The following is a 144179-nucleotide window of genomic DNA, read 5'->3' on the forward strand; positions in this document are numbered from 1 at the left end:
CCACGAACATGGACATCATCTCTGACTTCTCTTTCTCTCACTCATTTTCATCACCAAGTCTGACTGCCTCTATATCTTATCTTAAAGTTTCCTCACATCCATTCACATCTCTCCATCTTTACTTTCTCACTGACTACCTCTTCCCTATTGCTTAACCACAGAACAATGCGTTAAGTGGAGCAGTAACTCAATTTATTGAATGAATGAGTGTTCACTATTGGCAGAAACAAACATTTTAAGATAAACAATGAATACGTTCTTGCTATATCGATTAGTCTCTTTTCAGATGCTAAAGAGGCGCCTACAAGGGATTGATTGGGTGGAAGGTGAGGCCAGAATCAGCAAGATGGAATAAAAGAGCACTGTAAAGGATATAAGTTTTTAAGTATCTGGGTCCTACTTTAGCCTATGCTTCTCTCCTCATATTAGGAAACAGAACATGCAAAAGAAATTTAAAAAAAAAAAAGGAAACAGAACATGCTGTCTCTGAGGTCATAATAACCAAAGCAAGTAAAACTTTGAAAGCCAATTTGCAATTCCCAAGTGTATTGGCTATCTGGAATTTTCAGTGGACTTGGTGGATCAGAGTAATGCAAAAAATCGGGACCTTCTCAGCCTCAGGATTTTATAGCACCTATAAAACATGTTTTACAGTTTTGCCCCAATTTTATGCTGTTAAGCTAAACATCTGATATCATATGGCACTTTAAACACAATGATTTATGGTAAGTTAGCAACTGAATCTGTAATAAAAAGTCCAAAGTATAGGTTTTAAAAGTAATCTACTGTATTTATTATTGACATAAGCAGTTACCTGTAGTCCTTTTGAACATCATCTTAGATTTAACTCATGTATTAAAGATATTATTTTTCCTACCCAGCAAGGTCATCACCAAGGTGAAAACTATATATGGTTGGAAATGAAAAAGATCAAATGTGTAATGATAAATATTTAAAAAATAAGTGACATACAGGATTTCATCTTTCTATATTTCTGATTAATAATCATATTCTGTTTATCTTTCATACCCACCTCCTTCCCCCAGATCCGAACTCTGGCAACCACTAATTTTTTCTTCATCTCTGTGATTTTGTTATTTCAAGAATACTGCATACATGGAATAATATAGTCTATAACCTTTTGATACTGACTTTTAAAAAAATTCAACATAATTTCTGTGAGTTCTGTTTAATCTTATGTGGATTGTCTCATGTTTATTTCACTAGCATGGTTATAACTAGGGTGGCATAATTCAATTAACTTAAGAACTACTTCAATATATACCAAACTAAGAGCATCTAAATAGAAAGTAATTTCACAACAGGGAACATTATTTATAATTGAGTCCATATTAATGAGTGAGAGATGCTTATTTTTAGGTAGTGTTAGAGCAAGTCTGGACAAAAATGCATCTAGTTCATCTAAAGGATGATTGGCAGCATAATCAAAAAGCATCCAATTTCCCTAATGCTAATTTAAGAGCTGTTTTAATTACACATTTGGAAAAATTTGGAAAATATTCCACTATCATTTTACCTTTGTAGAACATATGTTATTTAGTTTGTAAGCATTTGTTGAGTTAGTTCTTCCTGTGTGACACAGTAAACTAAAAAGTCATGAAAAAACAAAACCTGCATGGGCTTTATAATAGTACATATTTGTATTGCCATATTTGAATATTGTTGTTAAGATACAGTATGTGAGCTTATTTTTGTTTTCACACAAAGTCTGATAAAGCCTCTTTCTTTTCAAATAACCCAACAAAGGGAGGTCTACAGTTTGGGATACGTTTATGTCAAGAATTGTTTGCCAGGCCATGTCATGAGGTCCCCAATACCACCCTAGTTTCAATTATTCTCTAGGAGGATCCACAGGACTCAGTGTGTTAGAATGATGGCTTTATTACAGAGAAAGGATACATAGCACAATCAACAAAGGAAAAAGGTGCATTGGGTAAAGTCTGGAGGAAAACAGGCACAAGCTTCTAAAAGCCCTCTCCCAGTATAGTCACACAGGACACTCTGAATTCCCCCAACATTGAGTTGTGACACTACATGTATAATGTTGCCAACCAGGGAACTCCATTAGAGGGTTATTACCTGGAATTTTTCTTGAGGGCTTATTACATAGACCTCTTTATCTAGCATATATCCACATTCCAGACTCCTAGAAGGAAAGCAGATACTCAACATAAACTACATTATTTGCACAGTTTGGACAGTGAGCCACGTTTATCGGCTAATGGGTGAGAACTCTCCTGAAATCTAAGTTCCCAGATACCAGGCAAGGGCCAACCTTGCAAATCTATGTTCTCAAGGGTAGCAGCTATGTTAATTCTTTTCTGTGCATAGGCCCATTTAATGTACTACTTATCATTCTGATCTCCCTCTCTCTGACTACTGTGTTTTAGAACACAGGTAGGTAAAAGACAAAGGTTATCTGTTGATTCTCAGCTAAATAATATAGCAGAGACAATGAACATGGAGATGGCTAGGCAGACATGCCCCTTTATCCTAGCATGGAAAAAAAAAAAAAAAACAAGAAAGCAAGCCAACAAGAACCAACACCTGAGAAATGGATTAACATTCACTAAGTCTATATTGTGAATTGAGATACTGATAATGATACATGAAGTATCCAATTATACAGACATTTTATTTCATTTTAAAATATTTTTCTTTAAAAATTTTTATATGTATGTGTTCATTACTATAAGATACTAGTACTCTGCACATATGTACATTTTGAAACTAAATAAATATGCATATATTTGGGATGTGTGTGCAAACTGATTTACTAATAGGGATTTACCATCCCTGCCTTTGGGTCATAAGATTTTAGTACTGGAAGGAATCATATAGATTTAGTTAAATTTCCTCTTTTATATTGCAGCACTGTTCACAGTAGCCAAGATATGGAAACAACCTAAATATCTGCTGACAGATGAATGTATAGGAAAATGCAGTAAATAGTATACAATGGAATATTATTCAGCCTTAAAAAAGAAAAGAAGAAGAAGAAGAAGAAGAAGAAGAAGAAGAAGAAGAAGAAGAAGAAGAAGAAGATCCTGCCATTTGTAACTATGTGGATGAGCCTGGAGGACACTATGCTAAGTGAAATAAGCTAGATACAGGAAGACATATACCACATGGTATCACTATTATGTAGAATTAAGAAAAAGTGGAGGGGCACCTGGTTGGCTCAGTGATTGAGCATCTACCTTTGGTTCAGGTCATGATCCTGGGGTCCTAGGATCGAGTCCCACATTGGGCTCCCTGTGAGGAGCTTCTCCCTCTGTCTATGTTTCTGCCTTTCTCTGTGTCTCTCATGAATAAATAAAATCTTAAAAAAAGAAAAAGTTGAACTCATAGTACCAAAGTAGAAAAGTGATTATCAGAGGCTGGTGTGGGGGTGGGAAATATTGACTAAAGGGTACAAACTATCAATTATAAGATGAATATGTTCTGAAGACCTAAGATACAATATGGTGACTATAATTAATAATAATGTATTATATACTTGAAATTTGCCAAAAGAATAGATCTCAAGTATTCTCATCATACACACACAAAATAAAAACTATGTGAAGTGACAGATATATTAATTAGCTTGATCTTGTAATAATTTAACAATATATACATAGTGCAAAATATCATTATATTCCTTAGATATATATAATTTTTAATTGTAAGCCTCACCATAATTAAGCCTGGGAAAAAATAAGGAAAATGGGATGCCTGGGCAGCTCAGTGGCTAAGCACTTGCCATTAGCTCAGGGTGTGATCCTGGAGTCCCGGGATCAAATCCCACATCAGGCTCCCTGCATGGAGTCTGTGTCTCTTCCTGCCTATGTCTCTGCCTCTGTGTGTGTCTCATGAATAAATAAATAAAATCTTTTTTAAAAAGAAAAAAAAATAAGGAAATTAAAGCCCAAAGAGATGAAGTTGACTGGTCCAAGGTGATGAAGAAGTTAGTGGTAGGGACAGGCTAGAACCTGGATCAACCTTGAGCCATGTGGGAGCATTTGGCAAGATCCAGAAAGTGTAGAGGCCACAGTTATTTTTTGGGGAAGGAAAGAATGAGCTACATTTCCCCTTGTCTCTATTTCCCTTCTATCATCTTGCCTTGACATCTTTTTGATATTTCCCTTTCCACAGGGGACTGACTTGACACAGTTTGCCTTATCTAGAGAGAGAGAGAGAGAGAGAGAGAGAGAGAGAAGGGAGATTTATGCCCTTTTCTTTATCTGGTGAGTGATTGCACACCTTGGAGTGTACATGAGATGGTTAGACACTGGTCAGGAGTACAATAGCTCAGAACTGTGCCATTAGTGCATTATTAGACATTATTTTATTCCTTTCTAACTTAATAGGCTAGAATTAGAAAAAAACTAAATAGTCTGGAACATCAGTAGTAATAATCTCTTATGTTTTCACAAGGCTTTCCAGTTATAAAGTATTTCCTCCAATGGTATAAACTCGTTATTGCTTAAGCCACTGAATTTTGGGGTAGTTTATATAACCAGGAAAAAATGGATAAAATTATTAATTTTATCCAGGAGAATTCAAGACTCAAGGATTTTAAATGATGAATGTGGAAGAACAGAGCCCCAAGGCCTTCAGATTTCCCCTCATTACACCACAATACTATGATTCTTCAGTTTTAGTCATATCTTTATATAGAACCTTACAAAAAGGGTGAAGGACTGATTCCAGGTTAATGATTTCATATCCCCCTATCTGTAATTTTGGTTTTAATTTAATAGTATTCTTACACCATAGGTCTCCTTTGTATAATTTAATGAGCTGACTCTAAAATGTATGTGAACATTTGGGCTCTCTCCATAGTTTGGCTATTATTGATAATGCTGCTATATTAACTGATGAATGGATTAAGAAGAAGTGGCATATGCACACACACATGCACACACACACACACACACACACACACTAGAATATTATTCAGCTATCAAAATTAATGAATCTTGCCATTTGTAATGACATGGATGGGGCCAGGGTGTATTAAGCTAAGTGAAGTAAGTCAGAAAGAAAACAGATGAACATATGGGAAAGGGGAAAAGAAAAACAAAAGGGAGAGAAAAAAACAAGCCATAAGTGACTGTTAATAATAGAGAACAAACTGAGGTTTGATGGGGACATGGGTGGAGGGCATGGGCTAGACAGGTGATGGGTATTAAAGAAGGCACTTACTGTGATGAGCACTGGTTGTTGTATTTAAATGACGAATCACTGAATTCTACTCCAGAAACCAATATTGTACTGTATGTTAACTAACAATATTTAAATTTAAAAAGTAACAAAAAGTTCCTTTAGAGTCTAAAAAAAAAAGAAAATAAAATAATAAAATGTATGTGGAGTATCAAACATCAACAAGAGAAAGGACAAAAACCATATGACCATTTCAATAGATATAGAAAAAGCAGCTGACAAAGTACAACAACGTTCATGATAAAAACCCTCAACAAAGTAGCTTTAGAGGGAATATACCTCAACATAATAAAAGCCTTATATGAAAAACACACAGGCAATATCATACTCAATGGGGAAACACTGAGAGCTTTTCCCCTAAGGTCAGTAACAAGGCAAGGCTACCCACTCTCACCGCTTTTATTCAACATAGTACTGGAAGTTCTAGCTATATCAATCAGACAACAAAAAGAAATAAAAGGCATCTAAATTGGTAAGGAAGAAGGAAAACTTTCACTATTTGCAGATGACATGAGACTATATAGAGAAAACCCTAAGACTCCACCAACAAACTGTTAGAACTGATAAATGAATTCAGTAAAGTTGCAGGGCACAAAATCAATGTACAGAAATCTGTTGCATTCAGGGACCCCTGACTGGCTCAGTTGGAGGAGCCTGTGACTCTTGATTTCAGGGTCATGAGTTCAAGACCCACTTTGGGTGTAGAGATTGCTTAAGAATAAAAAAAATATATATATTAAAAAAAGAAATATGTTGCATTCCTATACACTAATAATAATGAAGCAGCAGAAAGTGAAATTAAGAAAAAAAAATCCCATTTACAATTACATTCAAAACGATAAAATACCTAGGAGTAAACCTAACCAAAAAGGTGAAAGACTTGTACTCTGAAAACTATAAAACACTGATGAAAGAAATTCAAGACAATGTAAAGAAATGGAAAAACATCTCATGCTCCTGGGTTGGAAGAACAAATATTGTTAAAATGTCTATACTGCCCAAAGCAATCTCTGCCTTTAATGTAATGCTTATCAAAATACCAACAGCATTTTTCACAGAACTAGAACAAATAATCCTAAGTTTATATGGAACCACAAAAGACTCCGAATGGCCAAAGAAATCTTGAAAAAGGAAAACAAAACTCGAAGTATCATAATTCGAGACTTCAAGTCATATCACAAAGCTGTAGTAATCAGTTCTCTAAATAAAATAGTTATTACACTGTGTAAATTTAACATTGACAATTATCTTCCATAGAACTCATATGCAAATTACATGCTGAAACATATTGATGTGTACTTAAATTCTAAAACAAAACAAAACTCCCCCAAAACACAAGACTCAACTACCTGCTATCCAAAGAAACAAAAATCCCAGGTGTGATTATTTTTCCAATATAGGTTCCTCAATTTCTTAGGCTTTGAGTGCTTTGAGTACACTCTATAGGTTTTCAGACTATTGTGATACGTGTAGTTTTCCTCAATCAAAGAAAAAACTTTATTGATAAGTTACCATTCTTTTTTCAATAATAACTTTACCTTGATAGAAAAAAAGAAGGAAATGTGAACCAAAAAGATTGACATGATCTTTTATTTTTATTTTTTTTGACATGATCTTTTTTAACAGAAAGAAATGTATTTCATTATGTTCTGTAACAAATTATCAAGATCATAATCCACCAAAGACATATATACATGATTTTTCAAAAAATAATTTTTCTAAAAATTTTGGTGACTGAAATTTCCAAATTAAGCATTACTGTTCTTTTTTTAAAAAAGATTTTATTTATTTATTCATAAGAGACACAGAGAGGCAGAGATATGGGTAGAGGGAGAAGCAGGCTTCTTGTGGGGAGCCTGATATGAGACTCGATCCCAGGACCCCAGGATCACAACCTGAGTCAAAGGGAGATACTCAACCACTGAGCCACCTAGGGACAAACTGAGGGTTGAGCATTACTGTTCTGTTCAAAAAGATTATTTAAAATTGTGCCTCATGTACTGCATACTTATAACAAAATATTAAAATATTTAACTTTTTAGCATACATTAAATATTCTCTGAGTCGTTATTGAATAAATTTGGAATATTAAAATTTTATTCATGTAATTCTTCTTATTTAAAGTTTACTTGAAAAGATTAGAGGTTGCAAAGCTTGTAAAGTTATTTTTTTAAATTGATACATTGACATAATGACTGGTCACAAAGGATTGAATTTTGTAAATATGTGATTTTAAATATGAACTGCTTTCTTTAATACTAATAATTTTGTTTTTGGGAATGGTGGCATTTGCTGAAAGATTAAATGATTACAAACGTTCTAAGCTTAAAAAAAACCTGTAGTAATTAAAATAGTATGGTACTGGCACGAAAACATACACATAGATCAATAGAGCAGAATAGAAAACTCAGAAATAAACCCACAAGTATACAGTCAATTAATCTTTGACAAAGGAGGAAGAATAATGGGAAAAAGACAGTCTCTTCAACAAATGGTGTTGGGAAACTGGCCAGCTACATGCAAAAGAATGAAACAGGACCACTTTCTTATGCCATACACACGCAAAAAAAAAAAACAAAAAAACCTCAAAATGGATTGAAGACTTAAATGTGAGACCTGAAACTATAAGAATTCTAGGAGAGAGCACAGTTGATAATTTCTCTGACATTGGCTGTAGCAACAGTTTTCTAAGACATCTCCCATGAGCCAAGGGAAATAAAAGCAAAAATAAACTATTGAGACTACATCAAAATAAAAAGCTCCTACACAGTGAAGGAAACAATCAACAACACTAAAAGACAATCTACTGAATGAGAAAAGATATTTGCAAATGACATACACAATAAAGGATAGCGTCCAAAATATATACAATACCAAGAACCAAATAATCCAATTTAAAATGGGCAGAAGACATGAACAGACATTTCTCCAAAGAAGACATCCAGATGGCCAACAAACACATGAAAAGATGTTCAACATCATTTATCATCAGGGAAATGAAAATCAAAACTACAATGAGGTATCACTTCATACCTGTCAGAATGGCTAAAATAAAAAAAAACACACACACAAGAAACAAGTGTTGGTGAGGATGTAAAGAATAGAAATCTTGGTGGGAATGTAAACTGGTAAAAAAATTTAAAAAAAAGGAATGTAAACTGGTGCAGCCAGTTTGTATTTACCAAAAATAAAAAATAAAAAAAAAAAATACAAAAACACTATTTCAAAGGAACACATGCACCCCTGTGTTTATTGCAGCATTATTTACAATAGCCAAACTATGGAAGCAGACCATGAGTCCATTCCATCGATTGATGATGATAGTATAAAAAAGAGGCTACACACACCAACTTTATAGAAATAGGAATAAATATAAGAGGATACCTTAAAAAACTGTATGCCAACAAATCTGAGAGATAAAATGGAAAGACACAAACTACTGAAATGGATTCAACAAAACAGAAAATCTGAATAGACTTATAATAAATAAAAAAAAAAACAACTTACTAAAAACTTCCCACAAAGGAAAGCCTAGGCCCAGATGGCTTCATTGGTGAATTACACATTAAAATGTTAAACATTAAATATTAAACAAATATTAAACATCTAGAGTTAATACCTATCCCTCCCAAACTTTCAAAAATAAAAAAGGATGGAATATTTTCCAATTCATTCTATGAGGCCAGGATAACCCTGATATCAAAACCAGAAAAGGAAAGAAAATATAGGCCAATATCTCTTAGGAATTCAGAGGCAAAAATCCTCAAGAAAATACTAGTAACCTGAATCCAAAAACATATACAAATGATTATATATCATATACATGTGAAATTTATTCCAAGAATTCAAGGTTTAATTTAACTTATGAAATTTAACTGATGTAATATATATTAATAGGATGAAGGGTAGGGATCCCTGGGTGGTGCAGCAGTTTGGCGCCTGCCTTTGGCCCAGGGCGCGATCCTGGAGACCCGGGATCGAGTCCCACGTCGGGCTCCCGGTGCATGGAGCCTGCTTCTCCCTCAGCCTGTGTCTCTGCCTCTCTCTCTCTCTCTCTGTGACTATCATGAATAAATAAATAAAAAAATATAAAAAAAATAGGATGAAGGGTAAAAATCACATGATCATCTCAATAGACATAGAAAAATTTGACAAAATTAATATCCTTTCATGATAAAAGCACTCAGCAACCAGGAAAAGAAGGAAATTTCTTAATAGATAAAGGACATATACCAAAAAAATCCTACAGCTAACACTATACTGAATGGTAAAACAAGGCAAGGATGTCTGCTCTTCCCACTTCTATTCAACATTTCACTAGAGGTTCTAGCCAGGGCAATTAGGCATGAAAAATTAAAAAGTATTCAGATTAGGAAGGAAGAAGTAAAATTATCTCTATTTGCAGATCACATGACCTTGTGTATAACAAATCCTAAGGAATCCAGTAAAACACACTAGAAATAGCACATGAATTCAGCAGGGCTGCAGGATAAAAGATCACTTCTATATATGAAACTCAATTATACTTGTATATATTAGAAACAATCTGAAAATTAAGATAAGAAAATAATTCCATTCACATTATCAAAAAGTATAGAATAGTAAGAAATACACTTAACCAGAACACAAATTTGTATACTTAAAAGTGTAAAACATTGTTGAAAAAATTAAGTGCAATTTAAATAAGTAGAAAGATCCCATAATCATGGGTCAGAAGACAATATTATGTTGTAATACTGGCTGATTATGTTGGACCTTTCTGAGTTGCTTCTTTTGTTTCCATTTGGCATATGCTATGAAAATAAAATACGATTCATTGCCACCACCACCCAAAGACAATGTTGTTAAGATGGCAATATTCTCCATATTGATCTACAGATTCAATGAAACCACTACTAAAAATCCCAGCTGTTATTTTTTCTTTTTTTTTCTTTTTTTTCTTTAGAGAAACTGACATGTTGAAATTAAAATTCATACAGAAATTCAAGGGACCCAGAATAGCCAAAACAATCATGAAAAAGAACCAAATTGGAGAACTCATTTGATTTCAAAATTTACTATAAAAGACAGTATAGCATTGAGATAAGGATAGAAATGCATATCAATGGATTAGAACTTAGGAGTCCAAAAATAAACTCTTACATTTACAATCAATTGATTTTTGACAAGGGTGCCAAGACAATTCAATGGGAGGAAAATAGTCTTCTACAAATGGTGCTAGATAAACTACATATACACATGCAAAAAAATTATACTCTTTCTTTGTATCACACACAAAAGTTAACTCAAAATAGATCAAATACACAAATGTAAGGAATAAAATTATAACTCATAGAAGAAAATAGTAAATCTTTGTGACCTTGTATTAGGTAATGGTTTATTAGATATGACAAAACTTTAAGGGAAAACTTTAAGGGAAAAAAGAAAAACATTTATAAATTGAATTTCATCAAATTTAACTTTTGTTCCACAAACAATATGAGTAAAACCTACAGAATAGAACTGTTATACGTAATAGTTAATAAGACAATCCAATTAAAAATGGGAAAAGGAGGGGACATAGGTGGCTCAATCAGTTAGGAGTCTGGCTCTTGATTTTGGATCAAGTCATGATCTCAGGGTTGTGAGACTGAGCTCTGAGTTGGGGTCTGTGCTGGTCATGGAGCCTGCTTACGGTTCTTTGTCTCTCCCTCTCTCACTGCCCCTCCCCATCTCTCTCTAAAAAGAGGAAAAGGATCAGAAAACACATTTCTCCAAATATTTATGAAATCTAATTAGCACATGAAAAGAATGAAAAGATGCTCAATTTCATTTGCCATTAGGAAATGTAAAGCAAAGAAATATGGCTAAAATAAAAAAAGGCAATAACAGGTATTGGCAAGGATGTGAAGAAATTAGGACCCTTATCCATAACTAGTGATAAGTAAAAACATATGTACACAAAACTCATATAAAAATGCTCATAGCAGTGTCATTCATAATAGCCAAAAAGTGGAAACAATCCAAATGTCCTTCACCTGATGAATGGATTAAGAAAATATAGTATGTTCACACAATGTACTATTATTTGGCAATTAAAAGGAATGAAGTACAGACACATGCTATAACGTGGATGAAACTTAAAACATTTTACAAAATAAAAGGAACTAATCATAGTATATATATATATATTCTATTATTCCATTTGCATGAAATGTTCTGCTTAGGCAAATTCAGAGATACAGAAAGTAGTTTATTGGTTATAGAGGCTTAGGTGGGTAATGCAGGGTCAGTAAGGGGATATGGAGAGTGAAAATAAGGTATATTTTTTGGTGTTAAAATGCTCTAAAATTAGATTGTACTGATGGTTGCACAACTCTGTGATATAATAACATCCATTGACTTGTATACTTTTTAAAAATATTTTATTTATTTATGAGAGAGAGAGAGAGAGAGAGAGAGAGAGAGAGAGAGGCAGAGACACAGGCAGAGGGAGAAGCAGGCTCCATGCTGGGAGCCTGATATGGGACTCGATCCCAGGACTCCAGGATTGCGCTCTGGGCCAAAGGCAGGCGCTACACCGCTGAGCCACCTAGGGATCCCCGACTTGTTTACTTTTTTTTAAAACTAAAAAAAAAAAAATTATTGGAGTTCAATTTGCCAACATACAGCATAACACCCTGTGCTCATCCCGCCAAGTGCCCCCCTCAGTGCCCATCACCCAGTCACCCCCAAACCTCCACCCACCTCCCTTTCCACTACCCCTTGTTCGTTTCCCATAGTTAGGTGTCTCTCATATTTTTGCACCCTCACTGATACTTTCACTCATTTTCTCTCCTTTCCCCCTTATGCCCTTTCACTAATTTTTATATTCCCCAAATAAATGAGACCATAAAATGTTTGTCCTTCTCTGATTGATTTATTTCACTCAGCATAACACTCTCCAGTTCCATCCACGTCAAAGCAAATGGTGGGTATTTGTCGTTTTTAATGGCTGAGTAATATTCCATTGTATACATAAACCACAGCTTTATCCATTCATCTTTCAATGGACACCGAGGCTCCTTCCACAGTTTGGCTATTGTGGACATTGCTGCTAGAAACATCAGGTGCAGGTGTCCCGGCGCTTCGCTGCATCTGTATCTTTTGGGTAAATCCCCAGCAGTGCAATTGCTGGGTCAGGGCAGATCTATTTTTAACTCTTTGAGGAACCTCCACACAGTTTCCAGAGTGGCTGCACCAGTTCACATTCCCACCAACAGTGAAGAGGGTTCCCCTTTCTCCACATCCTCTCCAACGTTTGTGGTTTCCTGCCTTGTTAATTTTGAAAAGACACCTCACTAAAGAAGTTTTATAACATGCATATTCAAATAAACACATGAAAAGTTGTTCAATCAACATGGATACTCATCAGGGAAATATAAGGTAAAACTACCATGAGCTATTGTTACCCATCCATTAGAAGGGCTAAAACTAAAATAAGAACATCTGACAATATACAGTGTCTATGAGGATGTAGAACAACTGTATTTCTCATACATTTCTATTGGGAATGCAAAAGCACAGCTAGTTTGCATACTAGTCCTGCAGTTCTTAAAAAGTTAAACATACATGTACCACACAATTCAGTATCCTATGCTCTTTGGTGTTTACTCAAGAAAAATAAAAACATGTTCTACAAAGTTTTTTCCATGGATGTCTTTAGCAACTTTATTCATAATAGCCCAAACTGGAAGAAACTCAAGTGTTCATGAACAGGTGAATGGATAAACAGACCATCCTATATTCATTCAATGGAATACTGCTCAGCAACAAAAAGGAATAAACTATTGATGCTCCCAACAATATTAATGAATCTCAAGCGACTTATGTCAAGTGAAAGAAGACAGACAAAATAGACTACATATTCTAGGATTCCATTCACATGAAAATCTAGAAAAGGCAAACTGCAATGAAGGAAAAACCAGATCAATAAATGTCTAGTATTTGGGCTAGAGGTAGAGGAAAAGATTAAATGTAATGGGCCATGAAGGAACTTTTTGGGGTGACATCTATTTTCTCCAGATTGTTGTGTGATTATATAGTGGTATAAATTTATCATGAATCATTGATTTACACAATGACAAGGGATAAATTTTACTGAATGTAAATTATACCTCAATATAGAATAAAGTTTTTAGAAAAAAATCAAAGAAATGTGGGGTTTCTGGTAGTAGAGAATTGCTATAGGTTGAATGTTTGCTTTTCCCCTAAAATTCATATGTTGAAATCTAATTCCCACTGTGATGATGGTAGGAGGCAGAGCCTTGGGGAGGTGCTCAGGTCAGGAAGGTAGACTCCCCGTTAATGGGAGTAGTACTTTTACAAAAGATAACCAGGAGGGCTCCCTTGCCCCTTCTTCCATGAAAGGACACAGTGAAAAGAACCAGGAACTGGACTCCCACCAAATACTGGATCTGATGGTACCTTGATCTTAGACTTCCCAGCTTCTAGGAATTTAAGAAATAATTTTATGTTACTTGTAAAGCTGTTCAGTCCATGGCATTTTGTTATAACAGCCCAAGTGAATGAAAAAAAAGAAATTAAGAAGGGATTATTGGTAGTAACAAAGTGAAATCCATTGATGTTAGCCAATCCTTATGTGAGGCATAAAAAGACTGAAGTCAATATCCCTAACTCCCAGAACAAAGACTTAACCACTATATCACATTCTCAGTTCTTTTTGGTGTGTGCAATATTATTGTATATGAATCCAAAGCATTTTTAAAAAGAGCGAAACATTAATAAGTTTCAAAATAAAATATATTGAGCTTCTGACATGATTACTAGCCAGTAATCTCAGAGGAGGATCATACTCTAGGATTAGTCTGGGTTAAGTGAACCCTGACACAAAGATCTGAGGGCAAGAAATCTATTTGGGATATTTTCTATGTGGATAAAAGCATTAACACACCAGGACTAAGATTGCTATCCTGAGGCCCGCTTGCAAGGTTGGAACTTGGCCGGCTTCAGGAAGCTTGAATTTTGAGAGAGTTCCCAAAATCCTTATAAGAATGGCTCACTGGGGACACCTAGGTGGCTCAGTGGTTGAGCGTCTGCCTTTGCCTCAGGACATGATCTCGGGATCCAGGATGGAGTCCCACATCAGGCTCCTTGCATGGAGCCTGCTTCTCCCTCTACCTGTGTCTCTGCTTCTCTCTGTGTGTGTCTCTCATGAATAAATAAATAAACTCCTAAAAAAAAAAAAAGAATGGCCCACTGTGCCTAAACTGCATGCAAACAATGTGGTTTGTGCTAAACACCTATTTTTCCTTTTGGATTTGGGCACCTGCCAAGCAGAGGGTGCCTGCCTATAGGACCAACTCTTATTAAAGACTTTGGGCATTGAGTCTCTAATGAGATTCCCTAGTAAACAGCTTTTCAAACATGTCACAGCTTGTTGCTGTGGGAATAAACAACGTCCTATGTGATTTACTGGAGGAGAAATTTTGAAAGCTCATTTCTAGTTTCCTTTGGGTTTTATCCTGTGCACCTTTTCTTTTTGCTTTTTGTCCTTCAGCTGTAATAAATCATATCCATGAATATGACTATATACTCAGTTGTGTGAATCCTCTTAGTAAATCACTGAACCTAGGGGCAGGGAGTCTTGAAGATCCCCAACAGAGGTGATCCCAGAAGACATGAAGAAAGGAAGGAATGATGGCCCTTAAAAGGATATATTATTAAATAAGTTGCCAGAGCAGGCAATCAGGACAAAATTTTTCCTGGGGAATATGCACTTCAGAGTTATCCACTCAAGTGGCAAGAGGGAGGTGATATTTAATTAACAGTTGGTATTAATTGTCTGGAACCTTTAGCCCACCCTGTGTAGAGGCCCAGCGGACCCTGGGAGCCATAGCCAGCCCTGAAGCAAAGAGGTGAAGCTGGAAGTTATACGTGCTTGTATGGAAATTATACATGCCTGTGGAGGATATGGTGGGACATAGAACTACTGTCCAGTCATTTTCCATGCTACCCTATCCATTGCCTTCCCTAGGGTGAAATACTTGTACCTTATTCCCCCTAGAGAGCCCTTGCCTTCCAGGAGAGTCCTTTTTAAGCTGCAGTCGGCCCAGGGCAGCGAGAGCTCCAGGGAGAATCTGCCTTATCCATAAAAGACAGAAATAAGGTCTTTACTCTCCCCCTGCTTTCAAGTCCCGGTCACAGGAAGCCCTGCCAGGGTTTACTGTTTTCTTTTGTTTTACCTCTTTACTAGCCCAGACTAATTAGTAGGATCAAGAGTAGGCTTCCTCTCCCATAGAACGGGCACCCAGTGTGAGCCTCTAGCTCTCTCTCCTCAGGACAGAGGCTCCTTCATCAGGCTGCATTACTGAGGGATACTCTAGCTGGGTATAGTGTAGGCTCATCTACCCTGCCAGCTCTTGGTAGACTGTCTATATTCCCCAGAACTTCTGGCTTACTTACAGTTTCCTCATTCTTTCTTTTCCTACTTCCACAGCTAGAAACTCACCATTCATTTAAATATTCTTTTAAATCCCAGTTTAATTAACAGTTATATTAGGTTCAGGTGTACAATATAATTTTTCAACAATTCTATGTATTTCTCAGTGTTCATCAAAGTAAGTGTACTCTCAATCTGTTTCAAGTGTACTCCTTTGTCTTTTCCATCAGTTCCTCCACCTACCTCTCCTCTGGCAACCACCAGCTTCTTCTCTGTATTTAAAAGTCTGTTTCTTTATCTTTTGTTTAAACTTTGTTCATTTGTTTTGTTTCTTTAATTTCCACATATAAATGAAGTTATGTGGTATTTCTCTGACTTATTTCATTTAGCATTGTACTCTCCAGTCCATCCATGTTGCAAACGGCAAGATTTCATTCTTTTTTATTTGATTGTATAACACATCTTCTTTCTTCATTTATTTTGTAGATGGACACTTGGCTTGTTTATATTATTTGGCTACTGTAAATAATGCTGCAATAAACATGGGGGTGCATGTCTTTTTGAATTAGTGTTTTCATTTTCTTCTAAAATTTTATTTAAATTCTAGTGTTTTCATTTCTTTGTAAATATCCAGTAGTGGAATTACTGGGTCGTGTAATAATTCTATTTTTAATTTTTTGAGAAAACTCCATACTGTTTTCCACAGTGGTTGCACCAGTTTGCATTCCCATCAATAGAGCATGAGGGCTCCTTTTCTTTACCACATCTTCACCAACATTTGTTATTTCTTGTGTTTTTGATTCCAGGCATTCTGACAGGAGTAAAATGTTATTTCATTGTGTTTTAATTTGCATTTCTCTGATGATGACTAGAAAGTCATCACTTACAACATGGGGATAATAAAAGTATCTATCTCACAGGGTTGTGAGAATTATGTCAGATAAAACCAGAGAAGTGCTTAAAACTGCTTGGAATACAGTAAGAAGTTGATATTATTATGTATGTATAAATAGTTGGTAGATATATATTTATTAGGAAAAAATGGAAAGCCCAGATTGCTTCAACCTGCTCATTGAAATGCATCAGGAGACTAGAAAGGCAGTAGATTCTTCAGGAACACTTAGCTGATTTTCAATTTCAGCTTCTGAAAAATTTCAAAAGTTCTAGGCACAATACTATTCCTCTCAAACAGTTGTGAATGATTTACCAGCTCAACTCCTAAATTCAAGTTTGCTAGGTAGACTTAGTGAAATTCTTGTTCAAGAAATGGAAGGTAATAAAATGAAAATTCTTATAAACTCCGCGTCAGCTTCTATTACCCATACAGGTTAATCTTACCTTTAAAAAAATAGCTCAATACTTGCAGAGCAGACTTGAAAAACCCTCCTTCTATAACTGCTTGTGAGGAGAACAGAGAAGCCATCGCCAGAAACCTGGAATGCTCAAATCAGAAACATACAGACACCACAGGGCCTCACACACACAATGAGATGAGCCAGTCCTGTGGCCACAGACGATTAGCAACAGACATTTAGCAAGCACAGTAGAAGTAAGAGGATAATCCTGGGAATTCGTTTGTGACACTGCATTTCAGGTGACCTTGCGACCAGAGTACAAAAGAACTCAGGACAGTCCAGCAACTGGAACAAAGGCTGTAAGACCAAAAAGGGACTGAGCCAGCAGGTGACAATGTGTAGCAGAACTTCCACAGTGCAAAGAAAGAAATTCAGAATGGAGATGATTCCTTAGCTACACTTGACTGAAGGTTATCGTAAGGAGCGATTTAACTGTTGGTATCAGAACTCAGTGTGTATCATGTTTATTGATCGTTTAATGAATATTGTGCTTATTCTAGAATGGGAGTTTGGCTATTCTCAACTAACCTTTTGTAGGATTTATTAAAACTTTTAGGACCTTTTTTGATATATCCTATTTTGATGTACCCTACTCCTATGTTCTCATTTTTCTGCTGGGACTCTACTGATAAAATATTCAAAAATACAATCTATATGCCATTTAATTAACTTTGATAACAAACATGCCTGATACTGAAGATAAATAACACAGCTCTAATCTGTGACCTCAACCTTCTTTTTGATTTGAAAATTACCTACTTTTTGAAGTAAGGAATATTCAAGATCTACAGTTTAATACTCTTAAGTTTGCTAAGATCTCTGTCTCCTTTAGTCCACAAGGTAATCAATGCAAGGATTCTCTGGTCCTTAAGATCATCCTTGCCAATTTTTCTTAATCCAAAAATGCTTTAGAAATTCATGTCAGGATCAATTTTATGAAGGTAAGCTAAGACATTTTCATTTTATGTTTGGAGACTGTAATAAGTGAACAAGACATTGTCCTTGGCTGGAGAGGGGTCTGTTGAGTACAGGTAAGGACACCCTCTAGTTTTTCTGTATCTGTGTAGGTCATTTCAACAGGGACAGAAATGCAGTTTAGTTCTCATTGCCCATAACTTTTGTCTTGAACTTAGCTAACTTTTGTTATCAGATCAAAACTACCACATGCTGTTTAAATCAGAATATGCTAAATTGTTATTCTTTAGCCCTTCAGAAAGCTCTTTCCTGCTAAGCATATTAGTCTTGGGTTTTTTATTTATTATTTTTATTTTTTAAAGATTTTACTTATTTATTCATGAGAGACAGAGAGAGAGAGAGAGAGAGAGAGAGAGAGATAGGTAGAAAGAGAAGCAGGCTTCATGAAGGGAGCCCGATGCAGAACTCGAGCCTGGAACTCCAGGATCATGCCCTGGGCCAAAGGCAGGCGCTCAACCGCTGAGCCACCCAGGCGTTCCAGGTTTTTTAAAAAAGACTTATCCTTTGGAAAGTCTTGCCTAGTTTACCTAGTGAACATAGGCAGTGGATTTTTAAAGAGTTATTGTACTAAGATATATGAACTGAGAGGGCTGTACTAGAATCTACCCTTTAAAAGTAGCACTAGAGTGACCTCCACTGGCCAAACAGCTTTATTGGCTTACGTGAGAGAGAGCTTACCTCTGAAATAACAAAGAAAGAGCATCTGGAGACAGATGTTCTAAATAGCTGAATATGCCAATCCAAATGCCAATGAATATGCCAATGAATCCAAATGCCAAATGCTTTAAAAATTTATATCCACTATTGTAAACATTTCTTTGTTATTTTTTTATAAATCTATGCTGCATATGCCAGTCTAACTAGGCAAAAACTCAAAAGCTTGACAATATAGTCTCTTGGTGAGGCTGTGGGAAACAGGTATTTTCACAGCAAATAGTATTACAACCCCTCTAAAAGGAAATTTGGAATACCTAACAAAACCATATAGGCACTTATCCTTTGACTCAGCAATTGCATGTCAGCCTGAACAGAAACTTCCAGCAATATAAAAATACATATGCAAAGATTATTCAATGCAACATGATTTGTAATTGCAGAATATTGAATGCTTAATAAATGCCCAAATATAGGAAAGTGGTTGAATAAACTATAGTACATATATAACACACAGTGTTACACAGGTATAAAAAAGAATAAGTAAGATCTATAAGAAGGGATATGGAGGATTTTTCAGGATGTTGTTAGAGAGAAACAACTTTTAATAACTGACATCTGTATTAACATTGTTTTTTGACCTAACCAGGAGATAGTTTGAACTTTAGTACTAGAAATTTGTGCTGATTCGGGGATCATAGAGATGGGTGAGGAAGGCATTTTAAGTCTTTGTCTTTCCTGGGCCAGCCCTGTGGAAATATTCACTAATGGATTCTATGTGTGGCAGGTCACTTCTCTCAATAGAGAGAGAGGTAGATACATACAAACATTCATAGGGATCCAAAACAGATAATAAATTGTGTTTACGTTTAGATGTCTGAATTGAACACATATTGACTCTGCCATGTTGCAGTATTTACAGACAAATTATGCTTGAATATAGATGCAACAGGTGGACCAGAGTCCAGTGAGTTTGTTGACTCCAAGATTTTACAATGATCTGTTTGACGTAGGTGTGTGTTGATTTAAATTTCAAGCTTAGAGTGGAGAAGACCTTGTTACTTCCCAAGTGATAAAACCTGCCCCGCATCTGCAGTGGTGTGCTCATATTTCCCTTTCTGTTGTCATTCTTCCCACGGGCTGGTTGTTTTAATTTTTTTCTCATCCTTTACTTTTTCTTCTCACTTTAAATTTCAGAGGTTATCTTTGTTGTACAGCTTTGTTATATTCATGACTTTATAGATTTGTTTGTTCTGTTAAGCTGTGGGTTCCTTGATACTTGCACCTGCGCTGTAGGAACTGGGCACTGAAAAGGTTGCCCACACTTATCCCTGGAGTGAGCATGTGCCTTTCAGCCTAAGATGTCTCTCCTGTGCTGTCTACTGACAAAGCTTCACTATGTGCCAGGGGCAAAGGAAAAACATTTAAATTATCACAGACCAGGTGAAAAGAATGAGCTGCGGCAGTAACCACAAATCTATGTTAAGGTGTGTCTATATACACTTCCTGTGGCTGTTCCTCCGATAGCTTTATTTTTTCTTTTTTTCATTCTCTTTCTCTTCTTCAGTATGTTATTCATAAGTACGTGCACAAGTCTATGAAACATACTTCCATAACCATGATAGATGAATAGATAAATGTACAGGTAGAGGTAGGCATATGGATGACTACATAGCTGGACACAAAAAGAGAAAAATAGAAATAAACAGATATATATATATATATATATATACATAGATTAAAAACTATCATAGTAAGACACATATCTTTTTTTTTTTTTTTTTTTTTTTTTTTTTAATTTTTATTTATTTATGATATTCAGAGAGAGAGAGAGAGAGAGAGAGAGGCAGAGACACAGGCAGAGGGAGAAGCAGGCTCCATGCACCGGGAGCCCGACGTGGGATTCGATCCTGGAGCCCGACGTGGGATTCGATCCTGGGTCTCCAGGATCGCGCCCTGGGCCAAAGGCAGGCGCCAAACCGCTGCGCCACCCAGGGATCCCCAAGACACATATCTTTATTAAAAACTGAAGTCTGAAGGGCATAAATATAGTCACTGGCAATAGAAATTTAGGGAAATTTGAGATGGCATTTCATCTTGGGCATGGTACCTATCTTTGTTTCCAATTTACCAGCCTTTCTCCTCATCCTGACATCCCAATTTCATATCTTTGGAAGCAGGCCCCTTCTCTTTAATTAGTTTTCAAAACAGATAATAAGGATGTGCCAATCTGGGGGTCTGCATATGAATAGAAACACATGTATTTACTCTTATACTTTACACTCATACACATTTTGGTTCTAAGTGTCTCACTGAGACCCAAGGGTCAGCAGCTCTGACCACTGAGGTGTAAGAGCTCTCTTTCCCAGTACCTACTTTTCCCAGTAAGAAATCTCTTGTGTTTCTTTAGGAGTATGCTCATATTTACTTTCTCAAGCTTTTTTTTCCAAGGGGCTGTTTTTGGTGGTGTTAATTTTTTCCTTTCTTTTCATCCTCATCTTGTAATTCTTTATTCTGTATCTCTTTATTATTGTTTTGTCATATTGCCTCATATATTTCCAATAGGTCTGTACTTTTTGTATTTTTAATATTTTTTTTCATTCAGTGGAATAGTCATATATATTAACATAATATCTTTTGCAATCTCTTTCCTTCTTTTAACCAGTTCTTTCAAGTAGGTCATACAGCAATTTATGGTCTAATTTTTGTCTATTCACTAATCTGTATTGAAACCCCAGTGAATTATTTATTCTGCTTCTTCAGGACTCAAATTTGCCATAAACAAATGAGGAAAACAACAGAATTATTCTATTGGAGGTGAATAAAATAAATCTAAATGGTTCTTAGGCATTTTTCTATATAATAAAAAGCATCATTTACTGAGCATGGAAACATTCTTTTAGATCTTTATAAAAAAAGTTTGGCCATAGAGGATCAGATCCATAAAGACTGCTTTTTGGCTTTAATTATTTTAGATGCAAAACTTCATATTTAGAAAACATTAAGACTAGTATTTATTTCTCACTATCATTCATATTTTTTCCATATGAAGACATTAAATTAACATTCTTAAAAATCTCACAATCACCTTGGCAACCCAATAAGTATGCAGGTCACAAATATGATTTTTGCTGATGGAAAAATTAAGGTGCAGAAATGTGCAATGAGTCCAAGTCATATACTAAGTATCTTTTCTTATTGAAAAATCACTTCTATTTCAATCAACTTTTAAATCATGTCTAATAAAAACATCATTTCAACTTTATGGCACGCTACCTAATTCTTTGTAAAAGAGTGAATTTTATATTCTGGGCAAAGGAAGCAGATACTCAAGTGGATTTCGAAATATTGCAAACATATTTTTGAGAGAAATGTTAAGGAACAAAAAATAGCATTACCTGAGTCCCAGAGTTGAGAGTTGAGGGAAGAGCTTTCTCCACACTGGAGACAGTCAAAGGCAAGGTATCAGGCAAAATATATGGAAGAAACAGATTCTCGGATCATGATGGTAATGTTAAAAAAATTCCCCAAAAAACAAAACAATGAAAAACCTAAAGGAGACAGTTAAAGAATGATTACTATATGAATTAGCCAAGGCTCCCCAGAACTCCTAGTTGGGTACCTTTCTATTTTCTGGGCTACCATTTTTGCCAATTCTGAAATATAGGGGTAATCTCATCCTATACTATTTAGTCCCATGATTTAAATCAATCTAGTTATTTTTACCAGACTTCCAAAGCTTTCCTTTGCACATCTTCCATATAGAATTGGATGACGCTGGTATGGCACTTGATGTGCTTTTGTATCCCTTTCTAAGTCTTTGTATATGGTAGTATTTTTGTGTTTTGCCTTAACTACTTTAATCCCTTCCCCTGGCCCCTGGCCCCTGAATCTTCTACATTCTTAGAGATCAAGCTCACTTATTACTGTGTCTGGGATCCCAAGCAGAACCAGATACTCCTCACTCTTGCCCCACATTAGAAAACTCAAACTGCTAGTGTGGAGGTGTGGGGAGGTGGGGTGGATGTGGGCCACAGAGGGAAAGAAGGCACTGAAGAGGACTAATGAGGTTTTCAGCCTGGCTTCCACATAGGATGGAAATACAAGGAACGTTCTAAGCCACCCAGCCCTCTGGAGGAGTGGTAGACAGCAAAGGCATGTGAAAGCTGAATCTAGACTAACTTAAGGTTTTCAAGAGAACCTTAGTCTCTTTTCTATGGGCTAACTTTGCTTCAGAGGCTGCAGACATTGTCACACCAATGAAAGTGGCTGGTCAATCTAACTATGTTGCGTCCCAGGTAATAGTCTATACCTATGCCCTCATTCTTATTTTTCCATGACATGGTAATTATAAAGTCAATCTGCTTGACTATCAATAGGTCATACCGTAATAGGACTCACAGAAAAGTTGAAAGACTAGTACAAAGGTTTTCCATATATCTGGAACCCAGATCCCCTAAATGTTATTAACATTTCACCACATCGTTTTCTCTCTCTGTATACATATACACACGTATGTAAGTGTGTAAGCCATATACACAATTTAAAATTTTCTAGCAGCCACATTAAAAGCAGGTAAAATTAATTGTAATATCTTGTTTGACCCAATATATGTATGGTAGCATTTTAACATGCGATCAGGATAAAAATTAACATCATATTTTCTTTTCTGTCATACAAAATTTTTGAAATCTGGTGTGTATTTTATACGTACAGTACATCTCAATTAGTAGCCACACTTCAAGCGCTCAATAGCCACACACAGGGATGGCTACCTAATGGACAGCAGAAATACTGATGATCTTTCAAGCTATGGGACTGGATGAGTAAAAGACAGCCCAGGACTGGGTCTTGGAGCACTTGAACATTAAGGATGCAAATCAAAAAAAAAAAAAAAAAAAGAGGAGCTGATAAATGAAACAGCAAGTGACAGGCTAGTCGACTAGGAGGAAAACAAGGCAAACATAGTGTCAAGTGGCCATAAAGGAGGAGACTGTCAACTGCATCAACTGAGGAGGAGAAGTAAAACGAGGACAGAGAAGTGATCCCTGTAATTGGGAAAATGCAATTGTTAGACATCTTGGCAAGACTGCTTCAATGGACTGGGTGCTGCTCTTTTAGAACTGAAGAGAGAACGGGAGGTGCAAAGTGGAGACCTCATGTGCGGACATTTCAAAGGCCACAAGCTCCAAACTAATCAATCTCCTCTGATGCTCTCCCCCACTCTCCTCCTATACTCTGACCTCTGTTTGAGGCCTATGCTAGATACCTGGGAAACACTGACTCCGTTTCTTTCAGACCTTGTATGCCATTCACAAAGACATCCCTGTTTCACCTCCTAAATACTTACTGTTCTCCTTTGCTCCGTCCATATTTCCTCTTGCAGGCCCTTGCCACCTCTAATCTTCCTGATACCTAGTACTCCTCGCTGAAATTAGATCTCTAGGACTGTCACTCTCAAAATCCTTTTTGTAAAGCCTTGAGACATGCAGAAAGGTGGGTCGAGAAGGGGGCCGGGATCGGGTGGTGCCGCCAGATTGAATTTCTAAAAACACAAATCGTGTATTCTTGCCATTCTGCTACAAAAAAACCTTGCATGGCTCTTTGTGGAACAGCTCTAGTGTTGCTACTCTTGGATTCCTCTCTCAATCCCAAATACACACACACACACACATCCAGTTCTGGTTCATGCTAGCATTTTTATTATCCCTTCTACCCACCCCTCCGCCCTCTTCCAGTAACCCATCCCCTGAAACAGGCAGCACGACCGGCTCATTTTCACTAATTCTTTTTTTTTATTTAATGATTATATATCATTATATATTATATGTTACACATATGTTATATATATATGTCATATATATATATATATATTCTTTCATCCCCCACTTCAAAAATTCCCTTGTCTATGTGATCAATGACTGTCAAGTGGCCAAATCCAATGATCAGTTGTTGTGTCTTATTTTTGGTTCTCCTTCCTCCCTGCAAGCTCCTTTTGCATCCCCTTTTGGTAGTTTCTCCTCACCTTGCTGACCTTGCAATATTGCAGTTTCTGTTTCTATTCAATCCTTAAGTGATATTTCCATAAATGCAAAAACAATCAGTATGCTTGCATTTTCTACGTTTTTATTTCCAACCTCGATCTTATTTTTGAACTTTTGAGTCACACTTCCAAGTAGCTATGTAATACTGACATTTGCAAATTTAATAGGTAATTTTCATTCTCTCTCTCTGTGTGTGTCTCTCATAAATAAATAAAATCTTTAAAAAATAATGCCACTGTTCTCTGTACCCCTTTCTTAACACCAACTTCCTTGCCAGTATCAGACACTCTATAAATTTTGCTCTAGTAATTCTTTCCTAGCTTTTTTTATAAAAAAAGATTTTATTGATTTATTCATGGAGGCACACACACACAGAGAGGCAGAGACACAGGCAGAGGGAGAAGCAGGCTCCATGCACCGGGAGCCCGACGTGGGACTCGATCCAGGGTCTCCAGGGTCTCCAGGGTCTCCAGGGTCACGCCCTGGGCTGAAGGCGGCGCTAAACCGCTGGGCCACCGGGGCTGCCCAGTAAATGAAATCTTGGAAAACTATTGCCACATTCACAAACTATGCTCACCACATTCATCCATTCATCATAGTTTTTTTTTTTTTTTCCTTAAGTACCATCTTTTGTCATTGTTTCCAACCAAACTGCAAACTCCTGGAGGTCCGAGAGCTCGTCTCCCGACATCTGTACCCGGCAGGTCAGCGGACACACCGCCAGGTGTTCAATCCAAAGTGTGAGTGTGACCAGCTGTCAGAGGCCGCGAGAAGGGGGGCGCGTCTTTCCGCGTCTCCGGGCCTCGCCGGACGGGAGGCCCGCACTTTCCCGGGGCGGAGCTGCGCGGCGCCGCCACCACAGCAGGGCGGGAGCCCACAGGGGAGCCACCGCGGCAGTCCCCGGGGGCGGGGGGCGGCGGGCGGCGAAGCCCCGCCCCCTCCCCTCCCGCGGGCAGGCCGCGCCGGCCACGTGACCGCGGCCGCTCACGTGAGCGCGGCCCTGCGTGACCCGCCGCGGCGTCACGTGAGCGGGCGCGGCCACGTGAGCGCGTTCCCGCGGGGGCTCTGGGTGTGCGGCCTCGCCCCGCTGTGCGGCTGCGGCGTCCCGGGCTTCCCCGGGCGCGATGGAGGAGGACGAGGAGGAAGCGCGGGCCCTGCTGGAAGGCCGCCCGGATGGGGCTGGCAGAGGGGCCCCCGGCGTCCCCGGGGCGCTGCCGGCAATCTGCGACCCCAGTCGCCTGGCGCACCGGCTTCTGGTGCTGTTGCTGATGTGCTTCCTCGGCTTTGGTGAGCTTTCTGGCCTGCCGGGGTGGGGCCGAGAGGCGAGAAGCTTCCGATTTTCCCTGGGAGCCCCGAGATCCGCGCTGAGCTCGGAGCTGCGACGCGGGCGTCTCGGGGTGGCGGTCGGCGTCGGCTAAGCTGGGCGAGTTCTGTCTCTCTCTTGCCCTCCAAGAGGGCTGGTAGCTCGCCCCCTGGGGCCATGGATGTGAAGGAACCCCCGCTTTGTCAAAGCCCGTGGCCATACATTGTTAAGAAGGAATTCAGAGGGGCGGTCCGGTGGCTCAGCGGCTTAGCGCCGCCTTCGGCCCAGGGCGTGACCCTGGAGACCCGGGATCGAGCCCCACGTCGGGCTCCCTGCGTGGAGCCTGCTTCTCCCTCTGCCTGGGTCTCTTTCTCTGTGTGTCTCATGAATAAATGAATAAAATCTTTTTTTTTTTTTAAAGAAGGAATTCAGGAAGATTGAACTCTCCACCCCTAAGACACCCCCCCCCCCAAGCTTTTAAAGGACTAATACGTGAGCGGTCTCTTTCTTGTTTCTCATCGTCTTTGGGTAAACCCGTGAATGTGCCCTGCCGGTGGCTGCAGTAACTAACTGGTGTGGTGTGTCCCCTTGCTGCTCCGCTCTGCCGCTGGTGAAGGGACCCTCCTGGGTTTGCCTGGGGGTGGTCTTGGCGGTGTTCGGTTTCAGTTACGAAATCTGACGACTCTGAAAAGTTCTTGAGATGATTTCTAAAACGTCTGCTTGTATTCATTCCCGCAACTGATGTGTCCAGCATTCTCATGTCAGTTTGGTATGGTTTTAAGAGGTGGTTATGGGTTTCTCAGGGGCGTTTGCTAGAACCTGCTAGAATGTGTAATCACCATTATTGTGGATAAGTTTATGCTGCTGTTGGAAATATGTAAAAAGGCTTCCATGAAGGATGCTTTGGGTTTACCTCCTTTGCAACTCTTGGTTCACCCCTTACCCCACACTTTGTGGAAAGGTGATGCCTGTCCAATAGCTTTAAAACATGACATTGGTATCCTTTACAGCAATTAAAACAGGAATCATAACTTTCTGTGTTTAGAAACCAAAAAACCTAACATACAAAGCACTTAAAATTACCTCTATTCAAGCAGACAGATTATTTTGGGTAAATTATGGTTAACTGCCTGATTTTATTATTTTTTTAAATTGCTGAGAAATTTTTTTTTTAAGGCTTTATTTATTCGTGAGAGACACACAGACAGGCAGGGAATCTTGGGAATTCTGTTTATAGATCTAGATTATTGTTTCAAATACCGACTCAGAGTAGTTAAACTCCATTCCTGTACTCTCATGGTAGGTGGTGACCTCAGGTAACATTATTAGGAAACTGCTGAGGGTGTTTGTGAAATCTTTAGTGTGTGTGTGTGTGTGTGTGTGTGTGTGTGTTTTGGTAGCTTTAAATAAGGAAAACATAGCTGTTTCATGAAGATGCTAAAAAAGACAATTGTCGATTGACTTCTCTTAAGGTTCCCAATATTTGCTGTTTATGCACATAAGTTGAAAACGATTTGGCATGTTTTCTCTGCATCATTTGGCTACAACGTAGAAAATATTAGTGGAAAGGAAGTGGTCCACACTGTCCGTCCTTGAGCCCCTCATTTAAACATTGAAAATCACCAATTGAATAATATTTGCAACTTGAAACTTCTACATAGTATTATTACTTATAAAATGTTTGCTCTTCCTTATTCTAGGCAGCTATTTTTGCTATGATAATCCTGCTGCCCTTCAGACTCAGGTTAAGCGGGTAAGTTGATTTTTACTTTATTTCTTGTGTTGGCTCTGGAGTAGGTTTAACTGTTGAGGCATCATCAAGCCTCAGATTGCCTGGCTGAAACGTCCGTTGAATCCATTTTAACATCTGTAGTGAAATTCATGTGTAGTAAGGAGTATTCTTGAGTTGGAATGAGTGGCCACAAAGAATTCATTTATAACACTTGTGACTAGATACTGTTTTACACTTTAAATAAATGAGTGCTATTTCCATAGAATTGCCAAAAAATATTAAGCAGATTTTTGTTTGTAATGCACTTTCCAATTGCATAATCATCTGAATGACAAATGATTAGTAGAATAGCTTTTTGCTTTCTTAAATATATCTTTGTTATTCATTCATTTTTTTTTTTTTAATGTGGATGCTGACCGCAGAGGATTCTCCATGTCAGTATCTTTAGTCTGGTTTTGTAAAAAATATATTTGATATTTATAGTTTCTTGTGAATTTAGATAGTTTTTTCTTTGTAAGATTTTATCTTTGTACAGAAAGAAAAAGATTAGCCCTTAACATTCTAAAGTGAAAGGAAAAGAAGGTAGGATTTGGGGGGTGCATAGGGACGGGCTAAGATTATCTTTTCCATGTGGAAGGAATACAGTGCGCATGGTATAATGGGAATAAGAATGGAGAAGATACAGGCAGATGGAGATGGTCCCAGTATTGGGGGATCTATTGATCCTGGATTCCATAAATGCTCTGAAAAGGCATACGGACCCAGGGGTCCCAAGGATCACCATTTTTCTGTGATAGGGGCTATAGCTGTCATGAGATTCTCAAAGCAGTTAGTGACTATAAATGATTAAGAAACTTCTGTCCTACACACAAAGAATGTTTGATTTGTTGGTATACTTAACTTTGGAAAAAAAAGAGTTTTATTTTCTTCCGTTATAGGATATGAAGGTGAATACCACGAAATTCATGCTGCTGTATGCCTGGTATTCTTGGCCCAATGTAGTTTTATGTTTTTTCGGTGGCTTTTTGATAGATCGAGTATTTGGAATACGGTAAGCTTGAGAAACATCTCACTGTGGGTAAAATGTTATTAGGAAAACACAGAAGTAGATTAAGGCATTCTATAAAGATAAAGAGAAAAATAAAATTCTGTATTGACTGTGATAACCTACATTATTATTATTATTATTATTATTATTATTATTATTAAAAATTTTGAAGGGTTAAGTAATAAAGGAGGAATTAAAGTTATTTTGCTTGGTCTGAAGGGATGGAATTAGCTTGAAACTTCAGGGAGACCGATCCTACTTAGTATGATGTAGACTTTGGTGAGTGTGATGAAGGGCCATGAGTTGCCTTGGGACCACAGCCAGATGGCCATTTCACAAGGATCTTGAGAGGGATTTCAGTTTCAGAAGTAGGATTTACTCGTAGAGTCTTTGAGGCTTCTTCTAATACTGGCATTTTATTACTCTGGGACATTAATGAGAGATTTGAAGTATAGAATGTGTGAGTGAGCAGATTTGCAATTGTATTAACTTGGTTGATACTTGTCCTTTTAAAAATAATTATGCTAAGTGAAATAAGTCAGAGGAAGACAGATGCCATATGATTTCACTCATATATGGAATCTAAACAAAAAACAGAGCCATACCTATATAGAGAACAAATTGATGGTTGCCACAAGGGAGGGCATGGAAGGTTGGCCAAAATGGATGAAGGGGAGTGGGAGATACAAATTTCTAGTTATGGAATGAGTAAGTCACAGGAATGGAAAGGCACAGCGTAAGGAGTATAGGCAATGATATTGTAATAGTGTTGTATGATGATAGACGGTAGCTATATTTGTGGTGAACATAGAGTAATGTATAAACTTGTCAAATCATTATGTTGTATACCTGAGAGTATTATAACACTGTATTAACTATACTCAAAAAACAAAAACAAAAATCAATAAATAAAATAAAAATAGTTTTTAGTTGTCGGGAATTATAACCACTTAAAATTACTTAATCTTTGAATAAATTCTAAACTCTTAATAGTAATTTTGTAAAGAATGTCCATTTTTTTTAAAGATTTTATTTATTTTAGAGAGAAAGAGAACATGCTGCTGTGCGTGCAGGAGAGTGGCAGACGGAGAGAGAGAGAGAGAATCTCAAGCAGACTCCCCACTGAGCATGGAGCCTGATGCGGGCTCCATCTCACCACACTGACATCATGACCTAAGCTGAGCCAGAAGTTGGATGCTTAACTGACTGAGCCACCAGGGCACCCCTAGAATGTTGATTTTCAAGTGGGAACCCTGGGAACTTCTTGAAGATTACTTAACAAATTTTGTTTGTTGAAGAGTTGATAACGGTTTAAAAATGTATGCCATTCTCTGGAATCCTCTTAGAAGTCAAGACTTCTGTAGATTAATATTTAGCCTAGGAAAGCTGCTGACTTTAGAGGCAGACTAGCACTTCATTTTTTTTTCCTGGAAGAAATATGTAGGGGTCAAAGAAAACTGGAGTGAATTATTACTGAAGGACTTGGTGACATAGTCTTAATTCATTCTCTTTCTCTCTCTCACAGATGGGGCACCATTATTTTTAGCTGCTTTGTTTGCATTGGACAGGTAAGAAAGTCCAAAACATCCATTGATTATGTAACAGTGACTTTTGAATTCTTGTCTAATTCTACCAGCAAAAATGTGTTTATTGACTACCTGACTTAATTAATCAGGGCCCACAGATGCCCATGTAGCATAATGCAGAGTCCATTTTAAGCCTTGAGATAGATGAACATTAATATTTAAATTTCACAGATTTACTAAGAGGGAACATTAAAACCATTATAGAAGTTGTGATTTTTTATTATTTATTTCTCTTGAAATGATTCTACATTTCTGTTCTACATTTTAGGTGATTTTTGCTCTGGGTGGAATATTTAATGCTTTTTGGCTGATGGAATTTGGAAGATTTGTGTTTGGGTAAGTTAGGCATAATTTTATTCATCCTAATATGTTAATGACTATTTTAGTGTTTATTATTAATTTATTAAAGGTTCATAAAATTATGTCTCTTCTGGAGAATTACCTCAAATCCTTGAAATCTATCTATATATACACAAGACTGTTTATTGTCTTACTTTTCCTTTAAAGTAAGCAATAATTTTGAGTGGTCATGGTTAACTATTTGGGGTTTGGATATTAAATAGTTTTCCAGAAATGATATTTTTCCTGGATGTTTTGTTTTTTCGTTATATTGAAGACTGATTTAAACTTCATTTAGAAAAGTATAGACCAACCATTTGTATGTTGGCGATTTATGAACATTTTTCCATTTCTTAATGGATGATATGCAGGTATTTTTGAATCCTGTTAAAGAGGCTTGAATGATCAAACTACCAGCAGACTGATTATTCTTCATGAATTTCAGTGCCTGTTCAATACATCCATTCTGAGTCCAGCCTTGGGCTCCCTGCTGAGAGATGCAGATGATAGAACTTATTTAAGCTTTTCTTATAAGTGCTGGGGACATGTAGACGTATGTGATACGCCTTGGAAAGTTTCTGAGTGAGAGAGAAGGAAACAAAATATATATAAAAATATGAAAGAGACGGACGCCTGGGTGGTTCAGCAGTTGAGCATCTGCCTTCGGCTCAGGGCATGATCTCGGGGTCCTGGGATTGAGTCCTATATCGGACTCCCTGTGAGAAGCCTGCTTCTCCCTCTGCCTATGTCTCTGTCTCTCTCTCTCTCTCTCTCTCTCTGTGTCTTATGAATAAACAAATAAAATCTTTAAAAAAAATGTGAAAAGGGTCAAGAGATGGAGGTATTGTCAGAAATGGCCTCATGGATGAAGTATGCCTTGACATTAGCATCAGGTTTGGATTTGTAGAAAGAAGGGGAATATTTTTGGATTTTTGGATTAAGACAGAGTGAGGAGGACTCAGTGTTAGGATATGGAGGAGAATCTCCTAACTGAAGGTCTAGAGAGGGAGTGGTCAGTATGTAGGACTTACAGAAAGAAAGTCAAAGCCCAGGAAATAGAAAAATGTGAAATATGGAAGGTATTGGCCTGGAAAATGTGAATTTTTGTGTTTCCACAAAGTAAGAACTACTCTTTCCAGAGGGACCTTTTATGTAACATAGGTAACATAGGTGATGATGTAACCCAGACTCCTTTTATTACAGGTCATGTTTATTATTGCGACATGCCACAATCCCCAAAACTTAGCAGTGTCATACAGCCATTACAATATGCTTGTGGACTTTGTGGGTCAGGAATTTGAACAGGGTACAGCATGGATGGCTTGTCTATGCACCGGATGTCTGGAGTCTCAGCCCAAAAGATTCATGGAAGGTTGGGTACCGGAATCGTCTGAAAGCTTGTTGACTTAAACATCTCATTCTGGGGTTGGGATAACTTGAAGACTAGCACTGCTGGATGGAGTGCCTACATGTGGTCTTTCTGGGTGGCTTGGCTTTCTCATAGCGTGGTATACTGAGGGTTGTTGGACTTTTTACAGGATGGCTCAGGGCTTCAGGTGGGAATGGTTGAGTAAAAAGGCAGATGTCAGCTTTGATTACATAGCACCACTTCCACCGTATTATATTGGTTGAGGCAGTCTCAGGCCCACTAGATTCAGAGGTGGGGACACACCTTTTGATAGGAAGAGTGTCAAATTTTAAACTTGCATTGCTAATAGTGGTATTTCTGTAAAAGTGGTAATTTTTCTTCCTTTTCTCATTTTTAGGATTGGTGGGGAGTCCTTAGCAGTTGCTCAGAATACATACGCTGTGAGTTGGTTTAAAGGCAAAGAATTAAACTTGGTGTTTGGACTCCAACTTAGTATGGCTAGAATTGTAAGTATGACAAACCTAATGAAGTCAAACAGGAAGTAAGAGATTTAATCTTATAATTATCACTTAAAAATAATGGGATGAAGTGTATTTTTGTTTGCTACATTAGGTATTGATTTTTTTATGTATTTCTGTAGACCATAGTATAACATTTACCTTACTTTAAGGCATTTTTACCTTATTTCACTTAGGAAACAGTCTATAAAGGCTAATTGAGCATTTATTAGTTTAAAGAATCTGAGCATTGGTAGGGATCTTACAGGTTTTGTTATCAAATTTCTTTGCCCATTTTTTGCAATCGTGCTATGAAAGTCTTCCAGACTCTACTTGCACATTTCTAGTGATTGGAAGCTCACTGTGTGATAGAGCGGCTCCTTTAGTTAGCTTTGTGAAGTTCAACCTCACATAGAGACGAAATTTGCCTCCACAAGTAACTTTTTCTGATTGCCCAAACTTTTTCCCTCTTGTTAATATTTATTTCCTTTGCTGTGAGCCAGCACTTTGCTTATAAAGACAGCTTTTAAGTTCCTCACTCATTTCCTGTGGTTGTCTAAGCCACATGACATGGGTTTCAGCTCCCTGGCCATGGTGCTCCCACCTGCCTGGGCTTACTGCAGGTATTCAGTACTTTTCTCAGCATCTGGAACCTGGAACTATTTGTGGTGTTTCAGGTTTGGTCTGATAGAGGGTACTCAGGGAAGCAACATTGTACTTTTATTAATGCAACCTATAAGGTGTTTGGCCATCCCAAACCCTGTTAGGTATTTTTTTCTCATAAACTCCTATGAATAGAGGGTTTTTTTTGTTTTTTTTGTTTTTTTTTTTGTTTTGTTTTGTTTTGTTTTGTTTTGTTTTTAAATCCTTGCCACTGAAAATCAAGGTTCCAAAGACTAGTAAATGGCATGAAAATGCTTGTAACATATTCTTAGGGAAAAAGAAATCCAGTAAAAAAGTCTTTAATGTAGTAGTTCATTATATGAAATGTGTAACACATGTCACCTGTATGATACTTTTGTGACTTTATACATGTAGATTCTTCCTAATTTTTCAACCATTATAGACAGCACTGTTGTGTGACACTCTATAAAACTTGTCTGCATCTGTTTTCTGAGGCTAGGTTGCTAGGAATGGAACTGAGTTAAGAGAATTAGTTAAGATTTCTTAGGACATATTCCCATATTATTCTCTCAATGATGTTTACATTCCCATCTGTGGGATATGAAAGGATTCTTTTTATTATATAGCTTTGATAGTACAGACTGTTATTGCTTTGAAAAATTACTTTATCAATTTGATTGGAAACACTTAAATATTACTTTATTTGTAATTATTAGCTAGTGTGATTTTGCATATTATCTAAATTTTATACACAAGGATATTCTGAGTACTTTGTTATGTATCTTGTGCAAGTCAAGATATGTCTGTGGTGGTTTGTGGGTCTCATTGTCTAATAACTTATTGAAGAAGGAAGTGAGATGCACTCTTGGTGACATCATTGTGTCTACTCGTGGTCTTCAAGTTCTTCTCTGTATGGTCACAAATTAGCTCTAATCCGTTCAGCTGCATTCTAAGGAGCCCTGAATTTTTTAGAAAGGAATCTTAGGTAGGGATTAAAGGGGAAAGGAGAGAAACTGAGTGGGAAATAACAGAGGGAGACAGAACATGAGAGACTCCTAACTCTGGGAAATGAACAAGGGGTAGTGGAAGGGGAGGTGGGCGGGGTGATGGGGTGACTGGGTGACGGGCACTGAGTGGGGGCACTTGACAGCACTGGGTATTATACTTACTATATGTTGGCAAATTGAACTCAAATAAAAAATATATTTTTTTTAAAAAAAGAAAGGAATCTTAGGGGCTTCTGGAATGCAGGGTGGAGGTAATTGGGGTGATGGGGGGACCTGAGGAGGAGGTAGAGTGAGCCAGACTGCAAGCATGCATCTTCTCTTCAGCTAGGGCGGCTCAGCTTTGACCTGATTTCTTGCTTAGGGTCCTTGTGAGAGGTATGAGACCAAAGGATTCCATTTCAGAGCTGCTGGGGTAGATGGAGTTTCAGGGTTTTTGTGCTTTCCTTGTCCCTGGGCATATTCAAAATGGTCGTAGAGATTCTGGCTTTACCTTTCCATAGTTTTTCTATAGCCTGAGCTGTGAGCATTTTATCTTCAGGCAGCGGACTTCTCACTTATTATTTGTGTCTTACTGGGGGTTGGAAGTCCAGCACTCTTTTGATTTTCATTTGTAATTTGTTACTTTTAAATGCATTATTTCAACAAATATTTATTGAGTACTTGCTAAGTCATGTCATTTAGGCATTTTAAAATTAAAGGATTTTTAGGACAACATTCCTGTCATTGAGCAGCTTTCATTTTCAATGATATTGGGGAAAGTTTCTAGTACGTCTCTATTTATACCTTATTACTCATTTGAGTAATGCCATAAGCTATTATTTTTGTAAGAAATAGCTGCATGGAATTTGCTACAGTGTTTGCTGTGAGAATATTGTGGATGACACATTGATTTCTCAGTCCTTAAGTGTCTGACCTGTCAATAACAGCATTTAGCATAGTTGGCATTCCCCCTACCCTGATGTCTTCTCATGGGTTCCAGGTCACTACAGTCTCACAGTTTCCCTCTTGCCTTTCTATTTACTCCTTTGGCCTGTTTTGCTAATTCCATCTTAGTCTTCTCAACTTGTAAATGTGGGTGTGCCCTGGAGCATGGTTATTGGACATCTTGTCTTTTCTTTTGACACTCACCTCCTTGGTGATCTTATCTAGTTTTGAAGTTTTAAATAAGGTATCTTTGCTCCTGCATTTATATCACTTGTCCAGGCCTTTTCCTTGCATTCCACACCCCTATAATGCAACTTCCTACTTGACATTTCCACTTGGATGTCTAGTAGGCACATCAGACCTGACATGGCCAAAAGCCAGCTCTTGATTTTCTACTACTACACTCCCCTCAACCCTCCCCCCGCCAAACCCAGCTTATGCTGTAGTTCTTTCATCCTTGGTTATGGGCAACTCTTTTCCAGTTGCTCAGGCAAAACCTCAGGTGTCATCCTAAATTACTCCTCCCCGGTCAACATGTATTTTCCATTAGCCAGTCTTATTAGCTTTACCATCAAAATGTATCCATATTCTGACCTCTTCGCACCATGCCTACTGCTAGCCACCCTAGTCCAAGACCCATCATCTCTCTTCTGGATTATTGCAGTAGCTTCCTAATGCATATATCCTTGCTTCTGCCTTCATCCCCACTTGTAGTCTCTTTTGAATACAGCAGTCAGAGCAAATCTGTTAAAATGTATGGAATCCTGCTGCTTCTCTACTCAAAACCCAAGTGGCTTCCCATCTCATACAGAATAAAAGCCAGAATCCTTAGTATTATCTGTGGTTTGCCCCCCCCCCCCCAATTTCCTCTCCAGGGATCTCCTCTCATTTTTCTGTCTTCTTCATTTACACTGTTCCAGTCTCTGCCGTCCCTGCTGTTCCTGGAGCATAGTGCTGTTGCACTTTCCGGGGCTGGCTGTTCATTCTGCCTGAATGCTTTGTCCTTCCCCCCAGATCACCTCATGGCTAGCTGCCTTCAAGTTTTTACTCAAAGGCACAGTCTCAGTGAGGCCTTTATACCTTATACCTCTTTATGTTCTCCATCTCTGCTTTATTTTTTCCCTTATTTAAAAAAGTACTTACCACAATGTAATATATATACTACATATTTTGCCACTTTGCCCCACTGAAATATCAGCTTTATGAAACCTGGTAATTTTTCTGTTTGTTCTTTGTTATATTCCCAGTACCTTAGAACAGTGACTGGTTCAATCAGGGCTCAATAATTGCTGAATGACTATGTGAATGAGGATATTATTTTCTATAATTTTTATTGTCTTTTTATGGATAGGATGAGTTTTTTTTTTAAGAATGTCAGTATCAGCAAACGCTATGCTTTTTCTGAGTGAAAGTTTATTTATTCTTAGCTACCCTGTGAATTTTGTCACTCGTTTCATTTTTGCTTTTGCTACTAGAAAATTCTAAGTGTACTGTGCTGTTTTCAATACTAGCATTTTCTATAAATTAGCTTTTTTGTGTGTGCAGTAATCTTATCTGTGGCTTTTTCTTAGTGTGCTAGTTTTGTTTTAAAAACTTAGTAGTGTTTTTAAAAATTTATTTAATCTGGATCTTGTTATACTTGTTTCTCCTAGCTACCTCATATCCTTTATTGAACGAGATGGAGTATATAAAAATGAAAATTATATATATGCCTTTTTCTTCATTTTCAGGGAAGTACAGTAAACATGAATCTCATGGGATGGCTGTATTCTAAAGTTGAAGCTTCGTTGGGTTCTGCTGGTCACAAAACCCTTGGGGTCACACTTATGATTGGTTAGTGGATCCTGATGTCCCTTGTTTTGTCTCTTCTGAAAGCATGTCATAGGAAGTATTATGGGAGAGGAAGAACACTGGAATCAGGGTTAGACCACTTTGGTTATAGTTTTGCCTGAACAGTTCACTAGTTCTTGGCCTAATTAGAAATAGTAAATCATTCACCCTGTTTGTGTTACTATTTCCACTTTCTTAAAATGGAGGATCTTCTTGTCCCTCTTTATCTGCTTCAGCACTGTCATGATCAAATAAGAGTGTATTTGAAAATTCTGAAAACAGAGACTTTATACATGTAAGGTGTTACTAGTCTGTAGCAAAGAGAAAATTACTTCCTTTTAAGCAAATTCATTTAGTATACCTGTGGAGCTAAGATTTTACAGAAGTTGTCATGGGAAATCACTGTGTTGGGAGTCAGGAGTATGGGTTCTAGTCCTGGCTCTAACTAGTTCTGTCATCTTGGACAAGATGATTAGCCCCTGGGTCTCAGCTTTCTTTTCTGTAAAATTTCAGGTGTTTGACCAAAACTGTATAGGTCCCTCTGGCCCTAAGTTCTCTTAGCTAAGGCTTGGTTGTCCTGGTTGCTGAGTGGATCACTGAGACACATTTGAGGCCTTCTGGAGTTATCACTTGTGCTTTTCTCTGAGTAGTGGATTTTTGTAACTGAGCCCCATAGTGGGTAAGAGGGCCACTTGGAGAGCCCTACAAAGACCAAAGACCTGTGGGATGGTGGGGAGAATATCCTGTGCCGTCTTTTATTCCATATATATAACTTGATAGAAAGAGGTCAGTGGAGAGGAAGTCTTGAACAGATAACAAATCTAGAGTCTCCTCCTTTCCTCTCTCACCTCTCAAATCCCTTGCCTTATCGAAAACTTCTTTTTCTTACTCTCAGATGCTCTTCAGTATTCCTTCCAGTCCTCTCCACAACGGAGAACTTAATAATTTTAAAGAATTTTAGAGCCAGGAAAGATTTGTGTTGTCAAGTCAAAGCCTCTCGTTTTACAAATGGAGAAGTTGAACTCCTAAGAGATTAAGTTCTGTGTTCAACATCATTCAGCTTGTGGCAGAAGTAGAACCCACATCTACTGACTTTTATTTTAGCAATTTTCAGATGGACCACATTATGAAATTAAAGATTCATTTATTTTACTGAACTTCTTTTAAAAATCTTGAAAGTATAAACTTTATTTACTCTTTATCCTGATTCAGTTTAATGATAGGAGTGTAGCATTAGTGAGTAATGCTGATTACGAAGAGGAAGGAGAGCCTGGGCAAGCTGTGCTGTGGGTGGGTGGGTGGAGCCCTTTGGGCTGCCAAAGGGCAGGAGCAAGGGTTACAGACTTTGGGAAGAAATCGAGAGGAAGATGAGATGATCGCAGAATCAGACTTTGTTGTTTTTATTTATTTTTTAAAAGATTTTATTCATGAGAGAGAGAGAGAGGCAGAGACACAGGCAGAGGGAGAAGCAGGCTGTATGTAGGGAACCTGACCTGGGGACTCGATTCTGGGACTCCAGGATCACGCCCTGAGCCTAAGGGCAGGCACTAAATTGCTGAGCCACCCAGGCATCCCCAGACTTTGTTTTTATAATTTTTCCCCCTGGCATCCATCAATAATCAGTGCTTAGACTTAGTTAACATATTAGTACTGATTTGCTAGCTAGTCATCCACTTTCTTAAGGAAATTCTAGATTACAAGACTAGACTAGTATGTTATGGTCTTTTCCCTCTAGTCTCCAACCTTCTGCTGGGAAATAAATGTAGCAAAAGTGACTGTAGTTTGTTGAGTACTTAACCACATGCTGTTCCTTTCCTTCTGTCCTGATTTAGTAATTATAAGATTTTCTTATATGTGTCAAGATGGCATTCCCTTTCAATTGCTAAGTTTTCTGCTATGACTGTAAGGTGCTGCCTCTTGGGAACCTTCATTCACTTTTAAAAATCTCTCTCTTTTTTTCTTTTTCTTTTTTTATTATAGGAGGTATAACATGTATTCTTTCACTAATCTGTGCCTTGATTCTTGCTTACTTGGATCAGAGAGCAGAAAAGATCCTTCATAAAGCACAAGGAAAAACAGGTAGGTCTAAATGCAAGAAAAGTAGGGCTTTGGGGATTTGCGGAACTTTGAACATAATTTACAATGAGATGAGTTCCTCAAGTAGTGTTATAAGACCAGTGAGGCTTAATACATGTCTTTTATCTTTTTATTTTCCAATCTGTTTCAACTTGTCTAAATTTTGGGGAACAATTTTTTTTTTCACTTAAGCACTTTTGACAGAATTTACATTCTTTATTTTTTATTTTTTTATTTTTATTTTTAGAATTTACATTCTTGATTGCACTTTGTGTATTTGGAAAATGATGAGTGTTCCTGGTAGACAGCAGGAAAGTAGACAGTAATCTTAGGTTTTGCTTTTTCTAATGTCTTTTTAGATTTTCCCAGAAGTTATGTTCCAGTACTTTACTGAGAAAAGTGTTTTGTAAACTGAATGGCAAAGGTTAATCAATACTCTTGACCTAGGTATGCAAAATTATGCTGATAGCTTCTTCCCTTTCTTTTTAAGGTGAAGTTATTAAGTTAACTGATGTAAAGGACTTCTCTTTTCCCCTGTGGCTAATATTTATCATCTGTGTCTGCTATTATGTGGCAGTGTTCCCTTTTATTGGACTTGGGAAGTGAGTATTCTCTGGCATTCCATTGTTGTTGCTAAATTATAATGAGAATTTAATCACACAATTGCAATTTTTTTAGCTATAAATCTTGCTTTTCTGGTTATAGTTTATATTTACATAGAAATTGTTTTACATCCTGGGATATAACTGATTTTCTTACCTTATAAGGGTTAGTATTTGTCTTAATACTTTCATTATATTTTTGATGAAATATAACAGTTTTGAATCTTAATAAAGATTTATTTTAATGCTTTGCGTTGGATTAGTATTCTTTTTTTTTAATTTCCTCTTTATTCCTTTGTTTGGAAGCCTATTCTTAAGAATGGAAATAGTGCTTTGGCTCATTGTGCCATGCCTGGGCGCATTTGCTAGGACTACATTATGCCAGGGTTAAAAATCAATTTCTTTCTTTTTTTTTTATCACTTAACTCTGCCTTTCCGCTGGCAGCTGCTCGAACAGAGCAGTATGTTGAGCATGTTTATAGGGGTGTGTCTTTGTAATCAGAACCTTTAAATTCAGAGTGTTTTAAATTATTTGAGACAAGATCTCTAGGCATTATTTGGCAAATAACCTATCCAGTCCCGCTTTAAGGAAAAGAAGCACTCTTAATTTCATGTAGTAATTCATTTGGTATTCTGAAAACTTATGTGTACTGTTTGTTTATTTAAAATGAAAAAAGTCAACATCAGGGTATTTTATTTAGTGAAATACTTACATAAACCCTAAAGCTTTAACATCAGTTGCTTAAAGATGAATGTTAGATCAGGTAAGAAAATAATATCAAGAAGGAAAAGTTGGTTAAACTTATAATTATTTTAATTTAGTTTTATTTTGCCTTTAATTATTAAAAACAGCAGTTCTCTCTAAAGTACTTATTTCTCTCTGTCTCTCTCTCTCTATTTTAGAGTTTTCTTTACAGAGAAATTTGGATTTTCCTCCCAGGCAGCAAGTGCTATAAACAGGTATTTCATTAATTCTGTGAGTGCTTATTTTGTGCATAGTGTGGGTCTTTAATTATAACCAAATGTTCTAAGAGACAAAGAATACGTGTAACTTAACATCCATAATATGAAATCAACATTATATTGGTACTTGATCCTGAGAGACCATCTTTGCATTAATGGAAAACTGAAGAAATCTTGGGCTGCTCTTTAATCTTTAAATTTCTGTTTACTGGGGGCGCCTGGGTGGCTCAGTGGTTGAGTGTCTGTCTTTGGCTCAGGTCATGATCCTGGGGTCCTGGGATTGAGTCCCACATCAGGCTCCCCACAGGGAGCCCGCTTCTCCCTCTGCCTGTCTCTGCCTCTCTGTGTGTCTCTCACAAATAAATAAAAATCTTAAAAAAAATAAAAAGATACTATATTGTAAATTTCTGTTTACTGATGACCATTTTATTTTTTATTTTTTTCTGATGACCGTTTTAGAAGAATGCTAAATTAAATGAGCTAGGGTTTGCTTTACCTGATGGTTTTAGAGACTTCTTGGATTTTTTTTTAAAGCTGTTATGATTTTATTAAATGTCTTTTATATTCTTTGGGCAGTATTGTATATGTTATATCAGCTCCCATGTCCCCGATATTTGGGCTCCTGGTGGATAAAACAGGAAAGAACATCATCTGGGTTCTGTGTGCAGTGGTGACCACTCTTGCTGCCCACATCATGCTCGCCTTCACACTGTGGAACCCTTGGATTGCTATGGTAATGTCACTGTTCATGCTGGCAGGGCGCAGGCCTTCAGGGAAGACTCTGTAAAGTGCATGTCAGGAGCCACCATATACTCATTCTGATAGTAGAGCTTGTGAAAGGGGAAAAACAATGCCTTGATTTCAGTTTCTTCAAAATAACTATTTTAAAAGTAAATTTGATTACTAATGAATAAGATATTTTTAATTTTGTTTGGCTTTTTAACATAGTAATCTCAGTGCTGAAATAGAATTTGAGATAAATTAGTCTTAGGAAAGCTAAAATGCTTATTAGTTCCATTTATTTTTTTGTACTTCTTTAAAAGAAATTGTTCCATCATAAGTGGCAAAAAAAAAAAATCTTTCTGCCCATGATTCTTGATTTTGCATTCTTTTGACCTTGATCCTTAGAAGGTTAAAAAATTCATCAGGGTTTTGTTACTCTTTTTTAGAATGTCATTTTAAAGACCACAGGCTGAGATGTGCTGCTTTTCTTGACTATTAACAAAAGAATATCTTGAACATATATGTTTGCACTTAGTGAGATTTCTTTAGGACAGATTCCTGGAAGTATAAATGCTATAGCAAAGGTTTTGCACATGTAACATCTTGATAGACGTTGTGAAACTTCTCCTCTAAGAAGTTCTTACCCATTAATAGTTTTACCAATAATACACAAATGTGCATTTTTTAGTATCCTAGTCATGTTGGGCATTGGCCTTATTTTGACCTTTGCCAATATAATAGGTGTAGATGATCTTATTTAAACTTAAATCATAAGGCTTCCTTTATAATTAAAAAGTAACACTAGGTGGTGGTTTTCTACCCTGCTCTCCAGTTAGGCATTGATGACCTGAGGTAAGATAATAGACTTTTGGCATGGTGTGCCTTGATTGCTTAATTTGTAAATAATAAATATTGGAAGATTAACTTTCCAGAAATGTTGGTAGTAACTTTTTGCAAATTAGCTTTATTTTCTTGCTCAGTCCTTGATTGTACCCTGGGCCCAGTCAGTTATAAGCACACATAATATAAAATGGTTAAGACGGGATCCCTGAGTGGCTCAGGGGCGCGTCGAGTCCCACGTTGGGCTCCCGGCATGGAGCCTGCCTCTCTCTCTCTGTCATAAATACATACATACAAACATACATACATACATACATACTGTGTGTGTATTTTGTCACTAGAGGGATACTATTAGGGTCAGGACTTTTTGTATCAAATGTGAGTTTTAGTTATAATCATAATAAAATATGCATGAATATTCATGTATTTGCTAATGATCGCAGATTGGCTAATTTGCATTAAAGGAAAACCACCTTTTTTGGTTAATGTTAAGATTTTTACCCTTTTCTGTATTCTACAGGTTCTCCTGGGACTCTCCTATTCATTGCTTGCCTGTGCGTTGTGGCCCATGGTGGCGTTTGTAGTTCCTGAACATCAGCTAGGAACTGCATATGGCTTGTAAGTGTTTGCACTATAATGTCCCTCTTTGCTGTATCAATTTGATTATCATATAAAACTCCAGATCTCCTGAATCTAGTTCTCTTCAGGCTCCTGGGACAGCTCTGAATCTAGAAACTACTAGGAAAGTCAGTTAATCTATTTGTGATATTGTGGCAATGGATGCTCCAAGCCTCCAGCAAGAGAGCTGATGTTAAGCTAACCCATTAGAAGTGATTTGTGACATTGCCACTGACTGCCTGTTTATCTGAGCGTTTCTTAGTGAGAAGTTGAGTTCTAGTCTCAGAACAGGGCAGAAGGCAAAAGTGGGAACTGCACTCATGGTTGGTATTCACGTAGCTTTTTCTTTCATTCAGCAGGAAAGTATTAAGCTCATACTGCACTTAGTAAGACAAGCTCCCTTACCTTTGAGCATAACAGCTAGTAGCAGAAACACTCTTGGGTTGAAAAAACCTAATCAGGTCGTCCCTGGTTAAAAACATCTCTTAACACTAATAGTATGTCATTTACGGATACTAATATTTAAAGTGAATTGTTATTCTGTGTGTGAAGACTTTTGAAACTGAAATGTGTTTTTGTATTTCTTGTTTTGTAGCATGCAGTCCATTCAGAATCTTGGGTTGGCAATCATTTCCATCATTGCTGGCATGATACTGGATACTCGGGGATATTTGTTCTTAGAAGTTTTCTTCATTGCCTGTGTTTCTTGTAAGTGTGTTATGTGGCAACATTTAGTTTCTTTTAATATGTAACAGAATGTTTTTATTTATACTTTTAGGTTTTGTTGTTCTCTTTTTCTCTCTTTTAGACCAAATCCCTAGGATATATATCTCTCAAATTTGCCTGTTTCTTAGTCTGTGCATTAGTTTCCCAGCTGGTAGCTTTCTGGTTCTCTGAGGATTCACGGTTTTTTTTTTTGTTTTTTTTTTTTTTTTTGAGATTCCTATTTTTAAAAGTAGTAGTGGAATCTGCTTCATATTCTATTTTAAATATTTACAGTTTTTAGGAAACATTATCCTCTTTGAAGTGAAACCATTTTAAAAGGTGGCGAGTACATCCCTGGTGTGAATATGTGGACATTGGTATGAGTTAGGTGTGAGTGCTCATAGTTTATTCATTAGACAACTTTAAATTGCCTTTATTTTTAGTCCTGTTACTTAATGTTTACCTGTAATGATTTATTGGTTGAAAATAGGAAGTATTAGGAAACAGTATTACTATTGAAAACAATAAAAATAAATTAGCATTTTTCCTGTGGTAGCCGTCACTATATGCATAGTTGTATTCATCTGAAAAAAATTCTTATATATCAAGTTGTCCTTTATGCTTTTACATGTGTTTAAAATGGTAAACCCTAACCCCAGTGATGATTTTATCATTTACATTTATAGAGATTAAAGGCATTTAATCTCTGTAAAACCACATTCTCCTGAAAGGTGGTATTAGTAGATAATTATTATGAAAAGCCTGAATGTATTTTATTATTTCATAATTTTAGAAGTAAATACATCAGATTTTAAGAATATGTTGTTTTTAAAAAGTAGGTCATGTCGAATTCACAATACTAGGTCATCAAAGTGTTTCTGTCTATTTTTGATGCTGCAACATGTGGTTTAATTTCAATCCACGATTCTATGTATATTTGGTTCTTAAACACTACCATTTAAAAATATTTTGATTGCCATATTAAGTTAAATTTAGTGTGCCTCACTTCTTAAGGTAAAAAGGCTGTAACTTAGAGATTGTCACTGGCTCCAGGCTTTTGGGAGTCAAATGGTCACATTCTATGTTTGGTTAATTTGTTAAAAATGAACATGATGTTTTCAGACTTAGAATCCTCAAAGGATTGTTTCTATTTGGTTCTCTGTAAAAAGATAGGGGGCTGGCAGGAGTTTTGGAAGTACCAGGAAGGACTACCATTTGAAGAATAAAGAGAGTAAATAGCAACTGGGATGATCTCTGTGGATCACCCCTTTTCCTGTATCAGCTTGTCTCTGATCCTGCTGCCCTTGGGCTCCTGTAGCCCATTGAATAAACAGTGTGTAAAACATTTTTAGTGCTTTTTGGAAGATAATATAATAGTGTTTTTATTTTTAAATGCCAATCAATAAAGATTTATATAAGGTTTACTTTGCAATTATGATTACATAGGAATCATTGGGAAGAAGTACATGTTTTTGAAGGATCCTGTGTTTTTTTTTTTTTTTTTTTTTTTTCACTTCCAGTGTCACTTTTATCTGTGGTCTTACTCTATGTGGTGAATCGTGCCCGAGGTAAGTAGAATTCGACATTTTCTTCTTAAACCATTGTGGATCATCTTGTGGGGTCCCTGGATTGTCTGTATACCTCTTTAGAAGCCAGTGCTTTAGTTCATGTAATGATGACACTCTCTTCATAGTGATGGAAACACATTTCATTATGTAATCTGTAATTATATATTTTGGAACTTCAGATTTATTAAGATTGTTGTCCTGTCCCTCTGGCCAGTTCAATCTAAGTGTTTTTTTTTTTTTTTTAATTTAAGTTTTGTAATATAAAATTTTAGATTTTTTTTTAAATTTTTATTTATTTATGATAGTTCACAGAGAGAGAGAGAGAGAGAGAGAGAGAGAGGCAGAGACATAGGCAGAGGGAGAAGCAGGCTCCATGCACCGGGAGCCCGATGTGGGATTCGATCCTGGGTCTCCAGGATCGCGCCCTGGGCCAAAGGCAGGCGCCAAACCGCTGCGCCACCCAGGGATCCCAAAATTTTAGATTCTTTTTATGTTAGCATAAAGAAGTATGGCGTTTCAAAATAACCTGAAGCCATTACTGTTATTGTCTCATATTTAAAATAATAAGGAAACAAATTCATAGTTATAGTTTGCATTTTAAGATTGAAAGAAAATAGTTTGCATTTTAAGGTTGATACAGAATGAGGTGTTACAGATTTTTTTCTTTTGCTGGCATATTATAAATGCATTTGTACTTTTTTTCTTTGTTCTGTATATGAGTTTGATGTTACCTTTATGCCCAATGCCCAAGCTATTTCTAACTAGTTTGCTCCTAAAGTTTGTTATACACTTGGTAAAATGTATATACCTGCTGTTTAAATGATTTTAGGTCACTTCCTTTAATTTCTCTTAATTTTCACTATTACTGAAAATAAATACAATTTCCCAGTTAACAAGATGTAAAGCAGTACATGAGTCCAAACTTAAAAAAACAATGCTCGAATTAAGGAGTGATTATTTGTATGTAGATCATATAAAGATTCTTTTTTTTTTTTTCATATAAAGATTCTTAAAAAACATTTTTTCACCTTGGGAAGGTCCCAGGAGGTAAACATTTCTTTTTCATTTTTCATAGCCTTTTCTGTTACTTTAAGGTATACCCATACAAGTAAGTGTGTGTGTGCGTGTGTGAGAATTTTACTTTTAATAGTCATGTAGAAAGATTCTATGCCTATCTGTGTTTTAGGGGGGAACCTAAATCATTCTGCAAGACAAAGGGAAGAAATAAAACTTTCTCATGCTGAGTAAGTATTAAAAAAAGTTGTCTTTTTTTTTTTTTTTTTTTTTTTTTTTTTGCAAATCTCAAACATTAGCTTTTTCTTTCAAAGTGTTAGGGTTAGACTTTTAAGAAATTAGTCTTTGAGATTCAAGAGCTAGAGATTATCTCTGGAACTACTATAACAAAATTCTTATTCAGAAAATTTAAATAGGATGGATATCAAGGGTTAAAGTGAAAGGGGAAAAAATAACTGGGTTTTAAATTGCTTTTTGAGAGAAAGACCAGAACTCTAGTATTTATAACTTATTAGAGGGAAGGGTCTTTGTCCTAAACTCCTGTGCTGGGCTTACCCTTCCATTCTCTGATGTTTTCTTTTTCTTAACTAGTTGAGAAAATTTTTCATTTTGTTCTGGTACTAACATTCTATGTTCTCTGACTCATTTGGAGCAGATTAAGTATATAGTGTGGCATTAAGTTGAACTAATTTTTTTCATGAAGGTATGGTAAAATGTAATAGGAACTATATTTCCTATTATTATGATTTCTGATTTTTAGATACTGAATTTTTATGATTTAAGAAATTTATTTGTAAACATACACCATGTTAACTATAAGTTTTGTGAATTTTGTATGGGTTAAAATCTTGTAGAACAAAAAATGGTAGGTGATTCTTGGCCATTTCAAATTCCCTTTAAGGTAGTAATTCTAGAATGCATCTTGAAAAGATAATCAGAAGTGTTACAAGTTTTAAATATCTTTATGACAGTTTTATTTGTTACATTAATATATTGGAAACAACATGAATGTCCCAAAGTCGGAAAATGATTAAATAGATTATGACACATCCATATAATACTGTTGTTAAAATCATGTTTTAGAAGGATTTTAAAAGTCAGAGATAATTCCCTCCCTGCACCATGTCAGAAATACTTACCATGCCACATGTTGAGGAGACAAAAGATTAAAATGCAAATGTAATATCCTCATTTTGTTCAAGAAAAAGTACGCAGGCACATGTATTTCTTACTTACTTGTATATAATAGAAGAAATACTGAAAGGAAAAACTCCAAATACCAGCAATTCCATTTCAATATAGTAAGGTTATGGGCATACTTTTTCTATTGTTTTTCTGTATTTCCCAAATTTTCTGTGTTGATCTTGTTACTTTTCTAATGAAAAAGATTTAAGAGATTATTTAGCAAAGTGTGCAACTTCTAATATTTGGCATGTCTGTTTTGTAATGCTTATGGTTTTTATTTTGTAAACCAAATGAGGCCTCCTGTTTTTTCCCTCTTTTTGATAATTTATTACATTGTGTTTTGCAGATGAGAAGCTTTAAATGACTGTATCATGAGAATGGTCTGCACACATCATTGGTTCGAAAACCTCACTTTTTTTTTTTTAAATCTAGAGTTTATGTAGGGAGAATAATGGTTTGGAAACTTAGTATATTTATATATCAAAAACACCTACTTCAAAGTATATTTGTGAGGGCTGTTTCAGACTCTGTCTTATGTACTGTGTATTGCTGAAGAATTCTGTGGAATCGGCTATCAGTGAAGTGTAGAAAGTTTCTCTGGAATATGCAAGTGAACTTCATTAAGGATAGTAAATAATGGAAAACTTGGATCTTGTATTAAGATAATTTTCAGAAGATGTTTCTTAAGGATATGGCTTTTTTTTTTTTTAAATCTTAAAGCAAAACAAAAAGCTTTTGAGGGGGTAAAAGGGATATTTTATACAGAATAAACAATGGCATTTTAGTAGACATTCCCTGTTTTTATAGGGAATAGTTAAGAGATTTTTTTATGCAATCTCCTCATTTTCACAAATAGCAGATTGGATTCTGCTATCTTTAGTTATGAGAGGCTGCCAAGCAGTGACCCTTTTGAGCTTCTTTATCTCTCCATTACTAAGGACCCTGATCACTTAGGGATTAATTTTATAGTACAAACTTTCTGTAAAATGTTTTCTTATAGTAATTAATTTCTAAAAAGCAGTATCCCTTAAATTATGATAGTTGCATACCTACATGGATAAAAACACTGCAAAAGAAATACTCGATGTCTTCTAAAACCTTTGATTAAAAAAATATTAAAACATTGATTTTAACTCTTATTTATTTGGAAGATTATTTCTATAAGAAAATCTAAGTTGGAATAAAGAAAATTTGCCTGATTACAGTCTTTGAAAGTCAGTGAAGTACGCTTTTCTCCAGAGTAGGACCTAAGTAACATTTATGTTTTTCAGATTAAATAAAATGTGATTATAAATTTTTTTGACAGACTTAAAACCTTTTAAACTTGAGTTAGTCTTAGCCTATTATAAATTAAAGTTGAAGAATTTTTCATGTGTTTTACTCTCCAGGAGTATGCAGATATTTTAGAAAACTATTAAACTGTCATATTTAGCTAATTGTAGTGTTTAAAATACAGGACATAACATTGTATGCTAGAAAGTTCTGGAACAGATTGAAAGTACATTCCTTATTCAGGTTACTAAGTTTACTTACATCCCTTTTTCTGATTTACAGTTTATTGTGTCCTTACTCAGTTGTTAGTTCTTTAGGCTTTGACTGCCATGTGACAGAATGTTCTAGCCCAGATTATTGAGTGTTGGCTTTATCACTTGGTGAGAGTGGAGGAAGCCAGCTGCTACTGCTGCTGGAGGGCTTGCATGGTCCATGCCTTACTTTTTTCACCACCTCCGTGCCTAAGCCATAGTGAGCTGCTTAATTATATTTTTTCAAATGGGTCATGTTCCTTTCCCTTTTGGCTGCTCCCTTTGCCTAGGATATTTTATCCAGGATCCTCGGTAACCTGGTTTCACCTGATTTACAACAGAAAACCTTAGCCCCAGCTCAGAAGCATTCTTCCTGTGGGAACTCTTCCAGACCTTCAGGCTATATCAAGTTCTTCTAAAATTTCTGTGGTCTCTGAAAAGCCCTGTTTTTTCTTTCTTGGCTTACCTCAACTTAAAATGAAGAATTTGTGATAGTGTGAGTGTCTGTCTCCCTTCAGATTGTAAGCTCTAAAAGGGCAGGGACTGTGTCTGTTACGTTAATTATGATTGTGTTGATAGTGCCTATCACAGAATAGGCACAAAATAAATATTTTTTGAATGGTGCATAAATTAAAAGGAGAGTAAAATGGAGTAATCTTTTTGGAGGGTAAATTGGTAATATGAATAAAAAGACCTAAAAAGGGGACTTCATGATGGTGGACTACATGCCTTTTGACTTAGCAGTTTTATTTCTAATAATTTATCCCAAGAAAGCTATCAGACAAATATACACATAAGTGTATTTTAAGAAAGTATTTTCGTAGCAAGGTTGGTTGTTTTATGATAGCCTTAAAAAGGAAAACACTCATGTTTATTAGAATAGATTTATTAAGTACACCATATCATGTGCTTAAAGTGAAATATTAAGACAGTCATTAAATGGTTTCATTAGAGAGCATTGACATGGAATGATGGCATTATTATGTAAAGATTCAGAGTGCTGCTTTTTTTTAATGATTTATTAATAGAGCTTGCTTGTGCATAGTGGGAGGGGCAGAGGGAGAGAAACCCAAGCAGACTCTGCTGTGTGTGTGGAGCCCAGTGTGGGGCTGGATCCCACAAGTCTGAGATTCACGACCTGAGCCAAAATCAAAAGTCAGATGCTCAATTGGTTGAGCATGCTCAACCAATTGAGCCACACAGGCACCCACAGAGTGCTGCTATTTTAATAACAAACCAACATGTCTGAAGGATATGTATGTAAGTGTCTCTGAGTGAGGACTTTCTTTTGGCTTATTTCTACTTTTTTTTTTTTTTAAGATTTTATTTATTCATGAGAGACACACAGAGAGATAGAGAGGCAGAGACACAGGCAGAGAGAGAAGCAGGCTCCATGCAGGGAGCCTGAGTGGGTGGGACTCGATCCCGGGACTCCAGGACCACGCCCTGGGCGGAAGTCAGGCACTAAACCACTGAGCCATCCAGGAATCCTCAAGGCTTATTTCTAATTCTAATTATTCAGCAATAACACTGTAATAAAAGCTTTTAAAAACTCACAGAGAACAAAATTCCCAAGTTTGAGTGCTACTTTTGAGGAAAGTGATAGTTTCAGAAAGGAGGAAGGTGACAGGTAATGTTTCCCAAAGAATTTTGGGGATGGAGTTAGGTGGGAGTTAATAGGTCCCTGAGTTAGAATTTGCATTGACAGGAAAAAAATTGCATGTGAAAGGAAACTTGAGAGAAAAAACAGATAGAAAATGGGGTAAAAGCTAAGGAAATAATAAACTTTCTGGCCCCACTGGTGGCAAAGAACAGGTTCAAGTTGTCTGCAAGCTCTGTGATTTCTGAGATATCTCAATCTGATTCTCCTTGGCTTTTTCCATTTGCATGTTCTTGGAGTACACCAGGGGGAAATTGAATTTAGGCCCTGAACAGAGATTTGCGACCTAGAAGTTAATGGGGAAATCTTTCGATATTTTGTAAGAAATACTGAAAAGCCTTTAACATCATGCAGGTAGGCCAGACAACCAAGCTGTTTACAAACTTAATACCAGTTCCATGAGGTGTTCATATATAAGGTCATGTACTCAAGTATACATGTCTTCTCCGTGGTGGATCTTTATCAGTCCCACATCTTGGCAGTGACCCTGCCTAACTCACTCAACTTCCTAAAATGATTTTTCCCCCATATGTTTGACTGCAAATCAATTGTGTAATAAAAATCAGTGGCATTCTATTTGGGATTAGTGTGTATTTTGTAGGAGTTTGTCTTTTTTGTCTCTTTGAAGAAGGTCACCTTTCATGCTTGTCTCCTAAGTTTCACTACATTGTAGTTTTCTGTGCTTCCATTTCCTGATTAGCAAAATGGAATATCACTAGAGTTTCTTCTAGGGCTCATGTACCTAATTTATGAAACATACAGATATGGTTGATTGCCACATGTTAGATATATATTCATTGATGGATGACCTAAAATATTATCTAGAGAAATGTCTGTCCATTCCTTACATTTAGTTGATGGGTTGGAGAAAATGGCTCTCCTAGGATTGTGCCAAAGATTCCTTTGGGCACTCTGGCAAATAAATGGAGCATGCTCAGAAATTTCTAGGATACGGTGGGTTGTTCAGAAACAGCTGAAAGGAAAGTGGGCTGATGACATTTTCAAGCTTCTTTTGAAGTTTATCCAACTCTTCCGCCTCCCCCCCAATATTGAGGCTTGTTCAGTTTTCTCAGGAAAATCTGATTATTTCAGGGTTCTGTGTCTTAGCATGTTCAGGTAGTTTTTAACCTTTCAAAGCAGATCCTGGCACTCCTAGGGAAGAATAAAAGTGTTAGGACACAAGGTGAGCCCTTCTTTTTCCCCCCTTCCCAACCCAGATTTCACAGGGTACAGTGCATAAGAGATGGGATAGTTGATGGAATGAGGTGGGAGGAGGATGAGAGAGGGGAGGCTGGGATAGAAATGGCTGGAAGGAGAACAGGCCCAAATTTAGCAACAAGAAGCCTGGGCTGGGACATAGAGGGAATGGGCAGATGGGCCTGCAGGCAGGTTTTAGAGTCACTGATTATGAAATGGAGTGAAAGTGTCAGAGGAGAAATAAGTGTCCTCTTTGGGTTCTGGTGGAGTCCGTGTAGGTAGAGTCCAGGCTTGGTGGATGGAGAATGGGGAAATGGGCCTAAGACGGCAGACATATTTAGTGGATGCTTTGAAATACTTCCCGTGGCTTTAACTTTATTTTACAATTCTATGAGTTTTAATAGAGATTTGTGTTCTGACTACCACAGTTAAGATATAGAACAAATAGTTTCTCCGTGATCACTTCGTAGGAAAAATATTGTAATATTTGAAGGTAATGTACATGTGGGCCCTTCATTTAAGAGTTAAGTTTGGTATATTTTTTAACACTGGAACTTCTGAAAGGCTTTTCTAGTCTGATGATTAAGTGCATAAAGTTTTCATGATTATGGAACTTAATATGCTGTATTTCATGGACTATAATATTTCACCTTTCACATCTTTGAAATTGGGATATATGTTTGGCATCATCATGTAATTCAAAGAAAAGCAGTTGTATGGAAAACCAGGCATAATGCTATAATAATATGATGGTGATGCTTGATGATGTAAGATAAGCACAGTCTTCTATGTTATCATTTGCTTCTGGCATCACTGACCCTAAGGTTCTTTACTAGAGGTGGTGGTGAGTCAGAGATGTGGGAAATGTAAACCCATTTTCCTCAAGGGTTGCATGGATGCATGAGGAAAACAGACAAAGGAATCAGTGATTCTGTGATTGTGATATAGTTTGATGAACACTGTTACAGAGCAATGGCTAATGGGGTTCAGAGGACCTTGAATACTTCAAAGACTCCCAGAGGAGATGGTCTTTGAGCTGTATCATAAAGAATGAGTAGGATGAGGGAGTGGGGCAAGAGTGGAGAGGGCAAGAGTCTTAAAGCTGAGTGAGCCTACTGGTTAATGAAAATGGAGTGAAGGTGATGTAGGAGGGCAGGGGGTTAGCTTGAAAGTTTTGATACAAGGCAGATTGGGGAAGCCTTTTCAGCATGATCTTTTTTTTTTTTTTTTTTTAAGATTGTTTTAGAGAGTGCATGCGAGTGAGGGGTTGGGCAGAGGGAGATAGAGGCAGAACAGAGGAGTAGACTTTCCACCCGGCACAGAGCTTGATGTGGGGCTTGATCCCAGGACCCTGAAATCAGGACCTGCACCGAAACCAATAGTCTGAGGCTTAATGGATTCGAGCCACTGAGGTACCCCCATGAACAGCATGATCTTAATCCTTAAGGCAAATGGGAGTTTTTGGAAGATTTTTCTGTTGGGGATTAAGATGGGGTTTACATTTTAAAAAGGTGGCCTTAGAAGCAGAAGGAAGGAAATGAAATGGAGTTTGAGAAAACAAATCTGGAGTCCGTAAGATGTTTAATATGTTGGAGCAGTGAAGCCCATGAGAGATGATGGAAATTTGAACTAAAGCAGTGACTGGGAAGATGGAAAAGACAAGTTCTAGTGATGCTTGGGAGGTCTAACTGACAATGTGATCGTGATGTATAAGGAGGAAGAGGCTGAAATTGAAGATGACTCCCAGATTTCCAGCTTGAATGGATGGTGGTGCCATTTAACGGGAAAGAGCAGCCAGCTTATAATGATTTGGAGTATGAATCCAAGATAGAAATTACTCTAAAAAAAAGTGTAGCCTACTCTTGCAAGAAACTAGGCTACAAAGGAAGAGAGAACATAAGGAGTCTTCAGCAGCTGTTTTTTTTTATTGTGAGGTTACTGCTTTATAAAGGTCTTGTTTTTCTACTTGTGGAGTGGAACATTCTCAGACTGTGATTCTTTAATTTTCTTGAAGTGGCTCTCTCTGCTTTTTTGTTCATGGTTTAACCACTATAAAAATTTCCAGCTACAGCTTGCTGCAAGAACTTAAGTTCTGCTTCTCATCATGGAGTTCTTCTTAAGGCCATTACCTTTGAAGTTGTTTGATATGTTCAAAACAAACCTCTCAACAGAACAAAAAGTTAAGAAATTGAAATATAAAGAGATTTGGCTGGTTTACAAGAAAGTAAAAGATAATGAGAATATATAACTTTTTAATGTTAGGTTAAGTTGTGCTTAATTGCAGACAACTTTGTGAAACATTTCCCCTCTTTATTGTCTTTAAAATATGGGCTAAAAAGTGAGCACGCTTGCAGGTATTGTGTATTCTGGAATTGCTTTGAATTGGAGTTGGTGAGTGTTAGAACAAATAAATCCCAGACAACTCATGATTTAATTTTATAGGCACACATTCATAAATTGGATTTAGGTGGTAATTTCAGAAAAGCATACACAGGAGAATCATTCGCTGTGTGTTCATTTATTCTACAAAGATTTAGTAGGTACCCATATGTTGAAGCCTCTGCTAGATCCTGTAGGAGGGGAAGTAAGAGCATTTAAATATTGCTGCTCATACAGGGGAGATGTGCCTTAGGTGTGGATGATGGGTCAGAGAAGGGAAAGGGCATTCTGATGCATGGTCAGGGAAGGCTTCTTGGAAGAGTTGGCATTTGGGTTGCTTTCTGAGAGACAGCTATTGAGTCTCTGACTAGTCTTTTTCATGTGATGCCTTTGATTAGTAACCGTTGTTCTTGAAATTGTTGTCTCATTGACTTTCTAGCACCACCTCCTTATCCCTGTGTCACCTGTCAAGACTTTTATGATTCCCATATCTCCCTGGTCCTCCATTTCTTCTCTTTCCTTCTTTCTCACAGGTATCCTTTACGTCTGTAGCTTTGAATATATCCGTGGCTAGACAACTCTAAACTCAAGGGTTTGATCCGAAGCCGTCTCTGAACCTCCATCCTGCATTTCCAGCTGAGGCCTCCCTCAAGCACTCACATTTAACTTGTCTGAATCTGAACTCTCTCCTGCACTGCTCAGTCTGCTTCCCTTCCTCCCTCTCTTTTTCTTTCCCTATTGACTGAGTGCCTACGTCATGCTAGATGCTAGTTTATCATTCTTTTGATTCCTCGGGCTTGGAGTCTCAGAGTCATTTTTGTTCTGTCTCCTTACCACTCATGCCTAAATAAGTATTTTATTTCTCTTAAGTCTTTCTAAGATGTTTTAAAGTCTTTTCAGTTCTATTCATGCCCATTATCTATATACTTGGGTCACTGCAGTGGTCTTCTCAATGTGGATTGCTGCCTTCTTCATTATCAGCATCACCATTGCCCACTGAGAGTCTACTGTCTTCAGAAGTTGCTAGCATGCCATGTTCTATAGATTGGAAAATGGAGTAGTGGGGGAGAGAAAACAGACTTGGAATGAGACAGGAGCCCATCATCAACTCCAAGGTGATAAGCCAGTGGGAGAGTCAGCAGTGCAGAGTGAGACCAGTGGCATCTGGAGGAAGTAGAGTGCAAGGTCTGGGAAGAGGAGTACTTAAGCTTGTGGAGAAGGTTTTGGGGATGGTGTATTGAATGGTAAACATGTGAGAGGTAGAAATCCACATGGTGGATCAGGAGAGCTATGAATTGAAAAGTTCAGCTGGGACCACACTGTGATAGGTATAGTGTGCCTGCGTGAGAAGTCTGGACTTTGTCTCATAGAAGTGAGGGTATGGGGGGTGGGTCTATGGACAGAATTAGGGAGAGTGTGATGCACAAAAAATGCTTTTTTAAAGAAAATATGGTGGCGGTGTGGAGGCTGGCTTTGAAGGGAGAGTCATTAGGAGACCTCACATAAGACCGCTGTGATAGTTTTGTTTCTTTTCTCCAATTCATTCAAAACATGGGGACTGGCAGCTTAAGTTTCTGGTTCACGGCTTTGATCAACCACTGTCCTGTTCAAATGCCCTCAGAGATGCCCTGTGCCTTGAGTGATTCTTTTGCTGGCTTTGGGATGGCTTTTGTAATCACACTTCAGCCCACCTTTCCAGCATCATCTCTACCTCCTCCCCCTCAGGAACCAACTATCGACTCTTACACAGATTTTCCATGTTCTCGAACACTGCTTGAGAAATTGTGCTAATTGAGATTTCACTAGACTTATGCATGCTTGTAATGCTTTTCAGGATCCTCTCAACCAGTAGTAGTATTGTTAACCCTGCTTGGGAAACTTCCCTAATACTTCTGTACTGTTCACTTTTGATTAGTTAACGACTGACATGATTTCTTCATAGCTGCTGAAACTGTTTAATTAGCATTCATATTGTTGTTTGTGTGGTCTTGCTTTGCTTCTCCAATAGTCTATAACATCCTTAAGGGCTGGTATGATGCTTGACACTTTTGTAGGTGCCTACAGCCATTTTATTGGCATCCACTGCTGCCTCAGTCATGCTATTTTGTACATGGTAATATTTGCTGACCTTCAGCTTTGTTCCAAACAACCAGGCAGATTATCAAGATTCTTGGGGCCCAGAGCAATAACATATTTGAGGATCTCAGCTTTGACCATGATGGTGGACATTGAGTGAGTAGATTCAGAAAGAACTTTTGTTTCTTCTAGTCTCTCTGTTTCCTTCTGGGTGAATTTTCAGTGACCACAGAGGAGTCAGGAACATCCATTAGACTGATGGTGGGCAGTAGGTTCCCAGCTCCTCTTACAAGTGGGTCTTTTTTTTTTTCTCCAAAAGGAATAGTCTAGTTTGATTCTTGTCTTGAGATAACTATCCTTGAAAACCAGGATGTGATGTCAACTAAATTAAACGTTTTTTGATCCCAACTCTACAGAAATAACTTAAAAATGGATGCTTTTACTTTGCTGTTAAGTAGGTCAGAAGACTCTGCAGAAGCAAAATTAGCGTTATATAGATCAGGGAAATAACTGCAAGCACCTAAGTTAACAAAGACTAAAGGCTGGAAAACTTTGGCCATAGGTGTTAAAGTACTTTTTTTTTTTTTAAAGTACTTTTTTTAGATAAAGATAATGTGTCCTCAGGATTCTAGATTAGTCTTCTTCCCGCCTCCAGGGTTAGCAGGCAGATGTGCATTCAAGATAAGGGCTAAGAGGACACAGGGGATGGCTTTATGTTTTTCTTGAGGAACCTAGTGCACCAGTTTTCCAGTAATGTAAGCCATATTAATTTGTAAGGGATAATCATTACGACTGTTGGACAGCTGACTTCCTGGTGTGCTATGCAAAGAAGGGGACAAAAATGAATAATATAAGCAAGAAAGCTGAGAATATTCAAAAGAGCAAACAGTTTTAAGTTCTCTTAGCTGCTATAGAGGCACTTATGTGGAAACAGCTGACCTGCTAATTAGAAAACGTCTTTGCCTATTCATTAAATTAATTATCTCAAGGAATTCTGCTAGACAATACTTTGTCTAGTTCTAATTATTGTGTGCCCTTGAAAGCAGTAAACTGTACTTTTACAATAAAATTTTATAATTTAGACATAGACGTGGCTTCTTCAGACACTTCCTGTAATTAGAGTGGGGTAGTAATGAGGGGTTACACTTTGGTTTTTATTAAAAAGGCTTATTCACCTCTTCATAGGGAGATTATAATGAACTATTAAATAATGTATGTTTAGATCTGAGAACTCCTTGGAGATCAATATTGTTCAAATATGAGGTTTTTAAGTTTATCTTTTTGGATTACTTTGGATGTTATTTTTTTTAAGAATGAACATAATATTATGATTAAAGACAGTGATAAAACTTTTCTGTCATAAACTGACATTAAATTCAAATAAGAATAAGGTGAGTTGTCATTCATGCAGTCAGTTTGCCCTTTCCCCCCCCACTTTGTCCTGCAGAGCTTTTTCTAATCTTAATCAGAACCCTGTTAAGAAATGTAATGTAAAAGAACACACATTGGATACTCAGTGGTCTGTACATGAGAGCAACTATATGAAAGGTGAAGTCACCTAAAATGATGAGCTGATGCTGTTGAGGAGAACTTGGCTGGATCTTGACCAATGCTTGGATTGGGCCATACATGGGTCTTAGGAGTGTGTGCTTTGGAGGCCAGTGCCTGGCTTCAAAGCTTCCATCCAGCATGATGATCTGGACATTCTCCAGCTGGGTGACCTTGGACAAGTTACTTAAAGCCCTCTATTTCTGTATCCTTATCTGTAAATGAGGCAAACAGTAGCTCCCACTTCCAAGGGCTGTTGTGAGCATTAAATGAGTTATTCCATGGAAAGTGCTTTTCCATAGTAAGGACTTTATTCACTTATTCATGCAACCGGTCATTACTTATTCATTCATCCATGCATCCATTCATTTCTACTATCCATTATACGCTCAGTATGTGCTGGGCCCTGCTGCAGATGCTGGTGTTAGGGCAGTCAGAAGAAATAAATGAGTAAACAAGGTTCAGGTACTAATACGTGTTAAAAAGTAGATAGGGAACTGGGTTATGGGGAGAGAGGTCAGTGTTAACTAGGGTGGGTAGGAGCTTTTGAGGAGGTGGTGTTCTAGCTGAGGCCTAAGTGATGAGATAAATGTCAGCTCTGTTTAAAATAAGGTTTTCCTTTGTGTTGGTGGCTCTCTTCATATTCTTACTTTAAAATATCTTTTTTTAACAATTATTTTAAATATTTTTATTTATTAGAGAACAAGAGAGTGCATCCATGAGCAGGTGGGGGGCAGAAGGAAAGGGAAAAGCAGACCCCCTACTGAGCAGGGAGCCCAATGCAGGGCTTGACTCCAGGACCCTGGGATCATGACCTGAGCCAGAGGCAAATGCTTAACTGACAGAGTCACCCAGGAACCTTAAAATCTCTTCAGATCAATATAAAATCCTTTGTAGCAGGACACAACTAGGAGATCTTGAGCCCCTCTCCCAATAGCACATGACTGTGTTCAGACAAGTCATCGTCAGTATCTTGGCAGTACTTCATCTTGTCAGTACCCAGATCTGGCCACCCATGGGTCTCTTTCCCTTGTTCTGCCTGAGTTCCTGGAAGAGCCTGACTCTGTTGTTCCCAACTAATAGAAAGTACAGGATTGGATTGAGGCAGCTGCTCATGCTTACCAGAGGCCTCCATATCTTATAGGCCACGCTGACCACTATCAAGAGCTGGCAGTCCTGTGAAGGTAGGAAGCGGATCATGAGGTAGAAGGAGCGTGTGATGTGAAAGGGCACAAAGCAGAGGGTGAAGAGGCTGCACACCAGCAAGATGGTTCGGATGGACTTGGCCCGGGTTGCATTGCCTGTCTTCATGAGGGCCTCTCCTGGCTTGATGAGACTCCTCACCATCAGCGAGTAGCACACCAGGATGACCAAGGAGGGAAAGACGAAGCCAGACAACGTCAGAACCACACCATAGGCAAAAAACTGATCAAAGTTCTCTGGGCCGGTCATGTCATAGCAGACCATCTGGCCATCGATGTATTCTGTGTGGGAGAAGAACAGTGTGGGCAGTAGCTGGAGGACCACCAGGGCCCAAGTAGTGGCCGTACCCAGGAGGGCGTGCCGGCGGGTCCGGTAGGGTAGTGAACGCAGGGGGTGGCACACGCCCAGGAAGCGGTGCACAGAGATACAGGTCAGTAGCAGGATGCTGCTGTAGAGGTTGGTGTAGAAGAGGAAGCGCACCAGCCTGCACACCAGCTCCCCGAAGGGCCACCTGTCACCCAGGGAGTAGGTGGTGATGAGGAAGGGCAGCGTCAGCACATAAAGCAGGTCAGCTACCATCAGGTTCACCAGATAGATGGTGGCACAGCTCCAGCGCTTGGTTTGGCGCCAGGAGAGCCACAAGACCGTGCCATTCAGAGGCATCCCTAGCACGAGGATGATACTGTAGGTCAGGGAGAGGTAGATTTGCTTGTAGTCCTCTGAGAACTTGCAGACTGTCTGTTCCCTTGAGGCATTAGTATCCAGCATCTCCATCTCCTGGGAGGCTCCCTCTGGGAGCACAATAGTTCCTGCTTGTGCTCCTCCTGGGGAAAAAAAAAATGGGCAGCATGGCATCATGACCTTGGCTAGGTGTTGGTTAGCCTCTCCCTTGATCTGGCATTCAAGTCTGGGTTCCTAAAATCTGGTTAGAGTCTTTGTTTGAGATAGGCCAGCTCCAGGAGGAAAAAAAAAAAAAAAACATACACACACACAACAAAAAATAACCCAAGGGCACAGGAGTCTTTAAAAGCAGGGCTTGTGGGATCCCCGGGTGGTGCAGCAGTTTGGCGCCTGCCTTTGGCCCAGGGCGCGATCCTGGAGACCTGGGATCGAGTCCCATGTCGGGCTCCCGGTGCATGGGGCCTGCTTCTCCCTCTGCCTGTGTCTCTGCCTCTCTCTCTCTCTCTCTCTCTCTCTCTCTCTCTCTCTCTGTGTGACTATCATAAATAAATAAAAATTTAAAAAAAATAAAAAAATAAAAGCAGGGCTTGTAGACTTACCAGGTTCAAAGGGCTGGCCTTACACTGTCTTATATGCTCTCTGCTCCAGGCTAGGTGTGCTAGGAAGCTCAAGTGCAGGTGCAGTTCAAGTGCAGCAGCACCTTCTGGTGCAGGAAGGTGCTGCTGTAATTTAAACAGGACATACAACCTGGATCACTGACTCCTTTGGCTAGAATCCTTTGCATAGAGCCAGGAAACCTCCAAGGAAATTTTGATTTGTATCTCTTTCAGGATTTATTAGCTGCATATTTGAATACTGAGGCTGATTTGCTTATTAACCATCTCAGCATCCCAAACACCCAAGAAAATAAGTCTGAGCCATAAAGCCAGGTGCAACTTCTTTCATATTCCTGCCTCTGCTGATGAAGGAGATCGAATAGGCAGATCCACGTAGCTGGGGACGCTGTGTGTGAATCCTGCATGTGTCACATTGGCAAGCCAGTGGGTTGGTCAGCCAATCACCACGGAGCCTACAGGAATGAAAAGTTTGTTTCTAGGATTTGACTTTCAGAAAGACTAATCCAGGGCAAGAGAAAAAGGTTTAAGATAGGTAATTTTGGGATCAACTGAGTGTTGACTATAAGCTATAGCAGAGTTTTATTCACAACAAAAGGAGCAAAAACCTCATTCACTCTGCCAGTCAGCAAACATCTATTGAGCATCTATTGGGTCTGGCACTAGGGATAGGAACCCTATCCTAAAATAATATGGCTCTTGCTCTCCAGGATTTCAGAGTCTGGTGGGGAAGACACAAACCAACACAGCTAATTGTGACAATGTGAAGAATGGTCAACAAAATGCTGTGAAGACCAGCAGAATGCAGCAGTTCTCTGCTAAGGGAGTTGAGTGAAGGTTCTTAATGAGGTGCCTGTTTGAGCTGCTTGGAAAAAGAACAGAGCAGCTTGGTAGGCAAAGAAGGATGAGGCCACTTCCTGTGGGGGTGGCGTGGGGGAGGCAGCCCACAAAGGGGAATGGAGTTTAAGGGCTCAGTGTGTCCTGGGATGGCAGGAGAGCCAGGGTGGGGGATGCCACCAGGAGAATGAATGTTCTTCAGCAGAAGTGTTTAGGGATAGGCTGTGTTTGAGGGAGATGCTTAATAGCAGCCCAGGACTGGAGCAGTCAGACTGTAAGGGAGCTGTAGCAGTGCATGCAGGTGAGAGATGCTCAGTACTCTGGGTGAGGCTACGAGGGATGGATGGAGGGCAGGGACCTGTCCCCGGAGATGCTGCTGAGGCAGGAATGACAGGACTGAATGGACATAGGGCAAGCACCAGAGGAGGAGTTGAGGGTGTCCCTGAGATTGAGTGAGTAGGTGGTGAGGCCAGTGGTGAGGTCAGTGCCTGAAGCTTGAGGGTTGAGACATGTTCTGAGGTTGCAGGATGGTGTCTCTGTGCTGCAGCTTGCCAAAGGGCTCGCCACTCCGCTAACTGGCTTTGGGATCTACTTGATTAGGAGAGCAAAGCTTTTTGATGGGGTGAGTAAAAAGAATATAGTTTTCTCTCATTTTGTTCTCTGTAATCTTTCATGTGGGGGGTTGGCAAATGCTTAGTTATTTCCATCGAAGCTGCCTTCCCATCTTGGTGTGGGCTCTCAGAGGGAAGCCAAAGAGGGGAACCAGCCTGGCTTACTGCAGGCTCGGCCAGCCAGTTCACACTGTGATCTTATTTAATACTCAGAACAACCTTGTGGATGAAGCATTATTAGCTCCAGTTTACTGCTGAGGAAATTGAGAGTCAGAGAAGACACCCATGTAGGGCTCACTAGGCCCTCTAATCTAGTTGGCTTGTTCCTGATGTGGATTGTGGGTTTCTGCTTCCTCGGAGCACCATGTGGTGTGGTGGAAAGCGCTGTGATCTAGCTCTGCCAGGGACCACTAGTAAGGTTTAAAATAAGCCACCTTGTCTCTGAGCCATGGTCTCCTCAGGTATAAAATGGGACAGTCTCTCTGGTGAGGTTTCTGTGAGAATTATCTAGAAGAAAGGCACACAGGCCCCACAGGCCTGCTGCAAGGGACAGACCCAACACATTTTAGTCCTCTTCCTACTCATCCTTCCCTCTTTTCCTAAAGACCATGGTGTGCTGAAAACCTGAGCTCTTTTGTTTATGTGGGAGGATGGGAAGGCAAGTGTGCCTTTGTTACCCCATAACTGGAGAAAGTTACTTTTCTTCATGAGTATTACTTTCATGGCTATGAGGCTATGGTCTGAACTGTGTTCCATACAAATTCATCTGCTGAATGCTTAACTCCCAAAGTAACTACAGTTAAAGTGAGGAAGTAATTAAAGTTAGATGAGATCATAAGAGTGGGATCTTAATTCTGTAGGATTAGTGTCTTTGTAATGAAGGATATCAGAGAAAACTTGCTTTATGTGAAGACATAGTGAGAAGGTGGCCTTCAGGCCAGGAAGAGAGCTTTCACCAGGAACCAAACCTTGCAGTTCTTGATCTGGGACTTCCCAGTTTCCAGAACTGTTTCTACCATTTAAGCCGACAGTAGGGTATTTTGTTACAGCAGCTTGAGCAGACTGAGATACCTTAAATGTGCTTTAAGGCCTACTTGGTGGGGAGGGACAGCATATTAGTCAAGGCATAAGTGTAGAGAACTAGACAGTGTTTGGACTGTTGTGTCATTGAGGTTGCTGTTATGGAGAAAGGAAGAGGGAGAGGGAAAGGCGGCCATAAGGGATTACTTCACTTGCTGGAAGCTGTGACAGTATTGACCACTCCCTCCTCTTTGAAACCTCTCTTCTCTGGTTTCTGTCATCCGCTGGACTTTTCTCCTCGCTCCCTAGAACTCCTAATTCTCTGCATTCTCTGGGATGCAGAACTGAAGGGCTGTGTAGCTATTCAAAGAACAAAGGAAAAAGAGTGGGAGAGTGGCGGGCTGAGGTTTTGCAACACGAGAGAACTTAAGGGGCATCTGCCATGATGAATCTGATTTTAAGAAGTCCACACTTCTAGGAAGTGTGTACTGCATGCATAATGCACTTTCCCCTCTTTGTTACCATTATTAGCTCAACAGCTTTCAAAAAGACTGACACAATTTAGGGTTGGGATTTTTTTTCTTTCAAATGGCTCAGTGAGAGGATGGGCCTCACGGAAAGAATGACGCAGGTGTCACCAAATGTGTGATTAAATGGGTACCACGGCTTCTGACCTTGAGCCCAGAGTTCTTCCCACTGTGAGTGTCAATGAGCCTGGGTCTGTTTCTGGCGCTCTGCTGAACAGGGACCTCAGCAAGCCCTTCAGGTGCAGTAGAGATCTCTTCGGACCACACTGGGCGTCTTTCAAAGGGGATAGGAGAGTCTTTGTCATTTTAATGGTCTAAAGTAGTTATCACCACCCAGGGAAGTGACACACCTAAGATGAAAGAACTGTTCTCTCTCCTTTAACAAGTGTTTATAAGATACATATTTCAAGAGTTCAAAAAGGGAAAAGTAATGAATAAATTTGAGTAACAATAAAATGTTACTGCCTTTCAATTGTTGAGGAATGGTCGTTGAATGAGAAAACCTTTAAAAAAAGATTCTGGGCCAAAGGAGTGGGAATTGCTCATTTTCATTTTAAAATGCCACTATTGTATTATATGTGTTTAAATATATGAATTGATTTTAATATTTAATATTTTACCTGTCTCTGAAGACTTTTCTTGCAAGGGACAGACTTCAACAGTGAAGCGATGTAATGGAGTCTCATAAATACCTTCAGACAGTAAAAGTTCATTTATACAAGTTATTCTGAAAAACTGTCAATATGTGTACTCTTTAATTTAAAGATGAATTAGGGATTTATTATTCATACTACATGTAATTATTTGATTTTTCAACAGGATTTTTAAAAAATGAGGTGGTGGATTAAAGTAATTGGTGATTTATTCTGAATTACTTTTCCTAAGTGTTTCAAATCCAGTAGATAATTTGGTGTTACTTGGCCAGCAGACCACTGGGTGGCGATGAAGACCTACAGGTTACAATCCCTAGCCCCTCCCTGGAGGAAGTAGGAACTAGGGTTGGGCTCAGGTCCAGGAATAGCCGCTGTGGATGAGGTATAATTCATTGAAGACATACAGGAAACCCCACCAATCAAACTACCTCTTATTTATCTTATATCTACAGTTACTATGCTAGGTTCACACTATGAAATGGAGATACAGTCAGCCGAAAGCAGCCTGTTATCATGATTGATTTCATGAGACAGGCATTGTGGTAGGCATTATTTTCCCTGTTTTACAGCTGAGCAAACCAAGGTTCAGAGAGGTTCAGGAGAAGTCCTATCTGAAATGATCTGGAGAAAGCTTGGAGTTTTTTTACAAAACAGAGACTCAGCTCATTCCCAGATTTCCAGGAAATGTTTTCTTACCTCCCTCCCTCCTCCCCTTCCCATAGACATACTACAACAAAGAAAGAAGACATGAAAATGAATGAAATGAAAAGAGCAGGTCATCCCTGAAGTAACTTTATGTAGTGCCTTTGTTATAGACGACAGAACCCTAGTTTAAAAAGCATGATCTAAATAATAATAATAATAAAAATAAATAAATAAATAAATAAATAAATAAATAATAAATAAATAAATAGCATGATCTAGGGCAACCCGGGGGGCTTAGTGGTTTAGCACACTGCCTTCTGCCCAGGGCCTGATCCTGGAGACCCTGGATCAAGTCCCATGTTGGGCTCCCTGCATGGAGCCTGCTTCTCCCTCTGCCTGTGTCTCTGCCTCTCTCTCTCTCCCTCTCTCTCTCTCTGTCTCTCATAAATAAATAAAATCTTAAAAAAAAAATAAAAAGCATGATCTGGAAATAATGGTAAAGAAAGAACAGAATAAATAGAATTTTTAAATGCTGTAAAAAAAAAAGCTATTAAGAATGAGATCTACATAGCAACCTTCTACCCAGTTGAGTCTTAAGACAAAAGGCACTGACATTAGCTTTTTAATGATTTTATACTATATTTTTACACTGCAAGCATACCTTTGTTGTGTACCTGGACTCTTTACACATTTGGATTGTCCCCAAAACACTGGAGTCCAAGGGCTTTTTTTTTTTCCCCCTCAAGGAAAGCAAACTGGATCCTTTAAATAATTTAGAGGACTGTCTAGAGACAGTGAGTACTTAATTTCAATAATTAATTTATATAGCAGCTTGCACATTTTTGTTTTCTGTTGACAAGGACGTGACATAATTGGCAACTTCAAATTAGTGTAAACATGGGGAGTGATTGGGAAACATTCTCTGACATTGTACTGTCACAACAGACTAGGTGGCTGCTCTGAAACTGATGTTACTTTGTCTAGAAAAATAATCACTACTAAAAAAAAATCTTTTTACTCCATCTGTACAATTGTGTGATCCCTCAAACTGACTTTGAAATCGGAATTTTTAACGTTAATGTTGCAGTAAAAATAACTGTAGTTGTATTGTCCTGTGGTTGTAGAAGTTCATCATTGCCTTTGGGCTCACAACATTGAAAGGGGATCTTTATGAAACTTTTTCCTTTTCCTTTCATTTGGCATCAGACAAAGATCTTTAAATGCACCACCACTGAGACTGTCTTTTCCTGTGTTCTGTGTCAAGAAATGTAGAAAGCAGGTTTGGTTTGGGGCAAAAGCAGAGATCAGTAGCAGAGCCTGGGGCTGTAGGATTAGTGGTAAAGTTGCCCAAGGCATCTGCAGAGTGGAGGGCTTGTGTCTAGGACCCCTCCCTCTATCCACTCTTACCCTCAGGCAGCAAGCTCCCCTCCAGCCTGCCCCCCCAATTAGCTGCTTAAATCAGTAACATGCAGACAGGCTGTCCATCACTGGAGCCTTTCCTGTTGCTAGGGTGTTGATAAGGTGGGGGGCAGTGGTGGTAAGAATCCACAATGGCTCTGCATACTCAGCTCATGGGGGCGGTAGGAGAATGCTGTTGTCTTAACTTGAGTCACCCAGAAAGCAGAGCCGAGGTTTAGTGTGGAATAATTTTATTAGGGAATACAATCCTAGGGAACAGGAGTGAGGAACAAAAGGGGAATAACCTGGTGAATGAGGAAGAGCTAATAGGAGGATTCCAAGGTGGATTATTGAGTTGCCCCCACAAAAGGCAACTTTGTGCTCAGTCCCTAGAGACTGTCATTTGAAAACCTGCATCAACTGCATTTCAAGAAAGTCCTCCCAGGGGACGCCTGGGTGGCTCAGCGGTTGAGGACCTGGCTCAGGGTGTGATCTGCAGTCTCAGGATCCAGTCCCACATTAGGCTTCCTGCCTGGAGCCTGCTTCTCCCTCTGCCTACGTCTCTGCCTTTCTCTCTCTGTGTCTTTCATGAATAAATAAATAAATAATCTTAAAAAAAAAAAAAAAAGGTCCTCCCAGGGCCAGAAAAAAGGAGGCACTTGTCCACGAGCTTCTATCTCCCACTGGCCAGGCCATACTGGTGGGCGTGTCCTGTGAGTACAGAACATCAGAAAGAGGAGACATGCTGAAGAAAATGCGTTTTCCCACCAAACCCCATTTTTCTTTTGCCCTATGAGATGTTCCCTCTTCCTTTACTTGTACTTCTGTGTTACTTTTGCACAGGAGAATAGAGCTCTTGCTCTATCTGATCCTTTATCCTTTTCTGTGAAGTCATTCTTCCTGTTTTTTCTTGCTCGTTTTATTCTAATGAATTTCTTGTTTTTGTTGTTACTGATTTTTAGGAGTTCTCTACACACTTTGGATAGGTCTTTAAAGTTATTCATGTTATAATTTTTTTAACTCTGTGGCTTTGTTGGCTTAATAACATGTATATATGTGTGTGTATATATGTAGGTGTATATACATGGTATATGTATTTTTTTAAAGAATAGAAGTTCTCAATTTTAACATGGTTGAAATGATCAATTTTTCCTTTATGGATTATGCTTTTTGTATCTGGTTTAAAAATCCTTCTCTGTCTTGAGGTCATAAAGATATTCTACTATATTAGCATATGAAAACTTTTCCCATTTAGATCTAAATGAGTTTGTCCTACTAATGCGTTTAATGCTTGTGTGTGTATACATGTGTGTATGAGGAACACAGAACAACATGATTAGATTAGATGCTTTTTGGAGAGTGGAGAGCAGGGAGCATTGGAAATAAGTTGGAAGGTATTTGGTTTAGTTTAAGAGGGACAAGATGGTAGCTTTAACTTGAGTGGTGAGGGTGGCAATGGACAGAAATGGATGGATTCAACTGATACTTAGGAGGTAAATAAACATGATCTGGTTATGATTAAATATAGGGATAAAGGAATTATGCCAGGGACTTTACTTTCTGCTGCTACCAACCAATGCTTTCATCCTTTTGTCTATTATTTCTCTATTTTATTGCTTCTCTCTATTAAGTTTCTCCTTCTCCCTTGCTTCTTCTGACTCGGCTTTCCCTCTGGGCATCCTTTGGCTTCTACTACAATTGCAGATGATGAACTCTACACAGAGCCAAAGAAATTTTCCCAGGAGACTCTGATTGACCCATGTATCACCATTATTCAAAAAGAGAAGACACACTTATGAGAATAGGTTTTCTTTCTCACCAAACCCCATTTTTCTTTGATAATGTCTAAATTATGAACTTGCTTTCTAAAACACATACTTATAATAGAAACTTCTCATGACTCTAAAACAGTTGTGGATAGCAAATATAATATTTGAAGCTGGTCTCCAACACAGAGAGTTTCATTTATTAATAGTATGCCTGTCAGAGCTTTGACTCTGAGATATTTTGTTCATACATAAACCATAAATTTAAGTTGGCAGTCCTATTAATGATGGAATGCAGGTATGTATGTTTTTGGTAAAAGAACAAAGTGAATATTTTTGAACCTTATTATATGCAAGACAGATTAAAAACAGTAGTCATAGAGAATGAAAACAGGCCTTGATGTCATGTTCAGTAAAACATGTCAGAAGTGAGGTCTCAGAAAGCACTACAGTGAAATACGAGGGAAAGGTGTGGAGTTGCAAGAGGTTCATTTAAACACGAGGCTCCTGTATTAATATTTTCATTGATTTATTTTCATGCCAATATGTTCTGACATAAATATGGTGATCTATAATGTATCGACCATAAAAGTCAACATTATTTTTAAAGCTGACTCAGGGAAATAAAACCTGATTGTTAGTGCTGATATATACGGCATATTACCGGGTTGAAAAATTAACCTCTCCTGTTCTGCTCCCGATTGAGCTATATAAGAGAGATGCATTTCTTTTTTTTTTTTTTTCTTTTTTTTTTTTAATTTTTTTATTTATGATAGTGAGAGAGAGAGAGAGAGAGAGAGAGAGAGAGAGAGAGAAGCAGGCTGCATGCACCGGGAGCCCGATATGGGATTCGATCCCGGGTCTCCAGGATCGCGCCCTGGGCCAAAGGCAGGCGCCAAACCGCTGCGCCACCCAGGGATCCCGAGAGATGCATTTCAACACTGTTGACCTTTTGTGTATGTTTTGCTTCACGGCCAAAGTTTAGTTTGCAGTGGGACCGGCGCGCGGTATGACATAAAGAACAATGCATATTCAACATTCTTCAGAAAAAACTTTGACAAAAATGAAAGATAATCAGCAAAAATATTTTTCTTTTAGAGGATCAAAAGGCTTGGGAATCTCTCTGGGTTAGATACTGTGGAGCCCATAACTTGTGTCTTCAGTAAACTGTGAGAGCAGTATGAGGCCCCACGACATAGAGGACACAGTGTTAGTCACGGGTGACCACAGAGGAGACACTCAGTCTAGAATGCTAGAGACAGGGGCACACCCTCATGGGTGGCACAAGCCACCCACAACAGCGATAGGACCTTCAATGAAATGATCCTATGAAATGAAGATTGAGCTAAGGAGAGTTTAACTTAGCAGCATAGGAGAGTATGCTAATAAGACCCAAGTGGATTTGGATAACTTCTTCCTTCACTGAGTTCCAGAACAGAATAAGTTTGCTGAAAATAAGCAAATACCAAGAATTTTAGAGCCAGAGGGGCCCCTGGGTGCTAGGCAGGTGTAATCACTTGGCAGATGAGGAAAGTGAGCAATTTGTCCAAGGTCAGGTAAACGGTTAGTGGCTGAGCTGTGTCTAGCTTCCAGACTACCTGATTCTCTGTCCAGGGCCCTTTCTATTCCATTTCATCAATTAGGAGCCTTGACTAGTAATGCACGTGCATGGAGGACATTCTACAGGACCACTCGAATCTGGTTTCCAACCTACCACTGTAGTGCAACTGATCTTGTCAAGGCTCTCACTGGCCTCCATGTTGGCAAATCCTATGGGAACTTTTCTGACTCCATTTAAACCTCTAATCAGCATATGCTGCATTCACTGAAACAGTCTTCTCTTGCTTTTTCTTTTTTCTTTTTTTCTCTTGCTTTTTCATCTGCTAGGATTTCATTGCTGGTGAGGGGAAACCCATGCCAAATGTGACCAAGTAAAACAATTTGTTGGTCATATAATTACTGTTCTGGTAAGGCTGGCTTTATAGATGGTACTACCAAGACTGTTTTCTTTTTCTGCATTTTCTGGCTCTACTTTCTCCAAATTGGCTTCATTTTCATATGTACTCTCTTGTCATAGTGACAGGATGGCTATCATAGGCTCCACTCTTCCATTTAATAATGTGCAGATCCAGCAGGAAAAATTATGCCTCAGGGAAGAATTCCTGGGATTTGCACTAATTGGTCCTATTGTCTTGTTCTAAGTTCTGTGTCTATCTCTGAACCAATCGCTGTGGCCAGGGGAATGGAATGCATCAACTGGCGTAGGCTTTGGTTAAATGCTCCAACCCTAAGATGTAGGAGAAAGAATTGGCTTCATCTAAATTCCATGTATTTAAAGTGTTAGAGGGGTGGCTCTCCTAAAGCATATTTAGGGTCTTCTTACAAGAAAGAGATCGAATACCAGGCAGCAAAAACAACAAATGCCTCTAACAACTTCTCTGATGTGACTGTGCCCTACTATGCCTCCTACTCCACTCTTTTCAGTCTTACTCACTGTATTGCCTCTTCAACTTGATGCTCAGGGCCCAGCTCCAGACCTTCTCCCCTTCCATATCTATATTTGCTCTCAAGGTGATTTTATTCAGTCCATGCTGAAAGCAAATCGGCATAGCCCAGAATGTTTTGAGTCAATTGTGGCTAATATTGAAATTGTAGGAATTTAATAAGAAAGAGTGTAGAATGGGAATTCTTGAGAAGAATGCAGAACACCAAGCTACTCTATATCCTTTGCTCCAAAGATAAGGGGCAAGGTTGAAAAATATTTACAAATAGTTATCAAAAATGCACAAAGAATAAACTCTATTAGGTAGGTTAAAAATTCTCTTAAGGTCAGATCTATCTATCTATCTATCTATCTATCTATCTATCTATCTATCTATGCACTTTTCCATGTGAAATTGAATTTCTGGCTGATTTATTTGCTGGGAAGTTGAAGAAATCTCCTGGGATATTTTCCTTCTTTATTACAGAGGTTTATTGTAATTATCTGTGTAATACGATCTTTAACCTAGAGGCTATGGTTACTGTAAAGCTTGTTTTATATATTTGTTGTGGAGAATTACATTTATTCATTATGTATCTATTACAAGAAATTGTATATATTAGAATATATCTGGATAGGATATTGGATTTATGCACCTAAGCTGTAGCATGCCAACCAGTACTGTTAATGACCTTACTAACTTTATTCCATAACTCCATTTCTACATAAATTCATAAACCCAATTTCTAGTCAGAAGCCATTAGAACCCTTTCCCTTAGCTTTCTTGTTATAGATTTATTTGAGAAAAATTAGTTTGTGACTCTATAATTCTGACAGTATGTGAAGCTTGCTTTTTTCATGCCACTTATGTCTTGACAACTCCCTAATCCATACCCACAGCCCAGTTCTGTATCCTGAGCTCCAGACTTGTGTATCCAACTGCCCATTTGGCCTACCTGGATATTTATAGGTTTCACCAACTTAATGCGGCCAAGAGTAAGTTTTTGATTTCCTCTTCTTTTTCCCTACCAAATCTGTTTCTCTGCTCAATATTCTTCATAATTTCAATAAATGGCACTGTTTCCCAGCAGTCCACTCCCTGACTTTCAGTCTGGATTGTTCTGATGTTCAATTTGGTCCTAGGAGTCAAATCACAAGGCCATTTCCCTGAAAGCCTGTCTGTTCTTTGAACATATCATGCTCATTCATGCCCCAGAGTCTCTGAGGTTCCTGCCCCCACTGTTTGGAATACACTTTCTGCAGCTCTTTCTCTGCATGGCTGAATTCATCTTATCCTTCTGATCTTAGCTAAAATGTCATGTTCTCAGAGGACTTTTTACTATCTAAAACAATTTGTGCTGTAATCCTTTACTATAGCACCTTGTTTACTTTATATGTATGTGTATGTGTGTATGTGTATGTATATATATATATATATAGCTATTTATTTTTACAAAATCTATGCTTATTATTTTGCTTGTTTTTTTGTCTCTCTTTCACTAAAATGTAAATTAATTGAGGTCTGGGACCTTGTCTCTATTGTTCTTTATGTCTTTGGGCCTAGCAAAGCCTTGTACATAGTAAGCACTCAGTGTATCTTAGCTGAATGAATGAAAAAATCATCCTTTTTTACTTTCTTAGAAGGATGGGAGACAAGTGGCTTGCTCTCTGCTGAGGGTCATGCCATCTCTCCCACCCAAGCAGGATGGACTTTTTTGCAGGATTCATATAGATGATAATGGGCTAGCTTCTGAGGCAGTGATTGTCGGATGACTACCATCATGGGTGGGCATAAAGAGAAGTAGCTTGAACCTTCATCCCCAAGACATTGACTCTGGGAGTGTTGGGCTTCTCTCTGGTCTCTTATCTTTAGCCTCCTTTTTAGAGCAGATTGATGCTGAGATATAACATCTTGATTTCATGCAGGGATCTTGATACCGTTGATATGAGATGTGCATTCTTGAGAAGGATAACTAAAACACTGGTAGTAATCCCACAATCAACTTTTCACACTGCTCTTGGAAAGGAAGTTCTGTGCAATATGGAAGTAAATACATATAAGATAAAACATGAATTATGGCTTGTTTTCATCTTTAAAAATAGTGTATAGGGCTAGTCTCTCTATTCACAATTTTATGAGTTGTTTGTTATGACTGACCAAACATTTTTGTTGTTGTTGTTTTAATTAATTAACTAAAATTATTTATTTTAGAGAGGACGAGAGAATGTGCACAAGGAAGGGGAGGGGCAGAGGCAGAGAGAGAGAATGTCAAGCAGACAGAATGTCAAGCAGACACCTCACTAAGCATGGAGCCCAATGTGCAGCTCAGTCTCAAGGAGCTGAAATCATGATCTGGGCTGAAACCAAGAGTCACATGCTCAAGCATCTGAGCCACCCAGGTACTCTTGTTGTTTTTGCTTTTTGTTTGTAACTGTATCAGTCACCTTTTACTAGATTATGGGCAATAACAGAAAACTCTAAAATCTTCCTGGCTTACAACAGTTAAGTCTTGCATCTTAGAGTATGTTAATTGTAAGTCAGGTTCAGCTCTTCTGTGTGTCTCTTCTTCATCCGAGGATCCAGGCTGAAGGAGTAGTCCCAATCTGGGACATGCTTGTCTGATAGCAAAGAGAAAAAGAGAGGGAGAGAGAGGAAACATGAAATAGCTTTTAAAGCTTCTGCTTAGAAATAGCGTGCTTCACTTCTAGTCACATGTCCTTGGTTAGAGTAAGTCACACAGTCAAACCTGATACAAATAAAGTGGTTTAATCCACTGGCAGAAAGGCAGAGCCAATGATTGGGATTGTTAATATAATCTTCCACAGGAATTTTTTACTGAAGACCTAAAATACTGTTGCTGAAAAGTTATGGGAATATGTAATGAATTAGAATTTTAAAAAGAGTGAATATTTTTAACTACTATGATGTATTAGTGGTATGTGCAAATCACATAATGTAGGACAAAGAGCCTACATAATCCGAAGTCTTTGCATGCCCACAGTTTACTGTGTGAACTTGGACAAGACACTTAGTACAGCTGGGCTCCCATTTCTGCAAAACAAGAGGTTGAAAAGAGATGATATTCAAGGTCATTATGAATGAAAAATGTCTATGCTCCTCTGATTCCAAGTACATAATGGGTGGTGGTCTGAGTCGTGGCAGTTTTGAGGGCTCAATTTGTGGGACATGTTAGGGCTGTTCGAAAGCATTGTTCTGTACTTCATAGGCAGGTAGGGCGATCTAAGACCTTCATCAACTTCGAGGGGATGAATCCTGTACTTAATTTCTTCCCACCGAAGCCTTGCCAGTTGCCCACATGAGACTACTGTTCAGTTTAAAAGGATTTTTCATTCTCAGTTCACTTAGCCAGAGGGCAGGTTCTGACAAGGTGGCTGTTTGAGTATTGTAGATGAGTGATGATGAAAAAAACAGCAAGCCGTAAGATGTGAATCGAAATCCTGACTCCAGCTTGGCCCTAAACTGTTAGTTTTTGGAAAGAAAAAAATAAGAAAAATGAAATCAGACTTTGAGAATCTCATCCATCTGTAGCTAATTCTGTATAACTCTTTCTGTTGTATGAGCCTCAGGGGTTATGGGAAGCTTGTTCAGTGAGAAGCTAACCTGAACCTGTCAAGATTTTTTTTTTTCCTCCCAGTACATCTATTCCCGTCTTTCCTTGCTATTTAGGTCTAGTTGGCATATGTCTTAAATTAGAAACACTCAGCTCTTTTCAACCAGATTTTCAGCTTAGATCAGACCCTGCAGAGCTTTAGCCACTGAATTAAACACTTGACCAAGTTCTGGCTGACCTCTACATGCCCATTCATCACAATGTAAGTGATTTCATATATTTTCCAGTATGGTGGCTTTGAACTCTTCCCAGTAACCTAAACATATCACTGTCATTGTTGTCACTATAGCAATTAGGATATTAGTTCAATTCAGTGGACTACTTTCCTCCAGTGTGTTAAAACATTTTATAAAGATATTATTCCTCAGAGAAGCTCTCATACATGTGCATCAAGAGATAGAGAAACACAAGGATATTCACTGCAATATTGTTTGTGATCAGAAAAAAAAAAAAAACAAGTGCCCAAATATCAATAGAATTGATGAATATATTGTACTATTATTATACAATATTCATGTAGCAATTAAAGTAAATGAACTGGAACTATGTGTATCAATATGAATATATCTCAAAAGCATGTTGGGTGAAAAAAAAAGCAAGTTTCAGAATTATACATACAGTATGAAACCATTTAACTAAAAGTTCAAAAACAATGCAAGATTATGTATCATTATAGATACACATGTTTATAATTAAAACTATGTGAGAACCAATGGAAAGGAGCCTGAACTGCTGGAACCCATTCCCTATGAATTCATGGCATGATAACTGTAAAGAAAATAAAAGACCTCAGGATTGTAAAAAAAAAAAAAAAAAAAAAAAAAACTAAAAAAATGTAGAATAAGGGTACACTCAAGAATTTTAGAATAATGATTACCTCTGGGGAAGGAAGGGGAAGATATCCACAGTGGGAATAGTTTATGGCTGTAATATTTTATTTCTCAAAAAACAAAACCCCAAATATTATAGACTATTAACCTTGGCTAAATCTGCTGGTAAGCATAAGGGTATGTCATTGTTTCTTTATGCTTTTTGGCATATGGGAAATACTTAATAATAAAACAGTGCATCATCCTCCTCCCCCATCATCTCCCTTTTCCTCCTACCAGCCTCCAAACGATGTAATACCATTGCAGGCGAAGAACAATTTCTAGAAGTCTGGGTTTACTTCATGTGGTTTGGAGAAGGCGACCTCTTCTTTCTGTTAAATTTAAAAACATCACCTCAAACTCAGATTTGAGATTGGTTTTGAAAAAGAGCTGGACCGTCAGGGCCTTTTTGTTCACAGTGATTTGTTTCACATAGCCCAGAGTCTCTTCCCCCACTTCCCCACCTCCGTGCTCAAAATTCTCTAATGGCCTCCTGTTGTCCTCAGGATGAAGCCCCAGGCAGCCTACAGCCCTGCAGCATTCTGCCCCAGGCTTCTCCCCTGCCTGTTGGACTTCTGTTTTCTCTTATATTCCCTGTTCTCTCCATCTAGGGTCTTCACAGTCAGCACCTCTGCCTGGCTTACTGTTATCCCTCATCTCCCTTCAGCTTTAAGCTCTAGGTGTTTCTTTAAGGACATCTGCCCTGACCCTGCTCTGGGTCCTATTCTCTGCTCCATCCCCACAGTTCCAAGGACACATGCTCAATACCTGTTTATTAACTCTCACTGACCTGAAATTAAAATTGTAGCGATTGAATAAATCAGGTTGCACCCTAACATCCACTTATCCCTCTTTATGAATGGTGACATGTCTATTTATTCTTGCTTCATTTTTGCTATCATGAGACAATAACAGGTAATAAAGTTAATTATCTTACCAGAACAATAGAAATTTTTACCATGGGTCTTGGACATATCCAAATTTAGTATTACTTAGTATTTAGTAAGTGATACCTAATATAAAGGGAATCATGAAATATCAGTCATTACTTTTAAGTCAGGTACTTGTAAAAAGGTGATCTGTACTCTAATTCAGGAGCGTACATAGGTAATAAAAAATCCTTAGAATTTCTCTTGAGTTTAATATCAGTATTGGCAAGCACTATGCATGGGAAAAAAGCCACTGCAATACATTCCAGGAAAGTAGAAATCTATCTGAAGCAGACTTGTTTTAAACCAAAGAATTTGATTACTAAAGTAAGGATAATTTTTTGATAGTTTTTTTGTATCAGGCAGTTCCTTGGGAAGGATTCACAGGCTGGTGTTTGAATCAGAATCCTCTGAGCTTAATAGTGCAAGTGAAAATTTATGTAGTGTCTCTCTTGCTTTTGTGTAAGGGGCTGAAAGTCTGCAAATCTTAGTAGGGTGTATCTAATAACATGTTAATAACTCACAAATTGCCAGCTTTGGACTGCAGACCTTGAGTGAAAGGGTCTTCATAAATTATACATGTCTGACAAATAGGTGATACATTTTTCAAATCACATAAGCTCCTCAGAATCAAGTCTGCTCTGTGGAGATAATTAAAGAAAATCAATGTGTGTTGATTGATAGATATTTGACTTGAAAACACATTCTCCACGCTGTCTCAGACAATGGGGTGCCTGAGCTTTAAGACCATTCTCTGAAGATGGTAGGAGGAGTGCAGTGGAGGGCTTGAGTGTGCTGGGTATAGTGTTTATTACTCTCCATGCCAGTTCTCTCTGTGCTGGCCCCGACCCTAACTCCCCACATTCCTGAGGACAGCTGATTTGACCTAATCTCAGTTGGCTTCCTTGAGTGAAAGTGTAGGACTCTGTGTTAGTCTCACTGGGACGGCAGGAGGCTTAATTCATCATGTTGGTAAACTGTTAGGAAGATGAGAAGTGCTGTGTCCACTCTAAGCAACATTATTGATTCAGTTTTTTCCTTGTGGTTAATATAAAATTCTCCACATATCAGATAATGGCTCAGCATTGCATAAACAGCTAAGAATGGCTGGCAGAAGAGAGTGGCCTTCGTTTTCCCCTAGGAAAATTGATGTCTGTAAAATGTCTTCAGTTTCTCTGAAAAAACATTATTACATGATTTAAACTGATTATATATTGTTATTGTATTTTTATTTGCCTATCAGAGTATTTTTTTTTAAATTTGGTTTGGTTTGCTTTTCAGTAACCATCTAAAATAATGTTGAGCCCAGTAAATGCTTTACATAATGGGAGGTCTGGACTGGTAAACATTTTGTTTATTCATTCTGGATAATTCTATCCATCAAATAATAGGGGGACACAGACATGAGTGTATGTGTACAAATATATAATATAGAATATGTATTGAATATATGTGTGTAGGTATAGATATATATGTATATATAAATATAAAATCTGATTTGTATTATCCATAGTGCATAATCTTGTTCATTAAATAATAGGGATAAATATAAATAAATAAATTATATATATATATGTTATATATATCCTGTTAATATGTTTTTTCTACCAAAATAATAACATGATAAGTAACTACTAATTATGACATTCAGGTAATTCACCATTCTTAAAAGGATTTAGGAAATGCACTCCTAAAATTACTTCCTACAGGTATTTTTAAAAGCATATAAGAGACCTAGGCCAGTTACTTTACCATTAACTAAAAAAAAAAAAAAACCCTTAAATGAATAATACTGAATCATCTGCTTATTATTTATCAGACATAGTGCTAGATCATTTTTCCATGCTTCCAATTCCAAATAGACCCTTGGAAGATGGAAAATTCAACATAATTTGTTATTGTAAAGCAGAATGTGCAGGGGACTATAAAGTGTGCATTGAAGATGAAGACTCTCCTTTGGGTACAAAGGATCTGGTTCATTTGTTTAAAAAAATTTCTGTTTCTACTGGTATTAGGATTATGGTTCTAAAAAAGTCTTTATCTTCCCACATACATACATACATACGTAAATCAGTTTCATTATCATGTGGTCACACTATTTGTGTGTAGCTCAGCCATGAAAATAGAGTCTACCAAAGTTTTACGAATTTGCTTTTTTCATTTGTTATTCATCAATTTATTTCCTACATCATTTATTGGGTGCTTGGTATGTATTAGATGCCATGAAATGCATTAAAAAGTAAAGGATTCTTTTTACTCATAAGGAAGTTGTGGAGTTAGCTGAGTTAAAGAAAGTGTTCTAGAGACAAGAGATGTTATAAATTACTATGGACAGAGGCTGGTACTTGTCTCTCAACATCTATAACTCCTCCTTTTTTTTTAAGATTTTACTTATTCATGAGAAACAGAGAGAGAGAGAGAGAGAGAGTCAGAGACATAGGCAGAGGGAGAAGCAGGCTCTCTGTGGGGAGCCCGATGCGGGACTTGGTCCCAGGGCCCTGGGATCATGCGCTGAGCTGAAGGCAGGTTCCCCCTCCTCTTCTTTTTCAGTAGCAGAATTCCTAGTTCTTAGCTGGGCACATGGCTATGCAGAGTGAAGATGTATCTCTGAGCCTCCCTTGCAGCTAACTGTGGCCAGTGCCAAGTCTGGACAATGCTTTGTAAGAGGAACTGTTCCGTGGCAGCTTCTGAAACCCTTTTTTGTCTGCTTTGCTCTCTTTGGCCTTTTTCATGTCTTCTTCTTGCTCACTGGATGAGGATGTAACTGCTGGAGCTCCTGTGACCATATTGGGCCCTGCAGATGAGGAAAGTCATACCTCCATTCACCTAGGAATGAAAGACTGAAGTCTGAAAGGAACCTGGGGCCCTATGTTTTATGGGATTGCCTTGGGGAGCCTACCTCTGAGCTTCTATGTGAGAGAGCAATAAACTCCATCTGTCTGTTACTTTAGGTATCTGATACTTCCAGCCAAACATAATCTTGGCAGACACATCCTTCAAAGTGTACATTTTAAGTGTGGAGGGGACAATATACAGAACAGTGATCAGACTGGGGAATTGCCATGAGGAAGGCTTCCTGGAAGCAATTGCTCTCCCTACCCCAACTCTTTTCTTACCCACTCATTGTTTCTTTCACCTCACCATTTCTTTGAATGTGACGACACTTTCTTCCTTACCTTTGCTCATGTTGTTCCTTCCACAATGCTTTCTCTATGCATCTTACTGCCTATCAAGTTAATTTTATAATTATATTAAATTATATAATCCCCATAAGTGCTGAACACAGTTAATTAGACTGTGTAGACACTGAGTACATTTAGCTGTTATCTTCATTGTTATTACAGGCCAGATTAAATTTTGCCTACGTTCTAAAGCCTCTCTTGAATACTCTACCCCCCTCCCTCAAAAGGATTGTCCCCTTGATATCCTAAACCCTGGCACTAAACAATAGTCAGGGAACTGAACTGTTTGGAAAACTGACTGGTGTAACTACCTCTCAGGAGGAAGGGAGGGACGGGAGGAATGCAACCGGCCTTCCAGCATTCCTTCTTTGCTTTCTGGCTGCTTCTTTGACATTGTGGGCCCTCCCTGTCCCCAGGCTGCTGTTTGTATAGCCACTTCTCAGAGGGAAAGCCATAGCAGTTCCTCGATCCTGAGCTTTGCCAACATGAATCTCATCTTTGCTATTTGGGGGCAGGAGAGTGGCAGCAAACAGATTAGAGTATGGGGCTGGGGACAAGCAAGCGCGTGTTTGTAAGATTACCTCGCCTCTTTTTTTTTTTTTTTTTTTTTGACAACTATAAGGCACCATAAGACCTCCTTTAGGACCATGTTGTGCTGCTCTTTGTTTCCAGCTGTTTCTGCTATGGGATTGCTATGCCAGCATGACCTACATGTGGGGTTTACTCTCAGACACTCTCAGCTCTGCTCAGGTGTTCTCCATGTACTTTCTTCCCTCCACTCTATGCCCCTTTGATGTCCTGTGGACTGGGACATGGTCACACAGGTGTCTGTGCAGCAGACCATGGGTGGTACAAGCAAGCACTATGCTGGAGCCTTGATTGGGCTGGCACGGAGATTTCTTAGTTTTTGGGAGTTCAAACACACTAAAAAAAAAAGATCTCCCGCCAGGAATAATGAGAGCCTTGTCACTCACAGGATGAGGTGGATTTCACTCCAGATGGTGGTCTTTAGAAAAAGAAACTGTTACTGTCAGATTTGAGGTTTTCAGTCATTGAAAAAGAAGAACTGATTTTGAGAATCATTTCCATTTCCCTCTTTCTTGGTCTTAGCTGTTAAGAGAACTGAGTGAAGGAAGATATTCCTTCAACTTCCTCCCATTGGTGCTGACCTACTGATCCTGGCTGGATTTTTGCACCATGTTCCACAGTAGCTATGTCTCACTTCCCTGAGGCCAGCATATGCAGGACGATATTTCATTGTAATTGTCTGTTTCATTGAGGCCTTTGTAATCTTACTTGCTTTATCCAGTAGAGCAAATTCTTATTTCCTTATTTAAAAGCTTTCTCCTGATAATAGGTGATTATAATATTTGCTTCATCTAAGCCTATCCACCTGTGTTTCTTGAAGAACAAAGTTCTCCAGGTGAATACTGGCTATCTTTTAACAAAGAAGTTGGGAAGATTAAGCTCTAATATTTGTTTGAGTGCAATTGTTTTTCTGAGGTCTACGTTGAGAGTTAAGGACATATTTTAAAAATACAGTTAGTCCATGTATGTATGTATATATATGTGCATATATATGTATATATCATAACTTGCATTTAGTAAACAATACCAGTTGAATAGTTGAATTGAAGGTGTTTCTGGGATTGTTAAACTAGAAAATATGCTTAAAAAAATCCTCAGCAGTAAAAAAAAAAAAAAGTTTCTCAGCATACAGTGTGTAAGGAACCAGTTAATAGCTGAAATGTAAAGTAAGGATATCTGATGTCTTCATATATATATGAAGCACTATTATATCAGTGCTTAAATTTTAAGCTGGATTAAGTAGGGTGTACAGAGCTGGGGGCAAATCTGGCCTCCATATACTTGGTAAAATGCTTTTGCATTTCACTGCTTAGATCCGTGCCCAGAAATCTCATGATCTTCTGAACAGCTCTGTTGGTTCATCGGGACCAAAAATCTTTGCATCTCTTGTGTGAGAGATACGTGAGATTAGGGGAGTTAATCATTTCCTTTTTCAAGGAAAGCCTCCCCCAGATCCCGCGGGCCTTCCACGCAGGTGGGACCAGGTGGCCCTGTAGGTGGTCCTAGCAGCAGCCCATGTGGACTGTGCCCAGTGCGTGGCGTTGTGGGAGCCACGAGGCAGGCCCCCCAGCATCCTGCCCAGCGGGCTCTCGGCCTGGAGCTTCCGGTGGATCAGGGGGGCGACATTCCCGCCTCAGGACCACCAACCTCGGCGACCTCCAGGTGGCTGCAGGTGCCTTGGAAGGAGGGAGTTCATGGCTGTAGCACTTCGCGTGCCTGTCGCTCTGGGAGCATCCTCCGGGAAGGAAAGGCAGGTACTTGAGTTGCTGTCCCCAAATCAGGGGTCCTGAGAGGGCAGATGTGGTGTCGGGGTCAGGTGAGGAGTGAATGTGCTGTTCTCAGAAACTGTTCTTTGTTGGATTCAGCTGTGGAATGTGGAGAACGGGAGTGGAGCTGTTAGCCGGGCCTGAACGGGAATGACCGGCCAAGGGGATTGCATTTCGCGCAGCTAGCGCACCATCCTTCGCACCTGGTCTTTAATGAGACCCGAATCCCAGAGGTGGGGGCCGGCTGGGAAATGCAGAAAATCTGTCAGTTCTTCATTAGGAAGCCTAAGGCTGAGGAACATGTTAGCTGCAGCTGCGGGTCTGTCCTCCGGCCTCGAAACCCGGGGCCCTGTAGGCAGGAGATACTGGCACTACGCTGATCCGGGCCAAAGACAAACACAGGTAGACCACTTTCTCAGAGGATTATGAAAACTAGTATTTTGGTCAGTCTTCTCAACCCTCCTGTAAGGGAGTTGCTAGCTCTGGTATACAGGCTGGTCATTTTTGTTAATTTGGTTGTTTGGGCATGACCTTGGGAAATGACTGAAAATTAGCCTTCTTACTGTGATTTGCTTTTTCTTCATCTGACTCCTGGGTTGATATAATAGTGCGAGCAAATGGCAACTCTAGAATGGCAAGTGGCCCACAGACTTGCTTTCTATGTATCTTGCAGAGGATTTAACATTTGGGAGGAATTAGTTCCTAATTAGTAAGTGGGTAATTTCCTATAAAGATGATTTCCAACTTTTCCTGAAAAAGTTTCATTTGATGACAAATGAAATGATGTCTCATTTGATGACAGTCAGCTAGTACTGGGCAGTGACTGCCTCTCTTAGCTGAGGCATTTGCTCACCAGTTCAGGACGGCCCACATTTGTCCAAGTTTTGTTCATTATCTGTTCAGCCCCAGAAGGCTTTTGAGTTTGAAACCCTTGATATAGCCACACACGCACACCCCCCCCCCCCCGGTTCCCGCACTTTTCAACTTTCCCTTTGCAACCCCTGCTATCTCAGGAGCTCCTTTGATTAGCCTGGTCCACATGTCCCACTCATAGATCCTGTATAGCACCCCTCTGTTGTCTTCCTGGGGAGAGCTCTGTGCTTCATTGTCCTACGGACGTTGTTGCAGGAGTTGGGAAGCCAAGTGCTGACCCCAGGTAACTATTGGGGTTCTGTTGCTGAGTGCAGGTGCTGGTTCTGAGTACTGAGTTACATGGGTCTGGACCTGAAGTTGTTGTTTGCTCCTGAACTCCCTGGAGGTGAGCTCGATTGCAGCCTAAAATCAGGAGCAGTGAAGTCTTTTTTTTTTTTTTTTATCCTCTTGGAGAACTGTGGACCTTTCCATATAAAGGTTATAGTAATAACATAATTATATATATATGTATATATGTGTGTGTGTGTGTATGATATATAAAGCCTTTTTAGAAATCATTCCTTTACACCTGACCATGACCTGCTTAAGTAGGGATTATTATTGCCTCTGTTTTGCAGATGAGCCCTAGAGAAGGGTCAGAGAACCTGCCCCAGGTTTTAGTCACTCAACCCAGCAGGGCATCAGGAGCCTTTTAAAATTTAAAAAAAATTTAAAACTAAAAAAATTTTATCTGCATGGTGCAGGGCCACAATTTTAGGCTTAAGTGTTTCTGTATAGAGAAATATATGTAATTTCTATGTATTTACATAAATGCAAAATATATATGTAAATGTCTATAGTCACAGCTTAGCACACAAACATCAGGATTATTACCCATATTCACCCTATCATAGGATAGGCCATTAAGGAACCCCAAGGAGGAAATATCCAGGACTACTTACACCTGTGAATTTCTCAATTTAAACTTCAGGAATACTTAACTATTACACTTTAAAAACAAATACATTTTTAGTAACAATAAAAGGCCTTGGCACCTCTTAATATTCAGGGATTTGCAAACCAACATTATCATTTTAACCATATCCACACTCTATTATATTCTTAAGAGTTTTAAATTCCACTTTAAATTGATGCATTAAAAATTAAAAATGTTTCCATTTAAATTGAATTTAAAAAATTTAAAAATAGCCACATCTTAATAAAAATATGAAGTTGGTTTGCTAGTTGTATTTTTTAAATGTCCATGAAAATAAATATATAACTACTAATTTCATTTGAAGGTTCATTTGTGTATTATCTAAAACTGTGACACATTTGCCACTGTTTGGGAAACTCTGCTTCTGATGGAAAAATCATGCAAATTGTAGCTTTTTATGTCTCTGTCACCAGTGAGTTTCCCTGGCTCAGTGCTGGAAATGTATAATGTATAATACAACAGGCATGGAATAAAATCTTTGGGGGACTTGGCAACATCTGTGTAGTTCTCACAATCTGTCATGTCTTCCTAGGATTTTGTGTGGTGATGGGCAAAGCTGGCGCTTTGGTGGATAAGGGATATGTTGGGCACATATAATGACCTATGGCCTTATGGTGAATCTGCCCCAAGGCTGAGGACCTATATTCTTCCCCCCGGCTTTGTGGAGAAATCTAAGTTCATCCCTGGTTGGTAACCTCCATCTATAAGAACTCCCAATGGGAACAATCATATGAATATTTATTTTCTCTACTCTAAAATGTTAACTTGATTGGTTTAAGAGATGGTAGGAAAATAATCTTCATGTTTTGAATATTGAATTTAAATGCACTTTAGAGTTGTAGCAGTAACTCATTTATTTTATCTTATATATTTAGACTTTGAGCCTTTTGAACTCAATTAAGCAAATTTATGCACATCATAAGCCAGTTATTAATTTGAACAAAAGGTCCTGATCCTTTTTTAATAGATTTCAAGTACTGAAGATAAAGTGAGAAAATTTTTATGTATTTATTTTAAAATATCTGAGTACCAAAAGCAACACTAAAACCAACAGGAATTCTTGGGTTTAGGTGCCAGAAATTCTCATGGCCTAGATCCCAGTGTCTTCCCAAGCACTGACTTTATTAATTGAGTTATCTATATGGTTCATATTGGTAGGGGAAGATGGAGACATCTTACAAGATCTAGGAAAATAAGAATTTGGAGATGCCCTTGGGGCTACTTGCAAAGAAGAAAGCTCTGATAGCTCAGCATATATATCTCTATCTCTATCTATCTCTATCTCTATCTAGCTCAGCCTTTTGAAGACCAACAAAATAATCACTGTGTGACATTTCTTAATATGGTTTTTGAAAAGCTTATATTCTTTAAATATGTTTACCCATTATAATAGCCATTATAGTCTGAAAAATAATTCATAATTTGTAATTTGAGAGTGATTATATTTTTAGATGTGTACATTCAGTCTAAAATAACTCTCAAAGGATATGCTGCATATATAAATACCAGGTTTCAGACAGGGTTTGGATTAACAGACCACGGAGAGCTATTTTTATGGAAAGTTTAAATGCATATTATTATTATTTCTAAACTGTGTTAATAAAAATAATATCCTACATATGTCCAGCATGCGTATGACATTTTACTGTTCTACATAGTGCTGTTGCATATATTATCTCATTTGTTTCTCATGGCACTCCTGGGAAGAAAGTTTGGATGTTTTCAAATGTAGACACTGAAATCTTTTGCTGGAAATAAGTCCTAGTAATGGGGGAAAAAGATGCTATAGAAACAAAAGCATTCTTTTTACTATATTTTTGACCATTGGCATAGCAATTGCTTAGATTGGTTTTGGACATGTAAGTCCCTACGGAGAGACTATATTTCATCACTTCTTCTACCTGGTAGGAAGAAAAAACAGAGCAAAGTATAGGAGTGCTTTCTTAGAGGAAAAATTGCAAGATTAAGGGATCCACTTCCACTTCACAGCAATTAACAGCAAACCTTTGGATTCCCTATTGAGCACTTCTGTATATCCTTCTTGTTTAAAAACACTTTTCTGTATCCCTCTTGTGCCAAATGTGGTAAAATCTGGAGAATCAAGTAAGCATGTAGAAATTGTCGGAGGAAACAAACTATTTTGTTATTATAGTCAATAGTGATTAAATCTAGACATATGTATTATTTATGTAATATTTTGGCCTTTCTTGTTTTACCAACAGCAACATGGCAACTCAGATACAACAAGCTGCATGTGAATTGATAGCCAGGCTGGAATAGTGAACCCAGGACTCTGGTTTCCTAGAATCTGTGCTGAGAAATGTTTAAATAGTTTATCATAATGATGATTTCTACAGGATAGAACTTCAGGATTAAACGATAATTTTATTAGACTTACATAAGGGGGAATTATTACTGCAGTTACTTTTAAAGAGCTCCCTGGGTTTGCAGGGAGTATCTGAATTAACAGAAAATGGAGTGCCATTACTTATTAATGGGGTCCAGCTGATTTATTCATATTTGGCAATTAGCCATTCTGCATAGTCCTTTTCGTTTGACCATTACTTTTTCACTATTGAGTGCAAGCTCAGAGATGAGCACCTTGAACCAATGGGGAAGTCTGCCTGTCAACCTAATAGGGCCTTGCATCATCTTAATGGTGAATTACGATCTGTCTTGAAGGATATTTGGACACACTTAATATCTTTTGGATGACAACCATTGGAGGCATAAGTGAAAGTACATGTTGTCATTGAACCACTAAAAATCTTTATTTAGTCACTAGATAGCCATTATATTATATGAATCTCTGTGGACATTTCTTTTATTTTTAAAAATTATATGCTTGGTTTTGGCTTTTGTGGCATTTATAGAATGAATTGTTGTGAGTGAGCTGTAGCAGAGCAAGTTATGGCCAATAGTATTTATTTGCAAGAGTCACTTTGGGGTGTCTAATTTGTCCTCAGGAGAAATATCTTTTGCTCAGCCTGCAAAATGTTGTAATAAAAATTGAAGATTGATGCTGATTATAAGATTAAATGGCTGGGCCACAGTGGCCAATGTCATAAATCAAAGCAGCCCAAAGTTGTGATTGGCCACTAGAGAAGGTTCTAAGTGGGAGTGTTTTTTTAATGAGTCACTATATTTCAAGTCTTTATAGTATTGACTCCTAAAGTTTCTTGAAACTGTATTTAAAACATCATTCTATAGTATTTTAAATAAGTTTCTAATACAGTTTGATTTTGCTTATCTAAGCATACAGTAGTGGAAGAAAATAGATGAAAATATTCTTCTTGTAGGGAAAACAGTTTAAAAGATGGTTAGCATAATGTTGATTGTTCAGCAAAAAAACTTGGTCTTTTCAATCCATATTTTGTATTTTCTTGTGTCATAAGAATGCTTTTTGGATATCGAAAGAATGGACAGTGATAAAAGGTTTGAAGATGGGAGGTGATGTTATAAGAATTCTTCTGACTTTTTAAAAGTGATTGTGTTATACTTAGGGTCATAGAAGAACTTCCCTGTGAATTTTTTGAACTGATGCTCAGACTTGCCAAGGAATTATTCTGCTCCTAGCTGTAAATAAGAGAAGTCTGGTAGTTATAGTTGACCTGGACTTCATAAAGGAATTAGAGGATACTCTTTCTGATAGCTTCTGTCAGCTTATGTATTCTAAAAACACTTATTGATTCCTTATTATGTTATTTTATGTTGCCTATAACAAAAATACCATAGACTGGGTGGCTTATAAACAACTGGAATTTGCATGCCACAGTTCTAAGAAGTTATGGCACTGGCATATTTGGTATCTGGTGAAAGCTATCTTCCTGGTTCATAGATGACTGTCTTGTTGTGTCTTCACAGGGTGGAAGAGGAAAGATATACTTGTCTGGGGTCTTTTTTTTTTTTATAAGGGTGCTAATCTCATTCATGATGGCTTCACCATCATGACCTAATCACTTTCTAAAGGCCCCATGTCCTAATACCACCACACGCAGGACCAACCTTCACCATAGGATTTTTTTTGGAGGATACAGCATTCAGTCCATAGCACTTAAGGTGGGTGAATCACAGAGGATTCAAATATGAATAAGAAATGCTGTCAAGGAATTCACAGTATGAGTGAGAGATTATACATGAATAAATGTGATATCAAATGGGGTTGGCAAACTATGGTCTATGAACCAAATACATCTTGCCACCTGTTTGGGGGAATAAAATTTTATTGGAACACAGACATATGTTTGGTTTATATATTGTCCATGGTTGTTTTCATGGTAAAATGGAAGGGTTGAATAGTTGCAACAGAAACTACCAAGCCCTTTACTGAGTCTTCTGACCTTGTTAGAGAGCAGAATTGCTGTTAGGAATAATCTCAAAATATTATAGAAACATGGAAAAGAAACCAATTAATTGTGGAGGTGGTGGGGTACCTTTGGGAAGTCTTCAAAAGATGGGAGCAGTTTAGTTAGACCTTAATAATACAATGAAAATTCTTAGAAGGCCATAACCCTCTCCCTCTCTTTTCTCTTTCTTCATACTCCAGCCTCCTTATTGTTCTCTATGTATATCCCTCCATCATTTTTTTTAAAGTTGCCTTTTCAGTATTTCATAAAGGTTTGATTCTATATGCTTCATGTTCTAGTCTACTTGAATATGGAAGTCAGCAAAAGTCTGTGAAGTATAAGGCCAGGAAGTGGTATTACTATGGTGAGGTTGGTGGTCAGAAATTCTTCATTTTAGTAGGCAGATATATGGAGAGGGCTCCAGAGTGTATCTGGAAAAATGGCCTAAGAGTAATGTTATAGCCGCTTTTTGAATCTACTGTTGGTGCAGAGTTGGGTACTATTCTTGGCCATGGTAGACTAGCGTGGCTCCAAAATTTCTTGAAATTCCATGTTGTAGTACGTGTATTTCAAATTAGCGAATCATTGCATTAACTGTGTTTTTATACAGCCTGCCACTGAAGCCATTATCTCATAATTCTAACCTAGCTCCCTTTGGAGTTTCCCTCCTACTTTTAACAGAAGCCTAAAGGATTGGTGACATAGCAGTGGTGGCTCTCTAGTCTCTGTCTTCCCCAGATATTCTTTTTCCTGATCAGTGAGATAACTTTATAATCTCTTTTAGCAACCGAGAGAGAATTTTCTTCTGCCTTCCATCTTTCCAGGTGCTAGTTTAAATTTTCAGACAATTTAAGTACAGTGGTCATGTACTCATTAACCACTTCATGAAGCTCAGAACTCATAAACGTGGTTCAGAACACAAATAACTTTCTGTTACAGGGTCCATATCATTTCCTAGCAACAAATCCAAGCTTAACCAACACACAGATTTCCAAAACACATTCAGAAGAAATTTAAAAGTTTATAAGAACAAAATTATAAAGAAGTTTCTCCAATATATTGCTATTTATTTCAATTACACTCTTGCCTTTTTATCAGAAGCTCTCAGGAACTGAATCCAAAGCAATAAACAGTAGGATAATTTTTGGAAACTGGAAGGATTATAAATAAGAAGGAAGGTTTTCTTTCAGTAGGAAGGGTTTTGTTGCCCTTCAACTGCCACTTTAGGTTGTTATTTACTCATAACCAGGTCTTATTTATAATCCCAAATGTTAATAGAGTGAAAATCCTATTGCTCATGGTTCCTGAATCAAATAAGAGAAAGCCACCAGAAAAACCCCAATGGTTTCTGTGGCTCTACAAAAATAGAAGTTATGTCAGTTGAGAAAACCTAAGGAACAAAGCCTTTCTTTTCTTAGAACTGAACCACTAGTCGATCTGGCAATAGCATATTCCAACTAGAAATAAGCACATTTATCTTTTACTGTTGAGAACAAAGAAGAAACTCGAGATTGCAGCAAACAACTTTTTTTCCCCTTACCAAATGAGTATGCCATGTAGGTTAATCTACTCAGCATTTATTTGTGCAAGGGCTGTTCTGGACAATGTGAAGATGTGAAGGTAAGTTCTAGGTTAGTCCTGAAGAAGTTGATTAGGAGGGCTCTGATTGAATTTATACATGCTTTGCATATGACAATGTAAATTTTGTATCTATTGAAGTAACATTAGAATGTTGGTCTTGTAAATATTCCTTATAAATACAACTATACATCTCTAAAATTATTTCCCATAGACTAATATTTGGAAATCAAATATTTGCTTACTTAGAAAGTTTGAAAAATTCTTTATTACAAATAGCTTATGTTTAACATTATAAATAGAACAGTGCTTATTAAGGATATTTTAGGAAACAGACAACTGTACAGAAAAACATTTCTTTGCATTCCTATTAGGCTGAACTAATCTGTGTAAATTTTCTGGTCTTTATTTTTTTTAAATAAGGTGTATATGCATGTTTTTTATGTTCACATAATTAGTTTTACTTTATACAGTGTTTTGTATCATGATTTTCTTCACTTTATATTTCATTGAAACTTCTAGAAAAGTTTATTTTTAGTGGCTACATAATATTTGATTTTGGATCTGGGCCATAACTTATTCAACTTACTCAACCTATTAATAGACATGTTTGCTTACATTTTTGGCACACATTTAACTTCACCTTTCTGACTTTTCTTATATGGATTCCTTAAAGCAGAATTTCTGGGACAAAAGGTTTGATGCCATCTTTAAAGGTTACTTTAGTACCAACAAACAAATGTTGAACAGTTGAATTGAAGCAGATCTTATTTTTAGAGTCAGGGTATTATATTTGGATTATTTTTCTTTTCTTCTGTTCTCATTTGGTTTTCATGATGCTAGAGTTCTTTGGACTTTAGAACCATGAAGACCAAGATTCAAATTCTAGTGAGGGTGCTTTTTAGCTACTTGATGTTGATCAAATGGCTTAGCCCCTCTATCCACTGTTCTCAATTATAAAATCTATAAAATAGGACCAGTAATAGGTTTTCTGTGAGGATTGAGTGCCTGTCTCTTACTAGAGGCTCAAGAAATGCTCATTCCCTTTCAAGGTGTGTACAGAGCTGGTAAAGTTGTGATCATCAATTGTATTATAAGGGCAACAAAAATGCTTGCTGAGTCATATTTTGAGAAAACAGTTTCACATCATTTAAAATTGACCCTAATATGAGTATTTACAACAGACAGGGATTAAAACCATATATCATTCAAGGGCACCTGGGTGGCTCAGTTGATTAATTGTCTGACTCTTGATTTTGGCTCAGGTCATGATCTTATGGTTGTGAGATTGTGGCCATACTCAGCCTGTTTAAGATTCTTTCTCTCTCTGCCCTCCCCCCTACACTCGCGCTCTCTCTAAGCAGTTAGGTTCCATGTTGACAGAATTGCTGGAAATCTGCCCTCTGGGGTTCAGGAAAGCATCCATAGGAAGGTGCCGTATCTTGGAACTCACTTCAAGGCTACCCCAGGAGAGGCTGGGGAAAGCCATTCATAGACATGTGTTAACTACTGTGAAACTGCCTGAAGATGGTGCTGGGGGAAGCTCTTGGCCACTGGGTCTATCAGATGCTGTACACCACAGGAATTGGGTGCTGGAGAATCTACTTATGCTGTAGGAGCAGATCCTGGTAAGGCCATGTATGCTGTAGGACCTTCATGAGAGGAACGTGCCAGACTAGAATAGGAATACCTTCCTCCTCCAGTATACCTCCAGAACCAGCTGGCAAAGGAGAGATATTTAGAGATCTCAGTACCAAAGCGAAGGCAATAAAAGGTGGATCTACTCTTCAGAGATAGTACATTGATAATTGCTACAGTATAGTCCTTTGGTTAGTCAGCTTCCATATACACTCTTGTATACACATTTGAACTTCTGTACAACAATGAACAAATCCTTTTACAAGTGAAGATCTTCTCCTTTTCCCCAAATGAAGGGACACACAGTCTCAACAGTCATTGTATCTATCATTGACTATATTTCTTACTTATCAAATTCTGTCAAAAACCTACAGAATATCTTACTTACAAGTGAAATTCTAAAGTTAACCTCTAACAACTTGTATATAAAATAAAGATGAGGAGGTAGAAGAAGAAAATTGTTAGCATATATAAATATACACATACATATGGCAAGCAAAGAGAAAATATGCAAAACTCCTCTAGACCTTGTTTCTCTAAATGGTGATAAGGCTGTAATTGATATCAGTGGCTTCCTTTTTCCACTACCTTTATTATATGTCCTCCTTCATCCTGCTAGACCTCAGCTGGTTGGGGTTCTTTATCTGGTGGAGTAACCCAAACCTTCCTGAAGGCTCTGAATCCTCAGTTATCCTGCATTTTGTTTGGTTGCTACAGTTTTACATTAAGCTTTACTATTGTTCTAGGAAATACTGAGAGACACTACAAAGAATCTCTTGTTTTCCAGAAATAGTTCTTTTTGGCCTCATTTGTAGTAACAGCCTAATTTCCCCCTTGATAATTGGGATCAATTACTCCAGCCAGAAGAGTAGTCTTTCTTTTTTTCTTGCTTGTTGGTTCAGTGGCATAGGCCTAAAATGGCCAATCTCATTTCCCAATTTAATGGAACCATTGTTTTGCCCTCTGATTGAAGCATTGCCCCTTTGTGACCTAAAACCTTCAAAATAACAGAGCTCAAGTTGCCAGGACAGGAAGCAACAACTCTGGGAGTGATTAGCTATAATAATAAGTGGAGCCACTCCCATATGTAGGTTCCTAACTGCTGTCATAACTGAATCTTCAGCAAATCATTATACCTTTTAACCAGCCAGTTTATTTTATGAGTAGAAGTCCATTGCTACACTTTGCTGTGGAGTAAGTTCTGATCAATGGATTAGAAGCAACAGTATGGAGAATGCTGTGTCTATGAATAATACATTCTGTGGGTTTATGGATAATTATGACTCCACTACCACCTCCCCTTTCAGTGGGAAAGGCAAATCCATACTCAGAATAGGTATCTATTGCAGTGATATGAATTCATAGTCCATCCATGTTGGATACAGTTCAATGTAATCATCCTGCCACCTGGTAGTGGTCTGCCTCCTGGAAATGGTGCCTTAACTGAGGTTAGTACTAATCTCAATTACTGACAAGTTAATCACACTTAGCCTAGTCATTTTTAGGGAAAGTCCATGTTGTTGAACATATGCATAGCCTTCACAGTCGCTTTGTTTATGGTCCCAGTGAGAAGGCCTTGGGGCATCAGTCACCCTAAGGTAACCTGATGCAAGAGAATGACTGGCATCATTTTGCCATCTGATTACTAAGAGCTTCTTCTGCAGTAGATAAATATCGGGATTCTTGTGGAACACAATATTTTTTTCAGGCACTGGTGTTTGAGAGAGATTGAGGATTGAGAGAGAGGAGGCAATGCAACTGGAGTTGTGTTGAAGTCTGAGTGAACACTGCACTGCTAACCAATGCCAGAGGACTCCAACTACGTGGTTGATAGCAAAGATCATCATAAATGCTAGCCACCAGGAATAGAACTCAAACAGTTCTACCCCACTATATTGGAGTCACCAAGAAAGGCACAGCACTGTCATGCACTGGATGGAACAGTGCTATTCTTACATAGAGAAGAGACAGAGCAAGATCACCTTTAGTAGTAGTATGCTTTGGTCTCTTATGGCGAGTGGCTGCCCCTGGCAGTCAATGCAGGCAATCAAGTGGCTGCCCCTGGCAGTCAATGCAGGCAATTGGCTTATATACACCTTTGTCATACCTTAGCAGAAGGACTCCTTCCCCACCATCATGGAATCTAAATTCTGAAAGCTAGGGTCATGCCTTTGGGCCATTAAGGCACACACTTAAGGAGAACAAAGGAGGAGACATTGAGCCTGAAATAGGAAAAGATAATACGACATAAGGCAAAAAGCCCAGCACACTGCTGAATGAGCTTTTTATCTTTTGAGGACATGTTCCAGACCCAAGGCCCATTCTAACTTGGCTACATTAGAGTCAAAAGACTGTGCCCATGAGACTGCCTTTACCAGCTCAAATTTTTCATACCTTCCAAACCTTCTTTTTTGTTTTATATGTAGGTTGCTGCTGCACAGGCTTAACCTGTGACTAGATAGCACTTAGTTCATCGTGGGAAGCTCAGGCCTCATGTTTGCCTGCGGTCCCCTGGTTAGGAGTTCAATCTCTATCAGGGCCCAATAGCAGGCCAAAATATGTTTCTTGAAAGGATAATAGTTATCTACAGAAAAGGGCATACATTTTCTTCATAATCTGAGTGACCTGCATTGCGAATCTCTTATTGGTAGTTGCCAGAGGTTCTAAACAACATCCCCCTTTGCCTCAGAGATTTCAAGTGTCATTGAATTTCCTGGATAATAAAGGTCAAGTGATAGGCTTATACTGCAGCTTGAACTTACTGCAGTGCCTTTTCTTGTTCTGGTCCCCACTTGAAATTGGTAGACTTGTGTGTGGCTCTCCAAAGGACTTAAAGTAGCATGCTAAAATGTGGTATATGTTGCTTCCAATATAAAAAGAAAAAAAAAGGGGGGGCTCTCAATCATTGTGCCTTTTATTTCGTGGTAGGTAGTATGAAGTGCAAAAATTTTTTATTTATTTCTAACCAGGGAGGAAATATCTCAACTTCTTCCAGATTGTTAAACCTCTAAAAACTTCACTGAGGTGGTGGTGGTGGGTTCTGAAATTTTCAGGGGTTTATCATCCATATGTCTTACTAAGACATTAAGTGCTGGCTTCTTTCTGCTCATTAGATCTCATCAGCATAATCTTGTCAATATTGTGTGAAGTTAGTGGAACATCAAGACAAGATCTCTGCATATTATATAATGGAAGAGAGCAAGAAAATTTATTGGATATTTCCTTTTTTACAGTGTGCAGACACTCTAGTAAATGGCTATACGTCTTTTGGGGGAGACTTGGAGGAATTTATAGTGAGAAATTGTGGTTGCTTTTGAGGTAATTTCATCACAAATTTAAATAGCTAGGAAATATAGTTTCCCTGAAGCAAGACTGTGAAGGTGTACTGTCTTCCCTTTGAACAAACTATTTTTGATGGTTTTTGCAAATTACTATGGAAAGAAAGGCATTAGTTACAACCCACGTGACAGACTGTTTATTTGCTTTAGTAAAGATACTGCATTTGAATCAGCAGCTACATTTATAGTCACTACTTGATTAAGACTGTGATAATCCACAGTCATTCTCCAAAATCTGTGTGATTTCTGCACAGGCCACATTGGTGTATTAAATGGGTGTGTAATAGGTACCACCATCCTTGCTTCTTTCAAGACTTTGATGGTGGGATTAATCTCTGAAATTCCCCCAGGGTTACCACCTTGGTAGGGAGGGGAAGTTCCAATAGCTTTCACTCCATAGAGATAGTTCCAGTTGCCAAATATGTCTATTCCAAATATACATTCAGGAATTGAAGAATAACTGCAAAGTAGGCCAATGGACCAGATAGGCCCACTGTAATTTGAAATTAATCTATCACATAACTACCATGAGCCCTGAATAGCTCAAAGTGATGTTTTTGGTTTCTTAGAAATTAGTGTCAGTTCAGAGCCAGGGTTTAGTAATTTTTGAAAGACTTGGGTATTTCCTTTTTTCTGGTGTATATACATTGTGGTAAATGGCCAGTCTTTTGGGGGAAAACTTGGGGCAATATTTATAGTGAGAACTCATGGTCTCTTTCGAGGCAAATTCCATTACAAACTTAAATAGCTAGGAAATATGTAAGGATTAACATCTTTATCTGAAACTCAGTTTTTTTTTTATAATTTTGTGCTTTTTTTTTTAAAGATTTATTTATTTATGTATTTATGATAGACACAGAGAGAGAGAGGAGAGGCAGAGACACAGGCAGAGGGAGAAGCAGGCTCCATGCAGGGAGCCCGATGCGAGACTTGATCCTGGGACTCCAGGATCGTGCCCTGGGCCAAAGGCAGGCACCAAACCGCTGAGCCACCCAGGGATCCCTGAAACTCAGTTTTATTGGTTAATTTATCAATAGCGTGATAAACATTTCCTCCAAAAGATACAGCAACAGGAGAAAACATTGCCTGACTTTTCCAACTGAAATTAAGGTCTGGGCCACTTCAAGGGCATCATCACTCAAACCCTGGTTCTTTGCAGACTTGCAGAATAATATTTATAACGACCCAGACTTGATATTGGGAACAATAAAATGAAAGCCAAAAGAATCATTCTCTTACAGGCCAGAAAGCGGCTGATTATTATGACAAAGGTCTTTGCAGCCAGCAAAGGTCAACTTGTCACCTTTGCTCTAGCTGCAAATCCTTTTCAAGGAGTTGCCTTTGAAAAGCTACTTAGGGCAATAGTCAAAACATGTGCTTCCTGACTATCTGAAAAGACAAAGCGGTATTGAGCCTAGACATTTTAAATATAAAAGCTGACCAATTTAAGGTGAGCAAGAAGCTCCATAATGCTGCAAATGACACATAGGATAAGGGGTTAGTATCCAAAATCTTTAATGAACTTATCAAACTCAATGCCCAAAAAGCAATTAATCCAGTTAAGAAATGGGCAGAAGACATGAAAATATACTTTTTCAAGGAGGATATCCATATGGCCAACAGACACATGAAAAGATGCTCAGTATCACTCATCATCAGGGAAATACAAATCAAAACCACAGTGAGATATCACCTCACACCTGTCAGAATGGCTAAAATTAACAACAAAAGAAATAACAGGTGTTGGCGAGGATGCAGAGAAAGGGGAACCCTTTTACGCTGTTGGGGGGAATGCAAACTGGTGCATTCTGGAGAACAGTATGGAATTTCCTCAGAAAGGGAAAAATAGAAGTACTGTATGAGCCAGCAATTCTATCAGTAATTATTACACAAAGGATACAAAAATACAGAATAAAACCCCTTCGATGTTTATAGCAGCATTATCAATAATAGCCAATCTATGGAGAGAGCCCAAATGTCCATTGACTGATGAATGGACAAAGAAGATGTGGAATGTGTGTATGTGTATAATAATAATTATATATATTATATATATATTACTCAGCCATCAAAGTGAATAAAATCTTTCTATTTGCAACAATATGGATGGAACTAGAGTGTATTATGCTAAGGGAAATAAGTCAGAGAAGAAGAGATAACATAGGATCGCACTCATATGTGAATGAGCTTCTTTCTTAAGAAAGAAAACAGAACTATGGAAAGGGCAGTGGGAAAGGGAGAGAGGAAAATAAACCATAAGAGACTCTTAATGATGGAGAGCAAAGTTGTTGGAGGTGGGGGGATGGGCTAGATGGGTGATAGGCATTAAGGAGGGCACTTGTGATGAGCACTGGGTGTGGTAAGTAAATGATGAATCACTGAATTCTTTTTTTAACATTTTTTAAATTGAAGTTCGATTGGCCAACATATAGTATAACACCCAGTGCTCATCCCATCAAGTGCCCTCCTCAGTGCCCGTCACCCAGTCACCTTCATCCCCCTGCCCACCTCCCCTTCCACTACCCCTTGTTCGTTTCCCACAGTTAGGAATCTCTCATGTTTTGTTGCCATCTCTAATTTTTCCCACTCATTTTCCCTCCTTTCCCCTCTAATCCCTTTTACTATTTCTTATATTTCCCATATGAGTGAATTCTATTCCAGAAATCAATATTGCACTGTATGCTACTTAAGTAATATTTAAATTTTAAAAAATGACCAATTTAAGGTGAGCAAGTTGCTCCACAATGTTGCCAAGTTAGGGAAGAACTCAAATCCACACCTGATCCCTAAAGCCTAGTTGAAAACTGTATAGTTACTTGTTCATCCCATTGCCTATTTTACTAGTTCTACAAATTAATACCTACAGCACTTGGCTTGAGGGTCATCCTTCCCTTTTTGAATGTACACTGTTACTGCTAACGAGCAAGGACATTAAGGACATGGCTCAAAGTGGGTGAGAATCAAAGAGCTTTGGAGAAACCATAAACTAGAAAACTTGACAAATAATCGACAGCTTAGCAGCCTATGCAAGTGCTGTCCAGAAGCCTGCTCCTGCAAGTACAGAGGCACAGCGTTACTTTCCTGGGAGGAAAAGTGACCTTTGAAATTATGTGCTAGAAGCTTTCACAGTTCAGATTGGGATGCCCATTCGAGGGAATAATTTATTTTAAATGGCTCAGTTGAAATCTTTGTTGCTAAAGTTCATTTGTGTAAGGACTCTTTTAAGAATAATCTCATTTCTAGTTTTTAGATAATTTAAAAATCATTTGTTCCTCATCTTTTCTCTGATTTAATAATAGATACTAATACTTATTTGATATTGCATCTGATTAAAGCTTAGATCTGGCTTGCTTTTCAAAACTGTTTTCATGTATTTAAAAATAGTAAACATTGGTGATGTTGCATTGCTGGAACTTTTTTTCCCTCTTCATCTCTGGCCGCTTTGCTAATTACAAAATAAGAAATGAGCAGAAAAATAAGACTAGGAAAGTGAATTCTGTGACATACCATGCACAGGATGTCACACTTTAGAAACTCATTTATATTTTTAAGAGCCAGGATCACATAGAATGTTATAGCATATAGCTTTAGTAATCAGCTCTATTGATTTTGAAAATGATAATCATACAGAGACAATTTTCTATACTTAATTTTTCCCTAATATTTTCCAGGTAAATGTCTATTTAATCTCTGGCCATAATGTATAGTATAACTTTCAAATAAGTCCATGTGTTGGTGCATTCATTTCAAAATCATACATTCAACAGCTTTGGACCTATGCTCAATATTTGTCACATACAATTCTGTCTTAAGAAATTTCCTTCTTTTGGCTTAGTAGTATTATGGTCATTTGACTCTTGGGGGTAGAGGGAGACATTTAATAATAAAACAAATGATCAACTTGCTATTCACTTACAGAAATTTATAATTTGAGGCTCTGTAAATTGCCATTTACCTACTTATCTACTACAAGAGGAATAGGGATTTATTTTGGGGAATAGAGATAATTATCTTCAGGTGATAAAGGGTAAAACATTAGGGTGAGGAGAGCCCAAGATACACTGGACATTTATAGACCACCTCTCAGTTCTACTGAATAGGTCTTGGTTCCTAAGTAAGCGAATAGAAACTGAAGTAAAGAAGGAAACTGCACAAGTGAGCTGTTAGTTGGAGAAGACTTGAGTAAATATCTTGATTTTGGAGGTAGAAAATAGTAGGTTCTAGACACAGTAGAATGGAACCAGTATAGATTCTCTAAGGAAAGTCTTGGTAACTTAATAAAACATTGGCTAGCTATTACAGATGCTTTCACATAGGTTGAATCACATGACATTGTTAATATTGGAAGATTTTTGTCTTAGAAAAATGATAATTTCGTAAGATTCAGCCTATTGACTACTGTGTTTTGATATTAACAAAACATTTTTAAAAAGCTTCCCAAGAGTGAGGTGATGAAATCTAAGCTGAGTTAGTTGCATCGGCCCTAGTGTATGGATAATGGCTTAGTGTCACCCTGACTGGTGTCTCTCGAGTTCTAAGATAAAGGGCTCTAACTTTGGCTCCAGCTTGTCCAGTGTTTTCATCAGTGTCTTAGGTAAAGCTAAACAAAGCAGACTATTAAATTTAGAGGGAACATGAATTAAGAAGTATAACTATTGCTGAGTTTAGACTGCAAATGACCTCAACTAACTGAATCTCAAGGCTGATTAAAAAATTAAGTAAACATCAATGGATGGAGTTTCCTAAATTGAGATTTATTTAGTTTAGTGGCTCTTACTGAGTCCCTACCATGTGCTAGACACTGTTCCAGGTCCTGCTTTACAGTGTTGATGAACAACCCAGCAAGGGTCCTGCTTTGAAGCTTGGACTAAAAAAATAGACAAAGACCAAACTACCCCTCACCAAAATAGGAAAGGAAAGAAAGATCCTCAATCCAGCAGGTTCTTGTGTAACAATTTTGGAGTCATTTGATCATTAGGAGCTTTAAGGCCACAAACTTTCTTGATGTGTTAGGGGTTGTACTAAAATTGTTAAGCATGTGGTATGTTTGCTAAAAGAAAAAGAGCCAATGAAATCTTAGGATTTATTGTCAAAAATGCAATGTTCAGCCCTTTGGAAGTGATTTTCCCACAGTTTTCTGTTTTTTTTCAGACCACCACAAGGGTCATTCAGGGGTGGGATGGTAGGGAGGGATAACATTTTAGAGGGAATGTTGACAAACTAGAGTGTACCTAGACAAGGGAAATCAGGTTATCAGTGGGCTTGGAAGTCATGTATTTTAAGAAACCTGAAGGAACTATAGAAAAACACACACTAAAGGGAGACATGCTAATTGTCTTCAAATATTTGAAGAGCTGACAAGTAGACAGGGAAGGAGCTTATTTTTTGTTGCTCTACTTACAGAAGTAGCATAAACCAATGAAAATTTCAGAAAGAGATTTTTTATTTGGTATAATAATGACACTTCTTAGAGGTAGAAGCTGTCCATTACTGGGACACATGGTGCTTGAGGTAGTGAGCATCCTGTCTTTGGAAGTATTTAACCAGAGGCTAGTTGATTCTTGGCCAGGGGACAATAAGACAGCATTCCTGCATTAGATAAGAGGTAGGAGGAGGTGCCCTGGTGGTGTATTTTCAGCTTCATATCTGTGATTCTTGTGGTATAATTTGTATGTGTTTATGCAGAGATGTGAGTGCTGTGTAGGTTTTCTTTTATCCCCACAGGAAAAAAATACCAGTCTAAGTTGGAGTTGGAAGTAGGTTACCTCCAAATTTTTGGGACCAGTGTAAGAGTTGGAGAATCACTACAAATTAGGTAGAGAAATGCTAGGAAGGGGCAGGGAATGGGCCATGAGACTATTCTAGATGATTTTATGTCTCTGTTATAGAGCAAGCTAGACCCAGTACAAGAAGGTAAGATTTTACTCCAGTTACCAACCCTAGACTTTGAGGGTGAAAGTGCGGTACTATTTGGGACTGTTGGCTGCATAGACAGAAACTCCAACTCAAATTCCCTTAACTAAAAAAGAGATTTACTGACTTATATTAACTAAAAAGTCCAGGGGTCAATCTGACTTTAGGCATGACTGAATCCAGATGTTCCAACCATCTGTCTCTTTTCTTCCCTCCCTTTTGTTTTCCTCTGTGGGCTTACATCTGCCATCGAGAAGGGTACTTAACAGGGTAGATATCTAGAAAGATTTGCTGAATGCACACATGAATGAGCCTCCACCTCAGCAATCTCAGTTAAAGGCCCCATAACCACAGTTCCAGATGGACTTCAGTTTGGCCAGACTTGGACATGTGCTTGACTTTAAACCAATCACTAGTGATGGGAAGGATGGACACACTGATTTTAGGCCAGTAGGCTGGACTGACTAGACCTGAGAGTTAGCAGTATCTGGTTGCATTTTATTCTCCATCCTTCCTGTAGATTCATGAAGGGGAGAGGGAAGGCCCTCTTACTTTTTTTTTTCTTTCCTTTTTTTTTTTTTTTTTTTGGTATCACCGTAGAGACTAGTACTAAGTGCATCATTTTTAGTCAGCAAGTGTTTACTCTTTTTCTCAAGTCAATAATTTCAATATGCTGAAATAACTGAATTGTGGCATCTTTTTTGAAAACTGTACAACAAAAGATTTGAATGAATTCAGAATTTGATGTATGGCTTTCAGATAATCTTCATGTGATGAATATAAGTGGTAAATAGGAATTCTGAATTCATTCTACTCACCACAGAAAGTTATCCTTTCAGCTGTTTTTATACAATTAAAAGATTAAAATTGAATGGCTATTTCCTGCAAGTGAAATAATTTTCATGGAAAAATTTCATCTTTCCATTGAAGGTATCTGACTTTTATCCCTGGAACAAAATTAAAGGAATGGTTAAATTTTTAAAATATTCTTTCACACAATTTTTAGCTCCTCTATAGGAACAGGGCTGGGCTGTATGGATACTAGAAAAAGACACAGAAAAATCAACTTGTGCAAATAAAGAGAACTTTACAAGTAGGGTTGTTTTAAAATATTGTGTGGAGACAGCCACCTGGGCCTCAGGCCACCCCGTCCCTTACGGAGGCTGGGAAGTGGAGTCAGTGGGCTATTCTTTTTGAATCTATGGGGAGCTAAATGAACACTGGAGTGTATAGTGATTTGAACTGCAAGGATATGATGGGAAATATCCTGATACAGCATTTAGGGGACTATGTTTTTCTAACAGCAGAAGGAAATGATTCTTTTCCCTCCGAGAATCCTTCCATTTTATATTTGAAATGGCCTTGCCATGATACATCAGAACTACAATCTGTGTAGATTCTTTTTCCTCCCAGTCTAACAGAAAACTAAAATACACTCATGTTTGCTAGAAATTAAGTGTATTTGCAGTGTATTTATTCCACCTGGCCACTCTTTAGTTTTTTAATCATGTTCTTCCCATGTCACTATTACAGTGTTCTCTGATACTGTAAGATATATGATGATTAAAAAAAAAACAACAACAAACCATAAGACTGACACCTCTAGTGATAACAGGCCTGTCATTATTTTATAGGCAGATCTGGTATTAGAGTGAAAATCAACAGACCCTACATTGATATATAACTCTAGCATTCAAAATGAGCAGATATTAAACATCATTTTACTTGTGTATATATTTATCTTTTGTTAAATCTTGTCTTTCTCTGTCAGCTTCTCATAATTGAGATCAGATAACTGCTGGAGGGAATGAAAATGAGGAAAACATTGTAATGCAGTATAGCCAGAACCTGTTGAGAGAGTTTTATGAGTGTTGTTTTATTCGTATTCTGTATTTATATGACAGCAACAGATGTTGCCATTATTCTCACCTGTTAAGCTAGATGACATTTGTGGTGGAAAACAGGTGTATAATTAACTATTTGCACATACTGTATTTTATAGCTAGATGGAAAAGTCTACTTATTAGGTCTAAGTATCTTATAATTTTCTATTCAAAAGTCTAATTATCTAAAGAACATCAGAATCACTACTACCAAAAGAACTCAACAGGTTAGAGGCATGACTAGTGATTTCCTATTGGTTTGACAAATGATCTTACCATAAGGAGCTGAGAAGTCTGTCTAGGAGATTGACTGAGCGGATTGCTTGTTCAAACCTTCCACTTTTATGCTTGTAGCATTTTGTAAGGGCTGTCAAATGACACTTTCCACTTGAGGAAATCATAGCTTAGTGCCTTCAGAATCTCTACAGTAACCACTTGGGTATTCAAATACTTTTCTAGCTGGGTTTTAAGCTAAAGTGCAATAGGTGGAAAAGGGCAAATGGAACATATTATATACTCGAACACTTGGTTTTTAAACTAGCCTTTCAGAATTTTTACTGTAATTCTGAACACTAGATGCACTGTGGTGAATTTTAGTAAATAGAAAACATTCCTTCGAACCATAGTTTAATTTTTGAAATATTCAGACACCCACCTTTCTTATATAGGCTAAAACCAACAGATTATCATTTGAAACTTCAGTGATCTCCTACTAAATTGTGCTAAACAATGAAAATTTAGTCAATATTCTTTAGCATTCCTCTTGCTTAGTATAGCATTCCTCTTGCTTAGTAACTTATATTCATTTGTGGCTTTCGGATGTCAACCTGATGGATTTTGCATAATTTGGGTGCCTGTGCATCTTTTAGAAGGAAGGTTTGCTTTCCAGAATATATTAATATTGATTGTCACTACATTGTGGCCAGAGAGATTAATGTGCACTTCTTAGAATTTCACCCCATTTAGTCTTGGTTGACAGAATTTGATTTATGTATAGCTATTGTGGATGGTTCCTTGCAGATGTTATATGAGGGCGGTAGGAAAGCCCTCCCCAGAAATCTCTCTCATTTCTAGGATATCTGAAATTCCACTTTATGGTATTTGTTATTTTGGGTTAAGCATTCTCTTATTTGGCTAATCTTCTTTTAAAACTATAAAAACTTGGGGGCCTGGGTGGCTCAGTTGGTTAAGCATCTGTCTTCAGGTTATGATCCCAGAGTCCATGTCATGACCTCAGGGTCCTGGGATGGAATCCTGCACAGCAGGGAACCTGCTTCTCCCTCTACTTGTGCTCTCTAGTTCTATCTGTCAAATAAATAAAATCTTAAAAAAAAAAAAACATAAAAACTTGGTAGGAAATAATTTCTCTCAGTTCTATTTTTTCTGTGTTATGGAAACACATAACATCTCATTATTTTAGGACCCCAAAGTGAAGAAAAAGTATATAGGAAGAGTTTTGCTGAAGGTAAATTCAAGCTCCTTTCACAATTTTTGCTAATGGCCAACCTTGATGTGTGAAAGATCTTTTTCAGAAACATTGGCTTTCTTACTTATTTTTCTAATTACCTTTGTTTCTGATTCACCAATAAAATATGTTACAAGACAGTAAACACAAAACAAAAATGACCCCAGTGCTGCAAATAAAGAAAATGATAAAGTAGGTAACAGATACTGCATATTGAAACAGATTGACTTTTTTTTTGCAAATAAAATAAAAAACTTCTTAATTATCTAAGAAAGATTGAGATTTGGATGGACAGTGATAGAAATGCTACACAGTATACTAAACAGTAGCATTTCTAAAATGATTGAAAGAATGTACATATTAGAGACCTCTGTCTTTTGGAAATATATAGTAGCCCAATTACTCTATGACAGTAAATCAATTTTCTGATGGAGAACAGTTGTGAAAATAATCTTAATTTCTAGCTTGACAGAGGTGGCTGTGAATTGAGGTTTGAGGCACTGAGGGCTAATGATGATGTTATCTCTGGCTTAGAGTGGCCCTGGCCTGAAGTGAATGAAGGACAGTGACACTGTGATGTTCTCCCAATGGGGGTTGGAGGTAAAGGCAGGGTTTATTAGAATGGTGATGTCTGGTGGACAGTGAGTAAAAACAGAGTCATGTCTAATGCTGGCTTTTCTTGTCTGGGCCATCTTTCTGGGTTCTTTAGAAAGATGAGATCTATCTTACTGATAGATAGGTGCTGTACAGGCTTTATCTGAAATAAGGACAGATCAGCTATGAAATTGAGCAACTGTACAAGTTTATATAAAAGCAATCATAGAATAGTAAATATTAAAAAATGTTTCTATTATTAAATAAATGTATGTCCTGTTGACTGTTTTTTTCCTGTGATTTGGGATGGACCATTACTTCCTTTTTCCCAAACCCCTGTTATTGTTAATTGTATGCCAAGTACAGACCCCAGAGGGAAATGAACCAGAAGGTTTGCAGTGGTTACCTTTGGATAGAAGTATTATGGGTGGTTTTTATTATCTTTGTTTTTGTTTTTCTCCATTTTCCCAATTTTCTGTCATGAATATTCATTACTTTTGTACTATGTAAAATAAAAGCTGTAATAGTAGTGGGATATTTTGATCTTGACATGGACAGCATGAATGGGTTGAGTCTCATTCTTTTTTTTTTTTTTCTTTTTTTTGTATATATTTTTTTATTGGCATTCGGTTTGGCAACATATATTATAACACCCAGTACTCATCCCATTAGGTGCCCTCTTCAGTGCCCCTCACCCCATCCCGCCACCCACCTCCCCTTCCACTACCCCTTGTTCATTTCTCATTCTGCTAGCCAAGGAGGCTGATTCCTTTGCACAAATTGGACTAGTGGGAAGACAGAGTTACAGTCTTCATAAATGTATCAAATCCCTCTCCACTACTCTAATTGCTTCCCTAAAGGGCTGAAACTGTTAAATTATCAAATGCTTAATTTACTGCAAGGGGTAATTTACTTACCATGTGGGGATTATATCAAACAAACATGTTTTATAATTTGTATTAGAAACCTAGCCCATTTATAAAAGACCACTGCACTGAAACTTTGACTTAGAATTTTATTTATTTATTTATTTTGTAGTTTTATGGTTTTTTTTTTAACACAAATACAACATGCACATAAAGTACTGTCTACTCATTTTCTTTGTTGTGCATCCTGGCATTGGGATTGGCGACTGTGATGGCCAGCTGGGCTGCAATTTCCATAATGGCTTTGTCTGTCTTGGAGGAGACATTGTGAGCAATCTTTGCACATGCAGCACTAAAGAGGAGTGATTTAGACTTTTAAGACTAACAGATGAAAATTAAAAGGGGGAGAGGATTTTCATTAAGAAATATGACTTTTGAAACAAATTAATAGCATTAACTTAGTTTTTAAAAACTGCTTTAAAAGAGGTTTTTAGCTCACTGTTAACACAGATGTTTGTGTAGTCTCTGAATTTTTAAAAATAAAGATGAAATTGTTCTAGCTTAGCCAAGATCCTGCCACATATTATGTAGATGTGTATAATACACATATGTGAGTGTATCTTTTAAATATTTTATTTATAATTTATTAATATCCTGCTTAATTTTAGAAAAGGATTCAAGGAAGCTTGCATCTACTTTCTATTGAAGGAAGTACGGTTTTGCTTCTTCATATTCTTTTTCTTTTTTAAGATTTTATTTTATTTATTCATGAGAGATACAGAGAGAGAGAGAGAGAGAGAGAGAGGCAGAGGGAGAAGCAGGTTCCATGCAGGGAACCTGATGTGGGACTCGATCCTGGGTCTCCAGGATCACACCCTGGGCTGAAGGTGGCACTAAACCGCGGAGCCACCCAGGCTGCCCACTTCTTCATATTCTTATTTTCTTTACTATCTTAAGCATAAGTAGCCAGAAGTAGGGTCAGATCATGGGCTTACTGGGCTGCAGTTGTGACTGTGTTCTCACAGCAGAATCTGAAAGTGTGTTCCTTTATTTTACCATGCTGGGTGTTCCTCCTCTTACAGGCTTGTTCCAGTCTCATCACTGAACAAGGGCATCTTGCTTTACTTAATCTGCATTTTCTCGACTAGTGGTCAGGTCTTTACTGTGGTCATTTATTTTGTTCTTCTACCACTTGCCTAGTCTTCTGCCTTTGCCTGCTTTTTGATCGATTGCATTTTCTTCTTATCAGTATGTAGTAGCCTTATGTATTTTATGAACAATAATCTTTTATTGTCCATCTGGATTATATTCTTTTTCACTGCCTATTGTTTGGGTTTTTTAATGATATGTTTTGCTAAAACAAATTGGGTAAATTTTTATGTCATCAAATATTTTCCTTTATGGTTTTTAGATATCCTGTCTAGCTGAGAAAGGTCACCTCAACTCCCAGGTTATAAAAGTATTTTCTTACATGTTTTCTAATTTTAGAGTAACCTATTTATTTTATATATAAACATTTCATTCCTTTAGAATTTATATTTATAAGTGGTGTGAGGTAAAATTTCACTTTCTTTTTTTTTTTCAAGATGCATAACCAGTTGTACTAGCATTATTTATTTTAGGAATCACCTTTTTTTAATTTTGATTTAAATACTGTGTTTATTATTCCTAAAAGGCTAATGCATACTAGAAGAGATCATTAAGACACAGGCTCTGAAATAAGTATTTTGTCCATTCAGTTGATAAACGCAATTTAATGATAAGTGAGATGTACATGCATGCACATAGAAATACTCTCCTAATATGACACTAGCACCTTTTACTAATTGCTCTTAGAATTCATATAATGGACATTGTTCACTAATTAACCTTGTTCACTCATTTTTATTTCATTTTTAAAAAAGATTTTATTTATTTATTCATGAGAGACAAAGAGGGAGGCAGAGACATAGCAGAGGGTGAAGCAGGCTCCCTATGGGGAGCCTGATGTGGGACTCAATCCCAGGATCCTGGGATCACCACCTGAACAAAAGGCAGATGCTCAACCACTGAGCTACTCAGGTGCCCCTGTTCACTAGTTTTTAATATGAATTTTCCAAATCATAGCTGGTTCCAGGAAAGGTACTTTTTACTACCGGACATTGTTGAACATAGCCCATGCAGCATCAATCATAAATTCTTTTTGACATTGTAGTATGAATTTTAAACAACAAAATCCAAAATCTAAGGAAGGAAATTAGTGTCTTTTTACTGTCTATGTATTTCCTTATTTTAGCTTTATAAGGTTCATCAGATATATTGTATATAATCAATATGCCTTTGATTTAATGCTATTTTATGATATATATATATATATTCAAGTAAATGAAATTGTATTGGCAATATTTCTAGACGTAAATATAACCAAAAGTCATGAGATTTTATACACTGATAGAGGGTTTTAAATGGCAGAACTCTTATTTAATGTAATGTTCTTGATCTTCTCAAATCAATTTGAGATTTTTTAAAAATTTTTATTTATTTATGATAGTCACACACAGAGAGAGAGAGAGAGGCAGAGACACAGGCAGAGGGAGAAGCAGGCTCCATGCAGGGAGCCCGACGTGGGATTCAATCCCGGGTCTCCAGGATCGCACCCTGGGCCAAAGGCAGGCGCCAAACCGCTGCGCCACCCAGGGATCCCCTCAATTTGAGATTTTTATTTACACCACTGTAACAGTTGATTTAATGAACTATTGTCCTGCAGGTTTATATGTCTCCTATGTGACTGGGTTAGAACAAGTTCTGAAAAAAACAATTCTAGAAATTAAGTAGGTATATAGAGTATCTTTTTACTATAACTTAAAATCCTTAATTTTCTCTATTTTGATTTTGAAGATAGCTAATATAAATTAAAGTATAATTAAATTACTCTTTGTTTTTTCTCCGTTAACTGAGGAATAGATGAGATGAAAAGAAATGACTGACTTTTTTTAAAAGTTCTTATTTTTTATTTAAAATTATTTTTATTATTTAAAAAATATTTTATTTAAATTTAATTTGCTAACAAATAGTATAACACTCATTCTCATCCCATCTAGTCCCCTCCTTAGTGCATGTCACCCAGTTACCCCATCCCCCCCTTGTCCCCTTCTGCAACCCTTAGTTTGTTTCCCAGAGTTAGGAGTCTCTCATGGTTTGTCTTCCTTTCTAATTTTTCCCCACTTAGTTTCTTTCCTTTCCCTTATAGTCCCTTTCACTATTTCTTATATTCCACATATAAATGAAACCATATGATGATTGTCTTTCTGTGATTGACTTATTTCACTCAGCATAATATCCTCCAGTTCCATCCATGTGGAAGCAAATGGTGGTTATTTGTCCTTTTTGATGGCCGATTAAGTTTTTTGTTTTATTGAAGTATAATTAACATACAGTGTTATATTAGTTTTTATATTTATTTTATATTAATATGTTAATATACAGCATGATGATTTGACAATTCTATACTTTACTCAGTGTTCACAACAGGGAGTATATTTACATTACTCCCCATCACTGAGTAATGTAAATATAGTACTATTGACCATATTCTATATGCTGTACTTTTCATCTTTGTGACTTATTTGTTTTACAACTGAAAGTTTGTACCTCTTGATCTCTTTTATCTATTTTATGCTCCCCCTTCCACCTCCCATGTGGCAATCACCAATTTGTTCTGTTTTTGAAAGTCTGTTTGTTTGTTTTGTTTTTTAGATTCCACATGTGAGATCACATAGTATTTTTTTTCTCTCTTACTTCATGTAGAATAATACCCTCTAGATCCATCCGTATTGTTGTAGATAGCAAGATCTCATTCTTTTTTATGGCTGAGTAATATTCCATTTTTTGTTTATGTGTGTGTATGCATATACTACATCTTTATTCATCTACTGGTGGATATTTGGGTGGTTTCCATATCATAGTTATTGTAAATAATGCTGTAATAAACATAGGGGTGTTTATATCTTTTCAAATTAGGGTTTTCTTTGGATAAATACCCAGTAGTGGAATTATTGGGTCATATGGGCAGTTCTATTTTTAATTTTTTGAGGAGCTTTTATACTCTTTTCCACAGAGGCTGTGCCAACTTGCAATAAAACCAGTAGTTCATAAGTGTTCCTTTTTATCCACATCCTTGAAGTGAATGTAAATGGTATGGCTGGATTCTAGCTTTTCTCCTGGCATAATGTTTGGTGGTTTTCTAAATAAATGTGTTTTCTTAACCCAGCGTCTTTGTCATGAGCCTTTGGGCTAGTCCTCACTGCTACTTATAGACAGACTAGCTCTCCTCCTGCTGGACACATACCAGGATGATTCCTCTGTGGCTCTGTGAAATTAGGTGTTGTCATGTGACTTGCTTTGGCCAGTAAAATATGAATAGAAGTGATACATTTGCCTCTGGGCTAAGTAAGTGAGAGGTGTGTGTGGCAGCCATGTCCCTGTCCTCCATTTGACCAGGACATTTCTGAGTCTGGAGGCACTGTCAGCCTGGTTCCCAGAATGAGGATGATTTGGAGAAGAGCACCCTAATGACCTGAAGCAGATATGGAGTGTAAGTGGAAAAGAAAAGTTTGTTGTGGGCAGCCCAGGTGGCTCAGTGGTTTAGCACCACCTTCAGCCCAGGCCTTGATCCTGGAGTCCCGGGATCAAGTCCCGCATCAGGCTCTCTGCATGGAGCCTGCTCCTCCCTCTATCCCTCTACCTGTGTCTCTGCCTCTGTCTCTCTCTCTCTCTTAAAAAGAAGGAAGGAAGGAAGGAAGGAAGGAAGGAAGGAAGGAAGGAGAAAGAAGAAAGAGAAGAAGAAAGAAGAAGAAGAAAGAAAGAAGAAAGAAAGAAAGAAAGAGAAAGAAAGAAGAAAGAAAGAGAAAGAAAGAAGAAAGAAATCTTTGTTAGAGGACTTTTAAGATTTTGAGGTTGTTATTACAGCATAGTCTAGCTTATTTTTCTAGACACAAGCCTCTTACTAGTATAGTGTTGGGAAGCACTACAAGGCAATAGGTACCTATTTAGATTTCTTTCAAGCTCATCATAACACACTTCTCACCTTGATCCCCACCGACAGGGATGAGCACCTAAGAGCCAGTTTTAGACTATTTGCTAGACCTTGTCTTTTTTGTCTATAGTTGATGGGATACCTCATCCAAATCTGGAACAAATTATCTGTCAGAAGAATTTAGAGCACACATTGAGAGAAGTGCAGTCCTGGATTTGAGTGCGTGGGTGACAAATGACACTGACCAGGGGGCTGCTGGGCCCTTGTGTGCAGAGAAGCAGAGGACAGCAATTTCAGAGAAAGCTGAATAATGTGCAGAGAGAGAGCAGCAGGCCAAGAGACTCTCAGAGAGAGGAAGGAGAGGGAGAGAGGGAGAAAGAGGAGGTGGGTAGATGGGGGAAATAGGGAGAGAGGGAGAAGGAGGGGGCAGAGAAAGAATCTGAAGGAAAGGCTGCTGCTTTGGTTCCTGATTGTTCTTGAGCTTCTGGTTTTTATTTTTCCTAAGATTCTGTAAGGCACATGCATATTGTAGTAAATCCTCTTCCTCTTTTGTCCCCTTAGATGGTTCAGAATGGGTTTCTGTTAATTAAAACCAAAAATCTTTGCTTAAGGTAGTATCCATTGCAAGTGCTACAACCCAGCCCTTCTGCCAATATTCCTAGGAAGGTTCAAGGCAGCAATTTCCATTTATGTTTGAAGGTCTGCTTTTGTCTGTGAGTGAGGATGTGCCACTCTGCCAAAGGGCTGCTTGGCAGAAAGCAGTAATAAGTCTGTTAATTGTGAAAACAAAACTAAAATAGTCTCTTAATTGAGTTGTGGGAAAAATAGGGAGTGGCAGATGCAAACAGAGAAAACTATTGAATTTTGTTACCTGTCAGAGATACCAATAGTATCTCTGAGAAAATCTGACTTTAAGACATAAACCATAGAACATTATTATGACGCTAATTTCAGAAGACTCCTGTTGCATATAGGGTTTCTTATTAGATGGTAAGGAGTGCATGACATGAATACCATATCCAACATAGACCTACATAGTGGTTGGCTCCTTTCTGATACTGTGGGTAATTTTGGGAATTAGGTAGGAAGAAAATTCCTATCTCTAAGGTAACTTTCTACTAAGAAAGGCTGGGTGAAGAAACAAGATTATGCAGTGTCCAAATTGTGAAATAAAGATCATCAACGATGACCTACCCAAATCCCAAATGCATCCCTGATGCATCCAATTGTATTTACAGTAAGACCACTGATTGCCAAATAGTGTCTTGGGCCCAAAATTAGTAATCGCTGCTTTAAATTTTGAATTAAAGTTGTACAACCCAGAAGGGAGGCAGGGGTGTTGACTATGAAAGAAGTGGGGGCAGAGCAAGAATTGTAATTAGGCTTGATATTTACAGTTTTGTAAAAAAAAAAAAAGATTCTCACAAAAAATTTGCATTGAAGTTGGGAGGACTCCAGCTAGATCTTATACTCTTTTTATGACTGCTTTAAACTGAAATAAAATTTTATAGTTTAATTAATTTTTTGTTCAGTCTTACAAGTTTTTGTTAGGCCTATACATTATGCTAGATAATATGTGGATCCTGGGATTATAACAATTCTGTATTCTTAGATCTTTTTTGTCTAATTTGAAGACAAAAGCTGTAAAATTATATTTTGCTAATAAAGAAGTTACTTAAATCTATTCATAACCTATACTATTCCAAAAGGGACTTAAAGTAGGCTCAAAAATTATTATAATTTGCTCAGATGTGGACTGTATTTGAATTATTTAAGCCCCATTTATCAGAAGTAACGCAGACTGCTGTTCTAAACTTCCAGGCACATATGCTTGTCACCTAGTGATAATAAATAATGAAAATAGATACAGGATCTTTAAAATTCACAGAAGAAAAAGAAGTCTTTGTTCTGACAGTATGTCTCCCTGTACAGATGATATCATATGACTATAGCATAAAAAGTCCATATAACTGGGAGATATATTTTTAAATTTACTTTTGAGTAGGTAATGCAGGTGCATGCTACACAATCCTAGATATAAAATGGTATATAGTAAAAAGTGAGTAAGTGGGTTTCCTGACTTCTGTCTCCCAGTTACTGAACTCTGTTTGGCAATCACTTTTTTTTTTGTTGTTGTTGTTGTTTGTTTGTTTGTTTGTTTTGGGGGGGGTGTTCTTCCCAAGATAATTTTTGCAATTTACAAACATAGTTGTACGGGTGTATTTATTAGTTCCTACATTAATGATAGCACACTTCATACTGTTTTGTATCTTACTCTTTTGTTTGTTTAATATATTTTGGAGACTATTCCTTATCATGTCATACTATCCCATTTTTTCTTTTTACATGGCTTCATTGTATTTCATTTTAAGGGTAAACTAGAATTTGTTTACTAGCTACCTATTGTTGGTGGATGTTTAGGTTGTTTTAAATTTTGCACCTGTGAAAAATGTTTCAATAAAGATCTCTGTATAAACATCTTGCATATAACTACCTAGGAGTAGAGCTACAGAGTCAAAGGGTATGTACACTTTTAAGTTTTGCTAGATATTGCCACATTGCCCTCCATATATGCTGTGTCAATTTCCAATCTAACTAGGAGTGCATAAAATTTCCTTTTTCTCCAGGCTGTCTTTAATACTTTTTATTTTGAAGTATTTTTATCTTTGCCTAATAGATTAAATCTCATTATGGTTTTAGCTTGCATTTCTCTTATTACAAATGAGATTGAATATCTTTTTGTATGTTTAAGATCAATTTATATTTCTTTTTTAGTGAGGTATCTGTTGCTTCTTTTTATCTTAGGTTGTTGACATTTTTTATTGTTTGTGAGACCTCTTTATTAAAGAAATTGATTATTTGCAATATGAGTTGCAAACACTTTTCTCCAACTGTCATTTTTTAAAACTTTATTTTTAACAACTGAAAAATTTTAAATATTGGTCAAATTTATTGATCTTTTATTTATATTTTTTCCTGATTTTGTATCATGCATAGTAAGACCATTTCTATTCTGAGATTAGAAAAAATTATCCTGGGTTTTCTTATGCTATTATGGTTTGATTTTTCAGATATATATCTTTGATTCATTTATAATTAATTTTATTAGAGAGTCTAGAAAATTTTATTATGATTGATTTAATTAGAAAATTAAGTTTATTAGAAAGTGTATACTATAGAAAGTGTAATGATCCTATATTCTTATTTTTTCCACTGTCTGGCTAGCCAATGGTGTCACCATGCAGTACTTTGTAGGATGGCTTTATAATGGTATAAGAAGTTTTTATGGCAGTAAGAGCAAGTGGAAAGACACTCTAGAGGGGCCATGTGATGAGTTCTGCCACTTTTTTTTTTTGCCTGGATTGTTTCTTCTTTTTCTCCCTGCTTTTACTTGGGCTGCTCTTGATTTTTGTTGGTCTAATCTGATTCCTGGGTGTTTCTACAAGGGTCTCCTATCCTAAAGGGGAATAGAATTAGCCTGTCTGCTTCCTTTTGGAAAAAATGAACAATCAGATACAGAATGCACTTATGTCTATGTGCTGAGGCCTTGACAAAACTGAAAGTAAACCTCAGGTGCATACAAGGCTAAATGGTACCTACTATTCGACATTCAAGCTTCTTGGATCTTTGAGTAGAGGCTGACTTCCTAGGGAGGTCATAGAGATGCTCTTTGAGATCGAAGACTCCATGTATTTTTCAAGTCACTTTGCTATGACCTAAACAATTATTTATTATAGGACATTATTTAGAAGTTGGTATAACATATACTTAATGAATGTATTTGTATTTCTATGTAATTTTTTTTATCAGTACAAGTAACTTGTGGATTTTTTTATTCTTTGCATAGTTTTTAGTCAATAGGACTCTCAAGTTGGTGCAAAGGTTGACCTTATTTGTGTTATGATAGTGACTTTTCTAGGAAGGCACAGATGAATTAAAAAAATTATTTGGAAGAAAGCATGGCAGAAAGCATACTGTCTAGAAAGCTGAAACTGGTGTCAGGCTTAGTTCACCCTTTTTCTCTCTTGACACAGTGCCTTCTACTTCCTTTTTGACTCCACGCAGTCTCTCATCCCCTTGAATCTCGAACCTTCAACCTTCCTCATCTTCATAACTTCTACCCTCCAGTTTATAAATACACTTAAACCACACATGTTTACAAAACAAAGTTGTAAAATAACTGCTCTCAACCTTTCAATTCCCCTTTGAACTAGTACATAATCTCTTAACCCCCTTGTTATTCAACTTTCTTGAAATAATAGTCTACTCTTGTTACTTTTAATTATTCTTTCCTCAGCTTGGTGTTTTCCAGGTTTACCATTATCATATTATTGAATATGACTCTTGTTTGGGCAATGATGACATTCTGTAGTTGCTAGATCTGATGGCTATTTTCCAGTCTCTAGCCTTATGGAACATTCTCTGCTGGATTTGTATACTTGGCATTGCTCAATAACTTTTTCCTTCCAATTATGTTATGTTCCCTTTTTTCTCTGATTAGTCTTTCTCTTTCAAAGTTGGGCTCCTTTTCCTCTTTACATGTCTTAAATATCAAGGGATCCCAAGGTTCTGGCCTCAGCCATGGTTCTTACTGCATCACATGCTCTTTGTGGGTGATACCATGCATGCGTTGGATACCAACTGTTGTACAACTGGGAAAAAAAACTTTTCCATCTTTATATATCAGCAGACCTCCACCCTGAGTCCTAGATTAAAAAATCCATCCGCCACTGGTGGTCTCATAGGCCCTCAAACACAGATGATGACTGGTCTCATTATTTACAGTCTACATTAGCTTCTCTTCCTCCCTTCATCATTTAATTCAACAGCATCATCCTTCACTCAATTGCCAAGAACCCCAAACCAGGGCCTTAATGCCTCTTCCCTTTCCCTCATCCTTATATCCAATGAAGCAGCAGCCTTTGGCAATTTTGCCTCCCATGTTTTTTGTTTTTGTTTTTGTTTTTTTCTTAAAGATTTTATTCATTCATGAGTGACACACACACACACACACACAGAGAGAGAGAGAGACAGACAGACAGACAGAAATAGGCAGAGGGAGAAGCAGGCTCCCTGCAGGAAGCCTGATGTGGGACTCGATCCCAGGACTCTAGGATCATGCTCTGAGCCAAAGGCAGATGCTCAACCACTGAGCCACCAGGTGGCCTGCCTCTCATGTTTTATTTGTTTATTTTTTGAAATATTTTATTTATTTATGAGAGACAGAGAAGGGCAGAGACACAGGCAGAGGGAAAAGCAGGCTCCATGCAGGGAGCCCGATGTGGGACTCGATCTGGGGACTCCAGGATCACACCCTAGGCCAAAGGCAGATGCTAAATTGCTGAACCACCCAGGGATCCCTGCCTCCCATGTTTTAATTTCTCCTTTCTTTTGCCATAGTTCAGGTTTCTCAATCCCTTTCCTCTGGACTATTTTTAATTGAGTGCTTTGATTCTGGTCAGACCCATTTTTTGTACAGTCCTCACAAAGGCCTCTTAAAAATGCATATCTTACTAGTTTACTTCTCTTCTGTGGCTTATATTGCTTTTTGTTAAAGTCAGTCTTTGGACTGTTATCATAAGACCCTTTGATCTGCCCTGACCACCCCTCTACTCAACTCTTGCTATTCCTTGCCCAGCACTCTTTCACATCCCACAGTGCAGTGTGGTCACTATTTCTTTGTTCATGCTGTACTCTCAGTACACTCCACTCTATCCTTGTTTTCCTCTAGGACAACTCTGGTGTCACGCCTGGGAAAGTCCGCCTTGACAGCTTCTCATTTTGTTTAGATAGTCTTCACAGGAGATTCAAAATACTTAGCGCCTATCTCTATCATTACACTTATCCTACTTTTTTTCCCCCTTCTAATTAATTAGTATTTAAACATAGGGCATAGATAAACATTTTTATTTTGTATCTCCAATTCTGAACTCAGAGCTTATCACATATTTTAACATGTTGAATTAATCTTGAATGAACAATTGGATGAATGAATGATTGAAATTCAACTCTTTGTATACAGATAAGCAGGACATTGTTGACTTAGAAAATATCTCAGGGAGAATTTTTTATTAAACTGCATTTAAACATAAATGCACATTTTTGCTCATATTTATCAAGAATAAGAAGCAGAGAACCTTAGAGAAGTCTATGCTTCTCTGCCATTTCCTTTGTTCATTGGCTTGATTTTCTTTGCAATTGGTATTTGTTGGGAATTGCTAGGCATACTTGTATCTTTTATTGTGATGCTACTGAAAGACATGGATTGAGGGGAATGGAGATGTTGGCAAATGTAGGTGAGGACATTGAAATGGTTTCTTTACAATCTCCCTTCAAGGCTGTTCTAAACTATTTTGATAAAAAAAATTAACCAGCTTTTTTAAACATCCAGAAGGCATATCACCTTCTTACTCCAGTAACAGGTGATATTACTTGAAGGAAGGGACATAGCAACTGTGGTACCTTGTGAATTTCTCTGTGGAGCAATTATTCAATATACTGGCCTAGCTCTTGAATTAATGTGTTACTAGTAGAGTCTCTTAAAAGACTATGTTTATTGATTGACACTGTAATAACAGCACTGAATGCCCAGTGGTTGATATATGGTCTTTGATCATTGTTCCATAGTACTGAACCTTCATCCACACTCAATCAATCATCCAGCACACTCAACTGCATTAGGAAATGAAGGCCAGCTTTTGTTCAGCAATGCATTTGATAAGTTCAATCTTCTAAACCTGGAACTAGGTGATGATATGGCTAGTCTGTGTTCAAATGGAGAATAATTTATTGTGATTTTTGGCATGCAATTTCACCCCTGCTGGTCCGGAAACTCATTACATGGTGGAGATGATTGCTAATCAAAATTTCTGGGCTCTATTCTGTCCCTGATAAGTCTCCCCACCCCTCCTACACTCTATATTTTATTTCAATTTTAAGCTGATATCAGCATGTAGCATGTCTTGCCATAAGCAATAAAGCATTAGGAAGGGGTATGTGATATTTTTAAATATCAGGGAATAGTTGTAAATCATGTAAAGTTATTTTCCTTATGTTTTCTAATCATGACATCTCTGTAATGGGAATGTCTGAATCTGAGGCATTAGAATATTAAAATGGCCCATTATCTGGAGACCTATCTTCTCATTGGTCTAAAAAGCTTGAAAGGTGTCTTATCGTGCCTATTCCATAGCCATCCATTCCTGGAGTCCTGATGAAGGGGAGCAGAAGAGTGTTAGTTGGTAATGTACTGTGGTTGAAGCTGACATAGTATTTATGGATGATAATTGAGAAATATGGGGGAGGGGCCATCTGAAATGAGACTTAGAATGGGACCATATGGGAAAAATGTTACATGTATACCATTCAATTATTTCAAGTGATTATTGTCAAAAAAATAAAAATTGCAATATGCTGTAATGATTTTATACTTAAAGCCCTTAACATGAAATTAATAATAGTTAATCCATATATCTCCAAGGGCAATGGCATTTTGTATATTTTGTATATTTTAGACAAATACTACTGTCTTTATTATTATTATCTTAAACGGCTAGTCATTTGGCAAATCATAAAATGTGGCTATTCTTTATACTTGGAAGGTTTTTTGTTGTTTTGATACCCATGTTTTAGTAAAGTCTTAAGGAATATTATTACAAGTAAATAATGGGTAGATGGCATACTCACCTAATAGCTGCGTACCAGAATGTGTATTATATTTTCACAGTTTATTTTTAAATTCCTTCTCAGAAGGTTGCTAAAGGGATCCTTAGAGTTTTGTATAGCAAATTCTCACTCCTTAATCAGGACATTTATGTGTTGGGTTTGCTTAAAGCAAGGCACACAGTCACATGTAAAGTTCAAGTAGAATTTTAGAATCCAAAAGACAGCATTTCTGAATTGTGGGTAAATCCCAACATAAAATTGTTTTGTTTTGATTCTTAATGAGATTTTATAGCACAAAGTATTTTCTTCCCCCAATAGAAAATAAATCTGAAGTTGAGAGTCTCTTTAGATGAGAATATTAGAAATGAATTCTCTATTGAGAACACTGTGTCCATTATATCCCTCAAGGCTCAGGCAGCAGGTCCCTTGGCATGCAAAACTACACTGCCTGTGCAAGAGACTTGAACAGAACCCAGTTTGGTTGTGGGCCTATGACTTGCTGGGCCTCTCCCTCTGTGTACAGGAGCAGCACTTCAAGTTGTGTCTGCTTTAAGTTGAAATTTGCAGTCATAAAATATTCAGGGTATTTTCTTTTCTCAAATTAAAGTGTTTGCTTCATGTTTTACTCAACCCCACAGGGAAATGTGCAGATCAGAAAGCCAGAACCTCATCCAACTTCACTCAAGATGCCACTTTGAATAATTAAAAAAAAAAACCAAAGGAACTCAAATTATAGTATGAACAAAAATGGCGCTTCTAAGGAGTAAGCTGACCATTCTGTCAGATTTTTGTTACTTTAGGAGGTGACTGATTTCACCTTATTTGACATTTGATAAAATGTCATTGCTTCTATGGCAGATCACGTACCCTCATCAGGCTCCATTGGTAGAGTTGCTTTCGGAGTAGGGTGATGAATGGCCTTGCCCTCTCTCTTGCAGTACCCTTATCCAATCTTCATTGTGGTCACATTTGAAGATTTTGCTGGAGTTTAGAAAATATGTTGATTATGATCTTCAGCTCCGTGGAGTGAGAGAGCCACAGATACCCAAAGGTATTATGTTTGTGTAAACTCAACAACGTTTGGTTACCTTAGGGTAAGACAGTATGATTTACTTAGTATTACTACTTAGTGATATTACTCTGTATTACTAAGTTTTAGTATTACTTGATTTACTTAGTATTACTACTTAGTGATATTACTCTGTATTACTAAGTTTTAGTATTACTTTAGTATTACTTTAGTAATACTTTAGTATTAACAGTACTCAAGTACTGTTTATGATTGATAAAACAGTAAAAGGAAAAAAAGCAATATGATAAAATGCTGGACAATTTAAACCAGAAGAAAATATATCTTAAAGGCAATGTATTCCCCTTTCAATGGAATTTTCCAGGTGGTGTGGAGGGCAGTGATTTAGCATAGCAGACAGTTTGCAGAGAACCTAGATGTTCCTCCTGCATGAGGTCTTTCTCCTCTAATTTCAAGTAGAATGAGAAAGCTAACTTCAATGTTGACAAATGATCAGTGGAAAAAATTTCTCTTTAAAACAGGTTATTATTCTAGGTTTAGAGTTCATATATGGAGCTAGGTATCTCTGACTCTTGAAATTATATGCAAACATTTGTAGGTATTTGTATTTGTGCATATTTCTGGGAATAGGTTTGTAGGTGTGTACATTTTTCTAGGGATGGGTTCTGTACTTTTTGTCAGATTCTCAAAGTGGTATGTGAACATTCCCACACTGGTCAAACAGTATTGTCCTAAACCATTTAAGATTTTAGATCACAGGAATGGTAGATTGTATTATTTTTTTTTTTAATTTTTTTTTAAGATTTTATTTATTCATGAGAGACAGAGAGAGGCAGAGACACAGGCAGAGGGAGAAGCAGGCTCCATGCACCGGGAGCCAGACGTGGGATTCGATCCCGGGTCTCCAGGATCACGCCCTGGGCCAAAGGCAGGCGCCAAACCGCTGCGCCACCCAGGGATCCCGGTAGATTGTATTATTGTTCAAAACTTTTCTTACACCTGCCTGTTGGCCCCTTCCTCCAGAAGCCTTAGTGTCCCACCCCACTGCTACTGGAGTTGAATTTGCTTTGGCCAATGAGATGTGAGTGGAGATGGCATATGTCACTTCTGAGCAAAGGCTTTAAGAGCCATTGTATAGTTCCGTCATTACTCTTTTACTCCTATGTGTAGGCACAACAACAGAGGGAGGTTGTGCCTACTGCCTGGGCTGGGGATGAAGATGGTACAGGTGAAATTGACTTTTGAATGTGCTACATAAGTGAGAACTACATATTGTTATAAGTAACTGAGATTTGGGTTTTCTTTGCTGCTAGCAACATAACTTGAGTCTGAACTGACTGCTCCAAAATATGGAAGCCCTGAGTTACATTCAGAATCCAACAGGGCACACTGGAAAACACTAGCATAATAATGAGCTTCCTCTGGTTTGGTACATTTAGAAGTGACACATTTTTCCTATGGATTCTGTATGGTCCTTCAAGTTTTTCCTGTGGAGTCAGAAATAAGACCTTAGTCCTGTAGGGTTAGTCTATTAGGATCAGAGAGCCCATTTTGCTGAGTCAAAATCCTTTCTGGTAGAAGGGAGCCACTTCGGGTCTGTTTCTTTCATCTACCCAGTGGCTAGTATGTCCTGGGAAAGAACTACTGGTATGAGGAGAATGTCTGAGGTCAGGAGCAGCTCTCTGAAGTACAACACAAACTACCTAACACAGCAGATATAAACATATTGAGAAATTATGGAGTGCGTATCATTTGTGGTGTGAAGTATAGTGCAGATTCATTTTCTAAAATGCTCCCTTACTCCAGGCATGACAAGGATGAAGAATAGGTTTTACCATAGTAGAGCACAATGAAAGGCCACCCAAGAAAGAAAACATTTCAGAGGTGACTCATAAACAAAGTACTAACTTCAAGAAAATAAAAAAGCCATCCATTATCCACACAAAGTGCATAATAATAAGGGCAAGTGCTTCATCACCTCCTGTTTGACAGGTAGAGGTCAGAACTCCCATAAGGGAAACACTACAAAACCTCTTACTTCAGTCAGAATGGGCTGCACCTGAATCAAAGAACTGTTATGTCTTTGGATAGATTAGATTTACTCTCCACCCCCATTCCCTATTCTTAACTATTGCTGCCATTAAGCAGTTTGTAATAATTTTACTTTTTTAAAAAAGATTTTATGTATTTATTTTAAAGAGAGAGAGCATGAGCACAAGCTGGGGAAAGAGCAGAGGGAAAGGGAGAAGGAGACTCACAGCTGAGCTGGGCCCTTGATACAGACCTTGATCCCAGGACCCTGAGACCATGACCTGAGCTGAAATCAGACACTTAACCACCTGAGCTACCATGGTGCCCCAACAATTTTATTGTTTTTTTTTTTAAATCTGTACTAAGTTAATTATCCTTATGGACTTAGAAGATTGATGGCTAGCTCATAAAAGATCTGCCCTGAAGCTTTCTACTCAATAAAAAATAATTCTAGGAAATTATATTGGGATACTTTCTTCCTGATCTAGTACATATAAGAAAATGTTCAGCTTCTTTTCATTATAGATCATAAGACTTTATTTTCTATTACTATATAGTATTTATTCACTTATTTAGCAGGTTATTTATTGATTGCCTACTCTTTGCCAGGGATTGTTCTTGGAGTGGGATCACAGCAAACAAACTCTGCCCTCAAGGTGGTTGCATTCTACTGGGAGAAAATAGAAATTAAATGCCAACAATAAAAATAAATACGTAATTTGTCAGATGGTGATAAATACTCTGAAAATAAAAAGCAGAGTAAGGAGAGGTAGAGAATTACCTCTTTGAATTAATCAGAATACTTTGTTATTAACAATGCAAATCACAAAAAATGCTTTCAAAATATCCGAGATCCCTTAAAAATTATTTCTGTAGTTGAGTTGGCATTCTCTTTGTAGTATTATGTACCCTAAGAATGCCCTAGAAATACACATTTTCCAGAACTAATGCAGATATAACTCAGGTCTTGGGCAGGTTATCACAATTTCAAAGAAAGGTGTTTAAACCTACAAGACTGTGCTTTTGCCCCTTAGCTTCACCCTTCCTGAATTCACTGATTGTTTTGAAACAAAAGGAAGCAAAACTGTTAATAGAACACAGTGAGACCAAACTTGTCATCATCCCATTTAAAGTAACCCCTATGTATAAGCTCTGACTTTATAACAAAAAATGTATGATCTCATGGTTGAAGTTCAAACCTCAGGGAATATGAGCTCTGATTGCAAATGTTATTTTAAAAAATGAAGGTGGCTTTTAATCTGTAGAAGAATGCACCCATTGTGAAAGTGAGCAATCAATATAAGAAAAAGGGTTCCTCATCCACTTCACTCTATGTGGCCTTCCCCTTGCATCCCCTTTCAATAAGTACAGTAAATTTCAGATGCTGAAGAGTTAGTCAGATCTATCCTTTTAGCATTTATGACCAGTCAGGATTGGACATTTCTGGGGGAGTGCTTATATGATACAGTCATTCCCTTCTCCCCCACCGCAGAATAACTCTCAGTGAATTAACCTGATTACTATGTTTTTGCTATCCCAAGTTTTCAATGCATAACCATCTTTCCTAGGGTTACCTGAAATGGTGTTTTGCATGTATTTCCTCTGTTGGGTTAAATAACACAGCTGTTACTTTTAATATGTAAAAACATTTGTCTCTTCATGGCAGAATGGTAATTTATAGGCAAAACACTTAATCTTTAATTTACAGGTGTAGCAGACCAAACTCTGTTTTAAAAAATGCCCAAGCTCAAGGTGCTGGCAGGGCCATGGTTTTTGACAAGGCTTTTAGGAAGAATCTTTCCTCACCTCTTCTAGCTTCTATTAGTTGCCAGCAACCCTTGGGGTTTCTTGTGTTGTAGACGTGTCACTCCAATTTCTGCCTCTGTTGTATGGCATTCTCCCTGTGTACTCTGTTTTTATGTGGCGTTCTTTTCTCTTGTGTCTGTCCAAATTTTTTCTCCTAAGTTTAGCAGTCATTGGATTAGGGCCCATCCTAATCCAGTTAAGACCCTTGTCTTACTTGGTTATGTCTATAAGGACCCTATTTCCTGAAGAGGTCCCATTCTGAGGTTCTAGGTTAGCATAAATTTTGGGAGACATTTTTCAACACAGTGCCCATATCTAGAGTTCCTGCCTACAGCTTATTCATGGTTAAATATAATCAATTTTAGTCTGAGGCTTTTCATTAATGTTTCATATACATAGCATAATTCTTTTTTTATTTTCAATTTTTCTTTTCTATTTCAATAGAAAGTTAAATGCAGAAAAGTCTGTAAATTATAATTGAATGAATTTTTACGGGGGAACAAAGTCCTGTAACTACCACTTAGATCAAGAAATAGAATGTTACTAGCAACCGAAAAGGCTTCATCATGCTTTTTCTAATTATTATCCTTCTACAATAATTTCTATTACGACATCTAGCAGCATAGAATAGCTTCACTTATTTTGAGTTTGATATGTATTATTATTTTTTGTCTAGCTTCCTCCCCGCCTCCCAGCCTTATGATTGTGGATTTCATCCATGTTATGGCATAGTTGTAGTTCATTCTCTTTGCTACATAGTATTCCATTTTATTAATATGTTGTGATTATTTTTCTATGTTATTGCTGATAGACATTTGAACTACTTCCAGTCTTTGCAGTTATGAATAATACTTTGTGGATATTTTGATTCATGTCTTTGGATACACATACATATGTGGCTGTGTTAGGTATATGCTTATGTTATGAATAGAATTATTAGGTCATAGAGTGTCTATTTATTATTAGCAGATGCTGTTTTCCAAAGTGGCTGCATCTGTCTACACTCATACCGTCAGTGTGTAAGAGCTTCAGTTGCTCTGTATCTTGGCCTATACTTGAATATTTAAGAAAAAAAATAACTTTTTGGTGAATGTATTGTGAGATCTCACTGTGGTTTTAATTTGCATTTCCCTAATTACTGATGATGTTGAGCACCTTTTTATATGTTAATTTGCCATTTGGATGCCATCTTTTGTGTATTGATTTTGAAGTCTTTTGCCCTTCATTTAATTGGATTTAGTTATCATTTTATTATTAATGTATAATAGTATTTTACATATTCTAGATATGAATTCTTCTCAGATATATGTAGTTTAAAAATCTCCTAGGCTATAGTTGGTTTTCTCTCTCTTTTTTTTTTTAAGATTTTGTTTATTTATTCACGAGAGACACACAAAGAGAGGCAGAGACATAGGCAGAGGGAGAAGCAGGCTCCTTGAGGGGAGCCCAATGCAGGTCTTGATCCCAGGACCCCGAGATCACAGCCTTCTGGTTAAGGCAGAAGGCAGATAGATGCTCAACCACTGAGCTACCCAGGCATCCTTGTTTAATGGTATCTTTTAATGAAGGTAAGTTCTTAATTTTAACCAAATCTGTTTATCTAACTTTTCTTTGTGGTCAGAGCTTTTTATGTTATTGAAGAAATCTTTCTTTGCCTCAAAGTCATGAAGATATTATCATATGTTATCTTCTAGGAGATTTGTTTTTACCTTTTACATTTAGGCCTATGATCCATTTAGAATTGATTTCTATGTTTGTATGAAATAGAAGTCAAGGTTGTTGTAATATCCCTTATGGATGCTATTGATCTAGCACCATTTATTGAGAAGATTATGCTTTTTCTTCTTTCTATTGACTAGAAGCTGGGTTTGTGTGGATCAGTGACTGGATTTTCTAGTCTATTTTATTTACTTAACTTTGAGCCAGTAGTATTTTGTTTTCATTACTATAGCTTTATGGTATAGTAGTAATAAGACTTTAAAGTTTACTATTATTTTAATTTTAAAAAATCTTTCAAAACATTTTATTTATTTATTTATTTATTTATTTATTTATTTATTTATTTATTTATTTATTTAGAAGAGAGACAGAGATAGCAATTAGGGTTTGATAACTTGGGGCTTGATTCCAGCACCCTGGGATCATGACATGAGCAGAAGGCAGACACTTGACATTAAAGATTATTTTAACTAATCTTGGCTTTGTGCATTTCAGTAAAAATTTTTGAATCAGCTTGTGAATTTACAAAAAATAATCTATTAGGAGTTTGACTTAGGGTTATTGGGTCTAATAACTAATTTGCTTAATAGCTTAATAACTAATACTAATTTGAAAAAATTAACATTTATTTCTTTTTTTTTAGAATTAACATTTATATTGTTGTCTTCTAAATAACATAAATGATATATTCCTCTATTCAGGATTTAGTGACTTTTTTTGTAAAAAGTAAGATAGTAAATATTTTAGCTTTCTGGGCTGCATACAGTCTCTGCAAACAATACTGTTCTTCTTTTTTGTATTACAACCTTCGAAAAATGTTAAAACCCTCTTTAGTTCATGGGCAGTACCTGTAGTTTACCAATCTTTGTTCTAATTATTTAGGTTTTCTTTAATGTAGCTTAATAAGGCTTTATAATGTAGAGTCCTTGAATGCCTTTTATTGTATTTACTTTTGCTATTTGGTGATTTTTGATACTATTATATATATTTTTAATTTTATTTATTTATTTTGGGTTATTAAGCATTCATTTTAATTTCAGTTAGTTAATATACAGTGTTATATTAGTTTCAGGTATACAATATAGTGATTGGACAATTCCATACATCATTGGTCTTCATCACAACAGCTGTACTCCTTAATCCCCATCACATATTTAACCATCCCCCAACCCACCTCACCTCTGGTGACCATCAGTTTGTTCTCTATAATTAAGAGTCTTGATTTCTTATTTATCTCTCTCTCTTGTTCCTCCTTTCCTCTTTGCTCATTCATTTTGTTTCTTAAATTCCATGTATGAGTGAAATCATATGGTATTTGTCTTTCTCTAACTTATTTTGCTTAGATTATACTCTCCAGTTCTATCCATGTCGCTGCAAATGGCAAGATTTCATTCTTTAATATGGCTGAATAATAATTCACTATATATATAAAATATACATACTCTATCTACTATATCCATTTATCAGTTGGTGGACACTTGGGTGCTTCCACATCTTGGCTATTGTAAATAATGGTGCTATAAACATAGGGGTACGTCTGTCCCTTTGAATTAGTGTTTTTATATTCTTTGGGTAAGTATACAGTAGTGCAATTGCTAGATCATAGAGTAGTTCTGCTTTTAACTTTTTGAGGAACCTCCATAAGGTTTTACACAGTGGTTGCATAAGTTTGCATTACCACTTACAGTGCATGAGGTTTCCTTTTTCTCCACACCCTCACCAGCACCTATGGTTTCTTGAGCTGTTGATGTTAGCCATTCGGCCACATGTGAGGTGATATTGTATTTTAGTTTTGATTTGCATTTCTCTGACAATAAGTGATGATGAGCATCTTTTCATGTGTCTGTTGGCCATCAAGATGTCTTTTTTTGGAGAAATGTCTGTTCACATCTTCTGCCCATTTTTAATTGGATTATTTGATTTTTGGGTATTGAGTTGTATCAATTCTTTATGTGTTTTACATACTAAGCTTTCAGTAGATATTTCATTTGCAAATATCTTCGCTCGTTCAGTAGGTTGCCTTTTAGCTTTGTTGATTGTTTCCTTGGCTCTGCAGAGGCTTTTAAAAAATTTTGATACAGTACCCGTAGTATATTTTTGTTTTTGTTTCAGGAGACCTATCTAGAAAAGTGTTGTTATGGCTGATGTCAAAGAAGTTACTACCTGTGTTCTCCCCTAGGATTTTAATGGTTTCAGTTATCACATTTAGGTATTTAAACTATTTTGAATTTATTTTTGTGTGTGGTGTAACTAAGTGGTCCAGTTTCTCCCTTTTGCATGTTGCTGTCCAGTTTTTCCACCGTTTGTTGAAGACAATGTCTTTTTTTTCCATTGGATATTCTTTCCTGCTTTGTCAAAGATTAATTGACCATATAGTTATGGGTTTATTTCTGGGTTTTCTATTTTTGTTCTATTAATATGTGTCTGTTTTTGTGCCAGTACCATAGTATTTTGATTACTACAGCTTTTTAATATAACTTGAAGTCTGGAATTATATACCTCCAGCTTTGCTTTACTTTTTTAAGATTGCTTTGGCTACTTGGGGTCTTTTGTAGTTCCAAACAAATATTAGACTTGTTTTAGTTCTGTGAAAAATACTGTTGGCATTTTGATGAGATGGCTTTAAATGTGTAGATTTCTTTGGGTAGTATAGACATTTTAACAATATTTGTTCTTCCAATTCATGAGCATGGAATGTCTTTCCATTTCTTTGTGTCATCTTCAATTTCTTTCATAAGTATTTTATAGTTTTCAGAGTACAGATATTTCCTCTCTTTGGTTAGGTTTATTCCTAGCTATCTTACTGTTTTTGGTACAATTGTAAATGGGAGTGTTTTCCTAATTTCTCTCTCTGTTGCTTCAGTATTCATGTATAGACATGCAACAGATTTCTGTATGTTGATTTTGTATCCTGTAGCTTTACTGAATGTGCTGAATGTGTTTATCAGTTCTAGCAGTTTTTTTGTTGAACTCTTTTGGGTTTCCTACATATAGTATCATGTCATCTGCAAATAGTGAAAATTTTACTTCTTCCTTCCCAATTTAGATGCCTTTTATTTCTTTTTGTTGTCTGATTGTTATGACTAGGACTTCTGGTACTATATTGAATAAAAGTGGGGGGAGTGGGCATCTTTGTCTTATTCCTGATCTTAGGGGAAATCGCTGTCAGATTTTCCTCATTGAGTATGATGTTAGCTTGGGTTTTTCAAAGATGGCCTTTATTATCTTGACGTACATTTCCTCTAAACCTACTTTGTTGAGGCTTTTTAAAATCATGAGTGGAGTTATACCTTGTCAAATGCTTTTTCTGCATCTATTGAAATGATTATATGATTTCAATACTTTTTCTTATTGATGTGATGAATCACATTGCTTTGTTTGTGAATATTGAACTGCCCTTGCCATTCAGGAATAAATCTGATTTGATCTTGGTGAATGCTTTTTAAAATATATTGTTGGACTCAGTTTGCTAGTATTTTATTGTAGATTTTTGAATCTGTGTTCATCAGGCATATTGGCCTGCAGTTCTGTTTTTTAGCAATATCTTTGTGGTTTTGGTATGAGGGTAATGCTGGCCTCATAAAAGGAATTTGGAAGTTTTCCTTTCCTTTCTGTTTTTGGAATAGTTTGAGAAGAATAGATGTTAATTCTTCTTTAGTTGTTTGTTAGAATTAGCCTGTGAAACCATCTGGTCCTGGACTTTTGTTTGTTGGGAATTTTTGATTACTGATTCAATTTATTTGATGGGTATTGGTCTTTTCAAATTTTCTATTTCTTTTTTATTAAAAATATTTATTTATCTGAGGGAGAGAGAGTGAGAGAGTGAGTACAAGCAGGGGGAGTGTCAGAGGGAGAGGGAGAAGCAGGCTTCCTGCTCAGCAGGGAGCTCAAAGTGGAGCTCCATCCCAGGATGAGCTTAATTGACTGAGCCACCCAGATGCCCCTAAATTTTCTATTTCTTCCTGTTTTAGCTTTGGTAGTTTATATGTGTCTAGGAATTTATCATTTCTTTCAGGTTGTCCAGTTTGTTGGCGTATAGTTTTTCATACTATTCTCATAATTTTTTGTAGTTCTGTGGTGTTGGTTGTTATTTGTCCTCTCTCATTAGTAATTTTATTTGAGTTCTCTCTTTTTTTGTTGATAAGTCTAGCTAGAATTTTATCAATTTTATTGATTTTTTTTTCAGAATCAGCTCCTGGTTTCATTGATCTGTTATTTTTTGTTTTGTTTCTATATAATTTATTTCTGCTCTGATCTTTATTATTTTCCTCCTTCTGCTGATTTTAGGTTTTCTTTGTTTTCCTAACTTCTTTAGGTATAAGGTTATGTCGTTTATTTGAGATTTTTCTTGATTCTTGAGATCAGCCTGTATCACTGTGAACTTCCTTCTAGAACAGCTTTTGCTGAATCCCATGGGTTTTGGACTATTGTTTTTTTCATTTTAATTTGTTTCCCTGTAATTTTTAAATTTCTTCTTTGATTTCCTGGTTGACCCATCATTGTTTAGTAGCAGGTTATTTAACCTCCATGTATTTGTGGTCTTTCCAGTTTTTTTCTTGTGGTTGACTTCTACTTTCATAGCATATGGTCAGAAAAGATGCAGGGTATAACTTCAATCTTTTTGAATTTCTTGAGGTTTGTTTTGTGAGCTAATATATGACGTATTCTGAAGAGTGTTCCATGTGCACTTGAAAGGAATGTGTATTATGCTGTTTTTAGGATGGAATGTTCTGAATATGTATGTTAAACTCTTCTGTTCCAATGTATCATTCAAAGCCATTGTTTCTTTGTTGATTTTCTGCATTGATCGTGCATTGATGTAAATGTGGAGTTAAAGTCTTCTACTATTATTGTATTATTATCAATTAGTTTCTTTATGCTTGTTATTAACTGTTGTGTATTTCAGTGTGCCTATGTTGGGTACATAAATATTTACAATTGTTATATCTTCTTGTTGGATTGCCCCTGTTTATTATTATGCAGTATCCTTTTTGTCTCTTGTTAACAGTGTTTGTCTTAGAGTCCATTTTGTCCTATATAAGTACTCCAGCTTTTTAAAAAATAGGCCCCGTGCTGAATGTGGGACTTGAAATTATGACCACAAGATCAGGAGTTGCATTCTCCACTCACTGAGCCAGCCAGGTCCCCCTCCAGCTTTTTTTTTTTTTTTGATATTCATTTGCATGATGTTTCTCCATCCCCTCACTTTCAATTTTTTTACAGGTGTCTTTGTGTCTAAAATGAGTCTTTGTAGGCAATGTATAGATGGATCTTGTTTTTTTATCCATTCTATCAACCCATGACCTTTGGTTGGAACATTTGTTCCATTTATATTCAAAATAATTATTGATAGTATATGTATTTATGCCATTTTATTATTTGTTTTGTGGTTATTTATGAAGATTAATTCTTCCTTCCTTCCTTTCTTTCTTCCTTTCTTCTTTCTTTCCTTTCTTCTTTCTTTCTTTCTTTCTTTCTTTCTTTCTTTCTTTCTTTCTTCTTTCTTGATATGCTGACTTTCTCTAGTGATATATTTGGATTTTTTTCTCTTTATTCTTTGCATCTTAGTAGTTTGTTATATATGGCACTATTAGGTTTGTATATAACCTCTTCTGCATATAGCAGTCTATATTAAGTTGATGATCATTTAACTTTGAACTCATTCTTTACTCCTGTCTATGTTTTAGGTATATGCTGTTATATTTTACATCCTTTTATTTTGTGAGTTCTTTGCCTCATATTTTTACAGAATATTTATTCTTACTACTTTTGTGTTTCCTACCTTTATACTGTCACTTTTGGTCCTTCCTTTCCACTCAAAGATTCTCCTTTAATATTTCTTTCAGGGCTGGTTTAGTAGTCATGGACTCCTTTAGTGTTTGGGAAAATCTTTATCTCTCCTATTTTGAATGATAGCCTTGCTGGAGAGAGTGTTCTTTGCTGAAGATTTTACTTATTCAGCACTTTGAATATATCATGTCACTCTCTTCTGGCTTGGAAAGTTTCTGCTGAAAAATTCCCTGCCAGCCTTATGTGTTTTCCTTCTAAGATACTATCTTCTTTTGTCTCTCTGCTTTAAATTTTTTTGTCACTGTATTTCTGCAAATTTAATTACAGTATGTCTTGGTGTTCTGCTTTTGTTGATTTTTATTGGGAGTTCTCTGTGCTCCTGAATCTGGATATCTATTGGGACTATCTATTGTCTTCCCCAGATTAAGGAAGTTAATAACCATAACCCATGAAATTTGGCCCATCTTGCTTTCCAAGCCAATTGCTATGGGGATTCATTTCCCCCATGCACCCCCCCTGCCCCCAGTGTGCTAGTTTGTCTTTTGCCCTTCTTCTCTACTATGGCTCCCTTTCCACTGCAGTGGCCATGGTCCATTTGTCTCCCAAACTGCCTCTCTACACTTTCTATCTTCTTCTATGTAGCTTCTTCTCTACCTTTAGTTGTGGAGTTTGTTCTGCCAGTTTTCAGGTCAATTTCTAGGGTATTTAAGATGATTTTTAAAAAAATTTTTTTTATTTATTTATGATAGTCATACAGTGAGAGAGAGAGAGAGGCAGAGACACAGGCAGAGGGAGAAGCAGGCTCCATGCACCGGGAGCCCGACGTGGGACTCGATCCCAGGTCTCCAGGATCGGGCCCTGGGCCAAAGGCAGGCGCCAAACCGCTGCGCCACCCAGGGATCCCTATTTAAGATGATTTGATAGTTATCCAGTTGTATTCATGGGATGAAGTGACCCTAGGGTCCACCTACTCTGGCACCATCTTCCAATTTCCCCTATAAAGAGTATTTAAAAACAAAAACAACAACAAATTTTTCCAATTGTTGCTTATGTTTAAAATTAAAATTGATTATTATGTATTTACTTTCTGCACACTGATTTTACTAAATTAATTGATTAATTATAATAGTTTATCTGAGATTCTTTTGAAGTTTCTGCATAAAAATAATGCCATGTGCCAGCTATAGAGTTCTACATCTTGCTTTCCAAACTTTATAGCATTTTATTTGTTTTCTTATATTACTATACTGGCTAGACTTCCAGTACAATGTTGAATATAAGTGATGACTGTACACATATTTATCTTTTCAAGAGTGCATTTAAATGTTACATTTAAGTATGATAGTAGCTATAGAATTTTTGTGTAGATACATTTGGGATATTAAACTTGATTCCTATATTGTTAGTTTGCTAAGTTATTTTTAAATTGTTGATGAGCATTGACTTTTATCAATTGGTTTTCTACATCTATTAAGATGGTCATATTATTTTTCTTATTTATTAGTTAATGTGGTAAATTATACTTTTCAAGTTGTATTTTAGTTTCAAATGTTAGACTAGTCTTAAATTCTTGAGATAAATTCTATTTAGTAATTATGTATTATCCATTAATATCTGTATCTCTATTGCTGTTTTACTAGTGTGTATTTTCATGACAGATTAGACTGTAGTTTCTCCCTTTTTGAAATGTTCTTATGTTTTGATATAGAGGATATATTAACCTCTTTTCTATTCTCTTTCTCTTTATTTTATTCTCTTCCCTGAAACTACTTGTTTAGTGAGTGAAACTGTTTTGATCCTTCAAGTACAGCTCAGTGCCAACTGAATATTAGTGACTGACCTCAGTCAGTGTTGCATGAAGCAGAACTGTCTAAGCTTTGTCTGAATTTATTACCCACAAAAACATAAAATAGAATTATGTGGTTTTTGTTTTTATCCACTAAGTTTTAAAGTACTGGGTGTGTAGTAGCATCTAATTGTAGTCTCAACTTGCATTTTCAAAATAGAATAATGATTTTGAGAAATCTGTGTATATTTCTGACATTCATATATATTTTTGGTGAAGAGTCTCTTCAAATCGTTGGCTTAAAAAAAATCATTGGCTTATTGGTTTCACTGGATCTTTTGTTATTATTGAGTTTTGAGAGTTCTTTATATATGCTGGATACCAGCCTTTATCAGAAATATGTTTTGCATGTATTTTCTCCCAGTCTGTGACTTGCCTTTTAATTGCCTTATAAGTATATTAAAAAGAGCAAAAGTTTGAAAATTTTAAGAAGCTCAATTTATATTTTTTTTCTTTTACAGTTTTTCCTTTTTGTGCCTTATCTAATACATCTTTGCCTAACCAAAAAAATTTCAAATATTTTATTTTATTATCTTCTATGTATTTTATAATTTTATTATTAACATTATGGTTATGATCCATTATGACTTGATTTTCATTTATGGAGTGAGATAAGGTTTGATGTTTATATCTTTCCATATGTATATCCAATTGTTCTAATACCATTTGTTGAAAACTATCTTTTTCCTTTGAATTACTTTGGTAGCTTTGTTGAAAGTGAATTGACCATATATATGTACATCTCTTCCTAGACTTTCTACTTTCTTCCACTGCTCCATATGTAAACTTTACAACTGGGCTATGTGCATTTTTTAACTTTCTTTTTCAAAGTTATTTTGCTATTGTATGCCTTCTGTTTCATATAAATTTTAGAATTAGCTTGTCAAGTTAAAAAAAATTCCTGCTGGTATTTTGATAAGTATTGTATTGAATCTATAAATCAATTTGGAAAGATTTGATATCTTAAGAAGGCGTGAACATGGCATATGTCTCTATTTAAGTCATAATTGATTCAGTAATGTTTTATAGTTTTCTGTATACAGCTCATATACATAGTTTAAGTATTTCTAAGAATTTCATGTTTCTTGATACTATTGTAAATGATATTCATTTAAAATTATAAATTTGTTATTCATTTATAGTGTATAGAAAAACATTTAACTTTTGTATACTGATCTTGAAGCCTATAACATTGTTAAACTCATTTTTAATTCTAACAGCTTTTTGTAGATTCTTCAGGATTTTCCACATAATTTTTATTTTCAACAGTCACACATTTTAAAAAAACGTAAAGGATAAAAATGGTTTCACGTACCAGATACTTACCATTTTTGTTGTTCTTTTATTCTTGAAGTTCCATATTTTCCTTCGGTATTATGTGTGTGTGTGTGTGTGTGTGTGTGCGCGTGTGTGTGTGTGTTGACCAATAAAAGAAATGAGAAGTAATTACATAGCCTTTAGTGGGAAGATTAAGTTTTCACTAGTAAAAAATAACAATTACTTAAGTCTGTGTTTCACTTAATGTTATACACACTTTTTTAAAAAGGTTTTATTTATTTATTCATGAGAGAAAGAGAGAGAGAGAGAGAGAGAGAGAGAGGCAGAGACACAGGCAGAGGGAGAAGCAGGCTCCACACAGGGAGCCCGATGTGGGACTCGATCCCAGGACTCCAGGATCACACCCTGAGCATAAGGCAGATGCTCAACCACTGAGCCATCCAGGCGTCCCTACACACTTTTTTAAAACACATTTTTACATATCTGTTTATCACAAATTTAAGTATACTGTGCTTAGAATCAAAAGACACCCAGGTGTCCCAATCTTTTTAAATCATTTTTTTCATATTCATATTCTTTGGGTAAATACCCAGTAGTGGAATTACTGAATCATATGGTAATTCTGTTTTTAATTTTTAAGGAACCTCTGTACTGTTTTCCACAGTAGCTGCACCAGTTTGCATTATCACCAATAGTGCACAAGGATTCGTTTTTCTCTACATGCTTGCCAATACTTGTTGTTTCTTATGTTTTTTATTTTAACCATTTTGACACGTGTGAGGTATATCTCATTGTGGTATTGATTTGCATTTCCGTGATGATGAATGATGTTGAGCATCATTTCATGCATCTGTTGGCCATCTGTACATCTTCATGTCATCTGCCCATTTTTATTGGATTGTGTGTGTGTGTGTGTTGAGTTGTATAAACTCTATATATTTTGGATACTAACCCTTTACCAGGTATGTCATTTGCAAATATCTGCTTCCATTTAATAAGTTGTCTCTTTTTTTGTTTCCTTGGCTGTGCAGAAGCTTCTTATTTTGATGTAGTCCCAGTAGTTTATTTTTGCTTTTGTTACCCTTGCTCAGGAGGCACATCTGGAAAAGTGTTACTATGGTTGATGTCAGAGAAATTATGTCTGTGCTGTGTTCTAGGATTTTAATGGTGTCAGGTCTCACATTTAGGTCTTTAATCCATTTTTAATTTATTTTTGTGTATGATGTTAAAAAGTGCTCCAGTTTCATTCTTTTGCATTTAGCTGTTCAGTTTTCCCAGCACCATTTGTGAATACCTTTTTCTCATTGCATATTTTTGTGTCCTTTGTTAACCATATAATTGTGGGTTTATGTCTAGATTGCCTATTCTGTTTTATTGATTTATTGTCTATTTTTGTTTGGTACCGTGCTGCTTTGATTACTAAAACTTTGGTAGTATATCTTGAAATCTAGGATTTTGGTACCTCCAATTGTGTTCTTCTTTTTTAAGATTGCTTCTTTTGTGGTTCCACACAATTTTTTTTAAGATTTTATTTATTTATTCCTGAGAGACAGAGGGAGAAAGAGAGGCACAGACACAGGCAGAGGAAGAAGCAGGCTCCATGTCAATGCATGGATCCCGGGTCTCCAGGATCACACCCTGGGCTGAAGGCGGCGCTAAACCACTGAGCCACCCGGGCTGCCCGGTTCCACACAAATTTTAAGATTATTGTTTCTAGTTCTGTGAAAAATGGTGTTGGTATTTTGATAGGGATTCATTAAATCTATAGATTGCTTTGGGTAGTATGGACATTTTAACAATATTTGTTTTTCTAATCCATGAGCATTCAATATCTTTCCATTTGATTGTGTCTTCAGTTTTGTTTGTAAATGGGATTGTTTTCTTAATTTATCTTTCTGCTACTTCATTACAGAATGATTGTTTTATTTTTATTTTATTTTTTTATTGAAGTTCAATTTGCCAACATATAGTATAACACCCAGTGCTCATCCTATCAAGTGCCCTCCTCAGTGCCCATCAACCAGTCAGAATGATTGTTTTATAAAATATAATTGAGATCAATATTCCCCTTTAGGTCTCCCCTCTGCATATGTAAATCCTTCATTGTCTCCCTCAGAATAAGAGTCAAAGTTATTCAAGGGTATTTTAGATCATACCTGGTCATGGCCTCTTTTGATTCTATCTCCTTCTACTCTTCTCTCATTCTTTTCTAGCCACAGTGGCTTCCATGCTATTATTTAAATACAGCGGCAGGGTTCTGCCTTATGGTCTTTGAACTGACCATCTCCTTTGCCTTAAATACTCTTTCTTCAGAGATGCTTGGGTGGCTCAGTGGTTGAGCCTCTGCCTTTGGCTCAGGTCATGATCCCAGAGTCCTGAGATCAAGTCCCACACAGGGCTTCCTGCATGGAGCCTGCTTCTTTCTCTGCCTATGTCTCTGCCTCTCTCTCTCTGTCTCTCATGAATAAATAAAATCTTTAATTAAAAAATATTTAAATAAATATTCTTTCTTCAATTGTCTCATACTTAACCTCACCTCATTTGAGTTTTGAAGAAATGTCACCTTCTCAGTGTGGCCTCCATGGCCTCTCATGAAAACAATGAAATCTAATCCCATCATCGTCTCTGCTTCAGTATTTCCAATTTGTCTTACCTTATTTTTTTTCTGTAACACTACCAGATTCTAACATACTGGATATTAAACACATACACATTTTGCTTAGTATCTGTTATCTCTCTCCCACTAGAATGTAAACTCTTCAACGTCAGGGTTTGTTGTTTGTTTTATTCACTGATGCATCCCCAGTTCCTAGAACAGAGTCTGACACTTCATAGGTCTATAATAAATATTTATTGAATGCATGTAAATATGATATTCATAATTCAGCTGCTTTGGCTCTTCTTAGGCATGTATACACGGGATGAGGTCCAAACTCTTTACAAAGTGGAGTATGTTCTTCATAAGCTCCTCCCCTTCCCTGTGTTTACTTTTTTAGCTTCTCCATTCCTCCACTCCCTGAATTCCACCCATACTTAACTAGTAATTTCTAACCAATACAGGCTTTCTTACAATGAGACAGCACTCATTGCTTTAGGGTCACTTTTAGTCATTAGAACAATTTTACATTCAGATGTGAACAAGTCCAGGCCTGCATAAACCCAAACTTTATGATTTCATCCACTGTCAAGCTTTTCTTCCCCTTTCCCTGCTAGACTGAGGGATCTGCAGTGGAGAGGAGCATGTCATTTACTCTTCCATTTTTAATCCTTTTTGATCACTCCACTTCTGTTCTTTCCACAGTCCAATGAAGAATGAAAGACAAAAGGTGGAGTCTGTCATTAATTGAGGTAGTAATCTGGCTATCGGTGCCTTCTCTGAGGCAGATGTTCATGTACATGTACATGTACATGTCATGCTCCCCTCCCCACCATTAAGGGACCTCCGAGATGCACAGAATCCTGATGTAGGTAACATTTCCTTGACTGATTTCTAGCAGGATGACCCACTTAGTACCTTTTTGCTGGGATAATCTCATGTTGGTAAAAGCCCTGTTGGGCAAGATCCTTCCAAGATGTCTTGAAAGAGATGATGGATATAAAGCTCAACTGCACAAAGAAAGACCTGACCTAAAGATAATTGTCAATACAGTTTATTTCGCTGCTGCTATTCCTGTCCTGAGCCATGATGCAATTAGGCAGAACCTAAGGAATGATTTGAATCTATGGACCAAACAGAGATATGGAAATAGTCCTAGGTGGGACTCAATCAGTGGCTTCTGAATCAGTACAAGTTTATAAACCTTAGTCTTCTTAACATTCAGGTGAACAAATAAGTATATACATAGTTATTCCATCAGTTGTGAGCCATGTGAAGTAACAAATTTAATTCACCTCTGGAACTCCCATTATCCATAAAATGATGTTGTTGAATTTTTAAGTTAATGTTTATCTGTAATAGCCTATAATTCCCATTGATAATCTTTGTCTATTTCTTGGATACACTATGGAGATTGTGCTTGCAAAGTGTGTTAAGCTCCCTTGTTTTACTCTTACTACGAGATAGCAGTTCTGGCATGCTGAAGCATTGCTTTTGGAATTTATATTGAATTATTAATAAAATACCACCTGAAGAAAGTAAGGCTAGAATACAATGAGTAGGCCAAAAAGCATGGAGATCTCAAATAGGGAATAGTCCATTCTTTTGTCTGCCAGTGACAGAATAGCCACTAGAGATGATGAGAGGGGCTTGGAAGTGTATGCCAGGCATACCTGCCATAGGTCTTGGAAAACAGAGGCCACTCGGTAGATGGGGGAGATATATCTTCCTGACAAAGCTCCTGCCAGAAGAGAATGTACATAACTCAGCCCTGAGCCTTTCTATGAGCTCCGCCAAATGCGACAGGCAGGTAACAAAACACTGAAAAGAAAGTAATGTCAGTTGAGCCTAGCTATGGCCAATACTACACCTTAATTACTCTACCTAGTGACAAAGCTATTTATCAAGCTCGAAATAAAATGATTTTAAAGTCAGAAATTTATGTGCCAGAGAGTCAGAGGCTATGATTTTAGGGGGATTTGTTTATAAACTAAAATGAAAATAAATTGGAGAATTAGCTTTATGTATACACAATAGTTCTATAAGTTTGTCTGCTTCTTTCTGATTTTTCTACCATGTCATTGCATGCATATTTCTAGCCAATTACAATATTTCATCCAAGCCATGATTTCATTCTGATGCCAAAAGGATGACATTCAGTTTTGATTCATTTATCCAACAAGTTTTATTGTATTAAATAAGTATAGTTGAAAAGAAGACTGAGCAGTACTGGAGGAATTAATTTCTTTATTCAACAAACACTTATTAAGTACCTACTATGTGCCAGGCATTGACTGAGAGGCTAAGTAAGTATAGTGGTAGTGAACAAGACAGCAAAGACTTCTTCGTCACATGGAGCTCCCATATCCCATATGTATAAATGAGAACACATATAAACATATGAGGAAATATGGATAGTGATAAATGACAATGGTTGGGGAAGGGATGAGGAATGCAAGAAGAAACATGTGAAGATTGGGGACTAGAGAGTTCAAAGTGAAGGGAGCAACACTTATAAAAGCTCTAGAGTAGGAATAAATTTGGCTCATCAGGTGAATGGGGAAAAAAAAAAAGGTCAATGTACCTAGAGTGGGAAAGAGTAGAAACAGATAAAACCAGAGAGGTAGGTAGGGGCCACATCAGAAAGAGCTTTATGGGCCAGTATGAAGAATATGGATTTTATTCTAAGTATAGTGTGAGCCATTTGAGAGTTTTAATCAGGGAGCAATGATGTGACGAACACTTCACTGGAAATGAGGGAGTGGAAAAGAATTTTGCAAAAGAAGAGGCATTAATTACTTACCAATTGATTAAATAAACATTATGAATTTCCCTATGTGCCAAGTGCTGATGACAGAAAGATTCAGAAGATTCCTCTTGTCCTTGGGATGCCTGTATGGCTCAATGGTTGAGCATCTGCCTTTAGCTTAGGATGTGATCCCAGAGTTCTGAGATCAAGTCCCACACCAGGCTCCTGCATGGAGCCTGCTTCTCCTCTCTCTGCTTATGTCTCTGCCTCTCTCTGTGTCTCTCATGAACAAACAAATAAAATCTTAAAAACAACAACAACAACAAAAAAGATTCCTTTTGTCCTTAAGATGCTTACAGTCCTTTGGTGACAGTCACGTGCATGAATAAGAACATGGCAATGGCCATTTGGGTTGCTTACAAATCTTGTACATTATAAATAATGCTGCAGTAAACATAGGGATGTATGTATCTTTTTGAACTGGTGTTTTAATTTTGGGGGATAAATATCCAGTAGTGAAATTGGATCAGTCATAAGATGGGGTTCCCTTCACTGTGTGGTTGTGAGATGGAAGTAGATGTTATCAGGAATCTGGGCTTCACTTCATCGGTAAGAGTTGAAACAATTGCTCTGTAAAATCTCCTTTCACTCTATTTCTGTACCTTGGAGCATGCTTTGCCTTGATCATTCATTTTAGGCTATGTTTCTGCCATGATAATACAGAAGACTAACTCAACTCCAATTAAAATGTTACCCCTCAACAGAATTTTAGTCATCTTATTAGTAGATCTCATTGCAAAAAAATTACATGGTTATGATTATTATGTTTTGAGTAGGTGAGGGAAATGGGTAAATGTGGCCAAAAAGTACAGACTCCCAATTACAAAATAAATAAGTCCTAGGGATATAATGTATAGCATGATAACTATAGGTAACCAAACCATACTGTACATTTGAAAGTTGCTAAGAGAGTAGATCTCTAAAGGTACTCTTCACATACACAAGTTTGTAACTTATATGTGGTGATGGATGTTAACTGAGTTACTGTGGTGATCATTTTGCAATATATACAAATATCAAATCCTTATTTTGTATACCTGAAACTAAAATGTTATATGTCAATTATACTTGACATATACTATAATTATATAGTATAATTATAATTATACCCAATTAAAACTATTAAGCACATAAAACATATTAACTATAATACTCCAGAACTGGTAGGGCTATCACAGTTCCTGTGAACTGGCCTGGGTATTAATTCAGCATTATCATATTATTAGCTACCATTAATCATTTTACTATAAAAATATCAAAAAGTATATGAAAGAGTATAAAATGTTGTTTTCCGTTATCTTGCTCCCAAATTATTCCCACTTAACTGAATTTTCTGCTGTTAACAGTTTATGTATCTCCCAGACATTTTCTAGGTATATATGCGTATAGTATGTATAAATTCTACAGGCATTATGGAAAGGCTGATATTTAAAGTGCCATTGAAGGAGGAAAGGAAAGAAGCCACATAGTTACTTGGGGGTGTTTGGAGGAGATTTCCAGATGAGGGGATCAGCAAGTGCAGAGTCCTAGGATTAGAGTGTGCTTGGTGCATTTGAAGAGCAACAAAGAGGCCATGGGGCTGGAGTGGAGGGTGGGGATAGGTGGGATGGGCTACAGAATCCACAAAGTTTTTTAGGTCATGGCAGAAACTTGAACTTTTATTTTGAGTGAAATGAACTCCATGAATAGAGGCATGACATGATCTGACTTGTAGGGATAATTATGAGGAGGCTGTTGTGTAATAATACAGGTGAAAGATGGTGGTACCATGAACCTTGGTGGTAGTGAAGTGGAGAAATGGTTGGATCCTGGACATACTTCACAGGAATAACTAACTAATGCGATTTGTTGTTGTTGGACTGGTTGTGGAGTATGAGAAAATGAGAATGTAGGGTAACTTCCAGATTTGGTGGCTGAACAGCCAAAAGAATGGGGTTTCAAATTCATGGTGGGGCCAGTATTAAGAACCAAGTCTTCTAAGCTGTAAGGTCGTATTCCCCACTGCATGTCTTGCCTCCTGGCTGCCACACAGCCATGTAACATCATGCTGTGGCAGGATGCTGAGCTCTAAAGCAAAGAACAAAATTTTAATATTACCATCTATTAAGTTGGGAACTTCTTAGCCCAAATCAGTTATAGTGTTTGAGAATATGTAATGTTAGTCATTTCTGGTATTTTCAAGATGCTTGTTAGAATCCACCTAATTCATGTTTAGAACTCTGGGCTCACTCATTGGGAATGACTGCACCAGTTCATTATTCTGGAGTCTTGTGTTTCTGCTTTTGGCAGCCATATTCTCTGTGCCCCGAGTTTCACTGTGCTTTCTTGTCCATTGATTACTTTCTGTGTTTTGTAATGCAAATACTGTGAAGACAAATGTGCTATTTATAATTTTCTTCCTGGAGCCATTTCAATTAAAAGTTAATTAAATGTCTTCACATCATAATTTTTAAGTATTCTTTCAGTAATAGCGAGACAATATGAGAGCTGTAAGAATCCCCAAGTCTAAAATAAACTTATGCAAATAACTTCCAAAATGCCACTGTGTGTGTAGAGACAGCATTACATAAACATGGTTAGTATTTTTATGTCTTTATTAATTTTATGAATTAGAGTATTAAAAGGGTGAGCCTGTGATTAGGGGTATTCACTTAAGGCATTCTTGAAGTGTTGGCTTATAGCATGGGAGTGGGCTGCTGACCCTTCTGTAGCTATCTGTTCTTTAGAGCCATGGTTCTTATGTTCTATTGGCTGTAGGGAAGCAAAGAACCAATAAGGAACACAAAGGCCTGAGCTTTTTTGTATTTTTATTAAGTTTCCAACATTATTCTGATACCCACCAAAGTGTAAGAACCACTGCTTTAGAGCATTATTAAGCTGCTGTAGTAATTTCAGGTTGATTCTGGACATGATAAACTTTGAGACAAATCTATTGTGCGTTGCTTTAGGTGTAATGCTTTACTCACCACATTCCACGAGTGTGACTAAACGGCAGGGGCCTCAAAAACTTCATGCCTAGGAATACCTCATGTACCCTTTCCTTTAAAGTTGAGCTGTGGAATCTGGAGTTCCATTAATAAGACTGCAGATGTGTGGATTTTCAGGCAATATATTGGTATGTGCCAAAGCAATTCTCTCATTTCCCTGCCAAATGTACCTTTAGCTGTATGATTCAGGGCAGGATTTCTAAAACTTGAGTAACATAAGAATTTCTTTTCAGGAAAAAAATTATAGCATATTTATAGTGTTATGTGAAATTAATCATATTATGTATGATTTACATTTTTTAGTTGTACAGCTATAAAATCAAAACAATTTAGCAAAACTGAGTACAAACAAAATTACAGTAGCAATAATATTCCAATTAGTGGCACTGATTTAATGTGATGGATGCTGTTTTGGTGAAACAGCCACAACTTACTGCATGCTTGTTGCTCTGACACTACAGGTTTTTTTGGACATTTGACTTCTTATTCAAGTGTCACTTATCCATCATCCTGCCAAGTTTGTCTAGAGGAACAACCACCAGGCCTCTGTTTGTATAGGGGCCTTGACTTGGCCTCTGCTGGGTGCAAAGATGTTATGTTAGTCTGGCACAATTCCATGGTGCTAAAGTGATCACAAAACTAAGCTTGAGTATGCTTGTTGTATGGCACTTCTTGGTGATAAAGGGATTGATTATATAGATGATAAAATGTATATTTACTTTGATTTTTTATGGATATTTATTTGGGATTGCATTCCAGGGGAATGTAAACTCTCATGAGAGCAAGGGCTTTGTTTTGTACCGTGCTATATTCTTGGTGCTAAAAATAGCACCAAGAATGGCTCTGTCCAACTGAAATATATAACAACCAAAAATATGAGCCACATATGTAATTTAATATTTTTTGGTACCCACATTTAAAAAAAAACTAAAAAAGAACAGGTGAAACTAACTTTAGTAATATATTTTATTTAACCCAATATATTCAAAATATTTTAACATGTAATCAATATAGAAATTATTAATGTGAGATTTTATATTTTCTTTTTATGCTCAGTCTTCAAAATCTGGGTGTATTTTGCATTTAAAGCATTCTCAATTCAGACTAGCCACTTTCCTAGTGCTCAATAGTCACCGTAGTTAGTGGTTACTGTATTGGGCAGTGTAGGTATAGAAAATAATAGGCACTCAATAAACATGTTTTAAAAAGAAGATTGATGGATGACTTCAAAAAGAACTTTTAGACCCTCAGGATACTATTTTGATAAAAGCCAGTGCTTCCTCTTATATTGCAGGGGGGGGGAGCAGAAGAACAAGAGGATATTATAGCATCCTCCACCTGGTCTCCCTGTATCCAGCCTTGCTCCTGTAATTGTCCACCCTAGGACAGCCAGAGTGCTTTTTCCTAAAATGCATAACTAATCAAGTCACCCTTTTACTTAAAAACCCTTTGGTAGGGATCCCTGGGTGGCACAGCGGTTTGGCGCCTGCCTGGTGGCCCAGGGCGCGATCCTGGAGACCTGGGATCGAATCCCACATCGGGCTCCCGGTGCATGGAGCCTGCTTCTCCCTCCGCCTGTGTCTCTGCTTCTCTCTCTCTCTCTGTGACTATCATAAGTAAATAAAATTTAAAAAAAAATACCTGTATCTTTAAAAAAAAAAAAACCCTTTGGTAACTTCTCTTCAACATTAAAATTGAGTCCAAGTTCCTTAGCATGGATTATGGGGCCTTGGCTCTAGAGTTTCTCTTCAGGGTATTCACTCCCACTGTCCTTGAACTCTGCCCCAGCCACACTGGGCTTGTTTAAATCCTTCCACATGGCAAGCTGCCTTCACGTTTGTGTCTTTGCACATGATACTTTTATGCCTGTGACACTCCTTTCTCCACTCTCCATCCCTTCCTCATTACCTGGATAACTCCTACATATCCATAAGGTACAAGTTAAAATGTCACTGCCTTAAGGAAGCTCTCCCTGAACTCTTTGCATTGCTTGGCTGTCTGATTCCTGTTGCTGTGCACTGCTCTGGTTGAATATTTTTTACTCTTGTCTCTCATGGCAGATCCTCCTTTTCAGGAGCTATGCCCTCTACCTGTTCAGACCTGGGAAAATTTAGGGAAGAAAAAGACCAATTTGGATTACAGAAACCTGAGAAACTTTATTGTCACAAAGTGTGGCCAACAGTCTTAGGAGAAAAGGAACAGACATTTCTTTTTTTTTTTAATTTATTTTTTATTGTTCAATTTGCCAACATATAGAATAACACCCAGTGCTCATCCCATCAAGTGCCCCCCTCAATGCCTGTCACCCAGTCACCCCCACCCCCTGCCCACCTCCCTTTCTACCACCCCTAGTTTGTTTCCCAGAGTTAGGAGTCTCTCATGTTCTGAGGAACAGACATTTCTCACCTGATCTTAAAATGTGCATTATGGACAAGGCTTAAATAAATTACAAAAATCCTGTTCCTCATAGCAACGTTTGATAATCTCTTCCTTCTCTTCCATCACTTCCATCAAGGATCAGGGGATTATTCTAGTTGGGGTCAGGTAGCCATTGTGTCCTTTCCTCAATTGGAAGATGTTCGTTATTGGAAAGTTTGTGACTTGTCTGTCCTTGAATATTGAGAGTTTTCCCAGGTCCTCCCCCTCTTTAATTAAAATGACTCACATAGTAATTATATTTAGTGTACGTATCAATTAGAACAGTGGTTCTGAACCAGAGGAGCGTCTCGGAATCATTGGGGAGTTTTCCTAAAGTATAGTTGTCCAATATCCATCCTCCCCCAATTCACCTACAGAGCTATGAATCAGAATCTCTTGGGATGGGGCAAATAGATATTGTGAATAGGCTTCTCAGCCAATTCTGGTATTTTATTTGTGGTGAAGAATCACTGGGCTAAGATAAAAGAAAGGCAGAATAATCTAAAACCAAAGCCATTGCAGATTATAATAGGTGCTTCTTTAATGAGGGACTACAGGGTGACTAAGGGTGTTGATATTTCTGACTCCCAGGGCACAATTTGGAAGAACTATCAACCAGGGTTGAAATGAACAGCCGGTATGAAAGGCAAGAGAATTCTAAACTCGAATGATCAGGCTTTATCTGTTCCTATGCAGCTCATGAT

The 144179-nt window shown here is 37.5% G+C and overlaps 1 protein-coding gene, 1 long non-coding RNA gene and 1 pseudogene across 3 annotated transcripts; 1 reads left to right on the plus strand and 2 right to left on the minus strand.

Moving 5' to 3' along the window:
- Positions 1-21861: 21861 nt before the first annotated feature.
- LOC129498345 (uncharacterized) lies at positions 21862-25573 on the minus strand. Its single transcript, XR_008662107.1, has 3 exons — positions 25302-25573; positions 23984-24178; positions 21862-22184 (listed from the first exon to the last, which is right to left on the minus strand). It is a non-coding gene; the product is annotated as an uncharacterized LOC129498345 (long non-coding RNA).
- A 141-nt stretch (positions 25574-25714) lies between these two features.
- MFSD1 (major facilitator superfamily domain containing 1) lies at positions 25715-49464 on the plus strand. 2 transcript variants are annotated; one of them, XM_055308260.1, is made up of 16 exons: positions 25715-25964; positions 27681-27733; positions 28651-28763; positions 30286-30328; positions 30615-30682; positions 32452-32560; positions 36837-36939; positions 38917-39015; positions 39503-39614; positions 40518-40574; positions 41154-41310; positions 42661-42758; positions 43354-43466; positions 44984-45031; positions 46218-46275; positions 47577-49464. In XM_055308260.1, exons 1-16 carry the CDS (start codon positions 25802-25804, stop codon positions 47578-47580), a joined length of 1398 nt encoding a protein of 465 aa, XP_055164235.1. In that variant the 5' UTR covers positions 25715-25801; the 3' UTR covers positions 47581-49464. The 2 variants fall into 2 exon arrangements, with proteins under 2 accessions (XP_055164235.1, XP_055164236.1); XM_055308261.1 differs by lacking the exon at positions 47577-49464 and having other exon boundaries at positions 46218-46279.
- Positions 49465-58597: 9133 nt separating this feature from the next.
- LOC129498460 (proteinase-activated receptor 3-like) lies at positions 58598-78266 on the minus strand (annotated as a pseudogene).
- Between the last annotated feature and the right edge of the window lie 65913 nt (positions 78267-144179).

This window comes from Nyctereutes procyonoides, unplaced genomic scaffold (assembly GCF_905146905.1).
Source record: "Nyctereutes procyonoides isolate TBG_1078 unplaced genomic scaffold, NYPRO_anot_genome, whole genome shotgun sequence".
Classification (NCBI taxonomy): Eukaryota; Metazoa; Chordata; class Mammalia; order Carnivora; family Canidae; genus Nyctereutes; species Nyctereutes procyonoides.

Bases quoted from the DNA above. Each gene is read 5' to 3' on its own strand.
- MFSD1 (XM_055308260.1), top strand. From the start codon at position 25,802: ATGGAGGAGGACGAGGAGGAAGCGCGGGCCCTGCTGGAAGGCCGCCCG. The intron at 36,940-38,916 runs GTTAGTGGATCC...TTTTTATTATAG, and splicing joins TGGGGTCACACTTATGATTG to GAGGTATAACATGTATTCTT. The intron at 39,615-40,517 runs GTGAGTATTCTC...TCTCTATTTTAG, and splicing joins CCTTTTATTGGACTTGGGAA to AGTTTTCTTTACAGAGAAAT.